At 39.1% G+C, this 139926-nt stretch overlaps 6 protein-coding genes, 1 long non-coding RNA gene, 1 other non-coding gene and 1 pseudogene across 9 annotated transcripts; 7 read left to right on the top strand and 2 right to left on the bottom strand.

Annotated features, from left to right (window-relative positions):
• Positions 1–2950: 2950 nt before the first annotated feature.
• LOC141640507 (small nucleolar RNA R71) lies at positions 2951–3057 on the bottom strand. Its single transcript, XR_012543027.1, has one exon. It is a non-coding gene; the product is annotated as a small nucleolar RNA R71 (small nucleolar RNA).
• A 37944-nt stretch (positions 3058–41001) lies between these two features.
• Positions 41002–43080, bottom strand: LOC141640502 (uncharacterized). 2 transcript variants are annotated; one of them, XR_012543023.1, is made up of 3 exons: positions 41729–43080; positions 41530–41628; positions 41002–41297 (listed from the first exon to the last, which is right to left on the bottom strand). It is a non-coding gene; the product is annotated as an uncharacterized LOC141640502 (long non-coding RNA). The 2 variants fall into 2 exon arrangements; XR_012543022.1 differs by having other exon boundaries at positions 41530–43080.
• Positions 43081–48088: 5008 nt separating this feature from the next.
• On the top strand, positions 48089–56041 carry LOC141640503 (glutathione S-transferase U22-like). The gene is made up of 2 exons (XM_074449282.1): positions 48089–48610; positions 55535–56041. Exons 1-2 carry the CDS (start codon positions 48296–48298, stop codon positions 55874–55876), a joined length of 657 nt encoding a protein of 218 aa, XP_074305383.1. The 5' UTR covers positions 48089–48295; the 3' UTR covers positions 55877–56041.
• An 828-nt stretch (positions 56042–56869) lies between these two features.
• On the top strand, positions 56870–61351 carry LOC141640497 (uncharacterized; annotated as a pseudogene).
• A 2502-nt stretch (positions 61352–63853) lies between these two features.
• Positions 63854–72743, top strand: LOC141640496 (uncharacterized). Its single transcript, XM_074449275.1, has 2 exons — positions 63854–64352; positions 72121–72743. The coding sequence occupies exons 1-2, from the start codon at positions 63854–63856 to the stop codon at positions 72741–72743; spliced, it is 1122 nt and encodes a 373-aa protein (XP_074305376.1).
• Positions 72744–85967: 13224 nt separating this feature from the next.
• Positions 85968–86771, top strand: LOC141640494 (uncharacterized). Its single transcript, XM_074449274.1, has one exon. It carries the CDS (start codon positions 85968–85970, stop codon positions 86769–86771), a length of 804 nt encoding a protein of 267 aa, XP_074305375.1.
• Positions 86772–117612: 30841 nt separating this feature from the next.
• On the top strand, positions 117613–126420 carry LOC141640493 (uncharacterized). Its single transcript, XM_074449273.1, has 3 exons — positions 117613–118297; positions 118466–118787; positions 126048–126420. Exons 1-3 carry the CDS (start codon positions 117613–117615, stop codon positions 126418–126420), a joined length of 1380 nt encoding a protein of 459 aa, XP_074305374.1.
• Positions 126421–130050: 3630 nt separating this feature from the next.
• On the top strand, positions 130051–132918 carry LOC141640492 (uncharacterized). The gene is made up of 6 exons (XM_074449272.1): positions 130051–130954; positions 131035–131046; positions 131189–131377; positions 131909–132227; positions 132421–132493; positions 132586–132918. The coding sequence occupies exons 1-6, from the start codon at positions 130051–130053 to the stop codon at positions 132916–132918; spliced, it is 1830 nt and encodes a 609-aa protein (XP_074305373.1).
• A 2305-nt stretch (positions 132919–135223) lies between these two features.
• LOC141640491 (uncharacterized) lies at positions 135224–136059 on the top strand. Its single transcript, XM_074449271.1, has 2 exons — positions 135224–135880; positions 135925–136059. The coding sequence occupies exons 1-2, from the start codon at positions 135224–135226 to the stop codon at positions 136057–136059; spliced, it is 792 nt and encodes a 263-aa protein (XP_074305372.1).
• Positions 136060–139926: the final 3867 nt, after the last annotated feature.

The raw sequence follows: 139926 nt of genomic DNA, 5'->3' as shown, positions 1-139926 counted from the left end.
CACCCATCACCACCACTAACATCCTCCCACTTCCAACTTCACAACCCAACCTCCCATAACCACCATTGACCACCGTAGAAGCCACCACGACCTCACCTATACCCCCTGTCATCGACATCAACAAACAACAACCATAAATAAACCCATCTTTAACTCCACCTTGTAACCACATCCGGCCACCGTGGACCTCACCTACGACCACCACATCAGCCCATCATCACCAGCCCAGAACCGCCATCCACCGACAACCACCACTGCGGCACCAACCAGCAGCAGCAGCCCGCATTTCTTCCCCTTTGAAGCCCTCGCGCGCCTCCCCTATGTGCTCTTTGCCGGCCGACCGGCAACCGACTCAACCCACCGGCAGGCACACACTCAATTTCTCTCCTTTTGTGAAGTTCTCGCTATCGGTCATAGCCACCGGCAGCCGGGCTACCGGCACGCAACACGCAATCCAACAATCTCGCATCAAATCGCGTTCTCCATGCCGATGCCCCGGCAGCCGACTACCCGGCTCCCACTACATCACATCAATTTCTTCTCCTTGCTTCAATGGACTCGCTACCGGTGCCTACCCCGGCCGCCGGTTGACCGGCAAAGGCCCCCTGACGCGTGATTTCTTTGTTTCACCTGTGTTTCCCCTTCCCCTTTTATTTTGTTTTGTTTGTCTTGTTTGTTTGTGTCATGTGTCGATAGATTAGTATTAATTATTATTATTATTATTATTATTATTATTATTATTATTATTATTATTATTATTATTATTATTATTATTATTATTATTATTATTATTATTATTATTAGGTTGTATTAGTGGTAGTATTAGACTAGTATAAAAGACTACCACATTATCACACACTAGATTCTACCATTTTTTTTTACCATTATTTTAGAATAGAAAATTAGAATAGACTAGATTATTATTCTCCCTCAATAGTAGAACCCTAATACTTCCTCTCTCATTTTCATTCAATAAAAAGTTGTAATCTTTCTTTAATTACTAGTTTAATTCTTCCTTTGTTTATGCAAATTCTTCATTTTCTTAATAGTTTACATTTAATATTTGGGTTGTATTTGGAAGACAAGAAGAAATTCATCTTTCATTATTGTCCAAGCTTGTTCCTTTCCTCTTTATTGGTACAATTCTCATATTTTATTTACAATTACTTCATTAGTTTACATTTCTAATGTTCTTTAATTGTTATTTACCCAAAGTATTAAACTTTACCATGTTCATCATGTTTGGTTGTGTTTTATTGCAATTTGTTGTTAATTTCTCACCCATGAACATGTGTGAGTAGTCTTATCTAAGGTCATGGGGGATCTTGGGTGATTAAAGGTGTAAAATTAGGTTATTAACATTTGAAATTGGGTAATTAATTGGTCTTACTCTTGTGCATATGAAGTGCTCGATGAAATGTTTGAACGAAAGTTTGAGTCTTTCATTAGCATGTTTAACTTATCTTGGTGCATTATGCTATTAGATGGTTTAAGAAGTGTTTAATGAGATGTTTGAATGAAAGTTGGAGCCTTTCTTAGACATATTTGATCCATCTTGGTGCCTATGCTATTAGATAGTCTTTATGCATGTTTGTGATGAGTTTGTCTCAACTAAGTGTAGACTTGTTTGTAAACCCTTACTCCCATGCCTATGAAATGTTTGATGGATCGCTTAAATGAAAGTTTGAGTCTTTCATAATCATGTTTAGTCTATCCTAGGTCGAAAGACAATGGAAGGCCTATATGGCATGGTCGAGACGAGTTTTTCATACTAATTAAATGCTTGTTGGTTAGCTCTAATTGACTAAGAAATTAGGATCATTCATAGGCCTTTATCATTACCCATTTCTTGTTAACAACCCTCTCTTCCCCGACTTACCCAAAGTGAACCCAAAGACCTTAGCTTTCATTCATTTGAATAGAAGAAATTTCATTTAGTTTAATTTTATATCTTATTTGCATCTCAGTTTATAGTCAATCAACTTTATTTTTATTTGACTAAACTAATATTTAAACCAACTAAGTATCTAACCCCCGCCATCCTTGTGGATTCGACACCCCAATTATACTACTTAATTTGGGTTCTTTACTAAATTGTTTTTGATTGGGAGACGACGACAAATCCCTATATCATCAAATGGCGCCGTTGCCGGGGATGGCGTTAGGTTATATTTAGTTTATTAAGTGTCTTTGCTTTAGTTATATCTCACTTGTTAGTTTGTTTTAGTAGTTGTGTGCTTCATTGTAGAGTGTGTGATTTCTTGTCCTCCCCTAGTGTGTAAAGACACTAGGAGACTAACGGTTTGTCGAGTGCATGCCTAGAAGGAACCATCAAGCTCTACTCTTCAATTCCGACCCCGAAAGGCTTTTTAGGACCTTGAGGACAAGGACACTTGATAGAGTTCGGAACCCTCCTCAAGCAAACATAGACCAACCAAACCCACACACCCTACCAATCATTGACACCACAACCCCACTTCAACCAAACAACACAATTGAGATCCCTATAGAAAATCCCTTTCACAACTTTCCACTTCCAAGTCCACCTCAATCACCACCCCCTCAAACACCAAATCCACCACCACAAATGGCTCTACGAGATCACAATCGGCCTAACCATAATGATTCATGTAACCCTATTAATTTTGGCACTTTGGCTCCCAACAACTTTGAGATGCATCCCGCCCAAGTTGGGTTGATCGAGAAGGATTTGTTCGGGGGGCATATTGAAGAGGATGATCATGCTCACCTACGAAAGTTCAAGATAAAGGTCTCAATGATGAAGAAGAATGGGGTATCCGAGGACACTCTAAGGATGATGTTGTTCCCATTCTCTTTGACGGGTAAGGCGGACCGGTGGTTGAATATTCACCCTCCGGATACATTCAAAACATGGGACGCTTTAGCTAAGGCGTTCATGGCCAAGTACTATCCGTCATCTAAGCCCGCCATGCTTCGTAATGAAATCCATACTTTCCAAAAAGAAGATGGGGAATCCTTGGGTGAAGCTTGGGATCGATATCAAGACCTTATTGCTAGTTGTCCCCACCATGGGATCCCGGAGTGGTACATCACCCAAACCTTCTTTCAAACATTGTTACCTAGAACCAAAGAAATGGTAAATGCCTACGCGGGGGGAGGATTTGATCATTTAGGTGATGAAGAAGGGACGACACTAATCAAGAATGAAGATGGTAGACTCGGAAGCAAATTATGGCTCAAGAGGAAACATGCTTTGGAGAAATGGCAAATTTCCTAAGGAGAACTCTTCTAATGCAAATGCTGAGACAAATGCCAAGCTTGATTTTCTCACCAAGCAACTTGAGAAATTGCAAAGGAATCAAGTTCACCAAGCCACCACCTCACATGGTCCACCCATGGAGGAAGTAGCTCAAGTTTTACCTTGTGAGCTTTGTGGGGGGAATCGGCACACTTTTGACATATGTGCCAACAACTATAATGGTGGGTATGAGGAGAATGTCCAAGATGTCAATGCTTTAATGCTTTCCAAAGCTATTACAACAATACAAGACCACCAAGACCACCCTACAACAATCCCAATGTCTACAACCCAAACACCAACTTCTACCATCCGGGTTTGAAGAACCACCCCAATTTTAGCTACAAGAGAACCAATATTCAATACCCACAACATCTTCAACCCCAAGCCCCAAATAATCCACCCGGGTTCTCTCAACCTAGGGGTGGATATCAAAATCTAAGAAACGCCAACCAAAACTTTGGAAATCAACCTCAAGGTTACCAAGATTTTGGAGGCAATCAAAACAACCAAGGGTTCTATCAAGGGAACCAAGTGAATCAAGCTAATAAAGGATTTGGGCAAGGGTATGCTCAAGAGTTTCAAGATCAAGGGCAAGGGCCAAATTTCAACAACAATGATCCTAGAGGAAATTTTCAAGGGGGACAAAACAACAACCAAGGTCCCAACACTCGGTATGACTATGGGTTCCCTTTACCCATAGCCAACCAACCTTATCAAGAACCCCAAAGTGAACCCTCCCAAAATGAACTTTTAAAGATGATAAAGAACATGCAAATGCAACATAGCCAAGAAATGGCTAATTTTGCAAAGGCAAGCCAACAAGAACAAGCAAACTTAAGGGCTATGTTCCTTAAAGACATGAGGGAAATGGAATCAAGGATGGCCTCTCATGCTATGGCTAACCCTCAAAGGCCGCCCGGTGGTCTATTAGCCCAAGGACAAAGTTCTAAGGACACCTCAAATAGCCACCATGCTCATGCGGTAGTTTTTAGGAGCGGTGTAGAGCTTGAGGACCCCTACAAAGATCTTGAGGTAGAAGTTGATGGGGATCCCAAGAGGAATAGGATGGAAATGAGTGGTGAAAAGGAAAACCCATCCATAACACCGTCGGCTAGAGTGAGTGAAGCCAAGAAGGGTAAGAAAGCTTTTGAAGAGTCTTCAAGTGGAGGAATTCAAGTGGAAAAAGATGTTGATGGATATGTGGAAGACCTTCCTTATGAGGAAGAAGCAATTGAAGAATTACCTTTGCAACACACCAAAAAGGTAAAAAAGAATTCGGTTCCTCCAAAGGTACCTTTCAATTCTCAACTTGTGTCTCATATTCCTTATCCCTCAAGAGCCGTAAAAGTAGAGAAAACTTTAAATATGCCAAGTTTTGTGATATGCTTGAGAAACTTGAAGTCACCTTACCCTTTACGGAGGTGATTTTGAACATGACAACTTACTCAAAATTTTTGACAGACATCTTGACCAAGAAAAGGGTCTTAGGTGACCAAGAGATAGTGGCAATGGAAGAGGCATGTAGTGCTCATATCCTTAAAAAGATGCCCACTAAACTTGGTGACCGGGAAGCTTTTCAATCCCATGTGTAGTTGGTGGTTTTCCTATATCAAGAGCTCTTTGTGACTTGGGAGCAAGTGTGAGTGTCATTCCTTTAAAAGTCGCAAAGAAGATTGGCATTCATAACCTTGCTCCTACTACCATGACTCTCCAATTGGCGGATAGGTCCGTCAAGCGTCCCTTGGGGGTGCTTGAAGACGTACCCGTCAAAGTTAGAAAGCTTTTAATCCCCGCCGATTTTGTTGTCCTTGACATCACGGAGGATAGCCATACCCCCATCATCCTAGGTAGGCCATTTTTGGCTACCGGAGGAGTGCTTATTGATGTGAATAATGGGCGGCTAACCTTCCAAATTGACGGTAACAATGTCGAATTTAACTTCCCATATTTGATGAAAGGAGCAAGAGTTGAAAGGTTAAGCCTTATTGAGGTGATTGATGAGGTAGTTCATAAAGTAGCCCGAGAAGAGGCGTAAATGGAAGAGGTTTTTCAGATCTCCTTGCATGATGAAGCCATGAAAGAAGATCATGATGTTGATGATGAGCTTTTGAAGAAGGTGGAGGGCCTTCTCCCTCCAAAGGTACAACTCAAACCTTTACCTCCCTCACTCAAGTATGCTTTCCTTGGTAAAGGGGAGACTTACCCCGTGATCATAAATGCTAATCTAAGTGAGTCGCAAGAAATGAAACTTTTGCAAACCTTGAGAACTCATAGAAGCTCACTTGGGTATAGCATTGATGACATGAAGGGGTTAAGCCAGAGTTTGTGCATGCATAGAATTGTCCTAGAAGAGGGGTGTCAACCCAAGGTAGATGGTCTTAAGAGGATAAACCCTAAAATGGCCGAGTTAGTTAAAAATGAAGTTTTGAAATTACTTGAGGCCGGGATTATCTATCAAATAACGGATAGCAAATGGGTAAGTCCGGTTCACGTGATACCAAAGAAGGGAGGGGTGACCATGGTTGAGCAAGAAGACAGGACCACCCCTACCCACTAGACCGGTGATGGGATGGCACTATAGGAAACTTAATGCCGCCACCCTTAAAGACCATTTCCCAATCCTCTTTATAGACCAAATGCTCGAGAGGCTTGCGGGACATGCTTATTATTACTTTCTAGATGGTTACTCCGGGTTCTTCCAAATCCCCATTCACCCGGAGGACCAAGAAAAGACGACCTTCACTTGTCCCATAGGTGTCTATGCATATCGTAGGATGCCATTCGGGCTTTGTAATGTGCCCGGCACCTTCCAAAGGTGCATGATGGCAATCTTTTCAGACTTTCTAGAGAAAAGCATGGAGGTTTTCATGGATGATTTTAGCGTCCATGGGGACTCATTTGATCATGGTCTTGTCAATTTGACTAATGTGTTGAAGAGATGTGAGGAGCACAACCTTGTCCTAAATTGGGAAAAATGCCATTTCATGGTAGAGGAGGGGGTTGTACTCGGTCACATTGTCTCTAAAAGGGGTATTGAAGTTGATGGTGCTAAGGTTGCCGGGATAGAAAACTTGTCACCTCCTTCCAATGTGAAGGGAGTGAGAAGTTTTCTAGGCCACGCCGGATTCTATAGGTGTTTCATTAAGGACTTTTCAAAGATAGCAAAACCATTGACCTCATTACTCCTTAAAGATGCCCCTTTTGTATTTGATGCACCTTGTCTTGAGTCTTTCAATAGGTTGAAGGAAGCATTGGTCACGGCTCCAATAATCCGGGCTCCGGATTGGAACCTCCCTTTCGAGATCATGTGTGATGCATCGGACTTTGCGGTTGGTGCGGTCCTTGGGCAAGTGGTTAACAAGAAGCATCATGTCATCTATTACACAAGCAAGACCCTTGACCAAACACAATGTGGCTATTCTACGACCGAAAAGGAGATGTTGGCAATTGTGCATGCCGTTGAAAAGTTTCGGCAATATCTAGTCGGGTCTAAGGTGGTAGTTTACTCCGATCACACCGCCTTGAGACAATTAATGGTGAAGAAAGATGCAAAGCCCCGACTCTTGAGGTGGGTCTTACTACTCCAAGAATTCGATTTGGAGATTAAGGATAAGGCCGGGTCGGAAAATGTTGTAGCCGACTACTTATCAAGATTGACAATTGAGGATCATGGGATACAAGACAAGGGTGGACCTATCAATGAGTGGCTAAGGGATGATGGCCTCATGGAAGTTAGCTCCAAAACTCCTTGGTTTGCGGATCTTGCAAATTACATTGTGAATGGTTTCATACCGGATGAGATGGAACCAAGAGAAAAGAGAAAGTTGAGACATGATGCAAGGAGGTACTTTTGGAATGACCCCCACTTGTTTCGCAAGTGTGGGGATGGAATATTCCGAAGATGTGTTTCTAGAGAGGAGGGTTTGGAGATCGTTGACCGAGTTCACAATTCCGCTTATGGGGGACATTTGGCAACCTCAAGAACTATTGCCAAGATCCTCTAAGGGGGATTCTGTTGGCCCTCCATGTTTAAAGACATCCATTATTTGGTGAAATCGTGTGATGCATGCCAAAGAGTTGGGAATATTGGAAAAAGTAATGAGATGCCCCTAACAAACATATTGGAGATTGAGCTCTTTGATTGTTGGGGAATAAACTTCATGGGACCGTTTCCCAACTCTTGTGGGAATGAATACATCTTGGTAGCAGTGGACTACGTGTCCAAATGGATTGAAGTGGTAGCCTCTCCCACCAATGATAGCAAAGTTGTGATGAAACTTTTCAAAGGAACAATTTTTCCAAGGTTTGGGACCCCAAGAGTGGTCATAAGCGATGGCGGATCACACTTCCGCAAAAGTACTTTCAAAGCCCTACTTGAATCACATGGAGTGCGGCATAAAATCGCCCTTGCCTACTACCCTCAAACCAGTGGGCAAGTGGAGGTTTCTAACCGCCAAATCAAGGCCATATTGGAGAAAGTAACAAATAAGAGCCGGAAGGATTGGTCACAAAAGCTTCCGGATGTGTTATGGGCATTGAGAACCGCATACAAGAGACCTCTTGGCACAACGCCCTACAAGCTTGTATATGGCAAGGCATGTCATTTGCCCGTTGAGCTAGAACACAAAGCTTGGTGGGCTCTCAAAGAAATGAATTTTGACTTTGATGCCGCCGGAGAGATCCGATTTCTCCAAATGAATGAGCTTGAAGAATTGAGGTTGGAAGCCTATGCGAGTTCCAAAATCTACAAGGACCAAACAAAGAAATGGCATGATGGTAAGATCATGAAGAAAGACATAAGTGTGGGACACCTTGTTCTCCTTTTCAACTCCAAAGTTAAGGTGTTCCCGGGCAAGCTTAAATCGAGGTGGTCGGGACCCTTCAAGGTGATGCAAATATTTCCATTTGGTGCCTTTGAGCTTTGGAGTGAGGAAGGGGGAATCTTTAAGGTCAATGGTCAACGAGTAAAGCACTATTATGATGGTGACAACAAGGGTCGAATTAAAGTGCTCTACCTCGGGGAACCCTTTCCCGAGAGGGAGACAAGCTGAAAATTTTGAACAAAGACTTGGTTTGGTGGAGTCCCTCAATAACCACCACTTGTACATAGCATGCATTTAGTTAGATCTTGAGAAGGTTTGGAATTGTCGTTCTTGAAAATTTTGGATTGCAAGGTGGGACCCTTCACTTTACCCAAAATCCTGACATGAGGCATCGATTTGAAAGTTGAAAACTCGAAAATTGGGTAGGTAAAGGAGTCGGGAATTAATTTGATAAGTTACAAGGAAGAAAACGAGTTGAAATTGTAGCATTGTAGCTCCCTGCCGGTGGACCGGCAACCGGTGCCATCCACCAGTAGCGAGCTAAATTTTTTTCAAGGAAAAAATTGGAAAACTGAGGTGAGGAGAAATCCCTACCGGCAGCCGGCCCACCGGCAGGGAGATCCACATTGAAGAAAAACCAAGGAAAAACTTGAAGGAGGAGAGTTCTCTGCCGGCAGCCGGCCCACCGGCATAGGATACAACTGATTAAGAGAAGGGACAAAAAAACCAAGGAGAGGAAGCCCCTGTCGGTAGGCCGGCAGCCGGTCCACCGGCAGGGTACTGCGCTGAATATCAAAATTGAAGAATAGGGGTACTCCCTGCCGGTGGATCGGCAACCGATCCCCTCCACCGGCAGTGAGTTAAATTATGTTGAGGGAAAAATCGATTTTTTTTAAAAAAGGGCGTGTTCCCTGCCGACAAACCGGCTGCCGGTTGGACCATCGGTAGGGACGCACGTTTTCAGCTATTATACTACCCGCAAACCCCCTATTTTCTCAATCTTTTTCCATCTTTTCTTCTCTCATCTTCCTCCTTTCTCCTCCCCAACTCTATTAAAACCCACCAAACACCATCAAATCATCACCAACCTTCATCCATTCACCATCCAACCTCCATTCTCCATTAAACCATCACTCTTCCTTCCTTTTTCCTCTTTCAAATCACCAAAAATCATGGCAAACAAGAGGACAAGGGCAGAAATGGCACTAGCACAACAAAGGTTAGTCGAGGCGGCGGCATCCGACACCAACCCGGATCCCGACTTTCCGGATGTGGTGTTTGCAACCCAAGCACAAAAAGGTAAATTCATCTTGTTTAAAAATCGATTTGGAGATTTTAGGGCTCCATTTTTGCAACTCATGAGCCATGGGTATTCCGAGTCGTGGAGTTGGAGATTTTAGGCTCTTATTTGCTCACCGCCCCAACCCCCTACGAGATAAATGTGGGTCATCATTTGGCCCTTCACTTGAGCAAGCTTGATAAGTCTCCGGGGCAAAAAGTCCCTCTCCATGTGGGTGGCCTCATCACCCGAATTGCTAAGTGTCTCGATAACCCGGTGGACTTGACCAACTTAAGGTGGATCCGGGGGGAAAGCTACATCACAAAGGATTGGATAACGAAAAAGCTTGAGTGGATTAAAACCAATCCTTTTGATGGGATCGACTATTGGCAAGTGCAAAAGAAAAATTCGGTCCCAATTCCCAACGCCTCTAAATTTAAGTTCAAGCCCGGTGAAGCCTCGTACCTCCTTGAGATTGAGGAGGATGCCGATGAAACACAACCTCCCCCGGTGCAACCAATTACCTATGGTAGGGACAACCGGAGAGAAACTCCTTCTAGTCTCAACTACTCCATGCCCCCCTCGTCTTTCCAACCACCACCCTTCCAACCTCAACCGTGGGGGGGCAACTTCGGTGAGGGCTCATCTAGCCATGTTCTTCCTCCCCTGCCACCACTTCATGCCGACTTGATTACCTTTATGAATGACATGCGGTTGGGTTAGCAAACCGCCGCTAGTGAGAGGCGAGTCATTGAACAAAGGTTAGACCGGATTTACTACGACAACTCAGTGGGTCAATTTCCGGTTTACGATGATTACATGAGGAGGAACTACGAGCATCCTTCCCACCTCCACCCTTCATATTGAAGGAAAAGTAGATCTATATACTTACATATTCATATATGTTTTATTTTAATTTGTCATAAAATTAATGATTGATCTTATGCATGCAAACATTAAAACAAAATAAGGAAGAAACATTGTTCTTACATTGTGATTTTCGGTTTAATGGGCACAAGAGAGATCACCTTTCTCCCTTGTTCTTGAGCTTTCCCTTTTGGATGAACTAAGACCCAAGTGTAGGATCTCTCCCAAGGATTTATACCCAAAGCTTACTCTTAATTAAAATTAATATTATAGTTACTAGTACAATATTAATCTTGTAGAAAAATGACCCAAAAATATTATAAAACACTTAATATTTTCGGTTTTGGGAGAGAAGAATAAGAGAGCTTTTTGTCTCTCTAGAATTCTTATTTTTGGATGAGTAAAGAATGAATAATACACTACAACATTTTTGTGTGTTATTAGGTAAAATAAGATGAAAAACCATAATGGTTTTTCCATCTCAAAAACCGGGTAGGAGGGAAGGGGAGGGAAGAAAGGAGACTCAATGCACGCTCTTGTTTGCCTTCACAATGCAAACTAGGGTTGCATGGCTAGGCTATCATGCAAATGATTGTGTTTTCCACTAAGTTAAATAACACAATATTTAGCCTAAACCCCTCTAAATTTCGGTACATTAGATAATATGGATTCCATATTATTTTTGTCAATTTGTCAATATGTCACATGTCATATGTAACATAAATTTGTTATGTATTTAAACATGTTAAAAATCAACGTATTAATAAAAATACGTCATATACAAAAATCAACTTAGTAATTCATAATTACTTGTACCAAAATATTTCTCCAATTATAAATCACAATAAATTGTATTTATAATAATTCATTCAATTTAATTGTTTTCTTAAACAATAATTTCATCTGAGTAATGATACAATTCAATTACTCAGACCGTATCTCATTTAATCAAATTTCAATGTGATACGTAAATTTTACTTCCAAAATCGTCCGTCAATTTTCAAGTAATTTAATTAACTTGTAACGTTATACGATTAATTAAATGATCAATTAAGAGTGTTGCCCTATAGGTATGACCTAGGGGGTCAACTGATCACCACCGTCGCACGACAGTAATGTCAAACTCTAGTCAGCCAATCATTACCGATATATGTTGACCAGTTGACAGAAAAAATTACTTCCCAATTGTATTCTTTATAATGAGATTTAAACATGTGATCATCATGATCAACAGTCGTGATCGCATTATTGTCGGAGGACACATATTCCAACAATCTCCCACTTGTCCTCGACAAGTGTGCGTCACCAATTCTCTTGTCCTATTACTATCTCCCACTCAATGCAAGGTGTCTTTCAGGTCGTACTTGCAAGTGATCATATCGAGAGTGGTTTCCTCGATCTGGAGAATAACTGATTGACCGGATTTATCTATCATAGATACCTTCCGAGCGTGGCCACGCATTTCCAGTTCATTACTCCTCGAGTGGCCATGAGATATGGTTATAACCCTGACTAGAGGTGGACAATTCCTATCGCACTCATTCCCTTCAACTAGCCACAGCCATCATAACCCAAAATGTGCCCATTTGACCCCATTTACGAAGGTCGTAGTAATCACAAATCAAAGTTAATCTGAAATTGTGCCATCTTAGGTGAATAGTCTTTAGTCAAAAGAATCGACTCATTAGAATACTATAGTAGCTCTCGCCATGACCAGGCTATATAAATTGCCAGAACTCTATAAGCGGTCATAAGGCCCGACAAAATGTTCCTAACAGTCTGCCTATGTGATCGACTAGTCATCTCACATGACTCTATGGCACTTGAACTTGCCATTAATCGCATCACACTCTAGTCACTTCGAGACGTCACCTCATACAAGTGACTATGGGCAAATACTATGTTAATCCGTGTTCACTTTAACGGGGTTCAATTGTCACTACAACCCGTTTGGATATAACAATATACAAGGTGAGTTAATAATAACTCAAACGACAAATGTCGACATCACACTCGGGTAGTCAATATCATATTACAACCTTGTGATGTATATCGTAAGTGTAAACACTTATTGATTGCAATAGAAGTTTAACATGCAATGTGTCCATGTGTTCAAACTTCTTACACTTGCATTTTCCTTTACATTCATGTTCTCTCTCATAGCATGAACCTTACCAAGTACACATCAAGGTTCCCGACCTCGGTTTTGGTTCTTTATCTTGAAAGAACTTTCTTATCGATTATCACATAACGAACGAATTTGTGGTGAATGATATAACTTGTACTGATCAAGTACTCCATCCACACACAATGCACTAGGTACATGTTTTGTAGAGTCTTGCAACAATTTGCCAAGACGATTGGCCTAGCACTTCTCACAAGTCCTAGCATAGTTAGGAAAGATTAGTTTTGAGTAACTTTTTATTCAACTAAGTATCTTTCCAAAACTTCTTATTTCTCTTTCTAGGCTTGAAAGATTTAGGATTCTCATAAATCCTTACATGTGCTCGGATTTTCATTAATATGCGCAACCTCTTGACACATATAAGAGCATTCTGACAAACACCGAAATCGCTCATCGGATTCTATTCGAGAATTCATGACGTTTCTATTGTGGCTTACCAATGAATCATCATGCTCTTATGCATATGATTCACTATTGGACATGTGCATGATTATTTTAATGGCGGAAACATTAGTTACTAATAATCATGAGATCAACCATTCATAGGTTCAATGAACGACCATGACTGCTAATGACAATTCCATTTTCATCTATATGAATAACCTATTTGTATTTTGATATGATGTGTATTTCTTAATACTAATCCAATATTTCTTGTCGTAATTGGATTCATCATAGTCCAAATTCATCCAGAATTGAAAACTCAAAACTTCCTCTGTGAAGGAAGGTGTTAGCTCGTCATTCTTTAATGAGTGGTGAGTTGTAAACATTCAAAGGATGATAGCTCCCACTAAATTCCATGTCTTCACATGATAATTTCCTAACTCCCACTCAATTCCACATATTTCGAAATTGACTTCTCAATCGAAACTTTTCAAGAATTGAAATATAAATTGCATTGCCAAGTTATTAAGATAAAACCATATATGTTCCCATCATATCCCTTCAAAATACCTATTTCGAAGAGGTCTCATTTTAACCTTACGGAAAGAGATTTTAAATCTCTAACACACTCATGTCATAATGATGTGTAGCAATGTCATTATTCAAATATAAATAATATCTAGAACACGTCCTTCGAAATACCCTTTCGGAAGGAGGTTTAACCATTTCATAATGAGGTTAAGCAATGACATTTGCGTGGTTAAAACTTGGCCATTGAAGATATCGGTATATCAATCTTTGCAACTCGATCATAACTAGTATGTTACTATGATTCATTTAGGCTCTTAAGTAAATCTCAAGGTTGAAACTATTGGTCAAAATTTATCATATAGAACTTAGTCAAAAACTTGTTAAGACTTTACATTAGTCATTTTTCTTCCAAAACTTTCTTTTGGTCTCCTCGTGTAGTTATCATAAGAATATGTTCTTTCGATTACTTCACTTGGTCTCTTTGTCATATAGAACTTACTTGAGACCATAGATCTCATCTATTTGGTATACTATGTAAATAGATATACCTTCATTCAAATCATTCTTTCTTGCGTAGATCTTCATTTACACAAGTACACAATTTTTATCTTGTCTCGTGTGTTGTGTCCTCATTTTTCTCCCACTCTATCTTTAGAATAAATACACTATAGATTCAAAGATAGCATATGAGACACAAATAATGATGTTGAAGTTATAAGGAGAACTATCTTATAGATTGACTAATAGTTTTAGATTTCATATGTGTACTTGGTGATTGACATACCTTTAAGAGAGTTCATAGACTCAAAATCGCTTTATAAATGATCATACACAAGCCTTAAGCATGTGGACATATAATGAAACCCGTCATTATATTTGTCTATTAGATCACTTTAAGTTATATGTTTCTAAGAACAAGCATTTAAACATGAATTTTAGAACAAAAGGATAAAATTATAAAACGGGTGACTTGGGTTGCAAACCAAGTCACCATTATCCAAATACAACCCATTATCCAAAATACCTTTCCATGTCGAACACGGAAACTTAAGGTTCTAAAATCCAAAACATAATTTAAAATAAGACAATGAAAAGCAAAGCTCCATGAAAGCTATCCCTAGCTTCTTGATGGTTTCTCATGCTTGCTTTTTCTTTCCCTTGTCTTTGCATGGTGGAGGCCCTATTTACAAGTAAAAAGGGAGATACATTATCACAACTTTGTATCATAATACCATAGTTGAATTAGAAACATAAAAGAAGGATAGTCATTTACCTACTGGAGTAATCTTTCCAGCCTTAATATCACCAAGGTATTTGGAACAATTTCTTTTCCAATGTCCCATACCATTACAATAATGACATTTATCAAGAGGACCCTTCTTGATTTTTGAAGTGCTAGCTTCACAAGTCTTAGCTTTGGTGAATGTGGGAGTTTGCTTCTTACCCTTCCTCCCATTCTTCTTGAACTTCCCCTTACTCTTAGTGCTTATGTTAAGCACATCTTTTGGAGGGTTCACATTTAACCCCATGTCCCTCTCGGCTTGCACAAGTAACTTGTGCAATTCTTCAAGAGACACATCCTTGTCTTGCATGTTAAAATTCACCCGGAATTGAACATATGCTTTGACTTTGGACAAGGAGTGTAGAATCCTATCTATAATGAGTTCTTTGGGGATTTCAACCTTTTGAATTTTCAAGGTCTCGACAAGCTCCATGAGTTTGAGCACATGAGGGCTAACCTTTTGGCCCTCTTTGAAGTCGAGATCAAAGAATGCCGCGCCGCCTCATATTGGACGATCCGCGGAGTTTGTAAAAACATTGTCACAAGCTTGGAGTAAATCTCATTAGCATTGCCCATTTTAAAGGCTCTCCTTTGGAGGTCCGCCTCCATCGCAAATATCAAGACATTTTTCATTGCGGCGGACTCCTTTTGGTAAGCCTCATATGCTTCCCTAGTGGCGGCGGTCGACCTAGTAGTAGGTTCGGGTGGAGAGGCCTCGGTAAGGTAACAAAGCTTGTCGTCACCTTGGGCGGCCAATTTGAGTTGGGCATCCCAATCGGAGAAATTTGACCCATTCTTTTCAAGTTTACATCGATCCATGAAGGATCGGAGCCAAGAAGTATTAGCGAGAGGCGTGGCGTTTGGTGTTGGTGTTGCCATTTGTTATGAGAAAAAGAAGTGGTCTACAAAACAAAATATAAGGAGTAAAACAAATGTCGTTTTAATAATAATACTCGTAAAATGTATGATTTAAACAAGTTTTATGCATTTTTCTAGTGACCTCTACCCAACTAGATAAATGATTCCAAGACCCAAATTCATATCAACTTAGGCACGGGATAGCCGATGGAACCCTTATTAATATAACTCGGTGGATTAACGTTTAATCGATTCTACTTTTAGAACTCTTGGTCGATAAAATTACTCTAATGTTTATCTATAGCCCGGAACACATGCGACTATGGTCACGAATACTTCCGTTGAGTTCAATCCAAATTTCGAATAAATGTGTCCATGATCCAAATTCACATTAATTTGGGCACGGGATGGCCGATGAAACCCTCATCAACATGAATTCGGTGGATAGACATTCATCACCCACTTCCTCTACGTAACAAGGTTTGTACCCCGGGATGGCCGAGTGCACTCCCTCACAAAATAGGTTTTCATGGTTTCTACTATTTGGTAAGGCTATGTCTCAATTAATTGTTTTAGCGAGAGGTCATGTCAATATATTATCTATCACGTTTTAAATAAACTAAAGCGGTGAACTACGATAATTGTATTTGACACGGTCGATTAACTTGATGAAAGAAGATGCATGTTTTAGTTATGGCGATTTAGCGATGCATGCGACATAAAATAAAATGCAAGCATAAAATAAATAAATCCTAGTATGGCCTTTCCTAAAATAGAAAAACTATTTAACTATTACATATTCGGAAACCAACACCATTGGTCCCTTGAACTTCGGTTGTGGCACGCATCTCGAGGTAACACCGTCTTTATGTATCGCCATCTTGAAGAAATCCGTCTTTGGGAAACTCCGAGATAAATAAATTACATAGCAAATTACATAATTTCCTATTATACATTTGTAACTAAAATAAAATAAATCTATTAAATTACAAAACGGTGATACGAGATCACAATAAAATTACAACCGAATCGATATTCCCATACATTTCGGGAAATACCAATTAAAAACTAAGGCCATACTAAGTAAAATTACATAATTCAAAAATTACATAAATTAAAATTATGACAATCATAAAGAAAATGCAGCATTATCATATGTATGAACATGCCCAATTTTATGCTAAATCGCCTTTAATTAGCCAATATCGTGTATTACTCGGTTTTTACGGATTTGCGTGATTTTAACATTTTATAATCACAAAAATTACATAAATTCATATTTATGTATAAGTTAATTACCCTAACCTCTTAGGACTAATAATTTAGTCTTCACTAATAATTTGACCATAATTAACTCATATTTATAAAATTGTTCATTAATGGACTAAAAATTACAAAAATAAGCTATAAACTTCAAATAAATCACAAAATTTCAAATAAATTTGAAAATTTGAAATTTAAACTCATGAACATTCTGGAAAAATACCATGACACTCATAATGTTCAAAACCTTAGGTCAAAAATTTCGAAATTTTTTCCGGAAAAACAATGTTGCGGCTTATCGGTTTTAACTAAAATAATCATAAAAACATGTGAAAAAATATATACATTAACTTTTCAATTTTAGATCTGAAAAAGATAATAAAATGCAACATTGGACGTTTTTCCTTAGTCATAGATTATGTTTTATTAATTTTTCACTAATAATGTCACTATTTATGCTATTTTTCTTCAAAAATCCATAAATCATGCAAAAAGACTTCACTATAGCCCATTATTTTACACACATCTTGTAAAATTGCATGTGACAACATACTAAATTTCTATGACCAGATTCGAAATTTATCTCATATTAACCTATTTTTCACCTAAATCCGAATTTAATAATGAAAAATCCATTTTTCGAGCATAAGAAGTCCAAAAATTATGAAAATTTACAGGTTATCTCAAAATAATATATGTGACAACATATCCAAAAATCACTAGAAAATTCGAAGTATAGATAATTTTAGACCGAAAATGACATTTTTACTCATAAAATCACATTTAAATGCCATTATTGTATAATATGAACAATAAAAAACCGTAAATTTAACCAAAATATCCTAAAACATTTTAGGACCAGAAATTTTAACATGCATGAATTATTTCGTGATATATCATAATAACACAAATTTTACAAGTTTTATATGTTAATCTTTATAACTCGGAAAAACTTTTAACCGATTTGTATGCAAACAACCTTGGCTCTTGATACCGATTGAAGGAAAAGTAGATCTATATACTTACATATTCATATATGTTTTAATTTAATTTGTCATAAAATTAATGATTGATCTTATGCATGCAAACATTAAAACAAAATAAGGAAGAAACATTGTTCTTACATTGTGATTTTCGGTTTAATGGGCACAAGAGAGATCACCTTTCTCCCTTGTTCTTGAGTTTTCCCTTTTGGATGAACTAAGACCCAAGTGTAGGATCTCTCCCAAGAATTTATACCCAAAGCTTACTCTTAATTAAAATTAATATTATAGTTACTAGTACAATATTAATCTTGTAGAAAAATGACCCAAAAATATTATAAAACACTTAATATTTTCGGTTTTGGGAGAGAAGAAGAAGAGAGCTTTTTGTCTCTCTAGAATTCTTATTTTTGGATGAGTAAAGAATGAATAATACACTACAACATTTTTGTGTGTTATTAGGTAAAATAAGATGAAAAACCATAATGGTTTTTCCATCTCAAAAACCGGGTAGGAGGGAAGAGGAGGGAAGAAAGGAGACCCAATGCATGCTCTTGTTTGCCTTCACAATGCAAACTAGGGTTGCATGGCTAGGCTATCATGCAAATGATTGTGTTTTCCACTAAGTTAAACAACACAATATTTAGCCTAAACCCCTCTAAATTTCGGTACATTAGATAATATGGATTCCATATTATTTTTGTCAATTTGTCAATATGTCACATGTCATATGTAACATAAATTTGTTATGTATTTTTAACATGTTAAAAATCAACGTATTAATAAAAAAACGTCATATACAAAAATCAACTTAGTAATTCATAATTACTTGTACCAAAATATTTCTCCAATTATAAATCACAATAAATTGTATTTATAATAATTCATTCAATTTAATTGTTTTCTTAAACAATAATTTCATCTGAGTAATGATACAATTCAATTACTCAGACCGTATCTCATTTAATCAAATTTCAATGTGATACGTAAATTTTACTTCCAAAATCGTCCGTCAATTTTCAAGTAATTTAATTAACTCGTAACGTTATACGATTAATTAAATGATCAATTAAGAGTGTTGCCCTATAGGTATGACCTAGGGGGTCAACTGATCACCACCGTCGCACGACAGTAATGTCAAACTCTAGTCAGCCAATCATTACCGATATATGTTGACCAGTTGACAGAAAAAATTACTTCCCAATTGTATTCCTTATAATGAGATTTAAACATGTGATCATCATGATCAACAGTCGTGATCGCATTATTGTCGGAGGACACATATTCCAACACATGTTACCTTGAGCCGGATGGTGGATACCATAGCAAGGGGACATTTGTCTATGTCGACATCAACCTTCGGCCGGACTACTTTGCTGCCCCGGTCTTCCCCCCTCCCACTTCTTAAGGGGAGGGGCACGATGCTCAGTGGTTTGAAGGTGCACCCACCATTTTCGGCAACCCCGAGGTTGGAAGTGGTTCGGGAGGGGTCACGGTAGCCTTTATCGAGCCCACCATGGGATTTGGCGACTCCTCCGGTCCTATGAACACCGACGACTTCCTTAGAGAGTCCGAGTTCGGCACCGGGGAAGATGATGATGATGAGGAGGACAACGAGTCCTAGGCATCCTCACACTTGGCCATCTCCGCACCCTTTCAATCCAAATGTCAAGTATGATCCCCTAAAATTCAAACTTCTCTTTCATATTTCCATTTTGCATGCATTTAGTTAGTTGTATAATATCTAGAATAGAATCATGTAGTTGCATTCATTTAGGCTTGCATTAGATTTCAATCTTGTAATATATTATCACATTTAGGAACTGCATCCATTTAGCATAGTTGCATTTTTATTTCAATATTGCATATAGAATAGATCATGCATTGCATACCTATTTGAAAATCACAGAAAAAATTGAAAAAATTGAAAATTTTCAAAAACATGTATTTAATTTCAGAATTTCCTCCACACATTTATTTCCATTGGAATTATGTAAATAAATAAGTGTGGGGAGGAAATTCCATCATTTAAAAATACAAAAACATGTTATTTATTTTCAAATATTCAAAAAATCCAAAAATATGTTCTTTAATTTTGAAAAATTCAAAAACCACCAAAAATATGTTGTTTATTTTCCCTATTCTCTCCCTATACTTTGTTCCATTGAGGACAATGTAAATTTCAAGTGTGGGGAGGTAAATATCCACTTTGTGAATATTGTTTATATTTGTGCATATACATTTATACTTGTTAATTTGAGAAAATTATAAAAAATGCCTAAAAATTGAAAAAAAAATTCAAAAAGATCCAAAATATTGCATTGTATATATATATATATATATATATATATATATATATATATATATATATATATATATATATATATATATATATATATTGTTTGTCTAACCTTTGGCATAGGCATTGACCATGCAAAAAGGAGCTAGAAGACTGCTTGGTAAACTCGTTCTAATCTCTTACTCCTTTACCGTTCTTTCTTTATATATCTTGCATATTTGAATGAGAATGGGAATTTTTGTGCCTTGGATGTTCCTTCTGGGAACTTTTGGATTGTTGGTGTTGATGTGTTGCTAGGATTAGTCAGTTGCACGTTTTAATTGATGTTTATTTAATTTTCGCATGCATTGTGTCTTGTATATATTTGTTTGTGCTTAATTTGCGTTTGCATTGAGTTTGTGAATACATGTTTTAAAAAAATGTGGTCTAAGGAAGGATTATGATACCCAAATGATGAGTTATGTCTTAACTGTGACTTCCCCCTCCCCGTGGCTCACACCCGTGTCACATGGTTAGCATATGCAAAAAGGGCATGTCCACCAAGTTTTGGCCGCCTTGTGAGACCGAGAGAACCGTAGGCTAGACCTAGACCTCGACCTAGCTACTTAAATGTGAGGATTAGAGCCTCCTAGGGTCGCTGCATTCATAACCGACCCCCACTTAGGATTGTGAGTAGGTCTCCTCGCGAGATGTGTTATGTCTAGACGCATAAGTGTGTCATTCTGTCCTTAGACCGTGAGTTGCTTTCCTTTTATGCACATCTTATGAAATGAATTTGTTTACATATACTTGAGCCTTACATAGCCTAAATAAGCCTTGTTTTGACCCTTGCATTGGTTCCTCTTTTGATTCACCCCTTTTGAGCTTTAGCCTATTTCACTTGGCATAACCACAAAATGAACTACATCCTATAAACGACCTTCCTTGATCAAGAATGAGTCATGTTTATAGTAGTGAGCTAGGTGGTGTCTTGGGTTCTATTGGGTCGGAGTATTGGTTTCTTTTGGCATTTGCACACAAATGAATAAGAGGTATTAATGTTGAAATGAAAAACAAAATAGAAAAGTGAAAAAATTGTGAAAAATCCAAAAAGAGTTAGTTGTGTTGTATATATGTGTTAAGAAAAGAAAAAGGCAAGCAACACCCCTCCTCATCATTGAAAGGGGTAGAAAAAGCCGTTGCTAAATAAAGGGGCAATTTGATGTTTTTCCAAAATGAGTCGGGTTTACACAATTTTTGCAAGACTCCGAGTTTTTGTTAGGGTGTAGACGTTACCATTTGTTGAAATAAGAGGAGTATTTTCAAATTTTTCCAATTGGAGTTGGGTTTATGCAATTTTCGCATAGTTTTGGTGATCCATTCTATGTTAGGGCATAGACGTGTCTCATGTGTTGCAATAAGAGATGGAAAAAGCGGTATTTTGGCTATTCTTGATTTGAACCTCACGTGACCAAATGTTGCTTGCAACAATCCCGTTTCGTCCTTTTCCTTATCCCCGATACAACCCCTGTTTCATATTATGTGCATTTTCCCCTTTTTGCATCTCACTTTGTCATAGGATTGTCCAACACCCTTGATTGCGGACACGTTCTCACGAGTCGTAGTAGTTGAGTGTTTCGAGTACTTTTTGTACACATAAAAACACTCGTTCTTTAAATGAGTGACGAGTGAAATCCGTGAGGTTGTCGATGGTCTAAGTCCCCTTAGCCATGGGCCTCTTTTGGTTGAATCTTGCGCATGTCGTGTCATTCTTGGAGGACTAGCCTTGCTTCCCCTTTTCCCCGCCTTAGAATGTGTTTCTTTGGCTTTTGTGAACATATTTGGGTTACTTGTGCCACGTTTAGGGAGTTGGCACCTCGTTGAGGTTTTGAGACGGTTTCACCTAACCTAGACCTTTCAATTTTGAAGCAAAACGGCCGCTTAGATGAGGAAAGCGGTTTGACTTTTTGATTGATGCATCTTATGATTGATTACGTGCTTAAATGTTGGATGTGTCAAAAGTTTTCCGCAAGCCCCCACTTGCCTTGCATCTGAATGCATACCTCATTGTGTTTCGGTGTGGGTTGAAGGGACGAAGGAGGCCCGTTAATTGCCTTTCATCGAATATTATTAGTTTATCTAGTCCTTTTATATTTCGGGTCTTAGTTTAATTTAATGAGCTTACTCGAGGACGAGTAAGGTTTAAGTGTGGGGAGATTTGATAAGTAGCATTTTAGTCGTATTTTACCCCGCATTTATACCTTATTCCGACTTGATTTTGTGTCCTTAAATGTCTAAAAAGCTCATTTAATTACTAATTTATAATAATTAGTCGTATTAGTTTATAATTAATAATTAATTGTATTTATGTATAATATTAGTATTATTATTATATTAATTTAATGTGCAGGCAAGACGGGAAAGTGAGGTGGAGGAGCAAGACGGGATTATGAGAAGAAATGGCGGAGGTGAAAATAGGCTAAATCATGGAAAAATAAACTAAGTAAAGGAGCAGCTGCTAATTTCAGACGGTCTTTGCTGAGCTTTTACTACCACCACCAGCCACCGTGGGAGCCACCCATCACCACCACTAACATCCTCCCACTTCCAACTTCACAACCCAACCTCCCATAACCACCATTGACCACCGTGGAAGCCACCACGACCTCCCCTATACCCCATGTCCATCGACATCAACAAACAACAACCATAAATCAACCCATCTTTAACTCCACCTTCTAACCACATCTGGCCACCGTGGACCTCACCTACGACCACCACATCATCCCATCATCACCAGCCCAGAACCGCCATCCACCGACAACCACCACGGCGGCACCAACCAGCAGCAGCAGCCCGCATTTCTTCCCCTTTGAAGCCCTCGCGCGCCTCCCCTATGTGCTCTTTGCCGGCCAACCGGCAACCGACTCAACCCACCGGCAGGCACACACTCAATTTCTCTCCTTTTGTGAAGTTCTCGCAATCGGTCATAGCCACCGGCAGCCGGGCTACCGGCACGCAACACGCAATTCAACAATCTCGCATCAAATAGCGTTCTCCATGCCGGTGCCCCGGCAGCCGACTACCCGGCTCCCACTATATCACATCAATTTCTGCTCCTTGCTTCAATGGACTCGCTACCGGTGCCTACCCCGGCCGCCGATTGACCGGCAGAGTCCCCCTGACGCGTGATTTCTTTGTTTCACCTGTGTTTCCCCTTCCCCTTCCCCTTTTATTTTGTTTTGTTTGTCTTGTTTGTTTGTGTCATGTGTGATGTGTCGATAGATTATTTATTATTATTATTATTATTATTATTATTATTATTATTATTATTATTATTATTATTAGGTTGTATTACTGGTAGTATTAGACTAGTATAAAAGACTACCACATTATCAGACACTAGATTTTACCATTTTTTTACCATTGTTTTAGAATAGAAAATTAGAATAGACTAGATTATTATTCTCCCTCAATATTTTAGAACCCTAATACTTCCTCTCTCATTTTCATTCAATAAAAAGTTGTAATCTTTCTTTAATTACTAGTTTAATTCTTCCTTTGTTTATGCAAATTCTTCATTTTCTCAATAGTTTACATTTAATATTTGGGTTGTATTTGGAAGACAAGAAGAAATTCATCTTCTATTATTGTCCAAGCTTGTTCCTTTCCTCTTTATTGGTACAATTCTCATATTTTATTTACAATTACTTCATTAGTTTACATTTCTTATGTTCTTTAATTGTTATTTACCCAAAGTATTAAACTTTACCATGTTCATCATGTTTGGTTGTGTTTTATTGCAATTTGTTGTTAATTTCTCACCCATGAACATGTGTGAGTAGTCTTATCTAAGGTCATGGGGGATCTTGGGTGATTAAAGGGGTAAAATTGGGTTATTAACATTTGAAATTGGGTAATTAATTGGTCTTACTCTTGTGCATATGAAGTGCTCGATGAAATGTTTGAACGAAAGTTTGAGTCTTTCATTAGCATGTTTAACTTATCTTGGTGCATTATGCTATTAGATGGTTTAAGAAGTGTTTAATGAGATGTTTGAATGAAAGTTAGAGCCTTTCTTAGACATATTTGATCCATCTTGGTGCCTATGCTATTAGATAGTCTTTATGCATGTTTGTGATGAGTTTGTCTCAACTAAGTGTAGACTTGTTTGTAAACCTTTACTCCCATGCCTATGAAATGTTGGATGGATCGCTTAAATGAAAGATTGAGTCTTTCATAATCATGTTTAGTCTATCCTAGGTCGAAAGACAATGGAAGGTCTATATGGCATGGTCGAGACGAGTTTTTCATACTAAGTAAATGCTTATTGGTTAGCTCTAATTGACTAAGAAATTAGGATCATTCATAGGCCTTTATCATTACCCATTTCTTGTTAACAACTCTCTCTTCCCCGACTTACCCAAAGTGAACCCAAAGACCTTAGCTTTCATTCATTTGATTAGAAGAAATTTCATTTAGTTTAATTTTATATCTTATTTGTATCTCAGTTTATAATCAATCAACTTTATTTTTATTTGACTAAACTAGGATTTAAACCAACTAAGTATCTAACCCCCGCCATCCTTGTGGATTCGACACCCCAATTATACTACTTAATTTGGGTTATTTATTAAATTGTTTTTGATTGGGAGACGACGACAAATCCCTATATCACCATTATGATGTAACGATTGATAAATACAACAAATGACTTGAAAGAACATTGGTTTTTATACCTTATTTTAGGTTTTTTTTCTTTTTTGCTGAAAATGGTACTTAAATAAAATTAAAACTGTCGTAACCCGAGTTCAAACAACAATCAAGGACGAAAGGGAGGGGGATACTTTTTAGCTTTACATCCACCAAATCGACTAGAAAACATGCACGCATCCTACCTTATAATGAAAGTTCCTTCCGCCTTTTGTCATAAACTTCGTTGTGGATCGAAATTCCCTTCTATGATTGTAAATAGAACCATAAAACTTTTTAAATAAAACAAATTCTTTAAATTTCCGTTTGATCATAATGATTCAATTCTTGCACCCTTTCAACAAAAAGACTCTAAGAATCTATAAATAAGCAAATAGAAATAGAAATAAAAATAGAAAACTACTACTCGTAATAAATATGAAACAGTGGATGATAAAATGAAAGCTTCAAAGCATCAAACCTGCAAACTACTGCGAGAGATAAATCCAATGATCAATGGGGATCGGAAATAAAGTCATATCACCTGCAAAACGAAATCAAAGGGTACGCAATTAATTAGAGAAAAAAAAATAAGATTATAAAGAACGACAAATGTGTAGAGTGTAGACTAATCATGTTTTGATAAACGATGAGACAATAAGAATCATATTTGGTAAACGATGAGACAATATTAAGGGATTATGTTGAGTCCTCCGCAGCGGGTTTATAGAACTAGGCGCATGAGACCGGCCTACAAGTAAGTGAGGTTCTATCCTATTCTACCAATGTGGGACAATGCCCCTCACACACATATAGAAAGAGACCTCAAAAGATATATATGCACATTTAGGTAATTCGGTTTGTTTAGTGTTGTTATTCCCATACAATTGCAGTTTGCGAGCAAATCAAATACATGTAAGTGATATAACGAAGTAGTAATCAACAACTTTACGTCATACGGGGTATAGGATATTTTTTTGATATAGTTATTGTTATCCTATTTATTAAAAGAACAACCACAGAGCTGATGTGTCAGGCTGTGGTTGAAAGTTTAATTTTTTTTTATTTTTTTAGCAAAGGCCCCACTGGCCCACCATATCCCCCATTTTCTGTGATCATATTTTATTTGACAAGAATCAATCTCTTAAAGTATGTTTTACTCCGTATATGCAACCATCAGACTACTGAAATGAACAATTAGTAGGATATATGGCTGTTGTCATTTACGCACTAATTAAATTAAATAAAATAGCTACGGAAAATTAATAATCTAAGGAATATACTATTAACTTAATTATAATATAAAAATTAACTAAACCAACAACTGAAATAATACCATCTACACATTTACCATATAAAACTAAAAAAAAATACTATAATCTGACTTTCTTATTTTAAATTTGACAAATACGAAAAAACTAATTATTCAACAAATTTCTTATAATAAATCATAAACTCAAACTTCAACTGAAACAAAAAAAAATTACACTTTTAGAAACTTATAAATAAAGATATATAATAATTGATGACTGATATTCTAAATATGAATTAACAGAAAAAAAAAAAAAAATATTCTTAATCTAAATATAAATTATACCAACCCTTGAATTCTTGAAACAGATCACACCAACCCTTGAAAAATAAAAGAATTTGGAACAACTATAGTTTATTTATGTATAAACTTGAATTTGCGGTATAAATATTTTTTGTAAAATAAAAAATAATGGAATGAGAAAGGGCAGTGCTTAACTGCTTATGATCTCCATCAGTTTATGACTTTTATCAAATAAAGTTGGTAAAGGGTGAGCGTCAAAGGTGAGGTTGAGAGAGCGAGAGGCTGAGTGAATTGAAAAATGAGGGTTTTTAGGGTTATTAATATGATGAGTCAAACGGGGTTTGTAATAGATAAGGGTTGTTATATTTTGGCCCAAACTCTGACTGTTTGTGAGCCCATTGTTTAAGTTCGTATTTTATTTAATTAGCGTGTTATTTAATTTATTATTACTCCCCGTCTCGATTATTTGTTTACTTTTACTTTTAACGTAAAGACCAAAAGAAGGGAAGAGGAGACCATTTGTAATTACAGTTAATGAATGAAAAGTGGACAATAGTCTCACTGGATTATCATATTACACATAAATATTATTTCCAGTATATAGAAAGGTAAACAAATAAATGAGACGCCATAAAATAGAATATTTAAACAAATGACTGAGACGTAGGGAATAAAATATTTTTTTATTAACTATGAGCATATAATTATCGTCTCAAATTAGACCTGTCAAACGGGTTGGGCAGGGCAAAATACGGGTCCGATCAGAATACGGGTCGGGTCGAATACGGGTCGCGTTATACGGTTTTCGGGTCAGGGTCAGAATACGGTTTCGCTATAGTGATACTTCTTAGGAACATCGTAAATTCGTAGTAGTTCATTGTTGTAAAAAATTCACTTATGATTGTACACCGTAATAGTTCATTGTTGTTTTTTTTCATTCAAATTTGTCTTCTTTTGTTCTGCCATATTTTAGATACCAATAATACAAATTTGGTAATTGCAAACGGAATTATGATACACATTGGTGTACATACCCGTATCCGTCGATATTGGAATTTATAGAGAACCCGACAAACACCCGATGATGATAGGACACATGTATTCTTTAGTTGTCATTGTCATTATTTGGAGCTCGTTTTACGATGTAGAATGGGCGTCGTCGATGAAGTATTTTATTAATTTAAATGATATTTAAATTAATGTTTTTTAAGTGAGTTCATTTTATTAATTTAAATGATATTTAAATTAAAGTCTTTTTTTAAGGTGATTTCAATTTATTTTATTTTATTTTGAATTTATTTTCTCAAGTTTATTTTATTGAAAATAAAATAAATATTTGATTTGAAAAATCATTTTATGAGTATATTTGATTTGAAAAATCATTTACTTTAATGTGTTAAGTGATTTGAAAAATCGATTTGAAAATCGAAAAGAACTCGTTTTGAACATGTGTTTTCGAGCTCGATTTTAGCTCGGTTTTTGAGCCCGTTTCCTTTACGAATTGGCACGAATCTCGAGTACACTAACCAACCTAGACCACTACCCATCCACCCCAGTTCGAACCCCCTATCCACGGCCCAAAATCCCATACCAAATCACCCCAATGACCCGCATACAAAAACAACTACCCCTGTTTTTTGCGTGATGAATCCCGAGCCCAAAACCCGCTCCAAATACCACCAAAACCCGTGCCCATTAACCCTAACCCATACCCTAATATCCTACCCATATTACCTTAACTTAACCACCAAGAAAACCCCCCAAACGAACCCTAGAAAACCCCCCAAAAGCTGCTGGACAGCAGCTATGCTGAACAGGCCCGACTGCCTCTCCCTCTCTTTTACCCTACTTTAACTCCTTATAAATACCACCCCTTCACCATACATTCATTCCTCTAAGTTCTCTATACACCCTACCTTCACTCACAAGCTTTAAACCTCAGAAACAAACCCTAATTGCCTCTCAAAAACCCTCCACAAAACCGACATCCAAACTGAAACAGTTTGTGTGTCCTCTTCGAAAAACAATTCGTTCCTCCCTCAAACCTCCATCAAATCGAATTTTCATCGTGAAACGAGGGAGAAATCGCTGTTTGAAAGTTGCTGTCCAGATTCGATAAAAACGCGTGTTTGCTTTGTTTCTTCGTCGACGACGGCCTCTCGAGATAAAATCTACCATCGATTACGACCCAAGACGGTGTCAACGATACATGTAGGTTGAGGGTACATCAAATCCTCTTCTTTCTCCCTTTTATTTCGTTTTTTTATGCTTGTTTTTTATAGTTTGTTTTTGTTTGTTTATCGTTTGTTTGTTTATCGATTGTTCTAATTAACTATGAAACTAGTTTAGTCCGAGTATGAGTTAAAGTACCACCATGAACACCCGCGTTGACTTGAGATGGGAAAAGAAACCGCTACATCAGTCGGTCGTACACCCCCGTCTCATTTACATATCCTCGTGTTCAAGGTAGGGCATAAATAAAACGAATTTCTAACTTCCGTTCCTCGCTTTTGACCCTTTGTTTGTCTCGGCCAATTCGACCCACCTTAGGACCCGTTGCATGTTAGTATGACCTCTGATTGTTAACATATAACTCATTTAGATGACATTAGATCAATTTAATAACCTAATTAGACACTTTAGGGTACATCGACATAGCTTTCAAAATCAACTAACAATTCTGTAACTTAATGAATGCATCTCTCTCTTTCACCTAATTTCTCGCTAGTATAAGAGTGCGTGATTAGCACCTTCTTATTAACACTCGATGAGTTAAATTAATTAGCGAACTTGACCTAATTTGACCCCTTTTGAGCCGTGTAGAATACACAATTGCAAGACCTCTTTTCAATCGATCAACGTCGTTTCTAACTTGTTTTCTAATTCGTTCCTAACCCGTTTCGCAATCATCGATCTAACCTAATGAATCTGACCTAAGAATTAGGGTATGCTAGATCGTGTGGGCCGTGTTTGGCCGTGTCCTTGTAGTCCCTTTTCTCGTTTTTTCTCATCTTTATCTCGTTATTTCGTATCTTGTAATTAATTTGTTTATCGAGTCGTGTTTGTTAGTTTGGTTGTAATTTTCAAGTTAGTTTTCTTTTATCGAGTCAAAACCTCTTTAAAAAAACCTTAGTCTTGTTTGGTTAGATGGTTGTGCCCCAATGCTTGTAAGAGCGTAGTAAATCGCATGTTGTTTAAAGCAACATGGCCCGATTTATGCTAATGCATGCTTTGGTGTGCGGCCCTATGTCTAATTCGATGAGATTGAGCGAAAGCACACATCACGAGGAGTGACCCAAGGCCGTGAGTCATGTAAGCCGTGGGTCACCCCTCTTGTGCACGCTTTTCTAGGCCGATTGGCCGTGTGTGTTGTCGTGTATAGTGTTGTATGTAGCAATTGTATTTAGATCGAGTTGTATCTTTAATTTATTGTTGTGTCGGCATGAAATGCCTGGTTTGTAATAGGTAGATCCCAACGGCTCCCCCATTCCCCCTTAAGCCTTGTTTGCTTTGTTTTGTATGTTGTTAGATCAATCAACCCACATGCTAAATTACAACTTTGACAAAGTTAGTTTAGTTGCATCTAAAACGACATAGAAATTGTTGTCACATGTTAGGGTTTAAAACGATGTTTGCATATCATATATCGTAGTAGTTATGACCTTGTTTGAAATCCATACTTGACTTAGTAGAGGCCGTTATTGACGGGCGGGGTTGGGTGTCCTTATGGGCTTCCCAACACGTACCCTCACCCCTTACTCAAGATCTATGGTTTGTGGATCTGTCTAAATACCATTGGATTACGAGAGTCATTCAAATCGAGTGATATAGGGTACAAGTCTTTATCTTTAATCACTCGTAGTCGATTGGCTTTATGCTTTTCGATGAAAGGTGTAAAGTTGACTTGAACGGTTCCAAGTTCCCAAAAACTTGGTGGCGACTCTAATTTGTCTTAATTCGATTCGAAAGAACCTCGAGTCGATTATGCCTAGTGTGGATCCCGCGGACGCAGCCTCCCGAGGGCCTTGTCCACGCTTTGGCGACTCACTGGGAAAAGAGGACTAGTTACACTTTGTTTCTAGGGTCTTTTCCTCCGAGGTGAAACTTGAAAAGAAAGTGTCGGAAAGTAAAACATTACTCATAGTACTACGATTCATGCATAAACCCTTAAGGACTTGCCCGGGCCGTCCCAGCGTTTCTTCGTGATGCGTGGGGGGCGACGTCCCACTATGCTAGGAAGCTGCACATTGCTCGCTTCCACTTCACCTCGCGTGGTTCTTGATGGTGGGGACGATCTTCTAGGTACTCTACCTTAAGACACCTTGCTCTATAAGACCGCAAAAGGATGGAGGGCATAGACCTTCTTGTAGAAGACTTGCCGAGACTTAGAGATGTCTAGGAGCATACATCCTTATAACATGAGAATGACAATGTGCAAATTGTTTTCCCGAGTCTTTTCGAAATTTCCCATGTCCTTTTCAAAACCGAACTTTTGAACAACTTACTTTCAAACTAGCATGGTTTTAAAAAAAAAAAACGCGGAATGCTGCCCAAAGAGGACTAGAATTTTCGGCCCAAAATGAGCTTTTATAGCCGGCATGCTGCCCATTTCAAATCTCATTTTCGAATCAATCTTTCGTTTTTTCAAAACCAATCCAAAATGCCTCTCGAACCTCAACCAAGCATGAAATGCGTCAAGTCGTGTCCAGGTCATGGCCGTGTTAGGCCGGGTGTGTTTCGTTCTAAGAGTCTAGAACACGACCTTGTTGGGTCACCCAAGCTCACCTCTTGGGCCTTGAGTCATGTTGGTCGACCTTTTGGTCTAGGATAGTCCACAAAAACGCCCAAGCTAGGCCATTTAGGGCGTTTCACCCGAACCTATGGGCTATGTTAGTCCAATCACGGGTTTGGCCACACCGAGTCCGGTTTATAACCGATTTATGACAGTTTGAGTCATGTCGTTTTGCCGAGTCTAAAATGAACCAAGGTCTAGATCCAACCGTGAGTCGAACCTTTGGTTAGTCAGTCTCAAGTCGAGTCTTTGTTTGAGTCAAGTTGGGGTCGTGTCCTTAAGTGTGCAGGGGCTCTTACTTTAAATATTGACTCAGTACGGGGTTTTCTTGTAGAAAGGCCGCCAAAAACCCGACGTCAAGCAATGGAAGATGTTGTTAACAAGCTCACTGAGGCCGTGAACCTCATGATGACCCGAATGGATGCAATCGAATCTAAGTTGGGTGAAGATTCCCCTCCACCTCTAACTGACCTGGAGAAACGGTTCAAGTTCATCGAAGACCGTTTGAAACTCTCCCAGGGGAAGAACATCCACTATGAGAATGCTAGGGCCTATGCCCCAGTTCAGGATAAGTTGCCCAGGAATATGGTACTCACTGACATCCCAAAGTTCAAGGGCACCGAAGATCCAGTCCACCACGTTAAGGCCTATAAAGGGTACTTAGCACTGAAGGGAGTACCTGCTGACATGCTCTCTGAAATTTTCGCCCAATCCCTGGATGAACACCCGAAGGCGTGGTTCTACAATCTGGACCTTAAGAACTTCCCCACTTTCGAAGATATTACGGTGGAGTTCTGTAAGCACTATACTGACAATGTCGAGATTCAAACCAACATAAGGACTTTGGAGGTAATGACACAGAAGGAAAAAGAAGGCTTTACTGAATTCCTCGCAAGATGGCGCGCTGAAAGCGTGAAACTAGCCAAGAAGCCTGATGAAGTTGAAATGGTAGATAAGTTCGTAAAGAATTTACGACCTGTTTACCGTAATGCTCTGAAATACCAGAATTTTGGTTCTTTCAAAGAATTGATAAGAATCGGGATAAAGGTAGAGGATGATGTCCGAATGGCAGAAGCTGAGAAGCCAAAAGGATACCAAGGGGCCTCGTCATCTAAAGCAAAGGCCCCAACAACCGCCCATATTGATGAAGCCATCAATCTCTTAGAAGGGCAATCGAAGAAGTCGCAGCGCCAAACACCTAGGGCATTCACCGATATCGGATGCACTTATACATACGCTCTCCAAAGGCTCATAGCCCAAGGAAAGCTAAAGCCCATTGGTCCAACTCCGGACCCACCCGCTGAACAACAAGGTAAATGGTATAAACCAAATGCCTATTGTGCCTTTCATCAAGGTAAAGGCCATGATACTGAAAGGTGCTATCGACTGAAGCACGAAATTCAAGACATGATTGAGAACGGAACGCTCCCAATCCCAGCCATAAAACCCAATAACATCACCAATCCATTTGGCGATCATGCAAACTTTGTTTCTGTCGAAGACAATGTCGATTATTCCCATCTTATCCGCCCATGTCACTTGAAAGGGGTGTTTATCGGGAAAATATTTGTGGATTGCTTTGAATTCTTGCCAAACCCGAAGAAGGAAATTCAAGTCGGGAGTCTTGCTCTAGAATGTACTCCTCTTATTAACGAAGTTAATAAAAGACAATTCAATTCACCAACCTTCATCATTGGCGTAGATCCTCAGAGGACTACCTCAGGATGGAGGCAGATCATCAAAGGGATCAAGGACTAGAACCGAGCATCTAAGCTGACAGCTGAACAAGGGAAAGCTCAAGACCAGATTTGAAAAATTATGAGTCGGGATCTGTTTTCTTATCTTAGTCGAGTCGAGTCTAGAACTTTCTTTTTTTGAATTTGAGTCGTTTGTTCCGCGATGACCTAGGATGTGTCCTTGGAATCGTTTCTTCGAGTTTGTTAAGCATTTCTCATTCCAATAAAAAGTTGCAGTTTCGTTTCCAAATATGTCTTGTTTCCAATCCTCAATCATTCCGAAACATGATAAAATGCACAACACACTCAAAGGCATCCCTGGGGTAGAAATATGTCCCGTTTCAAAATGTAAGGTACACTAGGATCTCGTGTTTGATTCCTTTACCTATTCCATGTCCCAAGTAGAAAACCTCCATCCGAACCAATGTTTGTGACAAGCTTTTAGATGATTCTATGACAAACCCGGACTAGCTCCTTGTTTCCCCTATCGGTGACGGAAGGCAAGCCTTTTCCCTAACAAAATCATCCCATCTCGAAGAGAGAAGATATCAACCCGTTCTAACAAAGAATTGTTAGTTCTTACCCAAATTAATTGGCGAAGCCCAGTTTTCAAGGTGTATCCATTTAGGACTAAGAGAATGAATAGAAGATCATTTTCAAAGAGAAAAAAAAAAAGATGAAAAAGAATGAAAAAATGAGAAAAAGAGAAAAATTGGAAAAATGAAAAAATGAAAAAAAGAAAAATGAAAAAAAGATGAAAGAAAAAGAGAAAAAAAAAGATGTTGAAGTCATTGCAGAACGCTTTTGGTTGAATGTCGAAGTTACGGAAGCCAGAAATCAAGTCAAGTACCCATAGTTGAAGTTCAATGGGCGAAGCCCAAAAGCTTAAGTAGTAACCTCTTTACCCTCTAAGTCCTTCCTGAGACAGTTACAAAGGGATAGTCGGGAATTTTGAGAATTATCCCGCTTGTGTTATTACACCCAGCCTTTAGGGTCCAGACATGGAAATTTGAACCCACATCATTTTTCCAACCCTTTTGTACTCGGGTTTCATCAAACCCGAGACACCCATTTCAACCACATCAGCAGCCATAGCCCTTGGCCTTAGCACCACAAAACAAACCTTCAGAATGATGGTTAACCATTCCAACTTGTTATTACCAAGCTCCACATCCCAAAAGATCCAAGCCTTTTACACCTAACCCCAGACACGGGATTTAACGGTACCTTACAGGCTAGAATGGGATACGACATGATACCTTAGGTGAAACCTTCGAGTGTGTACACACAATCAAAATGCCATGTTTATGCACCATGATCGAACTACGTCGGATTTGATTTCGCTCCACGCGAATACGTAGTCAGTCCTTCAGAATAAGGGATTCAATCCACTCATCAATCAAGTTGTCGTCTTGTCGGTTTATTACGGGTCTTAACCAAGTCCAAATGAAGCCACCTTTGTTTGAGTCGGTCTTAGCACTCGATGTAGGCTAGGATGAGGATATAGGTTCGGATGAATAGTATCGAGTCTCAGAATGAGCTTTATCTAATGGTTTAGGCAAAGATGCTGAGTCACATAGATGTGGGTTTGTGTTGGGAACAGAAAATATGAAAAACCCGCTGAAAAGAAAGAAGGCGTGGAAGAAAAAATAGTAAAAGCCCGCTGAAAAGAAAGAAGGCGGTGGCAAGAAATGATGAAACTCGCTGAAAAGAAAGGAGGCGAGGAGAAGAGTGACAGAATGTTCCCAACAAAAGTCATGTGTGATGTCTAAGTGTTCTCATAAAATCAGTCTGTGTTTAGTGTCTAGGCGAAGCTAACGTTGTCGCTCCGTGAGTTTAATCCACCTTGTCAATGCCAAGTGATCTTGATTCCCATGTGCCCTTGGGAGCACACCCATGCCATACGATATCTATGTCTCAAGTCCGGCGGCCTAGTGATTCCCATTTGCCATCTTTTGGTGCCAGAATGGCCAATTTACATTTCTACCCCCAACAAGTCAATAATTGAATTAAAACCCGTGCACACTTGCGGTTTTATTTTCCTTTTTGTTTTACGGTAGCGGGCTACGCCCACGTTGTTTACGAGTCATACGGAGTGTCTGAGTCGTATTTCATGCTCACCCATCAAGGTTCGATTTCAAAATGCCAGATATTTCAAAATTTCAAAATTTCAAAAACTTTTTGCGCATTATGGATAGATGATCCAAGTCAAGGTTCAAAATCAAATTTTGGGTCGACGACCCAACATCCAAGTGATTCATTTCAAATTCAAAATTCGGGTCGATGGCCCAATTATTCAAAATTTTCAACATGTTCAAATTTTGGGTTGATGACCCAGTCTTTCAAATTCAATTTCAGGTCGACGACCCAGCATTCCAAAACTTCAACTTCAAACCTCGGGTCGATGGCCCAACATGCTAAGTGATGTCAAATTCAAAATTCGGGTCGATGGCCCAATTATTCAAAATTTTCAAATTCAATTTTCGGGTCGATGACCCAATCTTTCAAATGATCTAATTTTAGGATCGATGATCCAAATGTGCTTATGTGATGATTATTGCTAGTACGTTTTTGTGTTTCAAATATAGCAGGATATGCTTCAATCGGGGCTCTAAAGTCTTCGACTTTAGAGCCATTACAAATCGGGGCTCTGCCGTTGGCTTGAGAGACCATTATCAAGATGTAGAGGATGATATCCACCAAGAATTCAATTCAATACAAGAGTATGAGATGGAAGAATTCCGTAGCTGAAAGCAAATGATGGAAGCGGCGGCAACCTCTTCGGAAAGTCCCGTCCCATTTGGGCACCTGCCAGCAGATGATAAGCTTTGGGCAAGTGTTAACAGATGATGAATTTTGGACAAGTGCCAGCAGATGATAAGCTTTGGGCAAAGGTCAGCAGATGATGAATCTTGGACAAACGCCATCAGATGATAAACTTTGGGCATGAGTCAGCAGTCGCCGAACTACGACGCGGGTTTGATTCCGTCAGAAACGGATACGTAGGCGCCTAAGGACACTACAAGAAATTCTGTTTCGGGCGACTACGTTTGGCGACTGAAATCAGTCACTAAAACGAAAATGGCGACTGAAATTGGTCGCCAGAGCACAGTCGCAGACCTTAGTCGCCAAATTGAATTCGGGCGACTGATTTCAGTCGCCAAATTTGGCGACTGACCAAATAGTCGCCAAATAAGCAAATGGGCGACTGAAAATTGGTCGCCAAAAATGGCGACTGAAAGTCAGTGTAGTCGCCATTTTGGCGACTGAAATCAGTCGCCCTTTTTGCATTAAAAAAATAAAAAAAAAATCTACAAATCTGAAACATTCCAGATCTGAAACTATTTGGTACGGAGTATTACGTTTACTAAAAAAGAGAAGCAATAAATTTACATTTACTGGAAAAATATGGCATCAATTTACACATCTCTATACTAAATTTACTCAATATTTATCATAATAAATTTACATTATATTACAATAAAGTTTAACATAAAACTACCAAAACCATTGACATTGACAACAATTTCAATTAAAAAAAAAAACGAATTTCCTCCATCGATCACCGGCTACCACGTCGAACACCGCGCTTCCCTTTCTTCTATTTTCTCCTTTCTTTCCTTGTTCTTCGTCCTCTTTTTGCACCTATTAGCACGATATTTTTGTAGTCAAATTGTTTTCAATTCAAGATATTAATGAAAAAAGGAGGGCTTATGATAATTATTAGAGATTGGATTAAAGAATACAAATTAAATTAATGAGATGAAGTAGGGATTTTTTTTATGGGTGAGTAAAAAGAATTAAACAGAGAAACACATAAGAAAAAGAAAGAGAGAAAGTGGTGGATGATTTAGTAAAGTAAAAAGATAAGAGGGAGGCGTGTGTTTTGGGAGTGGTAAGTTATGGTTTTTGTAAATAAGTAATAGGTGATACTTGAGGGAGGTAGTATCTATTGTGTTTGTGAATTAGTTTCTTATTCGGGCGACTGAAATGGCTACTGATTTATTGCGGTCGCCAAATTGGCGACTGATTTCAGTCGCCCGTTCTTAAAATCAGTCGCCAATTTCAAATAATTGGTGGAATTTGGTAGTCGCCAAATTAGCTACAGCTAGTAGTCGCCCGAATTTTTTTCAGTCGCCAATTTGGCGACTATTTTTTTCTGTCGCCATTTTCAGTCGTCCGAAACAGAATTTCTTGTAGTGGGATAAGGCTCAATCCACCATATATGAAACTTTATGGGTCGACGACCAACGATGATAATTTGACGCAACAAAATCAAGAGTCAATCCTCAACGAAGTTTCAGGTACGATCTCTTCTTATGGCTGGCGAGCTTATATACGCAAGTCTAATGGACTATAAACGACCCGAAGAATCCTCAGGTCGAGAGGGACTGGGATATCTTTGACTTTCGCCTTGTCCAAGCCTCGGTCAAAGTGGGGGCTCAGATCCCGTATCCGTCGATATTGGAATTTATAGAGAACCCGACAAACACCCGATGATGATAGGACACATGTATTCTTTAGTTGTCATTGTCATTATTTGGAGCTCGTTTTACGATGTAGAATGGGCGTCGTCGATGAAGTATTTTATTAATTTAAATGATATTTAAATTAATGTTTTTTAAGTGAGTTCATTTTATTAATTTAAATGATATTTAAATTAAAGTCTTTTTTTAAGGTGATTTCAATTTATTTTATTTTATTTTGAATTTATTTTCTCAAGTTTATTTTATTGAAAATAAAATAAATATTTGATTTGAAAAATCATTTTATGAGTATATTTGATTTGAAAAATCATTTACTTTAATGTGTTAAGTGATTTGAAAAATCGATTTGAAAATCGAAAAGAACTCGTTTTGAACATGTGTTTTCGAGCTCGATTTTAGCTCGGTTTTTGAGCCCGTTTCCTTTACGAATTGGCACGAATCTCGAGTACACTAACCAACCTAGACCACTACCCATCCACCCCAGTTCAAACCCCCTATCCACGGCCCAAAATCCCATACCAAATCACCCCCAACAGCCCGCATACAAACAGCCTACCCCCTGTTTTGCGTGATGAATCCCGAGCCCAAAACCCGCTCCAAATACCACCAAAACCCGTGCCCATTAACCCTAACCCATACCCTAATATCCTACCCATATTACCTTACCTTAACCACCAAGAAAACCCCCCAAACGAACCCTAGAAAACCCCCCAAAAGCTGCTGGACAGCAGCTATGCTGAACAGGCCCGACTGCCTCTCCCTCTCTTTTACCCTACTTTAACTCCTTATAAATACCACCCCTTCACCATACATTCATTCCTCTAAGTTCTCCATATACCCTACCTTCACTCACAAGCTTTAAACCTCAGAAACAAACCCTAATTGCCTCTCAAAAACCCTCCACAAAACCGACATCCAAACTGAAACAGTTTGTGTGTCCTCTTCGAAAAACAATTCGTTCCTCCCTCAAACCTCCATCAAAACTCGAGTTTCTTGTTCCTAATTAACCATATAACATCCATCTACACATTAGACAAAGATTTACGAGCCAAATTGCCCTTGAGAGTACACGAAATCCCTCGAAAAACAGAGTGTTATACACTCTTTGTTTTTACGGTTTGTTCCTGTCTGTCCGAGTTCTTTTGTGCTCGTTTTTCGTGCCCAATAACTCAAAACGAGCAGGGGTTGCTTTAAGATCTCTGTTCTCCTCTCTTTCTAGTTTTCAAAACATCTTTTAAATCGAATTTTCATCGTGAAACGAGGGAGAAATCGCTGTTTGAAAGTTGCTGTCCAGATTCGATAAAAACGCGTGTTTGCTTTGTTTCTTCGTCGACGACGGCCTCTCGAGATAAAATCTACCATCGATTACGACCCAAGACGGTGTCAACGATACATGTAGGTTGAGAGTGCATCAAATCCTCTTCTTTCTCCCTTTTATTTCGTTTTTTTATGCTTGTTTTTTATAGTTTGTTTTTGTTTGTTTATCGTTTGTTTGTTTATCGATTGTTCTAATTAACTATGAAACTAGTTTAGTCCGAGTATGAGTTAAAGTACCACCATGAACACCCGCGTTGACTTGAGATGGGAAAAGAAACCGCTACATCAGTCGGTCGTACACCCCCGTCTCATTTACATATCCTCGTGTTCAAGGTAGGGCATAAATAAAACGAATTTCTAACTTCCGTTCCTCGCTTTTGACCCTTTGTTTGTCTCGGCCAATTCGACCCACCTTAGGACCCGTTGCATGTTAGTATGACCTCTGATTGTTAACATATAACTCATTTAGATGACATTAGATCAATTTAATAACCTAATTAGACACTTTAGGGTACATCGACATAGCTTTCAAAATCAACTAACAATTCTGTAACTTAATGAATGCATCTCTCTCTTTCACCTAATTTCTCGCTAGTATAAGAGTGCGTGATTAGCACCTTCTTATTAACACTCGATGAGTTAAATTAATTAGCGAACTTGACCTAATTTGACCCCTTTTGAGCCGTGTAGAATACACAATTGCAAGACCTCTTTTCAATCGATCAACGTCGTTTCTAACTTGTTTTCTAATTCGTTCCTAACCCGTTTCGCAATCATCGATCTAACCTAATGAATCTGACCTAAGAATTAGGGTATGCTAGATCGTGTGGGCCGTGTTTGGCCGTGTCCTTGTAGTCCCTTTTCTCGTTTTTTTTCTCATCTTTATCTCGTTATTTCGTATCTTGTAATTAATTTGTTTATCGAGTCGTGTTTGTTAGTTTGGTTGTAATTTTCAAGTTAGTTTTCTTTTATCGAGTCAAAACCTCTTTAAAAAAACCTTAGTCTTGTTTGGTTAGATGGTTGTGCCCCAATGCTTGTAAGAGCGTAGTAAATCGCATGTTGTTTAAAGCAACATGGCCCGATTTATGCTAATGCATGCTTTGGTGTGCGGCCCTATGTCTAATTCGATGAGATTGAGCGAAAGCACACATCACGAGGAGTGACCCAAGGCCGTGAGTCATGTAAGCCGTGGGTCACCCCTCTTGTGCACGCTTTTCTAGGCCGATTGGCCGTGTGTGTTATCGTGTATAGTGTTGTATGTAGCAATTGTATTTAGATCGAGTTGTATCTTTAATTTATTGTTGTGTCGGCATGAAATGCCTGGTTTGTAATAGGTAGATCCCAACGGCTCCCCATTCCCCCTTAAGCCTTGTTTGCTTTGTTTTGTATGTTGTTAGATCAATCAACCCACATGCTAAATTACAACTTTGACAAAGTTAGTTTAGTTGCATCTAAAACGACATAGAAATTGTTGTCACATGTTAGGGTTTAAAACGATGTTTGCATATCATATATCGTAGTAGCTATGACCTTGTTTGAAATCCATACTTGACTTAGTAGAGGCCGTTATTGACGGGCGGGGTTGGGTGTCCTTATGGGCTTCCCAACACGTACCCTCACCCCTTACTCAAGATCTATGGTTTGTGGATCCGTCTAAATACCATTGGATTACGAGAGTCATTCAAATCGAGTGATATAGGGTACAAGTCTTTATCTTTAATCACTCGTAGTCGATTGGCTTTATGCTTTTCGATGAAAGGTGTAAAGTTGACTTGAACGGTTCCAAGTTCCCAAAAAACTTGGTGGCGACTCTAATTTGTCTTAATTCGATTCGAAAGAACCTCGAGTCGATTATGCCTAGTGTGGATCCCGCGGACGCAGTTCCCGAGGGCCTTGTCCACAATTGGGAACATAAAATATGATTTCAATGAAAGAACAACCTTTAGTAACAAACACTACAAGAAAAAGTGGCTTGGGCGACAAAACATTTCGTCGCACAAAGGGGGGTTTTTCGTCGCCCATACGCTTGGGCAACGAAAATATTTTCGTCGTGGCGAAAGGCTCGACGCCCTTTCCATTTTGTGCAACGAAGATGTTTTTTGTTGTCCATTTGTTACTTTGTGCAACGAGTGTGGGTCGTCGCTCAACGAGTGGTTTGGGCAACGAACTTCATGTTGTTGCCGATGGGGATACATTTAGGCGACGGCTTAGTTTGTTGCCCTTACTCATTATAGTGCAACAAATTGTTTTTTGTTGTTGAAAAGGAGGATAATGTGCGTCAGAAGTTTCGTCGCCCATGTGTTATTGATTATGGCAATAATAATCCATTTTGTGGCCTGCATATTCAATTTTAATCACATAAAAAGTGCATGACAATTTCTTGATACAAGTAATTGTAACTCATGATTTTGTGTTCGAACTATCACATTCATTTGGTAAAGTAAAAATATCTGGTTTTTATAAATAAGTATGGGATTAATGAGAATAAATACTATATGCTTTACAATTTTATATACAAATACGATCTACCCAAAAGAAGCCTAGTGTACTAAAAATGAAAGCTTGGGGAGTTATTAAATTTACATCGACCAAAAAAGAAGCTCGTAATATGCCAATGCAACTCCAATATCACATTTGGCCAAAAATATGTCCGAAGAATCCACAAAGCATTTGTGTCACACCATTAGCATTAACACCTCTTCCTGTATAGTAAAACGTAAAATGTTACACAAAGCATTGTTCGGTATCGCATAAGTTATACATTATGCAATAAACATACAGAGCATTACCTTTGTAGAGACATTCTTATAGTCTTATATGCACTAAATAGCTAGCTTTCTTTATGGTGATTTGGGGAAGGGGATTGGTTAAACTAGTTTTATTCCTGTCCAATTTCAGATTATTCGAGCAGAAAATAAACATACAGAGCATTACCTTTTGCATGCTTATCAGTATCCCAATACTTGACCGGGAACCAACCAACCAATCTCATTCGTCTTTGTCCATAGTCAGTAGCAGTAGCGGCCTGCAATACTTCAAGAGCCATTTAAAAACAAGTATGAAAACTGAGGTCAAGGAGTCAATCTGAGGCAAACATGGACTATATATTCAAAGTTAAGCAAGCTAAATGTACCTCAAATTGTGTTAGTGTCTCTAGAAAACTGGACCCTTCCTCAGAAATAATCTTCAACTAGAAGATTTATAGATAAAGATTGATGATTTATTGGTTTCAGCTAAGTCATACACAAACACTACATATAATACTATTGTTAGGAAAAGCTGAACAAAAAAAATGGACAAAGCTACACCAGCTACCCGGGCAAACATGGACAAAAATGATGAAACATAAGTGAAAAAGGGATAAAATGAGCATTCTCAAACACTTAGAATAACATCATTTGCATACTTAAGAGGAATTAGCCTTTAATAAAACCATAAGAATTAGCCATGATGGTTCGTCTTTGATGGTCGAAGGGAGGTTAAGTGGTGGGTGACGTCTAGCGCGGGTGGTGATGGACGCATCGAGCATGGTGACTGGTGCGTAGATTGAAGAAGATAGTACAGAAGGAGATAAACTAAGCCACAGATCCTTCTAATAATTCAGAACCCAGAACTCAGAATGGTAAAATAAGACAATCACTTACAAATCCACACTTCATAATCAAAAAGATATAATCTTTAATCAGCTAACCCAATATCCAATGCTAAAAAATAAATCAAATTATCAAAAATTGAATTGAGACTAGTTAAAAAGGTTAAAGCTTACCAAATAAAAGGGTGGGAGAAAATTGGGCATAACAGTGAAAATGGTTATCTATGTTGGGCATAACTAAACCCCCAAATCACATAAATTCAAGTGACACACATTAAAAAAAAAATACAGTAACAAATATCTATCTTGCGAGATGGTGCTTCAACTTGGTACTTGGTTTTCCAAGCGACATCGATTAGAAATATGATGTTGCTTTTGAAATGATTCAAAATCTAAAGTCATCAACTTTTCAACAAAATCTAAAGTCATCAAGGTTAGAACATGTTAAATCTATAGTCATCAAAGATAGAACATGTTAATAAGAAGCCCAGAATACTAAATGAATCGGATTCAAGATACAATTACTTTTGCATGACCAAATTAATCATATGATAAACTTAACCCACCATTATAATAGAAGAACTAACCTGATAAATTTCTCATCGATGACGGAAAATAAGATCGAGGCGAGAAATTAGGGTTCCGATGACGGTAGTTTTCATAGACTGGAAATTCTAGATGATTAGATCCCAAATGAAATGATAAACAAAATGTAAGATAAAGGAGTAAGATTATGTTATGGGTCTTTTCTAATTTTAGGAGGGGGGATGAAATTTTTTGAATTTGCTTTGATTTTCAAGGAAATATATTTGGCGGAAACTTTTTGCGCTCTTATTTTCGAGATAGGGTGAGAACTTTCTAGAGTTGGTAGTCTATGAATAGCACAATGGCAACGAGTTTCAATGTTGTTGCCCAAAATATAGGGTAGTTGATACACATACACGAGGTGTATGGAAATTTTCATACACGGCCAATTAGAGTGTGACACGTGGCAATTATGACTTGACCTTAGTTGGTTAGGTTAGTAAATTTACATGTGTAGTTAAGTTGTTACTTATTCAGTTAATTAGATTAAAGAAGTGTCAAAACTCAAAAATGTTGTTGAAGAGTCTCGAACCCATGACCTCTTGATGCATATCCACTTGTTATTACCATCGTGACACATCCGTCTCTTTTGTTAAATTTGTAGATCTTTTGTTATTTGTATGTGTAAAATCTGAGTTAAAATAATAATTATCTATAATAACTATTAAATATATACTTTTAGTTTATTATTAATGTAACGTATTTGCTAAGTTAGTTAAATGTACTTGAAAAAAATTGGACAAAATATTTTATTTACTTATAGTAATTATTATCTCAGACATATAGTTACATTTTATGTATCTCCAAAATACATAACGCCTTTTTTTAACGATTTTTTTAATAAAAAAAAATATGTTTTTAAAAATGTAAAATATTTTAAATTAATATTTAAATCATAGTCAATGTTCACATTAATTATATTGACGTAATTATTAAAATAAAGTTTTTTTAATAATTATTTTGTTACTAGATATTATAAAAGTATAAAATTGACTTTTTAGTTGTGTTTTTTTATTTTAAGTAATAAAAAAAAAGTAATTTTTTAACTATTTTTTCAAATATAATATATAATTATTAATATTTTAATAAAATTCTTGATTTATCTCCGAGCCAACAGGTCGATCTGTTCGGGTAGGGTCTCGACCTTAAAATAACGGGTCATTTCGAGTTCGAGTCAAACGGGTCGTCAGGTCGAAAGTTTGGTCTTGATCCTGAAAAACGGTCGGATCGGATCGAGTCGGAATTTGACAGGTCGAATTAAATCTATAATATAGGTCCATATTGATGGGGCATATTCTGCACCCGCCGACCGAGTCAACACATTGACCAAGGTCAGAGCTAAAAGACAACAAGTCAAAGGAAAAACGGCCTAACCGACGCAGCATGTCGGCCTGTCACTTGGGTCTCGGCTCGGCAACTAGCCGGCCGAGAGGCATATCCGCGTACTCACATCCAGTCCCCTCGGCATGGAGTCAACTGGACACTAGGCCTGCCATGGGTCCCCGGCCGAGGGTAGAAACGATCTTTTCACCGCTCACATTTTGCCACTTGGCACTACGTGACAAAAGGTGAAAGTCTATAAATACTCCTCAATTCTCATTGAGAAAACGATCCGAAAACTATCCTAAAACTCACTAAATAGTCTGGTATAAACTCCCTTATCTCTCTACAATATATCTTTGCCAAGTTAACACACAACTTATCTCTTTGTTTACCGACTTGAGCGTCGGAGTGAGTACGTTCGCCCCAAGCCGAGCCCCGCTTGTTCATCTTAAACAGGAAAGAGTGAAAGGAAGAGACAAGCAACGACATCATTCTACAAGTTTACGTGGTCACAAAACCTGCTTCGGAATTACACCCGGAACACATATAATACTTATTTTAGTCTAATCTTTTATTCGGAGTATTAGACTAATATTATTTTAGTATAATATTTCGTATTTATTTAATTATATAACTCTAATACATTTAGATGATAAACTAATATAAAATTTAATATGATAAAATTAAGCAAGAAAAAAATTTAACAAATATTTGATAAATTTATTTAAATATATAAGCCTGATAAAATTTGTGTAACTAGCAAATAACTCAATAAATAGTGAAAATAATTATAGCAGCAGTTGATGTAGTAAATATGAAAGTAATCACACATTTGAGTGGTAAGAGTAACAATAATAAATGCCAAAAAATAGTGAAAGTCATAGTAGCAAGAATGATAATAGTGAAATTAATAATTTAATAGTATTAAATGTGGGAGTAGTGAAAAAAAGGATGGCGGGAGTAGTGAAACAAATGTTATATAAGTAGGTCTCCTGAGAGACGGTCTCTTAATAAGCTTTATTGAGAGACCATTGTATAGTTTTAAGAAAAAGTGGTACTAAAGGTAATAAAATAGGTACAAATCATTATTAATGATAAAATGGGTACATTTATTATGTATATAGGTACGAAATTACTATGTCACGATCAACAATAAAAATGGTACGAAATGCAAATAAAAGGGTACGAAAGATTAGTCTCTCACGATCGTAAATGTATGTGTTAAAAAAGTCTAACGCAATTATGATTTATAAAAAATAAAATTTAAATGGTAAATATAGGTACCCCGGGCGAGGCCAGGCAGCAAACCTAGTTAAATGTAAACTAAGGTACAAGTAATAATTATTATAAGTAAATAAAATATTTTGTTCAATTTTTTTGTAGTACATTTAATTAACTCAGCAAATACATTACATTGAATATAAACTAAAAGTATATATTTAATACGGAGTAGTTATTATAGATAATTATTATTTTAACTCAGATTTTACACATACATATAACAAAAGATCTACAAGTTCAACAAAGCGATGGGTGTGTCACAATGGTAATAGCAAGTGGATATGCATCAAGAGGTCAGGGGTTCGAGACTCTCCAACAACATTTTTGAGTTTTGACCTGATAATTTAATTAGAGTAACTTAACAAGTTAACCACAGATCTAAAATTACTAACCTAACCCTACACTAACCAATAGATATTAACCCTAGTTTGCCACGTGTCACGATGTTATTGGTTGTGTATGAGTTTTTCATACACCTCGTGTATGTGTAGCCTTTTTGAAAATATAGACTATAGGCAACAAAAATAAATTTCGTTGCACAAGCTCTAATATTCGGCGACAAAAATAAGGTTGTTGCCCAATTTAATGTTATTGTGCAACGAAAAATATATTTGTTGCCCATAACAAACTCTTTTGTCGCCCAAACCCTTTTTTCTTGTAGTGAAACTTTGCTACAATATACTAAATAACAAACCCGTGCAATTTGCACGGGTTTAAAACTAGTTTAACATATTCTTGAAGGGATTTGTCGGTCCTTAAAACGAATTTTAATAGACAAATTTCCAGGACCATATGCATGTTAGAAATCAGAATTAAACATAAAAAAAAGTGTAATCGAATTACCTCGCAGCAGAATAAATCAGTGAGCAATATAAGAAAATAAGACCGGATCTGAATAACTCAACTGCTACCAATAACCAAGAGCACTCCAATTGTAGTGCCTCCAATAGTATCCACACGTATGAATAGGAGATGCGATTTGTATGCTAGTAAACACAAGGTAGGGTTTTAGTATTTCTCACGGAGAGAATGGGATAGATGAAACTAACTCTCATACTCCCTCCCATCCACACCAAAGGTTACATTGACTCTATCACACTTGTCGAGACGCATTCTGCAACGTATATATCTTTAGTTACACATTATTAAAAATTATAAAAAGTTGATATTGTTATAGCATTTATTACGATAAATCAAACAAGATCTCACATGACTATATTTTCTCTTGTATATTACAAATAATAACAAAGATTCTCTACAATCATGAATAGTGCCAAAAAGTCAATGTAACTTTTGGTCTGGATGGGAGAGAGTATATCTCTATATATAAGGGAGTAATAACTCAGTTTCCAAATAAATCCTTATCTTAATCGCAGCTGAGCCTAATCTAATTAAAGCCCTATTTTCATATAGATAAGATACACCATATTCATCTTGTGTGTGATCCAATGGGCCTGTTTAATTCTACACGAATCATTAAACTCATTTAAAACTCGGTCCGTAAGCGGCTTCTAGCAAAACTTTACAGTTACATAGAATATAAACCGGGTTACATTAATTGGACTCTGGACGTAAATCCAACAATTCAATATTGTTAAGGTGTTTTGCGAAGGTTGGAGACTATATAATCGCTCAGAAAAATCTTTCTTTATTAATATAGATAGAAAGATGTTTCACGGGATTTTCCCAAATTGAGTTTCCACGTCAACAATCTGCTGTATATTTACATTACCACAAATTCTCATTATAGATAACAGATATCCGTCTTATAGTTATAGAGCCGGAAAATATCACCCACTTTAAGAAAAACGGGCCAAATGTCACCAACTTAACACCAAATGTCACTAGTGTTATTTCCTAAGCTACAATAGGTAGTTTATCTCATGGAAATGATGTTGGTGACGGACGTTAAGGTGGTGACATTTGGCCGCTTTACTTAAAGTGGGTGAATATTTGACGTATCATAGTTATGACGGATATCTCGCCTATAATTAGACGCTTTGTTACATTACTTACATTTTTTATCACTAGTTGCATATTCGTTGTTTAGCCGTCGTTTGACCATTTTAACCTACATCAATAAAAAGCTACTTCCTCCATTCAACTCCACTCTACCACTTTCGCTTTTTCACGTTTGTCAACGCGTGTTTACGCGAAATATCGATAAATACGTATTTGCAAAAATTATAAAAGTTATATATTTTTAATATACTCGTAAAGACGAATCAAACAAGATCCCGCATGAATATATTTTCATGTATGTATTGAGAGAAAATCGAAATTAAATGTGCATTTGTGAATAGTGTAGAAAATGGAAATAGGTAGAGTGAAGTTGAAGGGAGGAAGTACATCATTGATTTGAAAATTCAAAAACGTAGAACCTTGACCGTTCAACAACAACAACAACAACATCAGAGCCTTAATCCCAAAATGATTTGAGGTCGGCTGACATGAATCATCTTTTCGAACCGTCCATAGGTGAATGCACGCCTTAAAATGCGAATAAAAAAAGGGAAGATGAAAAACAAAAAGGAAGAACGAAAATGTAATGGAAAGTCAAGGTAAACTTAGGTAAACCTTGACCGTTCAATGAAAAGCAAATACTTAAAGCTGATAAGGCTACAGCAGCACACCACGAACGACTTTCTCGGCAGTTGGCACTTGGCACTTGGCACCAAGTCACCAATGATATTCATATCCATCCCTTTTAATAGATGATATGTATGTGGAGAAAAAAAATTCAAAAACGTAGAACCTTGACCATTATAATCTGCAAAATTGCTTTAAAGAAATTTCCAAACATTAATATATATATATAAGTAGAACAAAAACCTTGTACAAACAACCCAAAATCAATTAGAACAATCAATCTATTCTCATAAAACTAAAAAGCATTCTAAAAAAGAAGTAAACTAAGAAATGGCAAGTGAAGTAGTGTTGTTGGACTTTTGGCCAAGCCCTTTCGGTATGAGGGCGAGACTGGCTTTAGCTGAGAAAGGTGTGACATACGAGTACAAAGAAGAAGACTTAAGCAACAAGAGCGAGTTGCTCCTTCAAATGAACCCGGTTCATAAGAAAATTCCGGTTCTTGTTCATAATAACAAGCCGGTTTCTGAGTCACTCAATGTTGTTGAGTACATTGACGAGGTTTGGAATAACAACAATCTCTTGTTGCCTTCTGATCCGTACCAAAGAGCTCAGGCTCGTTTTTGGGCAGACTATGTTGATACCAAGGTATCTTTTATTGCCAAAATATTATGCTTCATTTATTCAACCCCACTTTACCACTTTACTTTTTCACGTTTGTCAACGAGTGTTTTACGTGCTAAATATCGTTAGTTACGTATTTACAAAAATTATAAAAGTTAGATATTTTTAATGTATTCGTAAAGACGAATCGAACAAGATCCACATGAATATATTTTCACTTCCGTATTGAGAAAAAATTGTGTCGAAATACTCATTGTGAATAGTGTACAAAAATAAAATTGATAGGGTGAAGTTGAATGGAGGAATTACTAGCTTGTAACCCTGTGTTTTTTCATTTTTTACATGTTAACTTCATTTTAAACAACCAAAGTTTTTGATTGGGAAAGTAGTAAATAACCCCCAAACGTATAAGGCTATGAGCAATTTGGTCCCAAACGTTTTCAATCGTGCAATTTACCCCAAAACATTTTGACAATATATGCAAATTAACTCAATTTTAAGATTCCGACAATTTTTCATCTACTACCACCCTTCCAACTACCATCAAACACTCCTGCAACCTACCTCCCATCCTAACCCGTTCAAGCCATGGACACATACAACAAATTCGAAATTTTAGTTGGCGTTGATGCTGACAGTTTAGTAAATTATTTAATTCGCGGATCATATTGTCGTATCATATATTGCTATAAGGGCAAAAACAATGGGTAGAAATAAGAAGTTCCATCCACATAAGTACCTATTGATTTGCAAAATAAAGAGCTCCTTATATGAAACCGATTTCTTGTTTAAGAAATCAGTTTCATATGAGAAAAAGAGATGAAAAATGGACCCACAATAAAAGTATGGAACTTTTTCCATTGAGGATAAATAAGAAGTTCCTTATCTCATTTTCCTTATGGGTATTGATGTAGCATTTGAAAAATATGGTATAAAACTACTATCATTGCTAATGCCCTAAGGATAATAACAATGGTACAAAAATAAGGAGTTCCATCCTTAAAAGGAACTTTTTTTCCATTAATTTACAAAATAAAAAGTTACCTTATATGAAACCGGTTTTTAAAATAGAGAACCAACTAGGTTTGGTGCCCGGCTTCGCCCGGGCTACCTCTATTTACCGTTAAACTTTATTTTCAATGAAATAAACTATGTTGGAGTTGTCTAACTCACACGTTTACTATTAGTAAAATATTTTTCTTTGACATATCTTGTAATTGTAATGAAATGTAAAATTTATTTTCAAATTATGAGACACGTTCACTACCCCGCTATTAATATTATTACTTTCACGACATTTTTTGTTAATATCATTACGTTCACTACTCCCGTGGTTACTATTGTTTCTTTTACTAATTCCTCTATTTTTTTTGTTAAATTCATTATTCCCGTTAATTTTATCCGGCCTATATTTAAATAAATAAAATATTTTCTTGAGTCGATTGGTTATTTAATTGTTCATATTTTTTCTCATTGTTACCACTATTACTTTCACTACATTCGTTGTTTCATTCACTACTTCCACTGTCATTATTATAACTGTCACTACTCTCACATTAATACCGTTAATTTTATTAATCTCATTGCTGCTACTATTACTTTTAACTTAATTTATAATTTTATGATGATACTAATTAATTCCATGATATAACTTAATATAACTTAATTCTATGATAATACTAATTAATTCCATAAGTGGGGCATATTAATTTTAAGGAAAATCACTATATTATTGTGTTTTCTAAATTTGATTACTTTAATTTAATGTAGTTTCCATAAATATTCTTCATCAAGGCATGTTTATATTATACTTTTAACCAAAACTATATAATATTTACATTGAAGTCCCTTTATCAGGTCCATCACACGGTGCTATCGATTTAAAACTATATAGTATATTTAATTTGTATAAATTTCTTTAATTACATTGAAGTCCCTTGGTTTCTGGAATTAATATATAGTATTGATTTCATACTTATAAGAAACTAACCATGGAGAAGGATTAAGAAGTTCCATAAATAGTGATGTGGCATTGAAAAAATATGGTATGAAAACTCTTACCATTACTTAACCATTACTCTATTAGTAAATGCAACATATTTGAGAATCTTGCACCACAATTAAGCCAAGAAAACTTCAGACTTGAGAGACTTGAGATTTATGTATGTTAAGGACCGCCAAATATTCAGTATATAGTAATGGAAGATGCGAAAGCTTCATAAGGTTAAGATACAGCTCATCCATGATAATGACATATGTAAATATCCCACATTGGAAAAAGAGGAGAGAGTTGTCCATCATAAAAACCAAGGAGTTACTCCACTCATTGCCAATTGGTTTGAGATGGAACCTCCTTGGACTTATAAGCCGTACTCTTTCCTCCATGCGGGTGCGGCCCAGGCCCGATAACGGAACTTATCATGGTATCAGAGCCCATGGTCGAAAAAAACTAAAACAAAGACCTGGGCATGAAAAATAGAAAAAGATAAACTGGGCCAGAAAAATTGCAGTTGGACAAAAAGATTTAAAAAATCAAATCTGCCTGAATTGGGATCTCACATGTGAGGGGGAGTGTCAAGATACAGCTCACTCATGAGAAAGGCACATGTGAGTATCCCACATTGGAAAAAGAGGAGAGAGTTCAAATGGTTGAATGGGTGAAGAGAGTTAGGGAGTTAGGATGGGATCGACATAGGTTGAGGAGTGTTTGATGGTTGTAGGGAGGGGGTAGTAGATGAAAAATAGTCAGAATGTTAAAATTGGGTTAATTTGCACCTATTGTCAGAAGTTAGGGGGTAAATTGCACATTTAAAAATGTTTGGGGCTAAATTGCACATAGCCCCAAACGTTTGGGGTTATTTGCTACTTTCCCCGTTTTTGATTGGCCATAACTCACGACCACGAGTTCTGAAAACGACGATTATTTTTTCTTATTTGACCAACTTTATGAGATTTTTGATTCGAAAAAATAAAATTGTCACTTTTTAAACCCGTGGCATAAACTACTGTTAGTCAATCTTTAAACATTGAGTCACCACCATACCTCTTTGGGTCAAGTTCTCAAAGCTTCATCTTTTCTTTTTTCAAATTGGTTGCCTTTATGATATGTTCAATTAGCAAAAAAAAATTGCCGCTTTCGAAACTCATTTCGTGAGTCATGGGAACGTTTTGGCTAAATGGTGTTATTTGAATAATTAATTGGGTTTTGGCGTCGGTCTCTACAACACTACCATACACTAAGGTGCCTTACCAAGACCACCTAATGCATGGAAGTGTTACCATCTCGCCATTGAGGCAATGTATATCAAAAGGATCATAAAGGAACGTACTTTAATAAATAAGTTTAAAGTGATACATAACCAAAACCAAACTATCAAAAGAGATATAGCTATACTCCCCCTGCTGATGCAACATGGGTATGGAAGAATATCTGCAAAGTAAAAGAAAAACTCAAGAATGGGTATGTTGATAGCATATGGACTGTGAGTCCTAAAGGGTACTCTATCAAGAGTGGATATGAATGGCTCTCTCCCCGCTCATATTCATCTTGACGGTCCGCACTTGTGTGGAACAGTTGGAATATTCCAAAACATTCTATGACTACATGGCTTAGAATGCAGGAAGGCATGAATGTGAAGAGTAAGCTAGCAAGATTTGGCTGCTGTGCAGATGATCGGTGTATCCTCTGTCAGTTACTGTCAGTTCATATTTTTACAACTTGTGTGTATTCTTCAAAAGTTCAGTCCTATTTAGTGCAATGGTATGGTGGTCGCTTCCCCTATGAATGATTTGGTTGTACTGCTAGGAACAACATTCAGTGGAAGGTGAAAGTTGCTATGTTCAATGCTTTTAACTACTCTATATGGTATCAAAGAAACAATGCAAGGGTAAATGATTGGTCATTGAGACCGAAAAGTTGCAAAAGACGAATTGAGGAGGATGTTAAGGGGAAAATTAAGCGAGAAATGTAGGGCAATTGATGACCGTGGTTCTTGTTTGGTTGCAAACTATGGGAGTGACTTGATTTGCTTGTAATGGGATTTGATCCCTAAACCTCTTGTATTTATTTAATTTGTTATGATATATAATATACTCACATTACACCAAAAAAAAAAAATATCCCAAGCCAACTAAAATAAATGTAAAGTCTGATAATACAGCGGAAGACTCTAAACGAGTCGTGGTGACTCAATCCCGACCTATCCCTCGTGTATCCATATCATACCAAACAACCGCTCACCATCCCCGAATGGATCACCACAATTTTTAAAACAATTAAAGGGGCCAGTTACTTATTACATAATATAAGATAAGCAATATCAATAATACATACAATCCTCCAACACCGTCACATCACCAATCACCTGACTAGCTTGAAGGTCTAGTCCTGCCAAATTACGGCCGCAACCAGTAATCCACACCGCCAGTTGGGGACCGCAGCCGTTCCCACCTAAGTCCCGCTCATCAATACCGAGCGCAAACTCACGTTCCTTAATGTGCACATCCCCTCTTGTGGCGGGTTCCACAAGGGGCGAATCAAGGGTGTGAAGCCACTCCCGCAAGTGACTTCACTCAGCCGAGGTACGGTGTACCTCGCGAACCACAGATAAACAACAACAACAAAATCAACAATTACCAATTCAATACGATATAGATCAATGACATCAATCAACCATCAACAACCAACCAATCATCTAATATACATGTAAACAATAACTGAGTAGGGAACCCTACCTGGAAATGCAATCAGAAACGTTCCTCTACGAAATCACCTCTTATCAATCATACAATCATACAATCACCATCTAATATCAAAATACTCCCAAAACCCCCAAATTACCCAATTAGGGTTTCAACCAAAATTAAAGAAACAATATAAAAACTATACTAGGATCTTATCCGCAACGCGACGGTCTCGGTCTCAACGGCGTAAAGAACTCTGGATTCCGACGACACAAGCCATGGGATTTGATAGGAATGAGAGAGATGAGAAGCAACGTAACTTTGTGAAGTTTAGAATAGGGTAAAAGTAAAAAGAAAATGACGAATCATGTTTTTATATCATTCTCACGTTGCTATCAAAACCCGGTAAAAATAAACCGTAAAACCAACTTACTCGATCAAGAGTAAGTCACTTACTCGATCGAGTGGCCCCTACTCGATCGAGTACCCATTAGAGAGAACATTGTTTTGTACGCAAAACTCACTTACTCGACAGAGTAAGCCTTACTCGATAGAGTACTCAACAACACAGAAAACCGTAGTATTACAGTTTCAAACTATTTAGGGCAAATGGAACCACGTCATCGCTTGTATTTGTTTTCCTATTTTTATATAAAGCCGCTAGGGTAATTTGCGGCTTTATTATTTTCATAACATACCACAAAGATGGTAGCTAAAAAAATGATTTAAATAAATATATACTAAGCAAAGCCGCATATGACCTCAGCGGCTTCCCATTTAATCACCAATTTTCTAACAATTGCAGAATGTTCTAGAAAATACGAAGGATTGAAACCTCCAGGGACATCAGCGGCTTATTTTTTTCACGTTTTCTAATACTTGAAATATGTTTTGGAAAATAAGAACGACTAAAACCGCTAACTACTCCAGCGACTTCATATAAAAAAAATAGAAAAAAAATACAAGTGCTGGCATGAATTGACCCAAAATAGTTTGAGACCGATCCCAAAAACCCAATTAATTTGGCAATATTAGTGAAAATACACATATATTTACAATATAATAGGCGAATAACCTTATTTAGCGAAAAAATTCGAGTTATGGCCAGTCTAAAGCGTTTTTGTTGAAAAAGGGGTTATCAACTTGAAAACGAAAAAAATATAGGGTTATTATGTAAAATATCCCGTTATTGTTTTAAAATGCTCGTCATGATATGTTTCTAAATGGACAAGTTTACGCAAAGTTGATGTAAAATAAGTTTTTTTTTTTTTTTTTTTTTTTTTTTTTTTTTTTTTTTTTTTTTTTTTTGCGTTTCTTGAGGCTATTTGGTAAACTATTTATCAAATTAGCATTAATATCAAATATTTACTCTTAATGCTTTCACACAGGATCAGCGAATGACCATAGTTATGTCGGGTTACATTGTAAAATTATCAGTAGGCCCTCTTTGATTCAATGATTGAGTTTTAAATGATGACCAACGAAAACAATAGTTTAAACCTCGACCCCCCTTTATTGTCTACTCCAAAATCCACCGACCACCACTACTAGAATCAAACCTTTTTTTTTCTTTTATCAAGTTCAAAGATAAACCGCTATTTCAAGTAGCAACTTTACCTTGAATATAATTAAAAATCTAGGAGAAAAACAAAATTGCTGCTTGAACTTGCAACTTTGATTTTTAACACTTAGCCGTAAAAAGGTTGTATTCTGCTATGCACGAGGTCTCAAGTTTAATTTTGTTTAACCATATTTTTAAGCAAAGCCTTCTATAATAAGAATTTGTGATTATCAAAGCGTCTTATTATAGACGCGCATATCCGTATATAGCTATAGATGTGCCAAATATCCACACACTCTAAGCAAAACGGACCAAATGGCACCACCTTAATGCCAAATGTCACCGATCTTGTTCATTTAAAGTAACGACTTTGGTTTTTTATTTCCTCCCAATTGGGGCAAATGATTTGGATACAGAATTATAAGCAAATACGGAGTAATACTTATTTACATGATATATTCTATGCTATTCTAACATGATTTATAGTATTTGTGACAAAAAAAATGAAACAATTATACGTGGATTCAATTAGGGTAAATAGTTTGACATTAACTCAAATTTCTCTTTAGTTTGTCTACCTCCACACAAATAATGCTTAATTATTGCCGAACGGATAACAATTGTGATACAGAGGATAACAATTGTGATACAGAGTATATTTGGTTAACAATATGGACTGATTACCAACGATATACATGGACCAGTTATTCGAAAGCGCAAATAGACTTTGGAAAACGAAGGGCGCAGAGCAAGAAGAGGCAAAGAAAGACTTCATTGAACGCTTGAAAGTGATGGAGGAACAACTTGGAGATAATCCCTACTTTGGTGGAGATACATTTGGCTTTGTTGATGTTGCGTTCTTCCCGTTCTACCCTTGGTTTTATGCTTTTGAGATCGCGGGAAACTTTAAAGTTGAAGAATTATGCCCTAATATCATAGAATGGGCAAAGAGATGCTTGCTTAGGGATAGTGTCAAGACTCTCCCAGACCAAAACCAGGTGTACGAGTTCTACTTAAAACTGAAGAAAATGCTTGGCATTGACTGAATATTGGGCTGTTTCTCTTTGCTGTTATTCATCTTGTATTTTATCTATAATAATTAGTTTTGCTATTTGTGTAATGCACGAGACTTTTATATTTTTGTTATTATGAATTGTATTTTAAAGACTTCTTATTTAACCATATTATAATAGAAAAATTATTGACTAAAATTGCTCGAAAAAGAACTCTATATAAAATCGTAATTTTTCGTGAAATGTTTTTAAAATGATTAAAAAAAAGGTAATGAATAAATACATTTATTAAAATGACCCGTTTTATAATAATCTTGTCCAAGGTCGCGTTATGATGCGAACCTAGCTAAGGACCATGACTCGGAGTTGGGTAATGAGCTGGACGAGTTAGTTGTGAACACTCAAGGTGAAGGTCTGATGTTGGCTCGTAATTCTCAACCGATGGGTTCCAATTATCCTTCCTTTGTTACGTTGCTAAGTATGGTTTAGAGGAGCTGATGGTGGCACGTTTACCAAGGAGAGGACGGACCAATTTCACGTTTTTAGCTTTACATTTCAGATTATGTTTTACAAATAAAATGTTAGCTTAATTTATGGTTGTCTAAGTTCATTGAAGTAGGAGTTTTAATGATTGTAATTAAGTGAAGAGTGAATGACTAACTCTTCACTTTGCTAGCCTTTTGCACGGCTCAATGGGGCTATATAATGCCTTCATTTGCTTGAATAAAATCATCTAAGGAATTTCAGAAAAACTTGTGTTTACAAAATCGTTTCTTGCTTAGAAACAAAACTGGTTTTGATTAGGACGCGATTCTAATTAAAATTCTCGAGTTGTTGATCAATAGGTCTTGGTCTCACTCACTTTGATCAAGTAATAGGTCTTACTTGTTCAAAACACTATCCCTTACATACAAAAATCGAATCCGGTCGTACCTAGTACGTTCGGTTCGCCAAAAACAAATCCGTTAATTTTTATCTTTTGTTCTTTAAATTGATCGATTTGTCTGCGTGTACCACCTAGTACGAATGCAGTCCTCAAGATCTGTCCAAATCGTTCTAAAATCCATTTGCTTAATTCAGATCATTTGTGGTATCAGAGCTTCGGCTCTTGATCCTTATTTATCTATGGATTTTGATAACCCTAACTTTTTGCAGCAACTCCGTGATGCCTTGAGAAACGTGCAAGAAAGGGATGATAGGTGGCAGCCTAGGCGTTTTGAAAGGGTGGCTGAACCGTTCAAAGTTAACGAACTACCTGAGTTCGTTGGAGGGGCTGATCCCGAGGCTTATTTGGAGTGGGAACGGAAGATAGAACGTATGTTTGATTTCATGGAATTGGATGATGAGAAAAGGTGCAAGTATGCAATTCTGAAATTAAGCAAAGGAGCATCTCTTTGGTTTGAAGGGTTGAAGGCCAAGAGGGTGCGCGCGGGGAAGGAAAAGATAGATTCTTGGGAGTCTCTGAAACGTAAACTTCGTAAAAGGTATGTGCCAACGACCCATAGGTTAGCTACATATCGTAAGATTGCTGATTTGAGACAAGGAAAATTAAGTGTTAGTGAGTATATTGATGAATTTGAAAACTTATGTTTGATGGGTGAATTGGAGGAAGTAGAAGAGCAGAAAATGTCTAGATTTTTGCGTGGATTGAATTATAATATTGCTAGTTCTGTTGAGTTATACCCATATTCTGATTTTGATACTCTTTGTGGTCTTTGTTTGAAAGTGGAGTCACAAGGGAAGTCTAAATATGGGGGAGGGTCGAGTTCAGACTCGGGAAAGAATAAATCGTGGACCAAAACTGAAACAAACCCCAAAACCGAAACACCTAGTAGTTCGTTTGTGAGTCCTAGCAAAGCCACGGCATCCTCAAATGCTACCCCTAGGACTACGGCCAAGGAGACTAATCTGTCCAAAGTCCGTTGTTTCAAATGTCAAGGTTTCGGTCATTATCAAAGTACGTGTCCAAACAAAAGAGTCGTGGCCTTGAGAGAGGCGGTAGAGTGTAGGGACGAGTTGTTGGCCGAGGAAGAACAATTGGGTGAACTGTTTAGTTTCAATGAAGGGGAGGAAGAGGACGAATTAGTAGAGGATTATGAGGCACCAATTTACGACACTAATCTGGTTTTGCGAACCTTGCAAGTAAAGACTATACCTACTGATTCGAACAAAGAAACCAATTGTTTCATACCAAGTGTCGGGTAAATGATAAGTGGTGTAGTCTAATTATCGATGGGGGTAGTTGTACCAACGCGACTCTCTCGAAATGGTGTCAAAATTGGGTCTTGTGACTACTAAACATCCACACCCATATGCATTACATTGGCTAGATGATGGTAGTAGCGTTAAGGTGACAAAACAGGCCCGGGTTGGTTTGGTTAGGTTATGGGTTCCTATGTCGATGAGGTGTTGTGTGACGTTATTCCCATGGATGCTTGTCATATTTTGTTGGGACGACCATGGCAATATGACCGGGATGTGTTGCATAGAGGGAGGAGTAACGAGTATGAGTTGAAGGATAAAGGGAAACGAATTGTGCTTAAACCCATGTCACCACAAGCTGTCCGTGCTTTAGGTTCAAAACCGAAAGCAAAGGCCCATGCTGCTATGTTGATTGGAGAACGGGATGTGGAGCGTGCCATTGATCATGGAGAGCAAGTTTATTTGCTTGTTGCTAAAGAAAATTCGAGTGCTAATGCTGTTTTGCAGGATCATAAGCCAATTGACGATTTGCTTGAAGAGTTTGGGGATGTGTTTCCCGATGAATTACCCGCTGGTTTGCCTCCTATTCGAGGCATTGAACATCAAATTGACCTTATTCCGGGCTCAACCCTTCCAAACAAGGCTGCTTATCGATGTAATCCGGAAGAAACAAAAGAACTCCAAAGGCAAATTGATGAATTGATGGAGAGGGGCTATGTGCGTGAGAGTATGAGTCCTTGTGCTGTTCCGGTGTTACTCGTACCAAAGAAAGATGGTTCATGGCGTATGTGTGTTGATAGCCGGGCTGTAAACAATATAACCATCAAATATCGCTTTCCAATACCGAGACTTGATGATATGCTTGACGAGCTTCATGGTTCGGTTATCTTCTCAAAAATCGACCTTAGAAGTGGTTACCATCAGATTCGGATGCGTGAGGGTGATGAATGGAAGACGGCCTTTAAAACGAAGCATGGATTGTATGAATGGACCGTCATGCCATTCGGTCTTACTAATGCTCCGAGTACCTTCATGAGATTGATGAACGAGGTACTTAAATCCTTCTTGGGCAGATTTGTTGTGGTTTATCTTGACGATATTTTGGTGTATAGCAGGAGTATTGATGAGCATTTTGAACATTTGAGACAAGTGTTCGAAACCTTGCGAAATCAGAAACTTTATGGGAAGCGAGAGAAGTGCTCTTTTCTTGTGGAGAGCGTGGTGTTCTTGGGATACGTGGTGTCCAAGGATGGTGTCTCAGTTGATCAATCAAAAATCGAAGCAATTCGATCATGGCCGGAGCCTAAAACAGTTAGTGAGGTACGATCTTTTCATGGGCTTGCTTCCTTTTATCGACGATTCATTCGTAATTTTAGCACCATAACCAGCCCTATTACGGAGTGTTTAAAGAAGGGCGGGTTTGAGTGGGGCGTGGCAGCTAAACAAGCCTTTGAACTGATTAAGGAACGGTTGTGTACCGCTCCTATCTTGGCGTTGCCCGATTTTTCTCAACCATTCGAGGTTGAGTGCGATGCTAGTGGCGTAGGTATAGGTGTTGTTTTGATTCAAGGGAAAAGACCTATAGCCTATTTTTCGGAGAAATTGGGTGGAGCTCGATTGAATTATTGTACTTATGATAAGGAATTTTATGCTATTGTCCGGGCTCTTGATAATTGGAGTTACTATCTCCGTCCTAACCATTTTATATTGCATTCCGATCATGAATCCTTGAAGTATATTAATGAGCCGCAGAAGTTGAATCATAGGCATGCGAAATGGGTTGAATTCTTACAATCATTTCACTTTTCATCCAAATACAAAGATGGGAAGAGTAATGTTGTAGCCGATTCTTTATCTCGTCGTTATACTTTGCTGTCCACACTTGATGTTCGTCTTTTGGGCTTTGAAACATTGAAAGATTACTATGTTGAAGATGGAGACTTTGGTGCAATATATCTTGAGTGCAAATCAGGAGCTAAGGGAGAGTATTTGATTCAAGATGGTTTCCTTTTTAAGGGAAATCGACTTTATGTTCCTAAGCATCCTATCCGGGAACTACTTGTAAGGGAGGCTCACGGTGGAGGGTTAGCTGGCCATTTCGGAGTGGCAAAGACCGTGGAGATTTTACAAGAACATTTCTTATGGCCACGATTGCAAAAGGATGTTCACAATGTCGTGGGTAAGTGTGTTACTTGTCAAGTGTCGAAGAGCAAGTTCAAACCGGGCGAGTATACTCCTTTACCAATTCCGGTCAGACCTTGGGATGATGTTTCAATGGATTTCATTGTTGCTTTGCCACGCACTCAACGTGGTAAAGATGCTATCATGGTGGTGGTTGATCGTTTTTCCAAGATGGCTCATTTTGTTGCTTGCCATAAAACCGATGATGCTTCTAATGTGGCTGATTTATACTATCGGGAAATTGTGAGGTTACATGGCATTCCAAAGACTATTGTGTCGGATCGGGATTCTAAATTTTTGAGCTACTTTTGGAATACATTATGGAGGAAAGTGGGTACCAAATTGCTGTTTAGTACCTCTCACCATCCTCAAACGGATGGGCAAACCGAAGTCACAAATCGAACTTTGGGTACCTTGTTGCGTGGGCTTGTGAGCAAGACACAAAAGGATTGGGATCTCAAGCTTTTTCATGCCGAATTTGCTTATAACAGGTCGCCTACTCATGCTACGGGTCATTCGCCGTTTGAAATTGTATACGGTATTAATCCTTATCTTCCTTTGGATTTAATTCCGTTGCCTAAAGATGAGTTGGTGCATAAGGATGCCGAGTCCAAGTTGAAAGCAATGTTGAAGCTCCATGAGCAAGTCCGGGCCAGAATTGAAGCCGTGAATGCAGCCTATAAACGCAAGTCAAGCAAGAATAAGAAGCCAAGGGAGTTCGAGGTTGGAGACTTGGTTTGGGTGCATTTGAGAAAGGAGCGTTTTCCAAGCAAACGAAAGAATAAACTCATGCCTAGAGCGGAAGGTCCTTACAAGATTGTGGGTCGAGTCAACAACAATGCTTACAAGGTTGAACTTTCCGGTGATTATGGTGTTCACGCCACTTTTAATGTTGGTGATCTCTCTCCTTACTTGGATGACGATGGCCTAGCTGAATTGAGGTCAATTCCTTTTCAAGGGGGAGGGGATGATACGAACCAAGCTAAGGACCATGACTCGGAGTTGGGTAATGAGCTGGACGAGTTAGTTGTGAACACTCAAGGTGAAGGTCTGATGTTGGCTCGTAATTCTCAACCGATGTGTTCCAATTATCCTTCCTTTGTTACGTTGCTAAGTATGGTTTAGAGGAGCTGATGGTGGCACGTTTACCAAGGAGAGGACGGACCAATTTCACGTTTTTAGCTTTACATTTCAGATTATGTTTTACAAATAAAATGTTAGCTTGATTTATGGTTGTCTAAGTTCATTGAACTAGGAGTTTTAATGATTGTAATTAAGTGAAGAGTGAATGACTAACTCTTCACTTTGCTAGCCTTTTGCACGGCTCAATGGGGCTATATAATGCCTTCATTTGCTTGAATAAAATCATCTAAGAAATTTCAGAAAAACTTGTGTTTACAAAATCGTTTCTTGCTTAGAAACAAAACTGGTTTTGATTAGGACGCGATTCTAATTAAAATTCTCGAGTTGTTGATCAATAGGTCTTGGTCTCACTCACTTTGATCAAGTAATAGGTCTTACTTGTTCAAAACACTATCCCTTACATACAAAAATCAGAACTGGTCGTACCTAGTACGTTCGGTTCGCCAAAAATAGTCCGTTAATTTTTATCTTTTGTTCTTTAAATTGATCAGTTTCAGGTCTGCGTGTACCTAGTACGAACAGTCCTCAGCACTGTCCAAATCGTTCTAAAATCCGCTGCTCAATTCGTATCACGTTACACAAGTAAATGGATCCAGACTTCAAGAATTGTTGCATGGTGGGCGTTTTGTTATAAAATAGGTAATGAATATGAGCGATGACGATGAGTTGTTGTTGGGTGGTCTTTTCTTTATTTTTTATTTTATTAAAGGAAATGTGTTGATGAGGTGGAGGGTAAAACTGGTGAATAAGTGATAAATGTTGATGTGGCAAAAAGTTAGATGTATAGTTTGTGTTTTTATTAGGGTAAATTAAAAATAATCCACTTTTTATAAATTATTCCCTTATATAATTTTTTTCTAAAATTACTCTCTTAAGATGTACTTTTATCAAAAATTGCTTCAAAACTCTAATTTAGGTGACTTATTCCGTATGTCTTTGAACTTATTCATTGCTATACCTTTTAATGTATAAATTGGCTAAGACACAAACGGAATAAGTTCATAAACAGCCAAAATAAGCAACACAAGTTGGAGTTTTGAATCAATTTTTTGATAAAAATGCATTTTAAGGGAGTAATTTTAGGAAAAAAATTATATAAGGGTGTAATTTAAGAAAACTGTATTTTAAAAGAGAGATATTTTTAATTATTTCTTTTTATTATATACTCCCTCCTATTTAGCCTAATGTTCCTCTTTTTCTAATATATTTGAAGGGAGTATATATATATAGAGAGATTTAGCAACTACGTTTTTGTCAGTCTCACATATCACTTTCTCTCTCACAACCATCCCGTCAACCACCGTGATTCTTCGGTGCTGCCTTGATCTTTGTCGCATCTCTTTCTTGGACGAACATCAAGTAAGCCACCACATCTCTGTCGCTCAATGATGCGACATCGTCTCAATCGTCCCTGTTGTGACAAAAAAACATTTATATGCCGTTATGCCTATATTAATGACATGGAAAGTCTAAATTTATTCGTAATTGCGTTTTAAATGATTTAATTGCTATTTTTGTGCGTTTTTGTTTATTAGATTCCGAATGTAGAAGGTTTAAGTGACAACTTTGATCCAATAATTTTCGGTATTTTCGATGAAAACCTAATTTAGCTAAATCATGAGTTTATACTTGTGCTATTTTGATTTTAAGTTGTTTGAATGTTGTTTCATTGTAAATTTATTGTTTCTGATTTCAATTCCAGAAGGTTTAAGTGGGACGTTCCGATGAGATTATGGGGAGAAGCGTCAATAATTTTGCAAAGGCCATACCCTCGTAATTTTCAGGCAGTGCTCGTGTATTTCAGTCTTTCAGGTGCATAAATCATTGTTTGATGGGGAATTAAATGGGGAACTGAGATGGTTCACGTCGGTTTTTCCTCTAGTTTTTCGGGAAGAAAGTTTGTTTTTGTAATAGCCAAGGTGAGAGGTCAGAAATTTGTTGAAATAGAAGTAAGCATGCAAATCTAATAGAGTAGAATAGGGTAATATTGTATGGCTTAGTCCAAGGCCCGTATTGAGTCGTATTGAGTTGTAACCCTAGCACGGTATGTACTATATATTCATATGACGTATAATGGAATAAGGCAAGGAATTGATTACTAATCTTACCATGGTATCAGTGTCTTCAAAAATAACAAAATAAAAATCCTACGATATTCAACCCTAGCTGCCATGACTAACGGCGAAGGGAGTTCTAAAATCGATGCTTCCTCCCCATACTTCCTCGGTCCTCAAGACCGACCAGGGGACTCTATCACTCCGACCCGTCTTACCCTAACCAATTTTGATGATTGGGCGTATGATGTCAGTGTCGCGCTCAAGTCCCGTCGAAAATTTGTGTTTGTTAATGGTACCCTTACCGAGCCCAAGCCTCCATACGGTGGATGCTTGGGAAACTATACACTCTATGCTTGTTTCGTGGCTGTCGCATACGATCACTCCCGAAGTCCATGATCTCCTTCCAAAATACAAGAATGCCAAACGCATGTGGGATGACCTTCACGATCATTTTGGCGTTGTTGATGGGTCCCGAATTCAGCAGCTGAAATCCGCACTCCGCGATTGTCGTCAAACAGAGGATATGTCGGTAGCTGTTTACTATGGTAAGCTCTGTCAATTATGGGGTGAATTAGATTCTCATGAACCGATTATTACATGTGATTGTTGTGATAAGTGTACTAGTGGGACGCAATATGCGGCTCGTCGTGCCTCTGATCGTCTTCACCAGTTTCTTCTTGGCCTTCTCCCGACCCCGTACTCGTCTCTTCGCTCTGTAATTTTAGCCCAAGTACCTCTGCCCTCCGTGGCTCGGGCATTTAATATGATTTCTCAAGAGGAACGTGTCCGGGGCATTGATCGCACGAATGACACATCCACTGATGTTTCTACATTCAATGTAAAACCACGGTTCGATTCCCGCCAGCCGCCTAAAGACCCCTCTCAAATGACTCGGACTGAACGACAACAACTTCGGTGTAACAATTGTAATCGAAAAGAGCATGACCGAAGCATGTGCTTCGACCTACTATGTAATACCCGCCCTTTTAGAGACCCTTTGACCAGCGTTGACTGACCTTGGGAGCGGTAATAATCCTTAGAAGTGCGTGCCAATGTTACCTTGGGTTGTGAGTTATGTGTGGTACTCGATAGAGTAGAGGCTACACGATCGAGTAGCTTGGATACTCGATCGAGTAGGGGACACTCGATCGAGTATGTGGGCCACTCGATCGAGTAACGGGTTTTCAACGAGGGTTTATAATCGCGTTTTGTTAAATCCGCAAATCATTTCCGCCTCATTTCTTCAGATCCTTAGGTCGCCTCTTTCCCTTCCCTTCACCAGATAACCTCCATGGAAGCCTTTGAAGGTTCTTGTGCCTTAGGAGAGCATAGCTTGAGTCGGGTAGCGGTCTTTTGTCAGGTTTCTTCTTGTAGGTATGTCGTCATCATCATCCGTATCCTTGTCTTTGCAGTTAGGGTTTGCTTGTTAGTGATAGATGATTGCGTTATGGATATAGGTGTTGCTTGATTGCTGGATATTTCGTATGTTGGCATGGAGTGGTTGCGGTTGCTTAAAGGTAGGTTCGCCTACTCAGTTTCTGTGGATAGTCTAGTGTGTCGGTTGTCGTGTCATTGTTGTTGTATTGTGGTTGTATTTGTGTGGCAGCGTATATGCGGTGGTCGGTTGGTATATATAGTTTGTTGGTTGTCGTTGTATTGCGGCTGTCTGTGATTGTTGTCTCTGGTTCTTGAGATGCGTTCTCGGCTGAGTGGAGTCACTTGCGGGAGTGGCTTCACGCCCTAGTTTCGCTCGGTATGATGAGCGGGGATTTGGTGGGTACGGCTGCGGTCCCCCATTGGCAGGGCTGGTCCAGTGGACAGTCGGTGACAGAGATTGATTGGAGGGGGTGTGATTGTGTGTGTGACTGATTGTGTTGTGTTGTGTTGATAGATGTTGTTGGTATTGTCATGTCTTATCTCAGTACTGACCTTGTGTGGTTGTCTTGTTGTTTCTATGTGTCTGCCGTGATCCCTTATGGTGAGCAGTCGGTCTTAGCAGGTGTTGATGTTGTTGATAGCTGGAGTCCTGGCGGGAGGAGTTCTCATGAGTTTCGATATAGATAGTGTGTAGCTCACGAGTTGTATCTTTACTTTGGTTAAGTTGGTTGTAACGTTTGTAATACAACTATAAATGTTCTTTTATCGACTTTTGATGATTACTTACCTCGGGCAACCGAGATGGTAACGCCCTTATATGCTAGGGAAGGCCTAGTTAAGGCTCCTCTGGATATGGGGGTGTTACAAAGTGGTATCAGAGCGACGATTTTGGAACCTGTAACTAATGAAAATAATGAACGTAGTGAGTCTAATAAAATGAACCTGGTGTATGTATGATGGGAGCCCCAGCTGATGGTAGGTTTTGGGTGAGTAGGCGCCCTCATTTCAAAATCTTGGCCCCATGGTACTTAAGCCAGACACAGGGTATGGGAATGTGGAGTCCGTGTGTATGTATGTCATGTGTATGATGATTGCGTCAGAACTATTTGTGGTCGAGTCTTTGCTAAAGTAGATATGGGCATGGTAGTTGCGTTTGGATTGTGTGTGGTGAAGTTTTGGTAGAATTAGCGAGCTCATACGACGACTATGAGAAACGTAAAAAGAGTTTTATTTGATAGAAATGCGTGAAAGTGCGGGAGTGTATGCTGTAATATGAAAGGTGGACGTGTTGGTGTTTACTTTAAGTTGTTAGTAGTAGCGAACCTATATGAGTTTATAATTTCTACCGTAGCTATAATGATGATAGTTGAGGAAGTGTTGAGATATAGTACGAGAATTGGTAATTGGTGATGTGTATATGCAATGCTTGATAATTGAAACTTTTCGCTTGCGTGGTGTTTAATTGTGTGGAATAAATTGTTTATATTGGAACTGGAACATGCTAAACTTTAATTTGTCTACGTAGAATGTACTTGGATGACATGAGAATAATTGTCGTTAAATATATGTTTTGCATTAACATGAGAATAAGCTGATAACAATGTGGTAAGACGAGTTTAGATATGGCATGATGACGTGATTATGCATATGAATGACTCGGTAGCAGGTAAACCGAGTTGGGTAAATTTGTTGTAGCGTGATATGACATGAATTTTTTCTGATGAGACGGTATGATATGCTTGAGTAGTAATGGTAATACATGAGTGAGTATGATAACTAGTGACGAATTCCGAACATGGTTTGGAATCGACACGCAATGTTGTTTTTGCAGGAATCTTCAATTTATTTCGTATTTGTGACCGAGTACTCAACCTTACTTGACCGAGTGCGAGTGCTTACTAGACCGAGTAGACCTCACTCGATCTAGTTAGGAAGCTATGACGTCGGGATGTGGAAATTTTCTGCAGATACTCGACGAAATAGCACCTACTCGATCGAGTAGAGGGCACTCGATCGAGTACCCTAGGCACTCGATCGAGTAGGCTACAGTACAGAGTTTCTTACGGGTTTCTTAAAACCCTTATTTCTTCTTATGCCTCTCATTCTATCCTCTATTTCAAACCCTAAGCCCTAGATCTCTCTCAAAAAAACTCTCCTCTTCTTGTGGTTGTGGTGATTGATTTGGGTTGTTTTCTTTGTTTAATTTCGTTCTTTTACTTTCCATCTGATCAAGGTATGATTTTCTTCCCTATTTACATGTTTTTATTACTTTGAATTTGTTAGAATGATGGTGTAATCTGAAATTTTCGATTCATATGGGCAAATTATTGCTTTTAGTTGTTGTAATGTGATTCATATGCTTCCCTTTCATGATTATTAATGATTAATTGCTCCAAAAATAGCATAGAAATTGCCAAATTTGGGGGCGAATTTTCTAGGGTTTACAAAATCAAAATTGATTTTTGCTTATTTTCTCCATGTTAGATGATGTAATTGAGTACTATATGTTACACATACTATGCTAGGAGGTGAATTTTGGTGATTTTCATCTTAAAACTTGCCTTAAAACTCCGTCTTAAAAGTGCCCCAAATTGAATTTCGTTTTCTATAATTGGGATTTTGTGTTAGATATGAATGCATATGCAAGAATTAAGCTTTTAATATGATAATGGTGATGTTAATTGTTGATGAATATGTCAATTTGTTACAGTCGTAGAGACCGTCTGACTAGCCTAGTCGAGTTAATTGCTTCTAATGTTGAAGGTGGATGATGACATGCTTTAAGTTACCTTTCTATGAATGTATATGAATATCTCACATGATGTCAAGTAATTACATGAAGTAGCATTTGGGTCATGCCATGATATCCGAATTGGGTGAGTAAATTGTGTTTACCATGCTAAACTTTTCACAACTATAGAGATCGTCCGAGTTGCTATAAACTGAATTCATGTATCAAATTGGAACTTGTTGGTGAAAGTGTGTATCTAGCTTCGTATTCAAAGTTCAATCGTGTGAGTTATGTGCTTTACATGCCTATGCAAGTCTGTTTAAATCATATGCTGAAACAGATGCCGAGACTGAACATAGGGACCCGTCAGAGTAAGAGGGGGAGGGCTTCACAACCCGAGCTTGGGGAAGGTAGTGGACCCGTAGTACCCGCGGTACCGGAGTACCCTTCGGTGGTGTTTGTGGATTTTAAGCAGAGAGAGCGATTTGTGGCGTTACAGAAACGCAAAATGAGGCCTACCCCTTGTGTGGATACCACACTTCTTACTGACTTGGGAATTGAGACGAATGTCCGACACATATTTGAGACTTTGGGGTTTTCGGGGTTGTATCGGCTGAGGAAGCATTCTTACCCTTTTCTTACCTTGGAGTTTATGAGCTCGTTTAAATACGAGCCAGCTGCACAAACTGTTGAGTTTCGTTTGATGAACACAAGTTTCTTGTTGACCATGGACCTTGTTGCGTCTCACCTTGGGTTGGCCAAGCCTCCCAAGGATTCCATCAGTGAGATCCCTTCTGAGTGCGGTGTCTGCCGCCTAATGCCTTATCTTACCGGAAAGCCAGCTCCCACCTCAAGCAACATGTTGATTAATGATGTTCAACATGTTACCTTGAGGATCTTTCTTCGTTCCATTTCGAACCTCCTTTATGATAGACCGGATATTAGTAAACTGAACAATCATGAGATGTTGCTTCTGATGTCTTACCTCAACCCGGAGCGGACCGAGAGGGTGGTTTTAATGCTCCTGCCATGGTCTGTGCTGGCCTTGCCTTGATGGCTAGTTCCACTACCCGGTACTTGAGTTGTGGTGCTATCGCCACTCGGCTAGCTGAAAAGCTATCCTCCTTTGAGGCTTCTTCGGAGTATGTTCCTCTGGCTACACCGGTGCCTATTATGGACCGAGACTACTACCTCGACCTGAAATGGTTGAGAACTTTAGCTGATGGCAGCCTAGCTTGGAGGGTGTGGGGCATGAGCTGGATGAAGATTCCGGCTCCTGAGCACCTCCCACCGACAGAGCCGTTAGACCCGGTGGTAGTAGCTGTGGACTCCGATGAGGAGGAGGAGGATGATGATGGACCTCGACAGTTGCGGACGTACCTTATTGATGACACGATCCTCCAGGTGATGCCCGAGCCAAAGAAGGGGGAGAACGCGGCCGTAGTGGAGGAGAGGCCCAGGTTGGGGAGAGGACCCCGTCGAGTGAGGGAGAGGACCACTGAGACTAGACCACGGCCGGCAGCACCACCGCAGCAGCACCCTTTTCCGTGTTACACCTACCTCGACACCCCGGAGACGCGTTCGAGCTACTTGGCAGAGAGAGTGTCATCTACTTTGACACTCTGGAATATGCATGAGATGACGTACACTCAGGGGATAATGATCGAGGGACCACATCCAGTGTGGTGGAGTGGAGTCGGGGACTATAGTGGGGTTTTCCACTCTTACGGGGTGGATCAGTCAGCTTGGGGGACATCTCAGTCCTTTGCTTATGGTGGCTTGACCCCATGGTATGTGAGTCCTGAAGCTGGAGCGGGGTTGATGCGAGTATTGGGTCATCAGGAGCGGGCACCTCGGGAGGAAATGGTGGTGGAGATGAGATGATGGAGGAGCAGCAGCAGCAGGAGTGATACTCCTATTCTTTATCTTTGTGTATGGTTGATGGTGTTGGATGATGGTAGTTGTTGTTAGTTAGAACTTTTATTTTGGTTTGTACGGATGGCCATAAGGCCGGATTTGCTAGTTTGACTTTATTGCAGGATTTTGGGAGTCGGGAAGTCATCCCGACTCACGTTATGTGACGATTATATATATATATGTGGGTTATGACAGGTATTTTCCAAGATTTTGACCTGTAGGTACTCGACAGAGTACCCCAGACTCGGTCGAGTAGCTGCAGGTGTGACAGAAATGAGGTATTCTGATCTCAGGGCTACTCGATCGAGTAGCTAAGACACTCGATCGAGTAGCGGGCACTCGATCGAGTACCCTATATACTCGATCGAGTAGCACTGTTACAGGAACTATTCGTAAAATTAAAATTGTTTAATGGTTATATAATTACATGTTTGGTGTTTAACATGGTTATTAATGATTAGTAACGTGTTTGAACCGTTCATTTTATATGTTAGAAGTCGTGCTTGGTTTTTAGAGGCGTATTTGCAACGAATAGTGAAGTTGTAATTGTTCTTATTGCATTCATTTTACATCCGTATTGTCTACTAGTTATATTTCACCGGGAGTGCGTCCTTCTACATATACAAATGCAAATGATATACACATGCCTGCTTGACGGTGACTAGTTATTCGAATATGGTTGCATACATCTTTATGGTTTACTGGTTGTACGTGTAATATGAGTAATGTCAATAATGAATGACATGGTTTGGATATATGTCAAGATGGAAGTAGTAAGTAACATATGTAGTAAGTTGGTGGTGAACTTCGGGGACGAAGTTCCTTTTTAGAGGGGAAGAGTAATGTCGCAAAATAAAAAGGCCGATTTTGAAATTATGTTGTTGTTTATTTATAACGTTTCCTACGACTTTAGTCACATCTCTGGTATGGAAGTATAATTGTTTACACTTGTTAGTGGAAGTAACTTGTATGTTGAAGTAAAGTTGAATAGTATACTGAAAAGGCGGTCATAGAAAGATAGTCATGAGGCCGTGTGTTGGAATAGAATTATATTGTTGAGTACATTAGTGGTGCTAAAGTGACATGTTTCGCGTTGTTGGTTGTTGCTAGTGAAAGTGTAACCTCATAGCGTGTTGGGTATTTCAAGTAATATTTTGTAGGAGTTGGTCTATATGGAGTGTTAGACAGTTGATAATGATGACATGGGGGAGGGTATTTCCGGGGAGTGGTAACCTATGCAAAAAAAAAGAGATAGTGATGTTGTTTCGTTTCCGTTTTGTGTGCCTTGGTTGGGTGAGTTGAACTTCGGGGACGAAGTTCTTTTTAAGGGAGGAAGACTGTAATACCCGCCCTTTTAGAGACCCTTTGACCAGCGTTGAGTGACCTTGGGAGCGGTAATAGTCCTTAGAAGTGCATGGCAAAGTTACCTTGGGTTGTGAGTTATGTGTAGTACTCGATAGAGTGGAGGCTACTCGATCGAGTAGCTTGGATACTCGATCGAGTAGGGGACACTCGATCGAGTATGTGGGCCACTCGATCGAGTAACGGGTTTTCAGCGAGGGTTTATAATCGCGTTTTGTTAAATCCGCAAATCATTTCCGCCTCATTTCTTCAGATCCTTAGGTCGCCTCTTTCCCTTCCCTTCACCATATAACCTCCATGGAAGCCTTTGAAGGTTCTTGTGCCTTAGGAGAGCATAGCTTGAGTCGGGTAGCGGTCTTTTGTCAGGTTTCTTCTTGTAGGTATATCGTCATCATCATCCGTATCCTTGTCTTTGCAGTTAGGGTTTGCTTGTTAGAGATAGATGATTGTGTTATGGATATAGGTGTTGCTTGATTGCTGGATATTTCGTATGTTGGCATGAAGTGGTTGCAGTTGCTTAAAGGTAGGTTCGCCTACTCAGTTTCTGTGGATAGTCTAGTGTGTCGGTTGTCGTGTCATTGTTGTTGTATTGTGGTTGTATTTGTGTGGCAGCATATATGCGGTAGTCGGTTGGTATATACAGTTTGTTGGTTGTCGGTGTATTGCGGCTGTCTGTGATTGTTGTCTCTGGTTCTCGAGATGCGTTCTCGGCTGAGTGGAGTCACTTGCGGGAGTGGCTTCACGCCCTAGTTTTGCCCTCCGTGGAACCCGCCACGGGAGGGGATGTGCACATTAATGGGACAGGGTTATCGCTCGGTATGATGAGCGGGGATTTGGTGGGTATGGCTGCGGTCCCCCACTGGCAGGGCTGGTCCAGTGGACAATCGGCGACGGAGATTGATTGGAGGGGGTGTGATTGTGTGTGTGACTGATTGTGTTGTGTTGATAGATGTTGTTGGTATTGTCATGTCTTATCTCAGTACTGACCTTGTGTGGTTGTCTTGTTGTTTCTATGTGTCTGCCGTGATCCCTTATGGTGAGCAGTCGGTCTTAGCAAGTGTTAATGTTGTTGATAGCTGGAGTCCTGGCGGGAGGAGTTCTCACGAGTTTCGATATAGATAGTGTGTAGCTCACGAGTTGTATCTTTACTTTGGTTAAGTTGGCTGTAACGTTTGTAATACAACTATAAATGTTCTTTTATCGACTTTTGATGATTACTTACCTCGGGCAACCGAGATGGTAACGCCCTTATATGCTAGGGAAGGCCTAGTTAAGGCTCCTCTGGATATGGGGGTGTTACATACTAGATGAAATTCCCGAATGGTGGTATGAATTGAAGGGAATAAAACCTCCGGGTTCTCGCGGTAATAAGGCTGGCCGTGGTCGTGGTGGGGGGAGGAGTGGCTCCTCTCGCTCTCGGGATGAGGGTAATGGCAGGGGTGAGGGTAAAAGTAATTCAGCTGCCAACACTGTAAATGTCGCACCTCCTGCTACCGATGAGTATACACCAAATGCTTCCGCTTCTCGCGTAACCGTATACGGTACTCCAACTCACACTCATTCCACTCATTCCGGTAAGTGGTTACTTGATACGGGTTGCTCTTATCATGTAACGGGCAATTTTGCGTTATTAACCAATGTGCAAAATATACCCAGTAAAGTCGTGGGTTTACCCGATGGGTCAACCGTTTCAGCCTCAAAATTGGGCCGTGTGGTGCTGACTCGCAACTTATGTCTGGACTCCGTTTTATTTGTCCCTCAATTACAGTGTAATTTGATTTCGGCATCACAATTATGTGACGCCTTAAATTGCGAGTTTATTACTAATGCTACCACTTGTATCATACAGGACCAGGGTACGAAGGCGATGATTGGCATGGTTGAGAGGCACGATGGACTATATTACTTGCGGACTGACGATGATAATTGAACTAGGTCACGGCTGAGTCATCTTTGAGCTTATGGCACACGAGGCTGGGTCATCCGTCGGAGAATGTTGTTAAATTGCTTCCTTTCTTACATACTAGCAAACAAACTTTGTCAAAGCCGTGTGAGGTTTGTCACCGAGCTAAACATATACGTAGTAGTTTTCCTTTAAGCAATAATAGAAGTGCCCGTACTTTTGAGCTCGTTCATTGCGATTTATGGGGTCCCTATGATACTCCATCCATGTCAGGTGCTAGATATTTTTTGACCTTAGTGGACGATTTTTCGAGGGGAATATAGATTTATTTGTTAAATGCGAAAACTGACGTACCCAATAAATTTCTCTTATTTATCACAATGATAAAAAGACAGTTCTCAGCTGACATTAAAATTATAAGAAGTGATAATGGTACCGAATTTCACCCATTAAAACCATATTTTGCTACCAATGGGATTTTATTTCAATCCTCGTGTGTGGGTACCCCTCAACAGAATGGGCGCGTTGAGAGAAAACACCAGCATATCTTAAATGTCGCACGAGCCTTACGATTTTAGGCGGGTGTACCTATTCAATTTTGGGGTGAGTGTGCTTTGGCTGCGGCCTTTGTCATAAACCGCACACCCTCCCGGCTGTTAGACGGGTTAACACCCTATGACGTTTTATTTAATAAATCTCCCAATTTTGATATATTAAAGGTTTTTGGGTCTCTTTGTTTTGCCCATAATCAACGCTCCAAGGGAGACAAATTTGCCAGTCGGAGTAGAAAATGTGTCTTTATGGGCTATCCTGCGGGTCAAAAAGGGTGGTATTTATACGATCTTGACAGGCGAGAATTTTTTGTGTCCCGAGATGTAAAATTTTATGAGACACAATTTCCTTTTCTACAGCCTACATATGATATTGAATATACCCAGGATACCAATACTCCACATACACCGAGTGGGCCTTGTATTATATGGGATGAGGTTTCTGTTCCTCGTAATGATAAGCAAATTCCGGATGAGCCAATACCTGATCCGCCTGAAACAGCCGAGCAAGCCTGACCGTCTTCTGCCGCGTGTGACCGTACCATTGACACACTTGCCGCCACCCCTGCTGCTGAGTTGGGCCGTGGCCAGCGTGTACGGATCCCTACCAGGTCCCTTCAAGACTATGTGACCGAGTTCTCAGATGATGACAGTCCATCTCGTGCCTCGAATGTCCATGTCCCATCGTCTCCTTCAGGTACCTCTTATTCTCTAGTAAATTATTTATCTTGTAACAAATTTTTGCCCCCATATTGTTCCTATATGGCAGCCTTGTTAAGTCACACCGAGCCTCGTTCTTTCAAAGAGGCCGCGAAGCATACGGGATGGCGAGATGCTATGAAAGCTAAGATGCAAGCTCTTATTGCTAATGATACGTAGAAAATGGCCGACCTCCCTCCGGGTAAGAAAGCTCTCGGTAGTAAGTGGCTGTATAAAATTAAGTACAAATCAGATTCCTCCATTGAGCGCTTAAAAGCTCGTTTAGTTGTATTTGGGAATCACCAAACCGAGGGGGTGGACTACGATGAGACTTTTGCTCCTGTAGCTAAAATGACAACGGTTCGCACCTTCTTGTCCGTGGCCTCGGCAAAGAAATGGCACCTTCATCAGATGGATGTTCATAATGCCTTTCTTCACAGTGACTTGGAAGAGGAAGTATATATGAAATTAGCACCAGGGTTCAAGTCATCATCTCCGGGGCAAGTATGTCGCTTGAAGAAATCTCTTTATGGTCTCAAGCAAGCTCCTCGGTGCTGGTTTGCAAAGCTTGGGCACGCACTTAAACGGTATGGTTTTAATCACAGCTATTATGAGTATTCGTTGTTTACATATGTTCGCGAGTCTGTCCATTTGAATGTATTGGTGTATGTGGATGATCTTATTGTCTCCAGCAATGATCTATCAGCTCTTGGTGAATTTAAGGCATATCTCAATAAATGTTTTCATATGAAAGATTTGGGTGAGCTAAAGTATTTTTTAGGCCTCGAAGTGGCTCGTAATTCAAATGGCATTTTCCTATGTCAGCGAAAATATGCTTTAGATATTATCTTAGAGGCGGGTCTTCTTGGTTGTAAGCCTGCATCCACGCCTATGGAGCAGCACCATCAGCTGGGGCGTTCTGATAGCCCTCCTCTTGGTAATCCGGAACCATATAGGCGCCTCGTTGGGCGTCTTGTTTATCTCGCCGTCACAAGGCCCGATATATCTTATGTTGTTCATGTGCTATCACAGTTTATGGGTGCACCGCAACAAGACCATTGGCATGCCGCACTCCGTGTTCTTCGTTACCTGAAAGGTACGCCCGGGCAGGGGATTTTTCTTCCTATTGCATCAGACCTACAGCTCATGGGATGGTGTGATTCCGACTGGGCAAAATGTCCACTCTCTCGTCGCTCTGTCACGGGTTGGTTTGTATTTTTGGGCTCATCTCCGGTCTCCTGGAAAACTAAGAAACAACCCACTGTTTCGTTGTCGTCCGCAGAGGCAGAATATCGCGCCCTACGGGCTTTGACGTGTGAAATTACGTGGCTTAAAGGCTTGTTATCCGATTTGGGAGTCTCTCATCCATCTCCTATCTCGGTTTTTAGTGATAGTAAGTCCGCACTGCATATTGCTCAGAATCCGGTATTTCATGAACGTACCAAACATATCGAGATTGATTGTCATTACGTACGAGATGCCATCCAATCTGGTCTCATTGCCCCCTCATTTGTCTCTACCAAGGTTCAATTAGCTGACGTTCTCACTAAAGCCCTTCGTATTTCACAGTTTGTGTCTCTTGTTAGCAAGTTGGGCATATTGAATCCCTATGCTTCGACTTGAGGGGGGTAATAGAGTAGAATAGGGTAATATTGTATGGCCTCGTCCAAGGCCCGTATTGAGTCGTATTGAGTTGTAACCCTAGCACGGTATGTACTATATATTCATATGACGTATAATGGAATAAGGCAAGGAATTAATTACTAATCTTATCAAAATCATAATACTTCAAGAAAAGCAATGGATGGCAGAGGCGAGGTGAGGCGACCATAGGTGTCTTGCCCTATAGTCGGATAGATGGTTGATTCGATGGGAATAAGACACGACTACCCTTTTCATTTTTCAAGAACGTGTTTGGACAATTGTGTTCATACTTGGTTATGTGTCAAGAATGAGTCGAGCTGGTTAGTTTGTGTGTCTTGGATGATTGTAACTTGCTGGGAAAAGTTATTCATGCTAATAAAGTCTGGTTCGTTTAATGTTGACTGCCACAAAGTCTTTGAACTTTTGATCTTGCTTCGTTTTCTTTGGTGGACGGCCTTTGTTATGGAGAAATATGAGCATACATCGGATGTACTACCTCCGGCTTCATTAGTTTTTGAGTTTATGTGTATTTTTTTTGAGTTTTTTAAAGTTTATAAGTTACATTTTAATTTGTTGCCATCAAAACTCAAATTTAACCGAGCTTATCTTATATATATATATATATAGAAATTGCATCAAGTGAGTCTAGGTATCTTAGGTGAGTCTAGCATTTTAATCTCAACCATTAGATCTAACACAAATCAAGGGCTGGGATTAATCATTGATTGACATATAAAAACCTCATATTTTCAATGTTCAGCCGTCATAACTGAATATCACTTTCTCTCTCTTGCCTCTCACTATAACCACAAACTTCTCTAAACCCTAAATTTATCCCCAATTCTGGCGATTTCCAAATAAATCAAATGCGTTTTGCAATTCATCCACAATTTTTTGCAATTTAAGATTCAATCAATCAAAACACTTTAATTAGACTCTGCTTTCGCATATTTCGATCGGTCATCTTCAATCGATCTCAAGGTTAGTTGTTTTTACTTTCCAAATTCTTATTTAATTGCAACAAATCGATTTTATTATTGAATTTTGTTTTTTAAATTGATGTTCAACTTTGAATGTCGATATAATCAATTTAAGCAATTCATGATTCTATCAATACAAGATTGAATCACTTCAATAATTTAAACAACTTAATCAATCTCCAATCTTAGATCTTTCAATGAAAATCGCATATTTCGATGACATACCTTCAATCGAATTTCTTACTCAAATGATATTAATTTACAATTTCTAACGCATACTTTTGAGGTATTTCTTTTGTCTACTTGTTGTTATCGAGATTCTCGCGCCTAATTAGTTTTTGTATTCATGTTAATCTTTAAATTTTAGTTGTGATTGATGTTATCGCATGTTCTTGTTGTTGTTCTTGTTAATTAATTTCTGTTTAATTTAGGTTTTCGTTTTCAACAAAAAAAAAATAAGGTTAATGTTTTGCTCAAACTGAGTAATTGATTTTTCGTCAAAAAATTATGTTTAATTTGCATGTCGCTTGTGTTCATAGTGCAATTTTATGAGTTGTTGAATCGTGTTATAATATCATTTTTATACTGTTTGTTGTCGATCTTATGTATTTATATTATTTGTCAAAAATTTAGGGTTATGATATTGTGAAATTCATAACTTGATTTGTTTTCATGAAAATTGGGGATAAACCGAGACGATTAAATTAGCTTTTGTAAAATTCTCGGCACATGTTCTTTGTAACAATGTATTATTACAAAGAACAATGTTCTTGTAACATTATTCTTTTGTATTATTATTATTCTTGTATTATTGTTACTACATGACATAATGTAGTTGGCATTGTGTCAATGTTTATCATGTTTTCTCCAAGTATTCTTGTTTTGTATGTATTATATTCTTGTTTCATTCCTTATAACCCAATTGTTAGTTTAAAGGCTATTAGCTCAAATGAGAGAGCAATGTGCAAAGTAACAATGTTACGAATAATGTTATTGTAATAATATTTCAAGTTCGGTTCAACGATACATAATAACTCCAAAGATAGCATGCGGTAATAATGTAACACTAACAATGTTACACTAATAATTTAACATTTTACAATAACAATGTTACGGTAATAATTTTTACGATACGTTTTTTTCATCGATTTTATGTTCATTAGTTGTATGGATCGTAAGAATATGTGTACGATAATTTTGTTACTCCTTTGCATTTTGTTTTTTTTTTTGTTTGGCGATTTTCTTTTTATTTCATCAATGTCATACGATGTTGATATTTTATTGTCACATTGTTACATAATACTAGGTCTCCATAACAAGAAAAACATAACTTGTTTTTCAATATTTACTGATAACAATAACATTGTTACTCTAATACGAGTCTTTCATAATAATAGCAATATAGTTTTATATTAATCGTTGTCAATGTTTTTCATGCTCGAGGGTGAATCAATTTACCAAGGATTGATTGCTATATCATATTTATACTTGAAGAAGGGGTCTTTAGTGAATTCGATGAGGCTCATAATCATCGGTCATCCTCTGTTAATGATCAAGACCTCCGAACACTTTCGAGTGATCTTTTCTTCTTTTCATAAGCGATTTTTGCGACCATTCAAAAGTTTACATCGACGCTACAAAGAGGTTCAACATAATGGAGTTTACGAGCTTTTAATGTTTTGTTTGTAATACAATAACGACTTTCATTCATGTATTTATTTTTCATAAGCAAAGCGATTATTATTATAGTAACATTTACATTTGTTGCATAACTTATTTATCAAGGTAACATTGGACAATATTAAGAGAAATATTATTTAGTTCGGTACATTAACACTTATACAACTAATCCTCATCCTGCTACTTTAAAGTGATAATGTTCTTGTAACATCTTTTAATTTACTTCATCAAAGGGAGATCAATGTTACAAGAATACGATTCTTTAAGAAATCATTACAAGATAACACGAGAACAACGATAGAGTAATAATTATCTTGTTCATTTAGTATATAACAGAGTGTATAAATTAATTTAAAAATGTGAAGGTAGAGATTAGTCTTTAATTATTATTGTATTAGTATTATTAACATCATTACGGTGGCGCTACTACAATATTTACATTATTGTAACATAATTGATTCATGAAAGTAATATTGTAACAATATTTAAGTTTCAACTTGAATTCATTTCAATGGCAAAAGGTAAGGTTAACTTTCTTACATAATACCACAAAACACCAATGTTAAAGTTTACATCATAATCCCACGCCAAAATCTCACAACAACGTTAAAATTCTATACTAGCATTTCAACTTCAATAACGTTGTCATCTTCACGTATATCTTCATGTTGGTGTCTTACTCTTTGTTTGTATGTACCATCTTTTTGCGCAACTTGACTTTTTGTGTTGCTTAATCAAACTTTCTTCTTGAATTTCTGAAATTTAAAACAACATTTGACCATTATTAGTGTTTAACATCACTCTTTTGAGTTTATAACAATGCTATACCATTAAATTTAATTGGACAAAAGCACACAATATTATTTTATGATGTTACAACATCCAATATATAATGTTATAATAATATTGCAAGTTCGATTAAAAAAATATTGACCTTTGCTCAATAATAACTGCATTATCTTGTGTAGTAATAATGTTACAAGATCAATTTACGATAACAATGTTACGATGTCAATTTCTTGTAACAATTTATCAGAATAATGATATTGTAACATCGTCAAATATCTTATGAAAATTTAATCCCCAAATTTATCCCAATTTTCTTGAAATCAAGTCCAGTTATACATTTCACAATGTCATAATAACCCTGGCCTTGTTACGAACACTATGAACACATAGAATCGACGTAAAATCGCACATTAATACGAAAATCGATCGCAATTTCGAAAAGCATAAAATAAGGCGAACATTATTACTAAATTTCACTAGGTCTAACCCTAACTTTTTCGCACAAATAGTAAGACACATTAAATCGACATTAATAGTATGAACAATCAATAAAAACACTAGACCAACACATACAAATCGGACATAATTTTTTGACGAAAATTCAATTATTCAGTTTAATCAAAACATTAACCCTAATTTTTTATTGAGAACGAAAACCTAAATTAATTAGAAATCAATTAACAATTTCTTCATATCAATCATGATAAAACAAGAACAACTACAATAAGAATAACAACAACAACATGCGATAACATCTATCACAACAAAAAATTTTTTTTTAAAAAAATAGCGAAAAAGGGAGATCGATTCATACCTCTTCATTATTCGAGAATCAGATGTAATAAAATCTTGATTACATTTTTTTGAAGATATTCGTTTGAATTTAGTGAAATTTTTTGTTGATTTTGAAAGTTGAGAAAAGTTTGAATATTCACTGCGACGGATTTGATGCTTCTGTTTTTCTTGTTGAATAATTAATGATTGGATTTATTATAGAGAGAGAGAGAAAGATAAAGTTTTTAGAGAGAGAAAATTTAACACAACAATGAAACATGCAATTTAAACTTGACGAGACTTTTGGGAGTTTTAATGAGGACTTTTAGATCTTGTTGATCCAATGGTCCTTATTGATTTTTTTTTTTCTTTTTTATATATATATATATTATATTATATATATATATATATATATATATATATATATATATATATATATATATATATAGAGAGAGAGAGAGAGAGAGAGAGAGAGAGAGAGAGAGAGAGATTGGATTTGGTGATTTTGGTTCTTATGGTAAGTTGTGAGTTGGGGAATCTCGTTATTTTATGTTAGAGATGAGTGGCCAATCAAATCTTACGTTTTTTTCTCTTTTTTCTAATGTTACTTTTTTTTTACTTTAATTTTTTTCTCTTTTTTTACCTCGTGTTATTATGCTTTTTTTTTACCACTTTGATTTTTGTTTTCTCTTATGTTTTTCTTTAATTTACTCATTATGTTACCTTTTTTCTTTTTCTTTTTGTACCAGATTTTTTTTTTTTACTTGAAATTTTTTTACTCTTATTTTTTTACCTCGTGTTATTATGCTATTATTGTGCTTTTTTTTACCTGGATTTTTTTTACGACTTTGATTTTTCTCTCTCTTTTTTTTATCACATGTTATTGTCTTTGTTATTGTTATTCCATTTGTTATTGTGATGTTATTCTTTACTTTGATTTTTTTACGACTTTGATTTTTTTTTTCTTTTTTTATTACCATATGTTATTGTCTTTGTTATTGTTATTCCATTTGTTATTGTGATGTTATTCTGTTATTCTTGTGAATTTTTTTACGACTTTGATTTTTTTTTTTTTTTTTTACCACGTGTTATTGTGCTTTGTTATTGTTATTCATTGTTATTGTGATGTTATTCTGCTGTCACTTTGATTTTTTTTACGACTTTGAGTTTTTTTCTCTTTTTTTTATCACATGTTATTGTGCTGTTATTGTGTTGTTATTGTCATTCCGCTGTTATTGTGATGTTATTCTGCTGTTACTTTGATTTTTTTCTTTTTTTTTTTTACCATGTGTTATTGTGCTGTTATTCTGCTGTTATTCCGGTGTCACTTTGATTTTTTTACTTACAACAAATTCGGAGAGGTGCCAAACTAATATGATCCTCCTTATTAGAAAGATGAAAAAATCCAGTTAATGATCATTATCCGTTCTAATACCTACCATGAGGCCATGAAGCCCATATTCTAGTCCTCATAGGACAATCTTTCAAGAGATGGTCAATTGTTTACGTTACTCACTCATCGGACATTATCGAATTTTTATTAATGTTAACAAAAACAATAGGGAAGTACACATAATCAAATTCCAATGCCTCCATTGCAAAGCACTAGAATCGGCAATCAACGCCACTAGCTCGCACTACCCAACCCACCCCTAAAATCAAGCAGCCATGTACCCCATTAACTAAAGATTAGTAATTTAATTAAAGATTAGTAATTTAGTATGTGGAAAACGGTTGAAAACTCATTTGTCGTGAACCTTAAACCCATTAACAAACCCGATAGGAAAAACACAAATACTAGCAAGAAGCAACCAGCTAACCACACAAACAAAACAAGAAAGATAAAAAAAATGCACCCAATAACAGGGGCGAATGAGAAGAGCCCATTCAGATAGCTAAGCCCATCTGAGTTCTACAACCATCACTCAGTGAGTCACTCATCCGAGTACATTACCAATTGGCGTGGCCTTAAGCTCTTCACACAATGGTGGACCCCACTGAATGAACCAAAACCCATAGGCGTAAAATAGATCTTAGCTCCTGTTAAGATAGATCCATACTTTGGTTGTGAACAAGTGCGTAAAATAGATCTTGCATTCTTTCAAAGGGCCAAAGGAGCCCAACACAAGCACAACCAAATAGCAACCAAAACAAGCACAACCAAATTGCAATCTCGAGCTTTACCCCGAATACATCTGACACTTCAAGAAGTTTGTGTCCTTTCTCAATAAATCGAAAACAGGCACTACCGGGTCTAAGATAGCTAATGCATAATCTTCAAATGGATCTTCTAAAGAATCTACGGTAGAATCTGACGGTCAAATCAAGGCATCGAAAAGTCAGAGCAAAGCATTAACTACTACAAAACCAGACACATTTGAATTGAGTCCCGAGCTTCCAGAAGCTTCTAGAAACAGTTTAGACAGCCGTCTCGAGAAATTGAAGAAGAGTAGCAAACCTGAAAAGTCGAGAATGAGTACAGATCAGGTCGACAGATTTAGGAGAAAGAAGGGATTCTTATGGTGACTCAAAATTTCTAGCCTCTCTAATTATGACGTCTCTGTTGGGTGAAGAAGGTCCTTTTATGCCTACACTTGACACCAAAGAGAACTCCGTATAAATTATTATCTTCTTGCGTTGTTTTTGGCTTACATACTCCCGCAACAGCCATAGTCATCATCACAAAGACGTTGTTATATCTCGCCGGCGACAGCAGTTGAGGATGGGTGATGAGAGAGGAAAGTGGAGGGAGGTCGGGTATGGATTGGGGATCGTCTGTATGAAGGTTTTTGTTTATTAATATGCCAGGCTTTGTTTGTTGTTTGATTTTTGTATTTATTCTTAGCTGTTGGTTTGTTTTGATCTAATGGCTGAGATTTTTCAAACTCACAACTCACCGTAAGAACCAAACTCACGAGATCCCGCCTCTCTTTCTCTCTCTCTCTCTCTCTCTCTATATATATATATATATATATATATATAAAAGCTGGTTGAAACGCATGTGATGCGTCGCACGTGTCAACCCAGCCTTAAATACACGTATTAATTACAGCTGAAATTAAATATAAACATAATAAATGTTGTATAAATCTCAGCAAAATATTAATTATAGTTTAATAAATTTTATTATAAAATTTTATTAAATAATTACGGTGATTTGATTCTAAATTTACTAAAAAAGTTATTTTGATAAAAATTCTAAAATGTAAATAATTACGTTCATTGTGAAAAATGCTTTCAATTGAGTATAATTTTCATTATATTTAGTGAAATATTTATGTTGATATGTAGAGATGATTAAAGCGAGTGTCTCACAATGTTTTACATTTACGTAAAAAAATATTTTGAGAAAGTTATAAAACTTACACTATTAAATCTATTAAGAAAAATATATTTGGAAGAGTCGTCGTATATTTTAAAAACACAGCTTTAAAAAAACTACTAAGAGATAAATTTTTATAGTGTTGGAATGAAAAAAATTATAATGGACAAATTGAACACATATGAGTTTTTGATAGGTTTCAATAGTGTGATAACGAGTATATGTACGAGTGTGTATGTATATAGTGATCGTGCATTTGAATAATCAATACAAAAGTAATGATTATTAAGTAACATAGTATTATAAACGACATGAAAAAGTAGAAAACACGTTACATTTTTCTTTAATATCTTTAATTAAATATGTATAAGTCAAATATAAAATATTGATTATGACTAACCAAATACTCCGTATTACTTTTAGTCAAATATTTTATATGTTATCTTTTAAATACTTTGAAGTTAAACATAAAAAAAAAAAATTTGAGAAAGTTCAACCTATTATATTTACATGTAAACTCTTAATCATCATTATATATAGGGGGTGTTTGACCTTACTTTTATAAAAGAGTTTTTCCTTTTTAAAAGGATTTTTTCATAAACTACTTATTAAAAAAATTGTAAGTGTTTGGCTAAATTTTTAAAAAAGTTTTTTTTTGTTTGAAATGTTTGGCCAATTAGTGAACAATTTTTTGTTTTGCTTTTAAAAATATCACATGTACCCCAAATATTATCATTTGAATAAAATTTATATTGACGGAATTTGAAAATATTATGAAAAGTCAATCAAATATTCTTTTTGGCATAGGATAGAATCTTATGAATACAAAAAAAATGAGAAGTAGAAGCACCAATTTGCTACTTCTACTTCTAATGGCATAAAGGTTAGTTGATGGTTTTTTAAAAGTAGTTTTAAACTTCCTAAATAATAGTGTTTGGCCTAACTTCTAATTTTTCATTTACAAAACACTTCTAAAGTAAGGCTAAACAACACCATAGTTGTTTTAAAAAACAAAAGGTGCAAATTTCTCATAGATCTGTTTGACACATATCACATGCAAGACACAATCAAAACATTTGAATAAGTTGAGTTTGAACTCTATATGTTTGATAGATAAATGTCACATGTTATACTAAAAAATTAAAAATTACATAAAATTATGTTCACATCATTTTGAATAAATATTAATTGATTTGAGACATAAAGTATCGTGAAATGATATAATTTGAAAACTTATCGTTGATTGTTGTATTATTCGAATAAATTTTATTTTGATTAATATGATATTTCACACGTCACAAATTTATTTATAAAACGTTGATCATGCATAATTAATTATCACTTATTAGTTTTAATTAAAACTGTTATGTATTTTATTTTAAAACATTGAAGTTAAACTTAAAAAAATTAAATTTGAGAAAAAATTATTTATAAGAGATAATATTGAAGTTCATATATGAATTATATAATTTTTCTTCAATTATAATCATAAAATTTTAAAACAGGCCGCGCGAAGCGCGGGATACTACCTAGTATGTAATGTTTTTAAGTTATATTGTAATTTTTTGAGCTTAATGTCTAATTGAATGGACTCAGAAACTTTATAGTAAAACTCAGAAACATTAAAACAAAACTCGAAAACTTTATTGTAATGCTCAAAAGCTAAGCAATTGGTGGTAATACATCGGATATATAATTCACTTAGTGTTTTTTATGTGTTAAGATTTGAGTTCACTGCGCACCACTCGTATTCCAAATTTCCACCCTTCTTTCTGTGTCTGCAGATCGAGTGTGCTAGCGACGTATGATTTTTCTTCTTACAACTTAAGTGTATTTGCTATCAATATTCGAATTTTATTGCTTTATGTTATTTCCCCATTCATTTGGATTTTTGATATTTTTGCTGTCGGCCTTTTGTTCAGCTCTCCTGAATTTTAGTGAAATTATCAAAATTGATTCGCTCGATCCAGATTCCTTTGGTGGGGTTTGGCTCTGCATTAGTTGAACTCCTACATCCCCTTAAGGCGAATATTTATAGATGAGTGAGTGTCGGGAATTGATTCGTTAATTGCCATTGGATGATGAGAAGTTTCTTGCTTTGATTTTTACCTATATGTTGTAACAAGTTCACTATTACATCATTGTTGTTGTTCGGAGCATTGTTGTGTTGTTGTCCAGCTCGACTGCTATTCTCCCACTATCAAAGGCTATGGCCATTGATACGTCTGTCATCCTTTTGCGGCTTTGTGCTGACGGTTAGGTGATTGCCGCAAGCCTGTTCTTAGACAAACAGAAAGGTATATTGAAGATACATTGCTAAACTCGGTCTTGCAAAGTTGTTCATGATGAAGGTGGTCTTTGATATAGCTAGACGTTGTTTCTTTGAAGAGTGAAACATACAAATATTTCGATTTCATATGTAATGTACTTGTATCCAGTTTAACTTAATTATAGTTATCAGTTAATAACAATATGACACTCCATATTTCATTATTGTCCAAATTTCTTGAAGTGAGTTAGTATCATCAAGATTACTTTAAGTGAGTTTATATGAATTATAAACCATGATTTACAAAAAATAAAAAAAAAACAATGAAGAGAGATAAAGTTAGTGAGAGGAAGCTCTAAAATTATTAACCTAGAAGTTTGAACAAACAGCATGACGGCTATGAAAGTTACGCAAAATTGATTTTCTCCCTTAAATTCTGCACCTAAATCATCACAAAAAATTATCAAACACACTGTAATAAGGTCAGATGAAGCTACTAGTTCAAAATCTGGAGGAAAAGGTGGTAACTTTCGTGGACCAACAATGGAGGATGCGCGAAAAACACGTTCACTCAGGGAGATGGAGGGTATCCCTATCCTTGATCTTGCTGAAGCTGATGAAAGTCTGAAAAATGATGGGTGGTTACTTCGAAGAGGTGGTCGAGATGTCCCGGTGATGGCAAAAATCAATGAAGAGAAAGAATTGGTCGATCTTTTACAATTTACTACCGAGGACATCAAAATAGAGGTACAGTTTTGGAACAATTCTGTATACTGTTATATCTTGGGTGCCAACCCACCTTGGGATGTTATTGAGGGCTTTGTTTACCGTGTATGGGATGAATTTGGCTTTGATAGAGTCTCGTTCTTAGATAATGGGATTTTCATAGTCAGGTTTACCAAATTTCAGAGTAGAGAAGCTCTATTGAACTCAGGTTATTACCTTTTTGAGAACAAACCTGTGATTATTAAACCATGGGATGTGGACATGGACTTGGTAAAGGAAAAAGTGGATGTTGTACCTGTGTTGGTTAGATTATCTGGAATCTCTCTGAAATTTTGGGGAAATTGCTTGCCTAGAATTGCGGGTTTAGTTGGTAAGTACGTGAAGATGGATGGGGCACCTGCAGAGAAGATCAGGTTAAGCTATGCTCGAGTTATGGTGGAATTACAGATGGATCAGAAATTGCCTGAGAAGGTGTATTTCTTAGATGAAAATGGTCAGCTGGTTATGGTGCCTGTTGAGTATGAATGGAAGCCCATATCCTGTACAAGTTGTAAAGGAATGGATCATGACAGTAATCAATGCAGAAAATTTGCTCTCAAAAGTGGTGGTAAGCAGGGATAGGCTCCTATATCTAAATCAGAAGCTCCGGTTACTCAGATATGGAGACCTATTCAGAAAACCCAGGTTGTTTCTGATCCCACCCCATCCTCTATTTACTCATGATATCTTTCCTCCTCTATCTAGAGATAGACCTACTCCAGTTGTTAAGTCTACACCTGCTAAACAAATTATGAGGTTGAATAGGAAATCTGGGATTGTGGGAGTGAGACTGTCTGGGAAATTTGAACAATACACTTTTATGGATGCGTTAAACAACACTACTACTCCTGGAGGTAGAGTAGTTGAGAGTGGGAAGGATCCTCCTGGTATTAGTGTCAATGCATAGCATTGGCTTTTGGAATGTTAGGGGTCTTAATTACCTGAATAAGCAGAAGGTGGTTAAATGGTTTACAATCATGGGATTGGTCTTTTTGGATTACTAGAAACTAAACTTAAACCTTGTATGTTACTTATGAAAGAGACCTCTATTTGTGATGGATGAGTGTATCCACTAACTGCAGTTGGCATAAAGGAGGAAGAATATGGATATTTTGGAAACCTCATTGTTTTGATATACAATTTTTAGATTATAGTGCTCAATATGTTCATATGCTTGTTCATTCCAAGACTAATGGGAAGACATTTTACCAGACTGTGATCTATGCTTTCAATGGTCTTAATGAAAGAATTGAGTTATGGAATTTCCTAAAGAAGGTGGCTACAAATTGCACTGATCCCTGGCTTTGGTCGGGGGATTTAAATACTGTTCTGTCTCTCCAGTAGAGAGATTATGAGGCAATACTACTGAGGCAGAGATGGAACATTTTCAAGAATGTGTGTCTGTAGATAACCAGTATTTGTCGAGTCTCCGACAAACACCCGATGATTATCGGACTACAATATGCTTAGGAATCGCATAATTTAATCGACAGTTTTGTACAACTATACGTCGAAAAACTCAAAACGATTTCAAAAACAAAACATTTCAAAACATTTCAAAAGTACCTGGAGTGTTTAATGCACGACGACGGGGTCGCAATGACACTAACTAGAGTCAAAACCGACACCGGACCAAAAACCGACTCAAAGTTCAATTCCGACTCCAACAATGAGTCAAACCGAGTCAAACACAAAAAACAAACTTCTCAAAACTTCCATGTTAAGTATTCCCGGAATGCTTGAATGGTCAAGCACAAATCATGTCATCCAAAACCTAGGATAGAACAAATCATGATTTCAATTGCGTGATAGTGGCAAGACAGCTCAAAGACCCGTGAAATGGCTCGCGCCTCTTCGAGTAGCCCATGCAGCCACGTCGCTTAAAACACACACAACCACCCATTTTTATATAAATACCTCTCAAATGCCACCATTTGAAGGTACGCGAGTGTCCGCCCCTCATTTCTCCCTTAAAATTCTTGATTCGACTTCTTAAGTCACAAACCGACACGTATTTTCGACATACCGATCGAAAATACAAGCCATACACATTGTTTGGTACCGTCATCGTGCATTAAATCACGTGACCGATCATCTCGACCAACTACACCATCACTAAACTTAAACACAAAACACTCTTTACATTGCTAAAATGGTTTTCAACCGAGTTTTCCGACCAAACAAGTTGATACACTTTCGTCGATTTCTCGTCTCAAGCCTAGCATGTAAGTACGAGGGTATAAAAATCCTCTTCTTTCATGTTTTTCATTTGTTTTATGACTATAACATGCTAAAACATGCATAACATGATTCAAATATAGGCTAGATGAGCCATAACCGGATTTTGGCCGGACACATGGACTACTTGCGTTGTAGGAGGGCTCGCGCCTCAATACCCTCTCAGGCCTTAATCCAGCCGTGTTTGCTCTCAGATTTCCTTTTTTTATTACATTTTCTTATTTGCAATCGGTTTTTACCATTTCAAATATTTCAAATCATTCTCATGATAAACTTTTAACCATGAAACATTTTCACCCTTGGTTCCTCATACCATGACGGTTTAATCCGTGTTCCGGTGATAATATTTGATTAATTACATTTTAATAGGTATTTTAAAACCTTTTATTTTATTTCTTTACATTTCAAAGACAAACATATTAGTCATAAATACAAAATCATCCTTGGTTCCACATACCATGTCGGTTTTTAACCCGAATACGATGATAAACATTGACTAATTACAAACAAATGAACTTAAAACAATTAGTTCATAATCATTTTCAAAACTATTCATGTCAAGCTTGCAAAACTGAACCCGACATCAAATATTGTCAATACGATGATGATTATTCAAGTCTCGTTCCTCATATTGACACAAAAGCGGTCTAAACAACCTTTTCAAACTAAGACGGGTTCAAACACCCCTTTACAAACCGTTTTACAAACGATTTTAAACAGGTAGAAGTCATCCCTTTGGATTGTTGGCTGTCCGCGCCTAAACAGGCCAACTATTTTCCAATTTTCAAACCAGGACAAGCCTGTTTGCATCGCCTGATGGCTCGCGCCTCATTAGGCTACCTGATGCAGACCCTGCTTCCCTTCCAACACTTGTCTAGGACGATCCCGACTTCGGTTAACCCGAATAAAGCACGGATCAGATGACAAATCTACCCCTTTACATTGTATTTGCAAAATGCCTTTTTAAGACAAATGGATCACATTATGTAGCATAAACCTAACTCGGTAAATGGATGTTTAATTTCCGTCTTGCATGCAAATCAAAATTAAATCCAACTTGACATCAATTACTTGATATTTGGATAAACAACCGACATAGAAAGCTCACATGTTAGGTTCAAACTTGTGGATGCGCATTCATGCATTTACCCGTTTTTATCAAATTTTACATTTGACCAACCAAGATCGATCAGTAGAGGCCGCCACCGCGGGCGGGATTGGGTGTCCGATTAAAGGGCTTCCCAACACATACCTTCACCTCTTACTCAGAAACTTTGGATAGTGGACGACCTTATCCAGGGCGAACGAGAGTCATTCTAGAGATATGATGCTAAAGAGGGACGACTCCTTATCTTTAGTACCTATGTCAAACACCGCTTTTTGCCTTGGTTGAACTAGGTATAAAGTGGATTCGAACGGGTTTCAAGCATCCCACAAATGCTTGGTGGCGACTCCGAACATCTCTTGCATCGTTTCAAGACCCTTGCCAAGACGAAACCGACCGATCTAAAACGATCTGGTCGAAAGCATTTTTTTTTACGCCGCCGAGCGTGGCTTTCAAAATACCGCTGCATGTCCCACAGATCGGTTGGTCGTGCAGGTGGCCCATGTCCACAGATTGGCGACTCCACTCGGGAGTACTAGGACACTTGTGTCTTTGTGATCCCTAGATGGTGAGACTCGAACGAGGTCTTGGTTGAAATGCATTAATTGATATTACGGTCATAAGTCAGGTTCCTTGTCTGGGCCCACAACCTAACCCTTTTCAACTAATTGGCTCGTCCCGTCGGCGTGAGTTTTCTCATCCCCGCGTTTCGAATCTCGATTGAGTCAAGCATACCGTTGACGTTACACATTTCTGTTTCGTCAAAGGGCTTTTATTTCCTTCGCGCACGAGGCTAGGGCACCCTCCTTACACATTTTTTTGGATTGGTATCCCTCTCGAAAATCAGGGTTTGATCGCTTGGTGTGTAACCCACCCTTTTAAGCCAAAACCCGTGTCAGCATTATGCATAATATAATGAAATTGCTAGTGCTTATGTGTTATGTGATCATAAGTCCTTCCGTGTCATTTCAAACTTTCAAAAACACCTTTTGCGCCGTTATAATGGCCATTTCAAACCTCGGTCTTTCATCGACCGTCGCATTTCAAAAAGCACGCCTTTTTAGGCCGTGGTAATGACGATTTTCAAAACCTGGTTTTCTACAACCGTTTCAAAAAGCACGCCTTTCTAGGCCGTCGTAATGACGATTTTCAAACCTGGTTTTCTACAACCATTTTAAAAAAGCACGCCTTTCTAGGCCGTCGTAATGACGATTTTCAAACTTGGTTTTCTACCAACCATTTCAAAAAACACCTTTTTACGCCGTTATAATCGCCGCGTTAAGACACGGATTTTAACCCGTCTCGTGCCGACACAATGGCTCTTTCAAAACCCGAAAATGGCACACACCCCTTTTTCGAGACTTTTTCAAATACCGAGGACCATACACCGTCCCCGAGACCTTTTCAAACCTTTCAAAACTCGGTTTTCAAAACATACAACTTTGAATTTCAAAAATCGTCTTTGGAAACAACACATTGTTTTCAGAGCCGCCTCAACTCAAACTCAAACCGTCTTTTGAAAACAAACTTAAGACAACCTTTTCAACTGACCGACTTTCGAGGATCCTTATTCTTCGGAAGACGTCCACAAAGCGAAAAACGGATCTTTTTGGAAATCTCTATTTTCGAAAACTTCAGTCCACCATTACAATTCCGCCTCGTGTCTATCGAGTCGAAGCAAGCGTACTTATGGGTATTTACTTATGAGTCGTCTCACTTCGAGACTCGTTCAACGGCATCACGCCATTACGTTGGACGCGAGTCAAAGTCCGGTTAACACAGTCACATCTTAAATCGAGTCAGCACCAAGGCACCACACACGGTCACCCTCGTCTTGTTGAGTCTAATTTGTTTTTCCGTCTCTCGTGTTGTCTGCGTTTATTCGTTAAACCGTGTCGGATTGCGATGTAACGTGAGCCATTTTCTGTCTCAAAGCCATGGCCTCGTCTTCAGCTTCGTCCAACAACAACGATGACAACAGAGATCCCACGATTGCTCAGCTAGCAAGCCTGCTCACCGCCCTTAAGGTCACCCTGGACCGTGTCGAGACTCGTATCGACACCCTGGAAAACAAGGAAACCGGAGAACACAACACTCCACCTTTGACTGAAACCGAGAAAAGGCTCAAGCTCTTGGAAGAACAACTCCTTGCTCGCGGTAACAATATCCATCTTGAGAGCAATCGAAGATTCGAAACCGTTGGGGATCAACTACCCGACAGCTTTACCTTGACTGATGTACCCAAGTTCAAGGGAGTGGAGGACCCACTCAACCACATTCGAGCCTTCAAGGATTACATGTCCATCAAGGGGGTCAAACAAGAACTCTTCTTCTGGATCTTTCCATCATCCCTGGAACCGATTCCCCCCCAATGGTACTATTCCCTCGACCCCAAGAACCTTACTACTTGGGACGAAGTCGCCGTTGAATTTGCTAAACAGCACGCCGACAACGTCGAAATCCAAGCCAACACTCGCACCCTTGAGGTCCTGAATCAGAATGATAAGGAAGGATTCACAAAATTCCTAACCCGTTGGAAAAGGGTAAGCACTCAATTGGTCAGTAAACCGAGTAAATCAACTCTGGTGGAGAAGTTTGTCAACGACCTCCGCGCAGTCTATGCCAACCTGATGAGATATCAAAACATCAAAACATTCCAGGACCTACAAATCCTCGGAACCCGCATTGAAGACGACCTCCGCAAGGGTGTCCGAGCCAAAACCACCGGTAAAGGCTACCAGGGATCTACATCAACTGGATATCGCCCCTATGGTCAGACAAACAAAATCGATGAGGTCAACCTCCTCGAACCAACCACAAAGAAAACTTAACGTCCTCAAAGGGTATTCACAAACTTAGGGACAACCTATGCAAGTGTCCTAAAAAGGCTCATGGACTAAGGAAAACTACAGCCAATCAGGCCCACTCCGGAACCGTCCGAGGCCAAGAAAACCCGTTTCTGGAATCCCAATGCCTACTGCCAGTACCACCAGGGTAAAGCACGCCATCCAAGATATGATCGAGAAAAGAGAACTACCTTTACCTCCACCCACCAAACCAAATAACAAAACGAACCCCTTGGGAATCCATGCCATCTCTGATGATGAGCCAACCTTGGACTGCTCACACCTCATCCTGCCAATTGATGACGAGGTGAATGCCTTGGAAAAGGATACCCCGGACGGGATATTCGTATTCAGCGTTGTAACCATGCTCACCATGTTCCAACAGGTTTAAGAAGCCATAGCCAGTCTCTTAGAAAGGATTACCCGACTTAAGGACGCCTATCACCGGTTGATTTTAAACCCACCAACACCGACACCACGTCCAAGGGAGGGTCCTCCAAGCACCCACAACTCCCTTCACCAGAAAGGATTGCTCCCGCGACCATTCTGGCATGCACCCCGCAATAATCAATCCCGTAATAATCAACCTCACAATAATCAACCCCACAAAAACTACCCCCACAAAAACTTCCTCTACAAAAACTATCCGCAGAGGAATACCACTCAAAGGTACGCCCGCGATCCCGAAATAAAAGGTATTTGGAGAGACGACGCAGAGGACATCTACGTTGTTCCGGGAAAGGGGAAACAAGCAAAAGAGATTGTTCACCTTACCCGTTCCGGACGCCCCTATCAAAACCCGAACAATTAAACAGTCGTTCCAACAACGAATGGCCAAATTATCCCGGACGTGGACACTCAACCCAAGGTTCCCGAAAACTCGATCCTTAAACAACTGCAAAAGGCGAAGGCCAAAATTTGAATTTGGCAACTGATTGCTACATCCTTTCGAACATCGGTAGGCTTTGTTACAAGCCCTGGGAAAGTTGACAGTTCCCTCTACCTCCTCTCCTGAAGAAGTGGTAGCACACATGACAGGCGATGTCCCCGACCTAAGCAACCCGATCATCTTCTCTGACGAAGATATCCCTCCATTCAAAGCAAACCATAACCTGGCCTTATACATCACGGTATAATGCCTCAAGAAAAATGTGCCTATGGTTCTAGTGTGGTCGATATCGACGCCTCTTTCAAAACGCTTCTAGGATGCCCCTGGATTCACGCCGCCAAGGCCCTCACCTCAACCCTCCATCGAAAAATTAGGGTCCCTTTCAACGGGAAAACAATCACAATTCCTGCATCCTCGATCAAGGCAATCATGAAGAAGGGAATAGCCTCTCAGGTCATTGAAGAGGACGATAGCGACATGTGGGGATTCCAAGATGTGAATGGCCCAACCGATGAATCAGCATCCTTTGATTGTGACCCGTTCTCTAACCTCACAGTCAACCGCATTTTGATGCGCCAGGGTTATTTCCCGGGTCTACCTCTCAATCCGCTTAAGTGCACCTTGCCTCCCTTGAAACAGGCCAAGGTCCCCAACATCCCCTTCGGGCTAGGCTATGAGCCAACCATTGAAGACATCCAGGAGATGAACCTCCTAATACGGAAGCGCAAAAAGCACGGAGTCATGCTCCGTCCTGACCATCTGACTCTCAACAGGTACTTCATCCCCGAGGGAGGATCCGAGCTCTACCACAGCTTTCCTGAGCCAATTTATGATTCCATAGCCAAGGTTAAACACCCGGGGTGTAGAAGTCTTTCAAGACTTCTAATTCCCCGACAACACCAAAACTGCATCGACCAAATCTGAGTCGACCCCATGCCTGGACGGACAAGCCGTCAGTCTCCTCTTCGAAGAAGACAACATCAAGCACCTCGGCTATGAGGACATCATCAACATTTCTTTAAAGGATAACTAGTTCAATCCCACTGCCTTAATCTCTGATACTGACCCAGAGGAAACTACACAAGGCTGGAGGAAAACTGTCAAGTTGACCGATCGTCAAGCCTGCATTCTCAAGATTACAACTGAAGAAGGCTCTATGTTCAAAGAGGGAAGTGAATATGAGAAAGAGTCTTTGTCCGAGTCTGGGTCAGAGTCTGTCTTAGCTCCTAGCATTCCTGATGTCCCAGTCAAAGTCCCCTTTCCACTGTTTTATCACAAACTTGTGGCTGCCTCAGAGGCTGAGTCAACTAGGGTCATCCCCACTCCCGCGGAGGGTAGCAACTTGGAGCTTGTTCCAGGGGCCACCTCATCTGCCGTGTCGCCTCTGACTGCCTATGAGATGTCTGTCCTATCCGAGCTTTTCGCTCAAGTCGACTTAATGAACGATAAGTTTACTTATGACTCATCTCAATTTAACTGCAATGTAATTTTGAACGAATATGAGGAATTTGACTTGAGTGACTACCCATCTCACCTAGCCAAAGAACTTGACAAACGGGAAGAGAAGACCCCCATCATTGAGGAAACCGAACCTATTAACGTAGGGACCGACAATACACCTCAAGAACTTAGGATAGGGACCACCTTTGACCCCTCCGAAAGACAGTAGTTCATGGACCTCCTACATGAATACAAGGACGTATTTGCATGGTCCTACAAAGGCATGCCTGGGATCAATAGGGAGATTGCAGAGCACAAGATACACATCAAACCCGGAGCTAAACCCGTGAAACAAAAGTTGCACCATATGCGCTCCGAATGGGGCAGAAAAATCAAGGAAGAGCTACACAAATAGTTCAAAGCCAGATTCATCAAAGTGTCCGAATAATCTGATTGGGTGGCCAACATAGTTCCCGTACCCACGAAAGACGGGAGAATGCGGATTTGCGTCGACTTCAGAGACCTAAACAAAACAAGTTCAAAAGACGACTTCCCTCTGCTACATATTGACATCTTCATGGATAACACCGTCGAGCACGCCCTATTATCATTCATGGACGGGTATGCTGGGTACAACCATATCAAAATGGCCTATGAAGACATGCACATGACTGCATTCACTACACAGTGGGGTACATATTGCTACACTGTCATGCCCTTCAGCGTGATCAACGCCGGAGCAACCTACCAAAGAACCGCTACCACTCTCCTACATGACATGATGCACAAGGAAGTGGAAGTATATATCGATGACATGATCGTCACGACCACATCAGCGCGCTCCGGAAGTTCTTCGCTCGCCTTCGGAAATACAACATGAGACTAAATCCTCAGAAGTGTGCATTCGGGTTTACCTCCGGAAAACTCCTGGGACACGTCGTCAGCAAGAGGGGTATCGAGATTGATCTTACCAAAATCAAGGCTCTTAAACAAATGCCTCGGCCTAAGAACGAGAAGGAGATGATTTCTCGGTCAAGTCCAATACATCAGCCGCTTCATAGCCAAGCTCACTATGATTTGGGAATCGATCTTCGAGAAGCTTCGCGCCTCCGATCACACCGATTGGGATGACGACTGTCAAAAGGCCTTCGACAGGATAAAGGAAATCCTATCCAAACCTCCTGTCCTCATGCCACCTCAACAAGGAATTCCCTTATCTCTATAATTGACTGTCACCGACACAGCCATGGGAGCAATGCTGGCATAAACAGTCGACGGCGAAGAACGAGCCATCTACTACATCAGCAAAAAGTTCATCGAGTACGAGACAAGGTACACCCAACTGGAAAAAACATGCCTTGCCCTGGTCTGGTCAACAGAGAAGCTGCGACATTATATGCTCAGCTACACGGTTCACATCTAATCCAAGATGAACCCGGTCAAATACATCTTCAAAAAACCGGTACTAAACAGAAGACTGTCTAAATGGACACTCATGCTATCCGAATTTGACCTCAAATTCATACCCCTCATGGTTATCAAGGGAAGGGCTGTCGTTGATTTTCTAGCAGAAAACCCCGTCAACGAGGATACAACCGACCGACACATGGTCACTTCCTGTCAAAGACATCCTTTGTGCGAACACCGACGCTTGAGACCTATACTTCGACGGTGCATCAAACCTTAGAAGCTTTTGGGTACGAATCCTTCTAATATCACCGGAAGGGGAACATGTTCCGATCTCAGTCAAGCTAGACTTCGTCGTCACCAACAATGCTGCCGAATATGAAGCATGCCTCATGGGCCTACAAGCAGCCATAACACTTGCCATCAAGAAGTTGAGAGTCCACGGCAATTCCTCACTCATCATCAGTCAGGTGTCCGGATCATGGATAATCCGAAGCGACAGCTTAGCACGCTACCAAGCAAAAATCAATCAAGAGGCCGAATTCTTCGACCAAGTCGACTACTTCCACTTGACATGGGAGGAAAATCAATTTGCTGATGCCCTAGCAAAACTTTCCGCGCTCGTCAACATACCTGGCGACATGACGTCGATGCCCTTATGTGTCGAGAGAAGAAGCAAGCCAGCTCACATTTGCGCCATCAACAACGACGAGGAAAACCATGTCGAACCTTGGTACCAAGCCACCCTCAACTACAAAACCAAAAATGAATTCCCTCCTAACTCTGATATAAGAGGACAAAGAGCCATCCGTTTACTTTCATCACAATTCATGATAAACCAAGAACAACTATACGAAAGAACACCCCAGGGGATCCTTCTCCTTTGCATTGATCACCACAAAGCCAAAAATGTTATGGGAGAGGTCCACGACGCAGCTCACATGAGCACAATGATGCTAGCCCAAAAAATCATGCGGTTAGGCTACTACTGGACCACCATGGAAGCCGATTGCGAAACTACGTCAAACATTGCCACGATTGCCAAATCTTCGCCAACATACAACACATACCACCGTCCCTTTTATACACCATGACATCACCCTGGCCTTTCTCTGCCCGGGGCATCGAGGGCGCAGTGAGATTGAGTGACCTAGACGGGGAGGATTTCACAAACCCGACCAACCTAGACCAACTCAAGAAATATTACCCTTGAAACCTAGTAACTAAAAACCTTACCCTAGTTTCACAACTAGCGACTAAATTATCCCTTTCAAGTCAAGTTCCTCAAATGCGTTCTAATTTAAAATTGCATGTTTTATCGAGTCTAAGTTGCGGCACCTTGCCATGTTTCCGACCTTTGATCTGACAAAGGCAACATCCATTTGTACTCAATTCAAACATCTGAACTACGAGCATGGTTTGATTTCACCTCTTTAGATGGATACGTAGGTAGTCCTTTCTTACACAAGAAGGATACAACCACCCAAACAAAATAAAAAAAACATTCGAACTATGATCATGGTTTGATTTCGCGTTTTCAGGTGGATACATAGGCAATCCTTTATTATACGAGAAGGATACAACCATCCCCACACATAAAAAAAAAATCACCCATACCAACTTCAAAACAAAGGAAAAGGAAAAACATTCCCTTTTCCACAACAAAAAAAAAAACAAAAAAGAAGCCTTTCTCCCTTCCCACAAAATCCCCTTCACAGGTGCAATGTTTAGGATAATTCAAACCGAATTACCTTTACAAGATGGATGGAAGAAACAAGCGTTGAAAACTTGTTTTAACACAAGCAATCCTCTTATTTAATTAATAATGAGAAGGATTACAAACTGGACAACAAATAAAGCTAAGCAAGTATGCAACTTGTCGAAGCTAGAGTGTCGACTAAGACATCTCACATAGTAAAACTAGCACAAAATACACAATACATAGCTAGTACAACATAATAAAAACGCACAAACACTATTACAACATAATAGTACAACGGGTATTGGAGATCTTCATTCTTACATTTTACCCCTGCCTTTCCCCCCGGGGTACATTTTCCCCTTGTTGGCCCGCCTAGCATGGACTTCCTCTTCGGAACGGATCCTCAACGGATCTACAACGGCGACGGCATCCGGTCTCGTGCATGACCTTATACTTGGCCCAAGCCGAGCCCATATATGGCCCACTACCTCTTTGGGACCCGAGCTTCTCCTCTTCGGTGGCCTCACTACATCCAGGCTAACGTCATCGGCAAAGTCGTCAAAGAAGGCATGGTTGGCCTTGCCTACTTCTCTATACTTCAAGTCGACGACCTCGTCCTTACGAGACTTAGACCTCTCTTCCAAGGTTTGAGCTCTTGACCACTTGACATAAGCGGGAGTCACCCATGTCGTGGCAACAGGGTTTGGTACCTCCCAAATCGGCCGAGTGGCCCACCACCTTTCAAAGACCTCCACAAGCTCGGAGTTCCGGAAAACACTCTCTTGGACGAGGGCATCTTGAGCGGGCACCTTTTATTGACGCCCCATTTGCCTCATAAGCCTTTCAAGATAAATAAAGGAAGCAACCTTTAAGCCCACCACCATCAAAGAACAAGAACAAGCGACCGGAACGGGCAACCCTGGGAAAGACCTCAAGTGCCACCACGGCACCACCCAACAGATATAAGGACCACCCTCCTCCACCAATATCGAAGTCCAATAGGCCTCGGTGGATGCAAAACTATCCGAGTACAACTTCGTTCTCATAGTAAGTGATGTGACTCATATTTAAGCATATTTAGTCCTCGAATTAGCCTCGTTCCCATGCTTTTTAGTGCATAATTGGATAATTTACTATCTTTAGTTTCCTGTTTTGCATATTCTTTGAGGTTTTGTTCCCTTGGTAGGAAAGGAGTGCAAACCTTGCATTTTCATGGCAAAATGGAGTTGAATTGATCAAATTCAATGACCAAGCATTAAAGGGAAGACAATACTAGAAGGCCTATGTAGATAATAAAGTAGATTGTGCAATGATGAAAGGATCCTTGTATCCCCAACAAGATCCCCGAGGATTGTTGAAGAAAGAAGAAAAGAGAAGTGCTGACCCAGGATCCGAGCGTCTCCCTGCCCAGGACGAGCGTCTCCCTGCCCACCAATCCGAGCGTCCCGATGTCAAGACGCTCGTCTTGAAACCATTAAATCCTAGCGTCTCTCCCCTGATCTGCTTGGATTCCCTTGCAGAATCCACCGTGCCTACTGCCTAGACGCTCGGGACGAGCAGATTTCCTGGAGACTACCAAAACGGAGATGAGCATCTCCTTGGAGAGGAGCACTTCCTCAACTTTTCTTAAGGGTCTTAATAGTCATTTAAGCCTTTAGTAACCCTAATCTTTGTACCTAATCTCTAGTATAAATACCTCATTGTACTACCTAGATTAGCATGTCATCTTAATAGGATCTTAATCTTATCCTAATCAAGTCTCAATACTCTCTTAATCTTGTAATCAACTCTTAATTTAGCATTAATACAAATCTTATTTCTTAATTGTTCATTAATTTCTCTATTGTTCATCATTTATTTTGGGTAATTAGAAGATTATTTGGGTTTATTTGGAGGATTGACAACCTTCCATCAATCATCAAGTACTTCTATTATTCTTTGCTTTACTATTTGGAATCATCTTTATAGGTATAATTCTCTCTTAATCCCTTTTTAATTATTGTTAATCATCTTCATTTGTTCATCATGTTTTGCCTTGCTAGTATGATTGACAACCTTGTTAGCATGTTAAACTTGATAATGAGTGAGTAGTTTCCTTAACCAGGGTTAATGGGGAATTAGGGGAAACCAACATGGGGATTGATTCATGCTTAATCTAATATGTTTTCATAATTAATTTGCTTGCTTGTTGTGATTTCAACTTATGCACATGTTATGTTTGATGAAATGCGAGCCTATGAATCCTTGCATTTTTTACCCATCACTTACCTTTTCAATGAGACTTGTCAGACATAAACCAACTCGAGTCTCATTAGACCATGCATATAGTTGGATAGGGAGGATTAAGTCGAATTTTAGGTGTTGTACAATCTAATCGATTCGGCTCCGGGACCCAAACCTTCCTAGGGATTGTAAGATATACACTAACTCGATCCCATCATAACAATAAGTGCTTGCATCTAGTAGAGAACATGTTTGTATGATCAAATCCCATGAATCCCCTATGAACCCATGACACCCTAGTGCTTTTAATCAATTGTTTACATCTCATTTTAATCATCTTGCTTGTTTTCATTGCTTTGCTTTTATATTGTTAGTTAGTTTAGTTGATCTCCTACCTCAACCCAAATTGTGACACCCTTAGACACAACCATTTGCAATCGAAAATCCTACATCAATACCCGTCCCTTGGGATCCGACCTTTACTTACCTCTTTACTAAGAGTAGAGTAGTTTGTGAAGTTATAAATATTGTTTTGGTCTAGGTAACTTTTGACGATGAGTAACAAAACCGAACACGACCAGTAAGGTGAGAGAAGGAGTAAGAAGAAGAATTGGCCGGAGGCTCTACATACCTTAACCTCTCCAAGAGCCACACTTGGAAGATCCTTGGAGATCCGAACGAAGGAGCTTCTTCACAAGAGCCCTTATTGTCGAAAGCTTGGATAATCTCGCCAAGCACCAACCATGATGGATCCCAACCGTGCTCCATTTGCTCAACTACATGTACAAGGGTCATACTACCATACCACTTTGACCCCTCCTTCTTCAAGGCATCGACAAGGAGGTATGTATGCATTAGGCAAAAGGCAAGTGCCCTTAACTTCTCCTAGCCACCTCCGAGACATTAACATCCAACCGATTCGAGAAAATGTTGATAAGAGCAAACATATCCGCACCATGGGGAGAAAGGAGGAAGTTCTTTTGGCTCGTTGACAAGCCCAACAATTAACGAAACATCTCTTTGTAACACAACCGAGTCGGAGGAAGCACAAAAGTACAACCCGACCACCCTTCAATGGCGCCCATTTCTTCGGCAAGAGGGCAAATTTTACCTTTCGGCCGATACCAAAAACGAGAGCATGCTTCAAGGAACAATGATTACGCCTTGACTTGATGAAGCACCAACAATTGACCAACTCCCATTACAACGGGTTGATACCTCTCGGCAGGCGATAAATACCGACACCAATGCCGCAGCCTATTCTCGAAAGCATCCATGAATTATTTTGTGGAAGAATAAAGGTTTTCGTAGAGATGTTTTTCGTGTTTCGGATGATGAAACAATGAAGCACAAACGTCTCTATTTATACAAAACAATCAGCGCTTTTTTTCCGAAAAAGAGGGAAGCTCACTTGCATATCCTATGGCCTCGCGCCTCTTTAGGCTGCTTCTCAGGATCCGCACCTTGATTTGTCCATATCAAGTTGTGTTTATTTCTGACACCTAGATTTTCTCGCCTGAAGGCTCGCGCCTCTTCGGGCCTATCCGGAAATTTTTATGTTTTCTCACACTCACATTTCCTTGTTTTCTGTTTTACGAAATCCGACATGGTTTCCATGACGCAACTTTAAACATATGAGCTTTTCTCTTGTTTTTTGGGGGGAAGGGCTAGTCACCCCGATCCGCGACGGATCGTTTCCATGTCAGTCGAAATTCCAAAATTTTTTTGCTTTCGCGCGTTTTCCACTAAAATCTAAAATTGATAACACGACGTCAATTTTTTTCAAAATTCAAGTTCTTGCAAATTCGAGCCTTGATCTCACAAATATCAAATCAAGCACACTCGCAAAATTCTCTTTTGTAATTCATCCATGACGGTTTGAGTTTTAGTTTTTCGAGTTGCAATCAATTTACGGCAAAATTCTATGCAATTTAATTCAAACACGAATTAATTTCCCGAAATTTCAAATCATTTTCTTTTGAAAAATCCAAACGAGATGACTGGTCGCGGAATTTTCAAAATTTCTTTTCGATTTCATTTTTAACTTTGAGTCATCGTGGTTATTTTTTGTTTTCTTTTTTTTTTTTTGGTGACGAGGGGTTTATTTTTTGTTTTCATCAAATGCTTTTGCGTGTTTACGTGTATGCGTACGTGATACCTTTTGCCTGTTTTTCTATACTAAAAATGCAGGGACAAATGCCGAAGCAAAAGGAGAATCAGTCGCTGACCGTGCTTCTCCGAAACACAACAAAAAAAAACGCCAAACACGAATAAACTACAAACCAAAAATACATATATAAAAACCGCCTCACGCAAAATGTACATATGTACAAACAAAAGTAAAAAACACGGACAAACAACTACAACTACTCAACACCTCCCGGTGGGCCAGTTTTTGTCTCACGAGGAGTCGCGGGCAAAGCAGACACCACCTCCTGCTCAGGCCCCCTCTCAGGAGAAATCTCCAACGTCTCGTACTCCATCGTGACGTGAAGCTCCTCCGCCGCAGCCAACTGAGCCCTAAGAGAGGCAATCTCCGCATCTCGGCTCGGCAACCCATCCTGGCAGCTCGATAGGCCCAACTCAGCACGAACCCGAGCAAGCACCGCCGGATCCGCAGTACCTTGCCAAACACAATACAGGTCATTAAGATTTAAACGTGAAATATAACACAAAAACACACAAAACAACCAAGAAAAGGCACCCGCGCGAGCCGAGACTCCCTCGCAGCCAGGTCACCGGCAAGTGCTCTCAACCGGTTAGCCATCTGCCATAGAGCCTGATGGCTAACGGTCGACACCTACAACCAGAACAGCCCTTCAACAAAACAAAAACGCAAGGCAAAATACAAACAAAAGGAAGGTTTGGAAACCAAAAACTCACTCTCAAAACTGTCAACTCCATTCTATGCTAGTGTCGGTAACCTCAAGAGCCACAGGCTCTGGTAGACGCAACTGTAACTCCTTACCACCCGGCCCCTGGAAAGTGGTCTGTGTTGGGAAAGCCGGGGGCTGAGTCCTCATGAGCGCGTCGACACCCTACAACAAGAAGCCACGTCGAAGGTAACAAATCCTTCCGCCACAACGTAAAAAGAGGCGACAAAACCAAGGACAGAGGAAGACATACCTCAATCGGGTACCAGACAAGCCTCGAAAAGCGGTAGGTGTCGTAGTCGACCTCCTGTAACAACAACTCCTCTCCTCCACGACCGTGAAGGTGCTCCTCAACCTCGTCGGGTGTCGACTCCTGGAACAACACCTTAGGCGGATCGACCGGCACCACAAAGGTCTCACTAAAACACAGACGAGCTAAACGCTCACCCAGGTACCAAACCGGATCGATTGCCGTCTCGAGGTATAAGCGCTGGCAATTGCGAGGGCGCATACGCTCCCTGACAGCAACCGGTACGCCTGTATAGTGCTCCCAGGGCCACCCGACAAACTGCACTCAAGGCAAAGCTAATCATCTAACTAGGGGATTTCTAAAGCTACCTAGTCATCCTATCTCTATCCTTTTCTACAAAACAAAAGAGATAAGAAGCAGTGACTTACATCACCAACCCGAAAGGCGTTCACCCGACGCCTGCAATCCTCGTAAGTCGACTTGGAGGACTTCTTCCGAGCCACAGTCCAACCCCTCACAGCTGGGTAAGCAAAAGGCACGTCGCCCGACGTCTTCGGGCACAGTGGGACGAAGTAAGCAAACAACCAAGCCTGTAACAAAACACACCAATCACAAATCAGCCAATTTTTCAAAAATTGCCAAAACACAAAAATCAATCAAAAGCCAAAATCAAAACAAAAAAAATTAAAACAAAAAAAACCACAAAAACGCTCGTACCTCCAAGATGAGGCCGGGACCAACCAAGGCGGGAGAACTCCCATCCCCCAGCACCTCCGGACGAACCGCAACGTGCAAGTAACAGGTAAAAGTCGCCAAAGCCAGCGTCACCCAATCAAACTGACCTAAGGCGTCTAGGTCAGCAAGCGGGAAGTACCTTGGTCGGCAAGAGCTCACTAGGGTGCAGATCGGTCCAAAACCGGACCGGAACCGATTTTGACCGGAACCGGAATCGGCAAAATTCATGGACCGGGACCGGACCGGATTACAAAAATTCCGGTCCGGGACCGGACCGGAAAAATTCCGGTCCAAGACCTGACCGGACCGGTTGGACCAGAATCACCCACTTTTTCAAATTCCGGTCCAAAAATTCCGGTCCATTGGACCGGATCGGACCGGTTGGACTGGATTGGACCGGAATAAAAATACAATTTTAAGAAAAAAAATGAAAATAACAATAATTCCGGGCATTCCGGTCCAAACCGGAAAATTCTGGTCCCGGACCGGACAGGACCGAAAACCGGAATCTTGGAAAATGATGGACCGGAAACCGGACCGGATTTTTTAATTACGGTTCCGGTCCACTCGATTCCAGTCCGGACCGGTCCATTTTTTCGGTCCGGACCGGATTTTGCCCACCCCTAGCGCTCACCCTTATCACCAAAGTACGTGGTACCTAGAAAATACCACAGCCACAACCGCGCCTCCTGCGCGTTAGCCTCCGGGCTCGTTAACGGCGCCGGAACAAAGCCAGCCACTCTCCCCCTGAAGTGGTCCTTCACATAGGAGTTCGGTATCAGGATATGAGTGATGTCAGTCATCGCAGGCAAAACATTGCCGATCAAACCCGTGACCCTGACAGAAGACACTCTCTCCGGGCTCTCCGGGAACTCAACATGCGTCTCGCCACAGGGAAGGCCCGATATCATGGCGAAGTCCTCCAAGGTAATGTCGACCACAACAAATTCCATGTGGAACGACGACGTCGTTGTTGGGGCTGGTGTCCTCTACAGTTAGTGCAATAAAATTTAAATCTCTAAAAGGATCAAAGGGTATACTTTTGTATTATTATCAGTTGGTCCACGTTTATCAATAACGGTTGGCTTGCTAGATAAGTTTGACGTTATTGTCATACTGATGGCGGTGATCAACTAGTCCCTAAAAGTCACACCTATAGGATACGTTTGAGAGATGTGACGGTATGAAAATACAGTCATGTTGATGCCTAATTTGACTAAGCAGTTAGTCGGAGTTATTGACTAATAATTAGTCAAACGCGATGTTGAGATAATTATTTAATACGGATTAAATAATAATGGCTAAGACGAATTAAGCGGTTAATTCATAAATTGAATATAAACGATTATATTTAATTAATGTATGTCGAATTAATTAATTATACAATATTGTCATTGTCGGACAAGTATTAATATATCGACTGAGTCATGTTACTAGTTGATATTTTAATAACCGATAACCGATGACGATTTATAATAAAAACCCGTCATATACAATTTAACATTTTGAGTCGGACCACGAGCCAAAAAATAAGGAGGAAGTGGAAAGCCCACTCCCTCCTCCATGTACACAGTTTGGCCGAACCAAACAAAAGGAGAGGCTCCCTCTCCTTTTGCCGTAATCATCTCATTTGAATAGAAATTAGGGTTTCGGGGCAATTTTCTCTGAAAATTCTAGATCTCACATCGAAAAACCTCACAACAACTCTCTCAATATTGCAAGTCAATTAGAGAGTATTTCTAGCACAAGGGGCATAGTCTCAGACGGTCTTGGGTGCAACGATTAGGAGGAAATCTACTTTGATTTCTGTTCTTAAGCCGCATTTCAAAGGACCCGAGGTTGATTCTTGATCTTTATCGTTTATCTATTGTTTTTCGTTTATGACCATAAATCACATGTTAAAGATACGTTATAGTCCTAAAATTTAAGGGTTTTATACGGATATTACCCCTCAAGTGGTATCAGAGCGAGGCCACGTAAATTTTTCATTGTGATTTTCATTAAACGAATTGAATCGATAAATTTTTTGCATAAAAAAAAACCGTGCGGCAGCAATTTTTGTCTCGGCAGATTTTTTTTTACACGGCTGTTGCGTATTATTGCTTTGGAAACCGTGCCCTACGGTTTACGTCTGTTCAGACGGTCTTTTGTCTTCGATTTGTTCTTTGCATATTGTTATTATAAACGATTATTATTGCACTATGTTTATGTTTTATCAATTGTAAATTCATTTCTATACGGATTAGGTTTAATTTGCAATTGGTTTTATCAAATCGATTTTTGGTTTGGGACTATTGTAGCTCACGGTTTAGCTGCTTAAAAAAAAAAGGAATTTTTTTTTTCCTTTCTGGTCTCGGCAATGCTGCTGGTATTTAAAAAAAAAAAAAATTTTTTTTTTTTGCTGTTTTTGTCACGGTTCAACCGTGAAAAGAAGAAAAAAAAAATTTCGTGTTTTATTTTTTTTTCTTTCGGCCATGTTTTGTGCATAATACGGATTTTATGCATTCGCTTGATAGTGAAACGGTTCACCCACGTACCATTTAGTTATTTTAAAGCGATTTAAAGTAACGGATTATCATGAATTAAAATTAAGTTGATAGAAGCGGTTTTGTCACATAATTTTAATTGTTAAAAGGTGATTTGGATAAATTTAACATAATTACGGAATTATGTCACGAATAAATTTTAATTTTAGTTGATGCATTTTTCTTATCGTTACTTTTGAATGCCTTGAATGTTTTTATTACGTATTTAATTTTACAAACGGTTGTAACTTAGTGTGGCCTTAGTAGAACGTGTTACCGTAATGATGGAACACGGTCTTGGTTGTATTTTGAGATCTCGCATCTCCGTTTTGTTTTTCCTTTGTAATTACAGTTTTATTTAGAATGTAAATAGGTTTATATTTTGTAAATTTTAAATTGTAATTTTGAGAAGACCAAAGATGGAGATCGGATGCTCACTCCCGCTGCATGGACAAAGATGGAACATCAAGACAAGCTTCTCGGGTCCAACGGTGGATTCCAAAGTTGTATTATGTTCTTTTTACTAGGATAGGCCACACTAGGACTTTTATTTACGTTTTGCATTCTTTTATTTATTTTATTGCAACGATAATTTGCATCATATTCCGCCTAAAACCAAACCACCTAATATTTGCATGAAAACTGACTCATATAGAGGTCACGCGTTAGTTTTCTATGACATTCTTATGTCACACGATCAATTTTAAGCCATCACCTAAGTTAATTCATTCACGTAATGCTAGTTATTCGTTCACTTAAAATGAATTAAAACTAAGTTGATGGGATCTTCCTCGTATAACCAAAAATTGAGAATAGTCTTTATAGGTCAAACTCCAATGAATCCCTTCTTCGTCGGTAGGCATAATATGACCCCTTCTACGTCGGGTAAGTTGGAACTGATTGACCTATTTTATCTCAACACTATGGTCACTCGTACGATCCTGTGATTATGGTGGACTATAGATAGGATTTACGGAAATCTATCGACCAAGAGTTCTAACGGTAGAACTAGCTAAACAGTTGGCTTATCAATTTACGGAAATTGAGTCTTGGGATAACTTGTATTATTCTTGAGGGAGATCAATTATGCAAGTGCAATGAGTCTACACGTTAAAATGAATTTTAAATAGACTTAAATCACCTCGATGAGTTGCTTATTTCGTTTTGTTTTTCCTTTCTTTTTCAGTGTAGATCACTAATGGCTGGCCGTGCGGACGACCCAATGCCAAGTGTCACATTGGACCGAGAGTCCTGGCTTCGGATCTTCAAGAATCAGATGAATCAGTCTACTCGACTGAAGAATGATGGATCAAACTTCGCGGACTGGGAGGCGGCATTACGGAATGCTGCCGCTGCTGACGGGAAGCTCAAATATCTGACTGAGCCCATCCCGCCAAACCCAGGCCCCACGGCTGGAATTAACGAGATCGACAAGTATAACGATTTCGCCATGGAAGCGGGTGCGGTAAAGAACGTACTCATTTTTGCAATGGAACCCAATTTGCAGAAACGCTTCATAGCCCAAGGTGCAAACAAGATTTTCACCACGCTCACTAAGGAATTCTCGAAAGCACCGAGAATCGTGACCTATGAGCATACCACTCGCTTCTTTGATGCGAAACTCCAGAAGGGCCAACCGGTTAGCCCACACATTCTCAGCATGATTGAGAATGTCGAGAAACTGGAGGCGCTTGATTGTAAAATCAGCGAGAACATCGTGATTGACCGCATGCTTCATTCACTCCACGATGGTTTTGCGCTCTTTAGAGCGAATTACTATATGAATGATTTGAATAAAAGTCCTCATGAACTACACTCCCTTCTCGTACAGACCGAGATTCTCGTTGTGTCAAACAAGGGCAAGGGAAAGGGCAAAGTTTAGCCAGGCCTAGCAGTAGGCAAACCGAAGTTTAAGAAGTCGGGATCAGGTAAGAGTGGGCCTGGTGAGTCGAGCACCTCATCAGGCACGACAAAGAGCAAGACCGATAACATGGAATGCCATCATTGCCACAAGACTGGGCATTGGAGGCGTACATGTCCTGTTTACCATGAGGACATAAAAGCAGGTCGCGTTAAACCTGTTGGTATGTCTTCTTCCTCTTCTACTTTTATTCATATGATTGAGATTAACCACGCAAGTTACGGAACTTGGGTACTAGATACTGGTTGTGGTTCTCATCTGTGTAATCATGTGCAGGGGCTCCGAAACATCGAACCCCTCGTAAAGGGTGAGGTGGACCTGCGTGTTGGGAATGGAGCACGAGTGGCTGCCGTCTCAAGGGGAACATATGTGATCCAGCTTCCTAGCGGATTTGAGTTATTTTTATATAACTGCTATTATGTACCCAGTCTTTCTAAAAACATTATTTCAGTTTCTGCACTTGACAAACTTGGTTTTTCATTTGTAATAGAGAATAATACTTGCATTTTCTCATTACACGATATGATTTATGGCAAGGCAGTCTCCATGAATGGAATTTATGTTTTAGATCAGACCACCGAAATATTGCACGTAATGAATAAAAAGTTTAAGGTTGGTGACAAAGATCAAACGTATCTATGGCACTGCCGTATGGGACACATTAATGAGAAACGCGTAAAACAGCTCATAAAAAATGGAGCTATCTCGGCCTTTGATTTTCAATCATTTGGCACGTGTGAATCATGTCTCATTGGTAAGATGACTCGAATTTCCTTCAAAGGTGTTGGAATGCGCGCTGCTGACCTATTAAGACTCATACATACGGATGTGTGTGGACCTATGTCAATCACCACACGAGAAGGCTATAGGTATTTCATCACTTTCACGGACGATTTAAGTAGATATGGCTATGTCTACTTAATGAAACACAAAAGTGAATCCTTTGAGAAATTCAAAGAATACCAGAATCGGGTACAGAACCTACTGGGTAGAAAGATTAAAACACTACGTTCAGATCGTGGTGGCGAGTATCTTTCTCACGAGTTTGATCAACACCTTAAAGACTGTGGGATTGCCTTACGCTTAACTCCACCTGGAACACCTCACCAATGGTGTGTCCGAACGGAGAAATCGAACACTACTTGATATGGTTCGATCCATGATGAGTCACACCGTGTTGCCCGACTCATTGTGGGGTTATGCTCTTCTCACAGCTGCTCTAATACTTAACCAAGTCCGTCTAAAGTCATTGACAAGACTCCATATGAACTATGGAAGGGAACGGTCCCTAACTTGTCCTTTATACGGGTTTGGGGCTGCGAGGCTTATGTCAAGTGGAGACACGAGGATAAGATCGGCCCGTGATCGGTCAAGACATACTTTATAGGTTATCCTAAAGGAACACTTGGTCATTACTTTTATTCGCCAACCGAACAACGTGTTTTTGTTGCGGCTAGTGCGACATTCTTAGAGAAGGAATTTCTCGAGAATGCAAAGAGTAATGGAACCTTCGAACTGTCAGAGATTCCAGAACCAAATACCGAGCAACCATTGGAGGAACCAATTCCTTCAATCCCGGCTGCGGTTAATATTCCTGAGGAACCTAGGAGGTCGGGAACAGTCTCTATTCCTCCGGACAGATACATTGGTATGGTCGAGGAACATGACATAGATGACATTCTGCTCTTAACGAGTAGTGAACCCGCAACCTATAAAGGTGCCATGACTAGTTCTGACTCAAAGCTATGGCTTGAGGCCATGCAATCCGAGATGGACTCCATGTATGAGAACAACGTATGGGATCTTGTTGACTTGCCTGCTAAGGTTCGTCCCCTTCAATGTAAATGGCTTTACAAGATAAAGCATTCTGTGGAAGGTTAACAAGATATCTATAAAGCACGACTAGTTGCTAAAGGTTTCACCCAAGTGCCACGTTTGCACCACGATGAAATTTTTGCACCCGTAGTCATGCTGCGTTCCATTCAGATTATCTTAGCGATTGCCTCTTTTCATGACTATGAAATTTGGCAGATGGATGTGAAAACCGCCTTCTTAAACGGTTATTTGGAGGAAGAGTTGTACATGGTACAACCCGAAGGTTTCATCGATCCTGAACATCCTAAGAAAGTGTGTAAGCTTAAGCGTTCCATTTATGGACTTAAGCAAGCTTCTAGGAGTTGGAATCATCGTTTCGACCAAGTGATAAAAGAAAATGGATTTACTCGATCGGTCGAGGAACCATGTCTATATATCAAGTCGAGTGGGAGCAAGATTGTCTTCCTAATACTGTATGTTGATGACATACTCCTGATTGGGAATGACATACCTCTCTTAAATTCGGTAAAAGTATGGTTGAAGAACCATTTCCAGATGAAAGATCTGGGTGAGGCACAAAGAATTTTGGGCATACGTATCTATCGAGATAGATCACGTCGGATGTTATCTCTCAGTCAGGAGTCTTATATAGACAAGATACTAGAGAGATTCAGCATGACTAACTCCAAAAAGGGGTTTCTTCCTATGGCTCCAGGGGTGCATTTGAGCAAGTCTCAGGCACCAGAGACGCCGGAAGAGAAAGAGCGCATGACACGGATTCCTTATGCCTCGGCTATAGGATCAATCATGTATGCCATGATATGTACACGTCCAGACGTGGCATATGCATTGAGTATGACAAGTCGATTCCAACAGCATCCAGGTGAATCACATTGGATGGCTGTCAAGAACATTCTTAAGTACCTACGGAGGACTAAAGATTGGGCTTTGACTTATGGAGGCGATCAAAAGCTATGCGCAACCTCAGTTCTGTGAGATGCTAGCTTCCAAACGGATCGAGATGACTCGAAATCTCGGTCGGATTCGTTTTTACTCTTAATGGCGCTAGATCACCGGGAAGAGTTCCAAACAAAGTGTTACAAAGAGATTATACGACCGAGTCCGAGTACTATGCCGCGTCTGAAGCTGCAAAGGAAGCGATATGGATGCGTCAATTCTTACAAGGACTATCTGTAGTGCCTAGTTCGAATGACCCGATCACCATCTATTGCAACAATAGAGGTGCCATCTTCCAAGCTAAGGAGCCTAAGTCTAGCAACAGGTCTAGACATGTACAACAGAAAGCTCATCTAATCCGAGATTACGTGGAGCAAAATGAGGTAGTGATAGAAAAGATTGCTACAGATGATAATATAGCAGATCCTCTCACTAAACCATTACGACAAGATAAGCATGAAGGGCATGTTAATTCCATGGGAATTAAACGTGTTCCTGAGTTGTAGTACTCTTTTATGGATTAGATTCATTCTCTTTTGTACTCTATACGACATCATCGTTTTGATATTTATATATTTTGTTTTTCATGTGGAATTGTACGACAATTTTTGAACACCACAAAGTGAACTGAACAAACATTATATTTTGGTCCTTAATTGCCCACATGAGCTGATAACTCTGGCAATTATTTTGTGACGTTGGTTGATGGTGGGTTCAACGAGCCATAAGTCAAACGGTTGACTGACCAATCACAGAGGCGAGTTATACGGATATCTCGTAGGACACAATTGTGACATCGACGTGGAGTCCTAAATGTTTTATAACATTCGGTGCCAGGTCGTGGATAGAACCTCCAGGGTGATCCTAAGAGTCGATTCTTTTGACTATCGATTGTCTCTTGAGATTAAGGCAGTTTTTGGGCGACTTTGGTTTCTTTCTCACGGTCATCCGTAACAGGGGGTCAAGTAGATTTTTGGGTCATTTCATGCTGTGCTTAGATCGCCAGGGGTCGAGTTGAAGGAAATATTCAGCCTTTATCAGGTACTCGATATTTCTCAGGGCCACTCGAGGAGTCAGAATCGAAATGCATGGCCATGCTCGAATACGAATTCGTTTTATCAGTTGAGTTACTCTCTAGTCGGGGAAACCACTCTTGATACAGATCGATTGTAAAATACGACCTTTGCGGATCCGAATCTGCAAATTGTTTTACATTGAGTGGGAGAAATTTTAAATGAATATGAGAATCGGTTATCGCACATACACTTGTACGGACAAGTGGGAGTTTGTTGGAGCCGTGTCCTCCGGTTAGTGCGGATAACGTTATTGCACATACACTTGTACGGACAAGTGGGAGCTTGTTGGGCCAGTGTCCTCTACTGATTAGTGCAATAACATTTAAATCTCTAAAAGGATCAAAGGGTATACTTTTGTATTATTATCAGTTGGTCCACGTTTATCAATAACGGTTGGCTTGCTAGATAAGTTTGACGTTATTGTCATACTGATGGCGGTGATCAACTGGTCCCTAAAAGTCACACCTATAGGATACGTTTGAGAGATGTGACGGTATGAAAATACAGTCATGTTGATGCCTAATTTGACTAAGCAGTTAGTCGGAGTTATTGACTAATAATTAGTCAAACGCGATGTTGAGATAATTATTTAATACAGATTAAATAATAATGGCTAAGACGAATTAAGCGGTTAATTCGTAAATTGAATATAAATGATTATATTTAATTAATGTATGTCGAATTAATTAATTATACAATATTGTCATTGTCGGACAAGTATTAATATATCGACTGAGTCATGTTACTAGTTGATATTTTAATAACCGATAACCGATGACGATTTATAATAAAAATCCGTCATATACATTTTAGCATTTTGAGTCGGACCACGAGCCAAAAAATAAGGAGGAAGTGGAAAGCCCACTCCCTCCTCCATGTACACGGTTTGGCCGAACCAAACAAAAGGAGAGGCTCCCTCTCCTTTTGCCCTAATCATCTCATTTGAATAGAAATTAGGGTTTCGGGGCAATTTTCTCTGAAAATTCTAGATCTCACATCGAAAAACCTCACAACAACTCTCTCAATATTGCAAGTCAATTAGAGAGTATTTCTAGCACAAGGGGCATAGTCTCAGACGGTCTTGGGTGCAACGATTAGGAGGAAATCTACTTTGATTTCTGTTCTTAAGCCGCATTTCAAAGGACCCGAGGTTGATTCTTGATCTTTATCGTTTATCTATTGTTTTTCGTTTATGACCATAAATCACATGTTAAAGATACGTTATAGTCCTAAAATTTAAGGGTTTTATACGGATATTACCCCTCAGTCGTGTCCCAGTAAAGGTCTAGCATGGCACGAATCAAACACAGTTTCGACCTAATCGAAGCCCTCAGAAATCTCGTGCCGAGGCAGCACTAACGGCCCCATAGCCGACCTCTCTATCAACGCCCTCGTACCGGCTCGGAGAACGTCATAGAAACCCATGCAAGTCGAGAAGCCTGAGAAATTCCTCATGGTGGCAATCTCCTGAAATTGGGAAACGAAAAACATTAGAACACCTATTCAAGTCTGAAAAAAAAAAAAAAAAGAGAAGAGCTCAACAAAGCAGCAGACTCACCAAGCCCTCGTGTGCACGGTAAGAGATGTGAGTGTGTAGCCGCAATAACAACTGGCTACCGTCAAATCCCTCGGCCCAAGCAGACGCTGGCCGCAGGTTCGACCCTCGCGGAGCCGTAACCCGTCTAGTCTCCCAGTTCTCAACGAAGACGTCATCCACCCTCCGCCTCTTCGTCCTCCGAGACTGCACTGGGCGAGGAGGTTCCCTCTAAATGATCCGTGCAACGTCCTGGAGTCTCCGCCTAGGAATTCGAGGACGCCTTCTCATAATGCTAACCCTCCTCCCCGAGGTACCGGCCTTAGACCCAGTCTGAGCCCTCCCACCACCAGCAGCCTCAACAATGGGCTCTTCCTCCCTTAGCAGCAACGGCCCCAACAACGGCCTCTTGACAAACCTCCGTATCTCTCTCGGCTCTAACAATCTCCTCCGTGGGCTCCTCCTCGGAAGCGTCCTCTATCACCACCTCGGGCACGCTCGCCGGAGTATTAACCGACCCAGTCCTAAACAAGGCCTCGAAAGCCTCAGCAACGAGCCCAGTAGGCCCAAAACACTCACTTGCAATCAGGACGAAACAAAAACGTCAGCCGAAATTTCGGCATTACGACGACACAAAATGGACAAATACAAAAAAAAACAAAACCACCTGCAAATGCAAAACAAAACAAGGGCAAACCCGCCCAAACCCATCCAACAAAAACACTTCACAAAAATCGCAAAAAAAGTGTCGCCCTTCTTTTCAAGCAAAAGACGAGTCAGAACAACGACAAAAATTACAAAAACCACCCAACACCTCAAGGCCCACACAAGGTCCGCCAAATAATCAACAAAAATTCCCTTCAAAACTGGGTATTTTTCACAGCTCAAAAAGGCAATTTTACGAAAATTCGGGCACAAACAGGTCAAAAATTCAAAATACGACCACAACAAAGCAATGTGATTTAATCACGTCTCAAAGTGACCTAAACTACCGATAAGGTACATTTCAAGACAAACCGGCTCAATTTGAGCCCAAACAGACATTTATTTCGTCAGCATAAGACCATCTCACAAAGGCAAAAATTCAAATTTCGCCCACAACGTTCAACGAAGGTTCAATAGGGAAAATATGGTCTTCCCCGACTATAATGCAACCTAGTGGGAAATACAAACTCAAGCAAACAAACACGACATTGCGAAATAAGACGAATTTCCGTCTCATTCACGTTATTCGTGCCTAGGGAGCGGGAATGGGGACCAAAATGTAAACTAAAAGAATCCCTATACTCCTAAACAGCTTTCTACCCTAATGCAATCATCAATTTCACTCGAAAATGGGCTAAACAAAAACGGCCAAATCGATTTTCGAGGGGGTAGGGTTTCGCCCTAATTCAATTAACAAAAAGACACACAAATTTAAATGGATTCAAGAGGATTGACATACCTTGAGATGACATGATGTTTGTAGCACTAAAGCAATTAAAATAAGAGATAAAAAATGGCGATTTTTTCGTCGATTTCGGGTTTGTGACGAAGAAGATGAATGAAATGAGAAGCTTAGGCTTCTCGCATCTTTGTACAGAAAAAAGGGGAAGCCCTTTGCCTCGCAGGAACACTCGCGCCTCAATGAGGTATTCCTTGCTTATTCAGCGGAATTTTGGGCTTTGGCTCAATTTTCACACCATTTTCACAAATTTTCAAACGACGGAATTAAAAACCGTCATTTTTCAAATACAAAAACAAAATAGTGAAATTAAAATTCCCTATTTTCACAAATTTTCAAACGACGAAATTAAAAACCGACATTTTTCAAATGCAAAAACAAAATAGTGAAATTCAAATTCGCTTTTTTCACAAATTCAAATTTCCAACGACGGCACTAAGAATCGTCATTTTCAAACAAAAATAAATAGTGAAATTCAAATTCGTGGCATGACTATAAACCTCCACATGGGAGTAGTTGGGCTTGGAGACGGATTTGTAGAGTTAAGGAGAGACTACTTGCAGGTTATGTAGGTACTGGTTGGTTGTGTGAAGAAGGGGATTATACCATTGTTTCTAGTTATCACTGGTTGGGCAATGCTGCCCCTACTGTGGACTGGTCTAAGTGTGTTTGGAATGCTATCACCATTCCTAGGCACCAATTCATAGGGTGGTTATGGGTTCAAGGTCGCCTACTAACTAAAGACAGACTACTCCGTATGAATATAGGAACTGATACTTTGTGTGACTTATGGTGAAGCAGAGAAGGGATATGAACATATCTTTTTTGGATGTTCATTTAACAAGAAGTGTTTGAATCTGGTGAATGCTTGGTGTCAAGGCAACATTCCAAAGCAGCATTTGCTGGACTGGTGGAGGGGGCACATACATTGTGGCAGCATGGACATATTAAGAACAATTTTTATGGCTTTGGTCTATCATATGAACCAAGAGGTTATGGGTTCAAGCCTCATCAATAACCTTTTTTTAGGCCCTGTACTCCTTGGGCAATTGCTGGTGATTTTAACACAGTTATATCACCTGATGAGAGACTGGGTGCTGCTACTAAACAAGAGGATATGGAAGCTTTTGTTGAATGCCTAGCTGATTGTGGTATGACTGATATCCATGCTACAGGAGCATATTTCACATGGACAAATAAACAGGATCCTGATCACAGGAAATATAGCAGGCTTGATAGATTCCTGATCAATCAAGATTGGTTAGATGAATTTCCTGATATGAATGCTCATTTCCACCCTGAGGGAATTATGGATCATACCCCTTGTATTGTCAGGAATACTAGACCGGATGGTAGAAGGAATACTAGCTTCAAGTATTTTAATATGTGGGGTAGTGCACCTGAATTCCTTGAGATTGTCCAGAACATTTGGAGTCAGCAAATCATAGGTACTAAAATGTTTGGGGTGGTGAAGAAATTGAAAGCTCTAAAGGGAGAACTTAGGAAAATGAACAGAAACTGTTTTTCTGATGTTGAACTCAGAGCCAGTCAAGCTATTATCAACCTGGAGAATATCCAACTGCAAATTGAGGATAATTATGATAGAACTGACCTCATAGCTCTTGAATTGCAGGCTTTGGATGAGGTGAAATATTGGTCTAAAGCAAGGGATAGCTTTCTGCAGCAGAAAGCAAAGGCTCAGTGGCTCAATGAAGGTGACAGGAACACAGCTTACTTTCACACTGCCATTAAGTCACGTTGCCTGAGGAACAAAATTGTGCAAATTGAGGATCAGAAGGGTAATCTCTGTACTGATACAATCATTATTCCGAGAGCTTTCCCGAAATTTTATCAGGGACTGCTGGGAAGCTAGAAGGGGACTGATCAAGTGAGAAGTGTGGTCCTGTAGACAGGTCCTTACTGCAATGAGAATCACATAGCTTCTTTATTATCTCCTGTTACTAAAGAAGAAATTAAAGGGGTGGTGTTTACTATCCCTATAGATAAAGCACTAGGGCCTGATGGGTATACTAGTGGCTTCTTCAGAGATTCCTGGGACATTGTTGGGGATGATGTTTGTAGTGCCATTATGGAGTTCTTTATTTCTGGAAGAATGCTTTCTCAGATTAATGCTACTAATATCACCCTCATTCCTAAGTGTGATAGACCTACTACTGTGAGCCATTTTAGACCTATAGCCTGTTGTAATATGGTTTATAAGGTGATTTCCAAACTGTTGTGCAACAGATTAGCCCTGGTTTTACCTGATACCATCCATGAGAACCAAGGAGCTTTTATTAAAGGTAGGTCTATCATTGAGAATGTACTCATATGCCAAGATATTGTCCATCTGTATGCAAGGAAAGCAGTGACTCCAAGATGCTTGTTCAAGATAGATTTGTAGAAAGCTTATGATACAATTGAGTGGGATTTTGTGGAACAAATGCTTCATAGGCTTAAATTTCCAGCTCACTTTACTCAGTTGGTGATGCAATGTGTAAGATCTACCACTTTCACTCTATCCCTAAATGGGAGTAACTTTGGGTACTTTAAAGGACAAAGGGGTCTGAGGCAGGGGGACCCAATGTCCCCACTACTATTCACTATCTGTATAGAGTACCTAACCAGGCTGATTAAATTTGCCACTGATAGATGGCCATTTCAGTATCACCCCTTATGCAAGAACTTGAAGCTAACCCATCTCATGTTTGCAGATAATTTATTGCTTTTTTGTAAAGGAAAACCCCAGTCTATCTGGCTGCTCAGGAGAGCCTTCTCCTCATTCTCTAAGGCTTCAGGTCTAGCAATGAATAATGCTAAGTCTGAAATCTTCTTTAATGGAGTTGATGAAGATATTAAGGAAGGGATAAAAATGGTGACTGGTTTCAGGGAAGGTACAATGCCATTCAGATACTTGGGAGTGCCTATAAAGGCAGGAAGACTTACTAAGACTGAATGCAGTGCACTCACTGAAAAAATGGTAGCTAGGATACGAGGATTGGGAGCTAACAAGTTATCCTATGCTGGCAGGGTGACTCTTATTAATGCAGTTCTGAATACCCTTCAGAATTATTGGGCCCAAATGTTCATAATTCCCAAGAGCATTATAAACAGCATAATGGCAATCTGTAGGAACTACTTATGGGATGGCTCCTCTGAATACCATAGAGTTCCACTGGTAGCCTAGGATAAGGTTACTTTGCCTAAAAAGGAAGGTGGTTTGGGGATTAGAAGAGCTGATATTTGGAACATAGCCACTGTGGGCAAGCTGGTTGATTGGATTTATTGTAAAGCAGATAGACTATGGATCAAATGGGTTAGTGATGTATATATCAAGGATCATGACTGGCATTGCTATACTCCTCCTACTGATGCTACCTGGGTGTGGAAGAATATTTGCAAAGTAAAAGAAAAACTTAAGACTGGTTATGTTGATGGCAGCTGGACTGTGAGTCCTAAAGGGTATTCTATCAGGAGTGGATATGATTGGCTCTCCCCTGATCACATTCACCTTGACTGGCCTGCAATTGTATGGAGTAATTGGAATATTCCTAAGCATTCTATGACTACATGGCTTAGAATGCAAGAGGGCATGAATGTGAAGAGCAAACTAGCAAGGTTTGGATGCTGTGCTTGTAATACTCCGTATTTATGAGTCTTTGGGTACTCTATCGAGCAGGCCATACTCTGTCGAGTAAGGGTGAGTTGCGTTTTAAAATAGTTTCTGACCTGTAGGGTACTCTATCAAGTAGCCTTAGGTACTCGATAGAGTAGCCGGGTACTCTATCGAGTAGCCTTAGGTACTCGATAGAGTAGCCTGGTACTCTATCGAGTAGCCTTAGGTACTGATAGAGTAGCCGACACTCGATCGAGTATGTCGCTTACTCGATCGAGTAGCTCGGTTAGCGAGTGATAATTCGACGGGTTTTGTTAATAACACGGATTAATATATAAATCTTTCCGTCACTTTCATAATACACTTTTACAAACCTAATAACATTAAAAGGGAGATTCAAGTTACGTTCTTCGCATTCATCCGTGTTGTTGACAAATCCGGAGCTTGAGAGGCCTGGATTCCATCGTTCTTTATACCTTTGTGATCCTTGCGTCGAGGGTAAGATCTACATACCAATTTTATAGTATTTCGTCAAGTTTCGTTAAACCCTAATTTTGGGATTGGGGGTTTTGTGTTAGTTTTGTGATTATTAGTAATTATGTGATTATATGTTAGGAGGAGGATTCGTAGAAAAGGATTGGTGATACAATTTGTTGAGACCGTCGATTGTGTTCTTGCCCGGTAGGATTTCCTACTCAATATTAGTCCCATAATGGGATGATTGTTGATGTGTTGAGATTGATTGTTTGATATAGTAATTGTATTGTGATTGTGATTGTGATCGTTGTCTATGGTTCGCGAGGCGTGGCCTCGGGTGAGTGAGGTCACTTGCGAGAGTGGCTTCACGCCCTAGTTTTGCCTTGGGAACCCGCCACGATGGGATGTGCACATTAATGGACAGGGTTATCGCTCATTATGAGGAGCGGGGATTTGGTGGGTGCGGTTGCGGTCCCCCATCGCGGTAGTCCAAAGGACGATCGGTGATTGAGATTGTTGGAATTGGTGTGGTTGTGTGTGTGACGGTTAAGCTGTCTGTTTATCTTATTGTTGATATATATTGAGTTGTGTGATTAGTACTGACCCCGTTTAAATGTTTTAAAACTGTGGTGATCTATTCGGGGTGGTGAGCGATTATTGAGTAGGTATGATGTGATGCGTATGGGATAGCTGGGATGAGTCATCACGTGGCAGTTAAAAGTCTTCCGCTGTGTCAGACGATGTTTTATAGCTTTGATAGTTTTAGCAGTAGACCGTCTGAGGATCTTGTATTTCTTTTTATCAGTTTGGTATTGCTATGTAATCACTTTAAACTTTATTTACTTTTAAAGTTGTTTCGTTATTGTCTTATGAATATCATGCCTCGGGTAACCGAGATGGTGGCATCCTTATACCTGAGTGGTCCCGGTAAGGCACTTGGAGTATGGGGGTGTTACAAATGGTATTAGAGCGACGATCCTGAAACCTGTAACCAATGAATATAGGGAGTCAATTAAAATGAACCCGGGGTAAAGGTTGTAGGAGCTAATGCAAAGACTTGGGAGACGTCCTAAAGTCGCGAACTCGCCCTACAATTTTGAACCGGTCACCATGGGATATGAGTCGGAATCGCTATGTGTTTATCTTGTGAATTGTGTATCTATATAGTGATGTGTGGCATGAATCAGTGGATGTATGTATGTGGAGAATGGGGAATGTGTAGAAAAGATGGTGATGATGTGATTTCGTATGTTGTTGATTGAAAGCATGTTGCATGATAGTTGGTTTGCAATGTTGGTTGGAATTGTTAGAAAAGTGTATGAGAATGGTGAGTAATGTGTTGGAAATGGATGAATGGATTGGAAAAGATGGAGTAACAATTGCATGAGAATATGAATTTTGTGATTATGAATATGTTTAGGTGACGAAGTGTATTTGTAATGTTGTTGTATTAGTAACATGGAAATAGGATTTGTAATGTATGAGAATGTTTTGTGTTACGAAAAGTTATAAAATTTAAAGTATGCGGTTCGTACATGACTAATGAGTTAAATAATATAGGTGCATGATGGATGTTGTTGCTTGATTTTTGAAGATGGTAACATGAGATTAGCAATACTGGTTTTATGAGTACTGAGTCGTTTTGTCTACCTTGTTATTGTTAAGTCGCTTGGGAAGTAAAAAAATCAATAGTTGTGTTTTTCGTTTATAAAGAGGCTGTCTTTAAACTGTTATAACTTGAGATGCATAAATGATTTTGATGTGATTCCGATTGGAGGTGATAGCTTGTCCTTTTACGATTCTAACGATAGGTCACACGCCCAAAACAACCAAGTAATGAGTGAGTTATGACTGTTTTACGAAAACTGGACAGTGCTGAGAATTGGGGTACTCGATCGAGTATTCTTGGTACTCGATCGAGTATGGGGGAACTCGATCGAGTACGTTAGTTACTCGATCGAGTAGCCCTGGTGATTAGTTTTACGTGCTTCTGATCTTCACCTACTCGATCGAGTAAGTCCCTTACTCGATCGAGTGGCCGGTACTCGATCTAGTGACCCCTGTTTTGGGTCATATGCTTACCCTTTGACTTCGTTGCATATTATGTTTAATTCAAAGGTGTTATTTTGCTTCTTTATGCATTGTTTTATATGTATGTTGGTCTTGATACGTAAGTTACCCAATCTTATGGTGTAGTGAGTGGCACCTGTAGTGAGTAGGAGTTCGGTTGGAGGACATGAGTTATATGTGTTGTGATAGATAGTGGAAAAAGAAAAGGAAGATTGGTATGGTTTATAGAGACATAGAGCATGTTTTGTGAGATGAGATGAGTGATATGTTTGTATGTTGAGTAATGTAAAAAGTAAGTGAATATGGACAAGGGATGATGTGAGTCTAAGGAACGTGAGAATGAAAGGATTGAGAGTAAGGATGTGGATAGTGGCAACTTGAGATGTGTAAAGAATTATGGAGGGAGATGGTTAGGAGTCGAGTGAGTCAAGAATATAAGTAGTGAAAGTTCGTTTTAAAAAGGGGTTGAGAATAGTGGTATATAGTGAACTTTATGGAGACATGTTGCGAGGTGGATTTGTAGACAGTGAGTGAGTTTGGAAGATTTGGATTATTAAGAGGTGAAACTACGTGTGATTTCTTTGGGCATTTAACGGTATGAAATAAATTTTGATTTCTAGAGATGTACGAAGGAGATGCAATTGTTTGAACAAAGGAACGTTGATTTTATGGATAGATTAGTGGCAAGTGTGAGTGATAGCATAATAAAAGAAGATCCATGGTAAGAAAGAATGAGATGATATCGATATAAATAATGGGATGTGAGTCTTGGAGCAATGAGAAAGCAACCGGAACACTAAAGAGTTAAGAAGAAGTAATAAGGAGTTTTATGGTAAATTGATTTTGTCGAGAGTAAAAGAAAAGAATGAGGGGAGTAAAACTAGGAAAACTGTTGACCGGAGTTATGTGATATAAAAGTAAGGAATCGTCAAGATGTATGATACTATCACGGGGATTTGATTTAACGGTTACATAGGAGTCTCGGGACAACATGATTATTCATGGGTTTTGAGGAATTAAGGGAATAAGAAGTTGGTAGAATATCTGCACGATATGAGATTTTTGGTGGAAAGTTAGATGACGATACAATTAATATAGTATTGAGAATAACGTTGAGGTAATTTCGTTGATGGGTTTGATGTTCTTTATTTGGGGATGTTAACCAAAGATAGGAGAAAAACCGTGTTGTTTTGATATGAGTGTAAGAGATTGGATATACGAAAGGTGGTGGTATTGTGGTGTTGTCACTAGTGGTTAAGGGTGATGATAGATAAGAAAGACAGCAGTCCTAGAGAGGTTGATTTTACAAAGGCCGGATTGATATGTATGGTTGTAAGGGAGTATAAGATGTGGTTATATGAGGCGAGCGCTAGTGGTTGAATATTAGTGGTATGGCATGAGGTGATGGTTATGCGAATGGGAAAATATGTTATGAGGGGCATATGAGTTAAGCTCGGGCGACAGGTAACCTTTATCGAGTGGTAACTTACGTGATCGGGATTGACTAGTTGGATGTGATTATGGGTCTATGATGTGTATAAATGTTTGTGTGAGGTTCTGACCTCACGAGAAGCGGTATGGTGTGATAGTTATAAAGATGTTATATGAATGTTTGTGATATATGTAGGGTACGACAATCTGATGGAATGAGGCTAAAAAGATAATAACGTGATTGATCTGGCATGGATAGTTAAAATTGTATGTGTATGGATGATACTTGTTTATTCCGTGAAATGGTAAGGATGATGTTCATGAGATTATTATCTGTTTAATTCATATAACATGTTGGATTATGATTTAGTAAAGTGGATTTGAGTAAGTTTTTCTTGTCCGAAGTTATGTTGAGTCGGTGTTTATGGGAATTGTGTAAGTTGTGATGACTATCGATGTGGTTGTGGTGCCTCGGGTGGTGATCCGGGCACGGTACCTAGTGTTGTGATGCGGGTATTTTCGCATTGCGGTGTAGCTGTTGGTGGTGGTATTATGATGTCGTCACCGGTTGTGGTGGAGTAGGCGGGATGATTATGATTCGAGTTTCGAAAGTACATACCAGTTACACATAAATTGTTGTTTTGTTTAATGTTGCTTCCTGTGAGTTTCAGTTTGTACGGATAGACAGTTGTTTTGTTTATTGATGTTTCTTACCAGTTAAGTTTTGGAATGAGGGTAGAGTATGATATGAAAGAGAGTTGTACATGTTTTCGTTGTTGTCATGGTATAATGACATTCTGTTGATGGGTCACGATTGTGCGAAGTTGTTACGATAATTTTGATCTTGTTTTAAGTTGAGGCATCGTAGTCATAGTCATGATCCGATATATGCAGGTGGTTCATAATCCTTTGTTGAGACAGTGAGCGTAGGGTGTTGAGTAATTAGTGTCGTGTGAAGTTATGTATGAGTCTTGCATAATGAAAGAAATGAACTTGAGGATCTAGTGTGAGTGTACGTAACAAGTGTGGATCGTGAGTTATGCTTTTGACGATAAGAGTTTTATGTATTTTATATAGAGAGGTGTGTCATGTTGCGGTAATAGGGAACAAGTAAAGTTTTGGTTTAAGTTAAGGATTTTGTGGTATAGGTTAGGTGGTGTGACGAGTGAAGTGAAGTATGAGAGTTGTTTAAGTAAGAGAGCCTTGGATATGTGCATGGCGAGTGTTTAGGTTCTAGGTGGTTATCTTTGACATGCGGTGGTGATGAGGATAATGAAAAGATATATCTAGGATTTAGTATTAGTGAGTTACGAGGACGTAACATTTATCTTAAGAGGAGTAGGATGCGATAAAAGAGATTTTGATGGTTGTACATATGGTAGTATATTTGGAAGTAGAGTGTTGGTGTAGCATAAGGTATGGATTTGTATATGTTGTGGTTGATAGTGTTAAAAGGTCATGGACGTGCTTGTAGTAGTTCAATATTAGGAATGCGAGAATACTTCGATAGTGTTGACAGTTGGATGATGAGGTTATGAGTGTGAGTAAGCTTCGAGGACGAAGTTCCTTTTAAGGGTGGTAGAATGTAACATTCCGTTTGATGTTTATGTAGTTGGTTATGTATGGAGTTAGTGTCGGGAGAGTTTATGATGTAGTTGATACGACATCGTGAGCGAGGTGTGGAGGTAGGAATAGTTGGTAGAGTTGGTGTTAAGAGTTAATGGTTTCATGTTCTGTAAGTTGGGGTTTTGTTTTGAGTTCTTAGTAGCTTTGTTGCGTCTTGACCGAGTTAGTATGTTTGTTTTTATGTATGGGTTGAACTTCAGGGACGAAGTTCTTTTTAAGGAGGGAAGACTGTAATACTCCGTATTTATGAGTCTTTGGGTACTCTATCGAGCAGGCCTTACTCTGTCGAGTAAGGGTGAGTTGCGTTTTAAAATAGTTTCTGACCTGTAGGGTACTCTATCAAGTAGCCTTAGGTACTCGATAGAGTAGCCGGGTACTCTATCGAGTAGCCTTAGGTACTCGATAGAGTAGTTCAGTACTCTATCGAGTAGCCTTAGGTACTCGATAGAGTAGCCGACACTCGATCGAGTATGTCAGTTACTCGATCGAGTAGCTCGGTTAGCGAGTGATAATTCGACGGGTTTTGTTAATAACACGGATTAATATATAAATCTTTCCGTCACTTTCATAATACACTTTTACAAACCTAATAACATTAAAAGGGAGATTCAAGTTACGTTCTTCGCATTCATCCGTGTTGTTGACAAATCCCGGAGCTTGAGAGGTCGGATTCCATCGTTCTTTATACCTTTGTGATCCTTGCGTCGAGGGTAAGATCTACATACCAATTTTATAGTATTTCGTCAAGTTTCGTTAAACCCTAATTTTGGGATTGGGGGTTTTGTGTTAGTTTTGTGATTATTAGTAATTATGTGATTATATGTTAGGAGGAGGATTCGTAGAAAAGGATTGGTGATACAGCTGTTGAGACCGTCTGATTGTGTTGCTGTTCCAGGTAGGATTTCCTACTCAGTATTAGTCCCATAATGGGATGATTGTTGATGTGTTGAGATTGATTGTTTGATATAGTAATTGTATTGTGATTGTGATTGTGATCGTTGTCTATGGTTCGCGAGGCGTGGCCTCGGCTGAGTGAGGTCACTTGCGGGAGTGGCTTCACGCCCTAGTTTCGCCTTCTGTGGAACCCGCCACAGAAGGGATGTGCACATTAATGGACAGGGTTATCGCTCATTATGAGGAGCGGGGATTTGGTGGGTGCGGCTGCGGTCCCCCACTGGCGGTGGTCCAAAGTGGACGATCGGTGATTGAGATTGTTGGAATTGGTGTGGTTGTGTGTGTGACGGTTAAGCTGTCTGTTTATCTTATTGTTGATATATATTGAGTTGTGTGATTAGTACTGACCCCGTTTAAATGTTTTAAAAACTATAGTGATCCATTCGGAGGTGGTGAGCAGTTATTGAGCAGGTATGATGTGATGCGTATGGGATAGCTGGGATGAGTCATCACGTGGAAGTTAAAAGTCTTCCGCTGTGTCAGACGATGTTTTATAGCTTTGATAGTTTTAGCAGTAGACCGTCTGAGGATCTTGTATTTCTTTTTATCAGTTTGGTATTGCTATGTAATCACTTTAAACTTTATTTACTTTTAAAGTTGTTTCGTTATTGTCTTATGAATATCATGCCTCGGGTAACCGAGATGGTGGCATCCTTATACCTGAGTGGTCCTGGTAAGGCACTTGGAGTATGGGGGTGTTACAGTGCTGATGATCTATGCCTGCTCTGTCAGTTGCAGACTGAAACAGTGGAGCATATGTTTACTACCTGTGTGTATGCTGTCAAAGTTCAATCCTGTTTAGTACAATGGTATGGTGGCAGTTTCCCTACGGTGAATGATCTGATAGCAGCTCAGAGAGATAGTATTCAGTGGAAGGTGAAGGTAGCTATGTTCAATGCGTTTACGTATTCTATATGGTATCAAAGGAATAATGCTAGAGTTAATGATTGTCTGATGAGGCCTGAGTTTGTTGCAGCACGTATAGAGGAAGATGTAAGGAGGAGAATTAAGCTGAAGTGCGGAAATGTAGCTGATCAACTAGTTTGTGGTTGGTTGCAGTCTATGGGAGTGAATTGAATTGTTTGTAATGGGATTCGATCCCTGCACCTCTTGTAACTATTTCTTTAGTTTTTGATATATAATATACTCACATTACACCAAAAAAAAAGAATGATGTATCTATTCGAATTAACAAGAAGTGTAAAGAAAGTCGCAGGAGAGTCTTAAATTGGCTTCTTGTCTAGTATGTGGTGGTATGTAGTTGATTAGAATTGGTGTGACCAATTCGACAATTTGTTGTATAGGTTGAGAAACTTTGTATGTGGGCTTTATATTATTAATGAAATTCTTACTTTATACCAAAAAAAAAAAAAAAAATTCAAATTCGCTATTTTCGCAAAATTTTCAACATTTTCAATTGACAGAAACAAATAGCGAAATTCGCTATTTTCAAATCTCAAACAAACGGCATTAAAAACCGTCACACCTTCAAGCGGGAAAGTGAAATTCAAATCAACTACTCCTTACAAATTTCAAATCACGGGAAGATGAAATCAAAACCATCGTCCCCCAAACACACATAAAATAGCAGAATACACATCTGCCCTTTTCTACAAACTTTCAACAAACGACAATAAAAACCGTCACCTCTCTTCGAGATTTGAAATCACTGCCATCCACAGGAGCAGGCGCGCAAGCCCATCTCTTTTCGGCACCACAAATATCCAATATAAACACCGAGATTCCCCAGCAGGATATCAGATACCTCTCCACGGATTTCACTAACTCAACGACTTTTCGGAATAAGCCCGTCCAACACGGCTATTTCCCAAAGTCAATCACCACCTTCGACATGGCTGGCGAGCCTGAAAACGCACCACGTACTCACGTACAATGTGGTTGGCGAGCCTCACAACGCACCTACAATGTGGCTGGCGAGCCTCACAACGAACCTTCGACATGGCTGGCGAGCCTCAAAATGCATCACTTACTCATGTACAACATGGCTGGCGAGCCTCACAACGCACATTCAACATGGCTCGCGAGCATCAAAATGCGCCACCTTCAACATGGCTGGCAAGCCTCACAATGTACCCTCAACGCGGCTGGCGAGCCCTATTATATCCGCAACACGGCTGGTGAGCATTTGCTCGCAAACAAGAAACAATCCAAGGAAATATCTCGAAGATGCCTCAGGTATGACACCTTTCTATGGCTGGCAAACCTTCGTACGTAGTCTAAAGGACTTTAAATGACCCACACGGACCGTCGATAGACTCTAAACTGTTCCCGATGACAGGTCCTTGTCTCGTACCCCCGAGTCGCCTCAGCGTCACCCTTCCCGACGGCAAATCCTTGGCGCGAAACCTTTCGAACCGCGTTGACGTCGCTTCGGTCTCCAGCTTGTAATCTTCGATTGACCTGGGGGCTATACTTTGCCTTTCGCCCTGTCCAAACCTCAGTCAAAGTAGGGGCTTTGTAGATACCCAGTCTCTGTCGAGTCTTCGACTAACACCCGATGATTATCGGACTACAACATGCTTAGGAATCGCAGCGTTTAATCGACAGTTTTGTACAATTATACGTCAGAAAACTCAAAACTATTTCGAAAACAAACCATTTCAAAACTTTTCAAAAGTACCTGGAGTGTTTAATGCATGACGACGGGGTCACAATGACACTAAATAGAGTTAAAACCGACACCAGACCAAAAACAGACTTAAAATTCAATTCCGACTCCAACAACGAGTCAAACCGAGTCAAACACATAAAATAAACTTCTCAAAACTTCCATGTTAAGTATTCCCGGAATGCTTGAATGGTCAAGCACAAATCATGTCATCCAAAACCTAGGATAGAACAAATCATGATTTCAATTGCGTGATAGTGGCAAGACAGCTCAAAGACCCGTGAAATGGCTCGCGCCTCTTCGAGTAGCCCATGCAGCCACCTCGCTTAAAACACACACAACCACCCATTTTTATATAAATACCCCTCAAATGCCACCATTTGAAGGTACGCGAGTGTCCGCCCCTCATTTCTCCCTTAAAATTCTTGACTCGACTTCTTAAGTCACAAACCGACACGTATTTTCGACATACCGATCGAAAATACAAGCCATACACATTGTTTGGTACCGTCATCGTGCATTAAATCATGTGACCGATCATCTCGACCAACTATACCATCACTAAACACTCTTTACATTACTAAAACGGTTTTCAACCGAGTTTTCCGACCAAACAAGTTGATACACTTTTTTCGATTTCTGGTCTCTAGCCTAGCATGTAAGTATGGGGGTGTAAAAATCCTCTTCTTTCATGTTTTTCATCTGTTTTATGACTATAACATGCTAAAACATGCATAACATGATTCAAATATAGGTTAGATGAGCCAAAACCGGATTTTGGCCGGAGATAGGGGCTACTTGCGTAGCAGGAGGGCTCGCGCCTTAATACCCTCTCAGGCCTTAATCCAGCCGTGTTTGCTCTCATCTTTCCTTTTTTTATTTCATTTTCTTATTTGTAATCGGTTTTTACCATTTCAAATATTTCAAATCATTCTCATGATAAACTTTTAACTATGAAACATTTTCACCCTTGGTTCCTCATACCATGACGGTTTAATCCGTGTTCCGGTGATAATATTTGGTTAATTACATTTTAAAAGAAACCTTTTATTTCATTTATGTACATTTCAAAGACAAACATATTAGTCATAAATATAAAATCATCCTTGGTTCTACATGCCATGTCGATTTTTTAACCCGAGTACGATGATAAACATTAACTAATTACAAACAAATGAACTTAAAACAATTAGTTCATAATCATTATAAAAACTATTGATGTCAAGTGCAAAACCAAACCCGACATCGAATATTGTCAATACAATGATGGTTATTCAAGTCGTGTTCCTCGTATTAACATAAAAGCGGTCTAAACGACCTTTTCAAACCAAGACGGGTTCAAACACCTCTTTACAAACCATTTTACAAACAATTTCAAACAGGCAGAAGACATCCTTTTGGATCGTCTGCTGTCCCGCGCCTAAACATGCCAACTATTTTCCAATTTTCAAACCAGGACAGGCCTGTTTGCATCGCCTGTCGGCTCGTGCCTCAATAGGCTACCTGATGCAGACCCTGCTTCCCTTCCAGCACTTGTCTAGGATGATCCTGACTTCGGTTAACCCAAATACAGGACGGATTAGATGACAAATCTGCCCCTTTACATTGCATTCATGCATTTACCCATTTTTATCAATTTTTGCATTAAACCAACCAAGATCAATCAGTAGAGGCCGCTACCGCGGGCGGGATTGGGTGTCCGATTAAAAGCTTCTCAATACATACCTTCACCTCTTACTCAGAAACTTTGGATAGTGGACGATCTTATCGAGGGCGAACGAGAGTATTTCTAGAGATAAGATGCTAAAGAGGGACGACTCCTTATCTTTATTACCTATGTCAAACACCGCTTTTTGCCTTGGTTGACCTAGGTATAAGGTGGTTTTCAACGGGTTCCAAGCATCACACAAATGCTTGGTGGTGACTCCGAACATTTCTTTCATCATTTCGAGACCCTTGCCGAGACAAAACCGACCGATCTAAAATGGTCTGGTCGAAAGCATTTTTTTACGCCGCCGAGAATCGCTTTTAAAAGACCGCTGCATGTCGCACAGATCGGCTGGTCGTGCAGGTGGCCCATGTCCATAGAGTCATTATGTTCTTTGGAGGATGTTCAAGCTACTGGAGCCTTATTTACCTGGTCTAACAAACAGGAGCCCACTGAGAGGGTTTATAGTAGACTTGATAGGGCTATAGGTAATCAAGAGTGGTTGGAGAACTTTGGGGATTATGTTGCTCACTTTCACCCTGAAGGATTATTTGATCATTGCCCATGTACCATGACGGATAGAAGAGCTGAGATAAGAGGAAGAAAAAGCTTTAAGTATTTTAATATGTGGGGCACTGCTGAAACATTTAAGGGGACTGTTGAGAGTGAGTGGAGGAAACCTTACTCTGGCACTAAAATGTTTAGAGTAGTGAAGAAGCTTAAGGCACTGAAACCAGTACTTAAATGCCTTAACAAAACTTGCTTTTCCGATATTGAGAATAACACAAATATAGCTAGTACTATGTTCGAGCAAATTCAGCAACAATTAATTGATAATCCAGGAAATATAGAATTGATGCAGCAGGAGATGGACTTAGCCAACAATCTCAAGGAAATTATAGTAGCAATGGATAACTTTTTAACACAGAAAGCAAAGTTGCAGTGGTCTTTAGAAGGAGATTTGAATACCTCATATTTTCACCATGTTATTAAGAAAATATTGATGTTGAACAAGGTATTTCAAATAGAGGATAAAGATGAGGTATTATGTACTGAAGGAGATGCTATTCAATTTGCTTTTTTGGATTACTATCAGGAGTTTCTGGGTACACATAAGGATACTATTGATGTGAATCAGAATATAGTCAGAAGAGGGCTATGCTGTATTGAGGAACATTGGAGAATTTTGACTAAAACTGTTTCACCTGAGGAAGTTAAGGGAAGCATATTTAGCATTCCCAAAGGGAAATCACCAGGGCCAGATGGATACTCTAGTTAGTTCTATAGAGATGCCTAGGATGTCATAGGAGATGAAATTTGTGTTGCAGTGATTAATTTCTTTGATACTGGTCAGCTACTGGCTCAGGTGAATTCCACTGTGATTACACTGATTCCCAAAATGGAAAGACCAACTAGTGTGATACATTTCAGGCCCATATCATGTTGTAATGTTTTATATAAGTCAATTTCTAAAATCATGTGCAATAGATTGGCATTGGTGTTACCAGATATTATCAGTAGGAATCAGGGGGCCTTTGTTAAAGGAAGGAGTATTATAGAGAACATTCTTATTTGTCAAGATCTGATCAGGTATTATGGTAGAGGGATGGCTTCACCTAGATGCATGTTCAAACTGGATTTACAAAAAGCTTATGATTCAATAGAATGGCATTTTGTGGACCAAATGTTGAATGCACGTACTTGATTTCCCTGAGAAGTTTAGGCAGATGATAATGACTTGTGTTTCCTCTACATCCTATTCTCTCTGTCTAAATGGGGCTTAGTTTGTTTACTTTAAAGGGAGGAGGGGTCTGAGACAAGGTGATCCCATTTCTCCCCTTGTCTTTTGTCTTTGCATGAAATATCTTACCAGAGTAATAGACTTTGCCATAAACAACTGGTTCTCTAGTTATCATCCTTTATGTAAAAGTTTTAAACTAACTCATTTACTATTTGCTGATGACCTCCTAATGTTCTATAAGGGTGATGCCAGATCAATCATGTTGATGCTAAGGGCCATATCTACATTCTCTGCTACCTCTGGTTTACAAGTCAATGCAGCTAAATCAGAGGTAGTGTTCAGTGGGGTGATTGATACTTTGAAGCAGGATATCACCTAGATTTCAGGTTTCCAGGAAGGGGTGCTCCCCTTTAAGTACTTGGGGATCCTAATTCAAGTAGGCAGGCTTACAAGGCAAGACTGAAACATCTTGATTGAAATATTTTAGCTAAAGTGAGGGGAATTGGTACAAGGAAACTAAGCTATGCTGGTAGACTTGTGCTCATCAAGTCAGTTTTTAACACACTACAAAACTATTGGGCCTCTATATTTTTGATCCCAAAAGGGGTTGTCAGGAGAATTGAGGCTATATGTAGGAACTACATTTGGAATGGGGATACTAAATATCACAAGAGTCCCCTTGTGGCCTGGGACAAAGTTTGTTGCAGTAAGAAGGAAGGAGGGTTAGATATTAAGGAAGCTGGGGTGTGGAATATAGCTAATGTTGGCAAGCTAGTTAACTGGATTTATACTAAGGCAGATAGATTGTGGGTGGTTTGGATTGATCATGTCTACTTAAAAGGTGAAGATTGGCTTACTTATTAACCTCTTCCTGATTCCAATTGGAATTGGAGGAAGATATGCAAAGTCAGGGATACACTGGCTGGTGGTTATCAGGGTAGTCAGCGGATAGCTAGTACTAGAGGATATACAATTGACTCTGGATATCACTGGATGCAGGGATCACACCCCCCTGTTCAGTGGTATAAGGCTATATGAGATAACTGGAATGTTCCAAAACATTCTTTTATTGGTTGGTTAATTCAGCATGAGGCATTGCATACTAGGGGAATACTGTTCTAATGGGGTTTGTGTGCGACTACTAGCTGTGTTTTATGTGAACAGGGAGAGGAATCACATGACCATTTGTTTAAAGATTATCTATATAGTGCCCATAGTTTAGCAGAGATTGAGCAGTGGCTGCAACTGAGCTTGGATGGAAGTGGTAGCAGTTCAAAGTTGCAGAGAAAGGTGTGCAGAGTGGCTAAACTTGCTTGCTGGTATACTATTTGGCATGAGAGAAATTCCTGTCGAATTAAACTGAAGCTTAGGAGGCATGTGCAGATTATTAAAGAGTTGAGGATGATGATGCATTCCAGGATTTTGCAGAAAATGGAGAAGCATGTCTTGCATCGAGATAAAGATTGGCTAATTAGACTAGATATTCAAGTCTTATAAGTTTGTCTTATCTTAAATCTAATGAAAGTTATGGAAGATCTCAAAGTGTACTCAAAACTGTATAATTTGTTGATATATTAATCAAAGCTCACATTTTACCAAAAAAAAAAGAGTATATATGAATTATGACGTCTCTTAGCTCAAATTGGTAGAGCATTGTGTTATGACACAAGGTGTGGGTTCGACTCTTGCATAGACGACAAAAATAAAGATCCAAATAAATGATTAATTCAAACTTTTGTCGTTTGAATATTTAGTACGTCCTTATAGACAATTTAGTTAGTTTCAAAAGCAAAGCCGATTCATACATGGATTTTGTTTCATTATGTCAAGTGAGTTACCAAATATTATGCAGTTTGACCGTCTTAACTTGTCTTAACTCGTCTTACTTGAGTGTTGATGATGAAACAAGTCCAAATAAACCAACCAACGATCTTAAATAAAATTTTACCTTATACGTAGGACAATAGGAGTAACACAAAAGTAACATAGGAGTAAAACAAGACTAACATAGGAATAACACAAGAGTAATACAAGGACTATAGGAGTAGCATAGGAGTAACTGTTGTCAAATTTTATATTTATTCATCACAAGTGTACGAGGTTGTCGTGTGTATGTGAGGGTCGAACCCAAAGGACGGTTATTATGGTTTTAGGATTGTTTGTCTAGACACTAGTTTAGTTCAATCTAAGGTGATGAGTTGGTTTTAAGACTAACTAAAGAGATTAAGGTTAAAGAAATTAAAAGTCAAGTGATTACAAGAAAGAAAGATTGGATTAAAAAGAATGGTTAGAGATAGAGAGAGAAAAAGCTAAGAAATTCCAAAAAAGAAACCCTAGATTTCAACAATGACTGCTGCGAAATCCCCATCGAAAACAACACTAAAAAATTCATCAAAAACTCAAAAAAATTCAGAAACTGTTTGTAACAATAAATTCGATCTTCTTTCTCATGCTAGTAATGAAGAATTTCCAGCTCTAACCAAATCTACCCAAGGACCTACAAGTGCGGATGTTCTTAAGGAGAAAGCCGTTCATGAAGTTGTCGGAATTCCTGCTTTGAATCTCGAGGTCTTGGTGGAAGATGAAACAGAGGAGGCAGAGGATACCAACAATGTCACGTCTTTGCCAGTCATTGAGGAGGAACCTTCTGGTTTACTTCAATTTACTGCTGAGGAAGTGAAGGTGGAGCTTGAATACTGGAAGAACTCTGTCTATTGCTTTATCCTAGGAGCTAACCCTCCCTGGGACATTGTTGAAGGCTACACCAGGAGACTATGGATTAATCATCAGGTAGATAAGCTTTCCTTTTTACCTAATGGTGTGTTCATGGTACGCTTTCTCTCAAAGGCTGCTAAAGATGCTGTCTTAAGGCAAGGTCACTTCCTTTTTGACAATAAGCCCCTCATAGTTAAGTCTTGGACCCCTGATGTGGAACTTGTTAAGCATGAAGTTAAATCTGTTCCTGTATGGGTCAAGTTACGTAAACTCCCTCTGAAATTCTGGGGTAAAGGTCTTGCTCGTATCTCAGGACTAATTGGGAAGTTTATCAAGTGTGATTTGGCTACAGAGGATAAAACTAGGATTTGGTATGCTAGGGTTATGATTGAATTAATGATTGGTGACCCTCTACCTGACAAAGTTCAGTTTTTAGATGAACATGGTGATCTCGTTATTATTGATGTTAAGTTTGAATGGAAGCCTGTGGTGTGTGCTGGTTGTAAAGGTATTGGGCATACTACTGCTGAGTGTAGGAGAACTAAGAAGACACAGGTTGTGGTGCCTAATACCAAGAAACCTGCTGCAAAAGTATGGAAACCTAAGACCAAATCTACTGGGAATGTTCAGAAAGATAAACCAGTCAAGACTCCAGTCCATTCTCCCCCTGCTGTAGTTATAGCAGCAACTATCCCTGTTGAAACACAACGTCAAATCCCCGTGGTTTGGCAATCCTCTGGGACTTATTCTATGGGGCCTGCTCCTGCTCTTGCTAAGGCTACTGCAATAGGGAGACTCAGTAGACAAGATATCAGTGAAGGAGGGTATACTGTACATAGATTTGGGCAACATACCTTTCTAGAAACCTTGAATACTCCTACACCCAAGGTAGGCATTGGGATAAGTGGTAGTGTTCCTCACCTTGTGGTGAGGAATGCATAACCTTGGGTTTTGGAATGTTAGGGGCCTGAATAATCCTACCAAACAAAAACATGTTAAGTGGTTCATGCATATGAATAAGGTAGGTCTGTTTGGGCTCCTTGAGATAAAGGTTAAGGCCTTGTCTCTAAATATTATAAATAGCTTAATGGTTGATGGTTGGAGTATAGCTACTAATAATAGTTGGCACAAAGGAGGTAGAGTTTGGATACTATGGAATCCAACTATTTTTATTCTTGATTTCTATGAATTTTCTGCTCAATGCATCAACATGAAAGTTACCGAAGTTGCTTCTACTACTCAATTTTTTATCTCTATGGTTTATGCTTTTAATGACCTTGTTGATAGAAGAAGTTTATGGAATCAGCTTATCAACTTTGCATCTATCATTAATGGGCCTTGGATGGCAGCTGGAGATTTTAATTATGTGCTATCTCACACTGAGAGGCTTGGTGGTACTAGTACTGATCCAGAGATTGATGAGTTTCAGAGTTGTTTGGATGCTTGTTGTCTAGTTGATAGTCCTGCCCAAGGGGCCTATTACACATGGAATAATAAACAGGATGCAAGCACCAGAGTTTTCAGTAGGCTAGACAGAGTACTTATTAACAGTGAGTGGAGTCAGAAGATGCCTTCCATGTATGCCCATTTTCTTCCTGAAGGAACTTTTGACCATACTCCTTGCATTATTAAGAGCTCTGATCAGTCTGATAATTTCAAGAGGCCTTTTAAATATTACAATATGTGGGGTAAGGATAAAAGCTTTATTCCAAATTTAATTGGCTGGTGGACTATACATGTCAGGGTACTAAGATGTTTCAAGTGGTTAGGAAATTAAAAAGTTTAAAGGTCCATCTAAGACAATTTAACAAAGATCACTTTGCTGATATTGAAAATGCTGCTGCTTTGGCTTTAAGGAATCTTGAGGCCATTCAGACCAAGCTCATTGATGATCCTAGTAATCAGCAGATGTTGACCATGTAGAATCAAGCTGCTGAGGAGTACAAGAAATTACAAGCTGACTGTAACTTGTTTCTCTGTCAAAAAGCCAAATTAGCATGGTGTAAAGATGGAGATTATAACTCAAAAGTATTTCCATGGAGTCATAAGGAGCCGTATTCTTAGGAATCAGGTCATGTGTGTGAAAGATTCTAAGGGACAGGAACATTCTGCTCCCCAGGCTGTTAAAGAAGCATTCTTAAAATATTACAAGGAGCTCTTGGGGACTGCTGTCCACACTGACAAAGTTAACTTTCAGATCATCAAGAGAGGAAGGGTGTGTGATGCTAGTCTTCAGGATATTCTTGTACTCCCTGTGACTGATCAGGAGATCAAAGCAGCCATTTTTTCAATCCCTGATCATAAAGCACCTGGACTTGATGGTTATTCAAGTGCTTTCTTTAAGGATTTCTGGACAGTTATTGGTGATGAAGTTTGTGCTGCTGTTCAAGATGTTTTTAATTCTTGTAAACTTCTCAAACAGTTGAATGCTACTACTGTTACTCTGATACCTAAATGCAAGATGCCCACTTATGTTCATCAATTCAGACCCATTGCCTGCTGCAATGTTCTCTACGAGTGTATATCCAAAATTTTGTGCAATAGACTGGCTCTTGTTTTGCCTGAGTTGATTAGAAAGAATCAGGGAGGGTTTATAAAAGGGAGAAGTATACTAGAAAACATAATGGTGTGTCAAGATCTGGTGAGATTGTACAACAGACAGTCTTGCTCTGCTCGTTGTATGTTTAAAATGGATCTGATGAAAGCCTATGACTTAGTTAGTTGGGAATTTTTAGCTGAGATCCTTGATGCTTTTAATTTCCCAGCTTCTTTTAGAAGGCTTATCATGGAATGTGTGAGTAGTGCTACATATACTCTCAGTCTTAATGGGGATAACTTTGGTTTCTTTCCTGGGAAGAGAGGTCTGAGGCAAGGTGACCCTATGTCCCCACTACTCTTCACTCTGTGTATGGAATATTTCACAAGAATCATTGAATGTGCTACTGATAAGTTGCCATTTCATTTTCATCCCCTTTGCAAACCTATGAGGCTTACTCATCTGATGTTTGCAGATGATTTACTTTTATTCTGTAAAGGGAATGCACAGTCTATTATGGTCTTGCTGAGGGCTTATAAATCCTTTTCCAGAGCTTCAGGGCTTAAGATGAACCTACAGAAGTCCTTTGCTTATTTCAATGGTATTCCATCTGGTTTAAAAATGGATATCTTGTCTGTTTCTGGTATTAAAGAAGGCACCTTGCCTTTTAAATATCTAGGTGTTCCTATTACAGCAGGTAGGTTAAAAAAGAGTGACTGTGGGGTACTCATTGATAAAATAGTTGAGAGGATCAGGTGTCTTGGAGCTAAGAAACTTTCTTTTGCAGGGAGGTTTGTCCTTGTTAAATCAGTGCTCTCTACCATGTCTAGTTACTGGGCCTCTTTATTTGTGTTGCCTAAAGGAGTCATAAATAGAGTAGATGCCATTTGCAGGAATTTCTTGTGGGAAGGGAGTACTGAGCATAATAAAGCTCCTTTACTTGCCTGGTATAAGGCTTGTGTTCCTCAGAAGGAAGGGGGACTTGGTCTTAGGGTCAGTTCAATCTGGAATATTGCTACTATTGGCAAGCTGGTCTGGTGGCTATCAGTGAAGCCTGATAAGCTATGGGTCCAGTGGGTGCATCATGTGTATTTAAAGGGGCAGTCCTGGCAATCCTATAATCCATCCTCTGATACCAGCTGGCATTGGAGGAAAGTTTGTCATGTTAGAGATACTATCAAGGAAGGGTTTTCTGATGGAGTCTGGAGTATAGGTGTTGGTGACTATTCTGTGAAGTCGTGCTATTCTTGGTTGAGAGAAAAAAGGCCAGTAGTTGGCTGGCATATATCTGTTTGGAATGCTGTTTCTCCTCCTAAGCATTGCTTCATTGCCTGGCTTATTGCAAGTCATGCTTTAATGCTGAAGGAGAAGTTATTTAAATTGCAGATCTCTAATGATGACAAGTGCTGTATCTGTGCTCTTGCTACTGAGAGTCATGCCCATCTATTTCAAGAGTGCAGCTTCAGCCATAAGATCTATAGTTCTCTGGCTGTGAAGTTGGGTGCTCGGCTAGATGCTACTAATCAATTGCAGTGTATCAGGAAGAAGAGATGGAGCAAGCTGAGGAAACAGGTGACCACTGCTATTCTTCTGGCGGCTTGGTACCTGATCTGGAACTAGCGTAATGAGGCTAGGCTTTTCTTTAAGGTTTCATGACCTGAATTAATAGCTGAGCAAGTTTGGCGTGCTATCCATACAAGGATTAGAGTTTTCAGTCCTAAGTTTATCAATGATAATGATAAACTTTGGTTGTCTAGAGTGCATTTGATGTAATATTAGCACTAAATTTGTGTTCATTGAGTAGTATGTAATGCGGATTTTTGATCATTAATGAGATTTCTTACATTTTAGCAAAAAAAAAAAAGTCAAGTGATTACTAGAACGATAAGAAACAATGATTGAGCAAACTAGGATGTTCAGGTTCACTTATATAGATAAAGGAGGAAGTACACATAGATTAACATAATCCAAGAGTGATTTTAAAGGAAAGACCCAATATCTCGATGTGAGACTAACCCTAGGTAAAGATCGATTAAGTCCTCAATTAATTACCTAAACTCACAATTTTATCATGTAATTCCTAGATACTAGTCAAACTCTCACCCAACAAGTAGAAAAGATAGTGCAAACACCTAAATTCTCATTCAAGCATTTTCACAAACACTTTATGTGTATGATAAAACTAGCAAGTATATACTCAAGGATTGTAGTCTCCCTATGTCATAATCCAACCATATAACTCTATATATATAAGACCCCCCTCCATCCTTGTATGAATCTACTCACCCATGTTGATAAGAACAAACACAAAAGATGAAGACTTTGACATGAAACAAGTAGAAGAAAGCATGTTGTAAAGATAAAGTAATTAAGAAAACTTGAATATGTTAAACATCTGAAAGGTAAACAAACTAGAGAAGGAATTATACCAACAAGAGATAAAGTTGCAATCTTGGATTAAATGGAAGATGAGTCTTCACCAATCTTCAAATTACAACCAAATAACAAGATGTAAACTATTGTAATGAGTAGATCTAACATAAACTAAAGAGTAATTAAGTTATAATTAAGGAAAGATTAATTCTTTGATTAAGAAAAGATTACAATTGTAGCAAGTTTTTCTCTCTAAATAACCCTAGATTTTCACCCAAATGAAACTTAGGTTTTTAATTTAGGTGTTAGCTATTTATATGGAAGTCTAATACAAAAGCCCACAAGACATAAAACATACGAAACCCGCGGGTGAAATTTAACCCGGTGGGTGAAAGTTTTCACTAGATGGAAAATTAAGTCAAATTGCGAAATCTGACGGAGGGCGAAATTTTACCCGGCGGGAGAAACTTTCGCTCGATAGGAGAAATTTCACCAGATGGTAGGATTGCTCCATTTTTGGCTCCAAAGTGCTTCTTGGCCTTTTCTTACTTGTTTGACTTCTCCTCCACCTTGTCCGGCTCGGGGGCTTCGACTCCCATGCTCCACCTCGTACTCACAAACGGCCTCCTAGCAAAATGTAAAGTAAAAGGTAGGAAAACCTTGAACTATTCTCAAAAGACGAGTCGGGAACGGGGAAAGTTATTTATACGTAGAAATCACTCTAAATAGCTAGTGGTTGTATGTATTAAGGGATGAAATGGGATTAAAACTGATAGCAAAATGGGATAAAATGCGGTCTTATCAGTAACACAAGAGTAACTTAGGAGTAACACAAAAGTATTTTAGTAGTAACAAGAGTAACACAAGAGTAACATAGAAGT

Source organism: Silene latifolia, unplaced genomic scaffold (genome assembly GCF_048544455.1).
Source record: "Silene latifolia isolate original U9 population unplaced genomic scaffold, ASM4854445v1 scaffold_85, whole genome shotgun sequence".
In the NCBI taxonomy this organism is placed as follows: Eukaryota; Viridiplantae; Streptophyta; class Magnoliopsida; order Caryophyllales; family Caryophyllaceae; genus Silene; species Silene latifolia.
The sequence above is the reverse complement of the archived record's forward strand: the minus strand, read 5'-3'. Positions and strand labels throughout refer to the sequence as shown.

Excerpts from the sequence above, each read along its gene's own strand:
- LOC141640503 (XM_074449282.1), top strand. The coding sequence starts at position 48,296 with ATGGCAAGTGAAGTAGTGTTGTTGGACTTTTGGCCAAGCCCTTTCGGT. Across the intron at positions 48,611-55,534 it reads CAGACTATGTTGATACCAAG|TTATTCGAAAGCGCAAATAG; the intron begins GTATCTTTTATT and ends TACATGGACCAG.
- LOC141640496 (XM_074449275.1), top strand. The coding sequence starts at position 63,854 with ATGTGGGATGACCTTCACGATCATTTTGGCGTTGTTGATGGGTCCCGA. Across the intron at positions 64,353-72,120 it reads ACAACTTCGGTGTAACAATT|ATGAAATTCCCGAATGGTGG; the intron begins GTAATCGAAAAG and ends GTTACATACTAG.
- LOC141640494 (XM_074449274.1), top strand. The coding sequence starts at position 85,968 with ATGGAGGATGCGCGAAAAACACGTTCACTCAGGGAGATGGAGGGTATC.
- LOC141640493 (XM_074449273.1), top strand. The coding sequence starts at position 117,613 with ATGCTTCATAGGCTTAAATTTCCAGCTCACTTTACTCAGTTGGTGATG. Across the intron at positions 118,298-118,465 it reads AAACAGCATAATGGCAATCT|ATAGACTATGGATCAAATGG; the intron begins GTAGGAACTACT and ends ATTGTAAAGCAG. Across the intron at positions 118,788-126,047 it reads GTGAAGAGCAAACTAGCAAG|TGCTGATGATCTATGCCTGC; the intron begins GTTTGGATGCTG and ends GGGGTGTTACAG.
- LOC141640492 (XM_074449272.1), top strand. The coding sequence starts at position 130,051 with ATGTCCATAGAGTCATTATGTTCTTTGGAGGATGTTCAAGCTACTGGA. Across the intron at positions 132,228-132,420 it reads TATACTAAGGCAGATAGATT|GGATCACACCCCCCTGTTCA; the intron begins GTGGGTGGTTTG and ends CACTGGATGCAG. Across the intron at positions 132,494-132,585 it reads TCCAAAACATTCTTTTATTG|GGAGAGGAATCACATGACCA; the intron begins GTTGGTTAATTC and ends TTATGTGAACAG.
- LOC141640491 (XM_074449271.1), top strand. The coding sequence starts at position 135,224 with ATGGTTGATGGTTGGAGTATAGCTACTAATAATAGTTGGCACAAAGGA. Across the intron at positions 135,881-135,924 it reads GGTGGACTATACATGTCAGG|GTCCATCTAAGACAATTTAA; the intron begins GTACTAAGATGT and ends AAAAGTTTAAAG.